At 43.4% G+C, this 105,834-nt stretch overlaps 4 protein-coding genes, 1 long non-coding RNA gene and 1 pseudogene across 6 annotated transcripts; 4 read left to right on the top strand and 2 right to left on the bottom strand.

Moving 5' to 3' along the window:
• Positions 1 to 7,121: 7,121 nt before the first annotated feature.
• Positions 7,122 to 10,078, top strand: LOC123742410 (uncharacterized). Its single transcript, XR_006769535.1, has 7 exons — positions 7,122 to 7,390; positions 7,849 to 7,947; positions 8,272 to 8,387; positions 8,948 to 9,080; positions 9,190 to 9,326; positions 9,479 to 9,720; positions 9,933 to 10,078. It is a non-coding gene; the product is annotated as an uncharacterized lncRNA (long non-coding RNA).
• Positions 10,079 to 31,303: 21,225 nt separating this feature from the next.
• Positions 31,304 to 34,398, top strand: LOC106602230 (erythroblast NAD(P)(+)--arginine ADP-ribosyltransferase-like). The gene is made up of 3 exons (XM_014194744.2): positions 31,304 to 31,468; positions 33,173 to 33,261; positions 33,395 to 34,398. Exons 2-3 carry the CDS (start codon positions 33,184 to 33,186, stop codon positions 34,139 to 34,141), a joined length of 825 nt encoding a protein of 274 aa, XP_014050219.1. The 5' UTR covers positions 31,304 to 31,468; positions 33,173 to 33,183; the 3' UTR covers positions 34,142 to 34,398.
• A 14,135-nt stretch (positions 34,399 to 48,533) lies between these two features.
• On the top strand, positions 48,534 to 64,816 carry LOC106602229 (fatty-acid amide hydrolase 2-A). Of its 2 annotated transcripts, XM_014194742.2 has the most exons (11): positions 48,534 to 48,827; positions 49,918 to 50,000; positions 50,189 to 50,325; positions 50,916 to 51,125; positions 51,344 to 51,463; positions 58,098 to 58,233; positions 58,330 to 58,447; positions 62,707 to 62,826; positions 62,930 to 63,041; positions 63,290 to 63,478; positions 63,680 to 64,816. In XM_014194742.2, the coding sequence occupies exons 1-11, from the start codon at positions 48,636 to 48,638 to the stop codon at positions 63,904 to 63,906; spliced, it is 1,644 nt and encodes a 547-aa protein (XP_014050217.1). In that variant the 5' UTR covers positions 48,534 to 48,635; the 3' UTR covers positions 63,907 to 64,816. The 2 variants fall into 2 exon arrangements, with proteins under 2 accessions (XP_014050217.1, XP_014050218.2); XM_014194743.2 differs by lacking the exons at positions 58,098 to 58,233; positions 58,330 to 58,447; positions 62,707 to 62,826; ... (1 more) ...; positions 63,290 to 63,478; positions 63,680 to 64,816 and adding an exon at positions 57,365 to 58,056.
• A 1,405-nt stretch (positions 64,817 to 66,221) lies between these two features.
• Positions 66,222 to 86,368, top strand: LOC106602228 (dual specificity testis-specific protein kinase 2). The gene is made up of 10 exons (XM_014194741.2): positions 66,222 to 66,415; positions 66,972 to 67,650; positions 78,051 to 78,172; positions 78,715 to 78,763; positions 79,125 to 79,271; positions 79,402 to 79,484; positions 79,862 to 79,952; positions 80,775 to 80,858; positions 82,836 to 82,922; positions 83,101 to 86,368. Exons 2-10 carry the CDS (start codon positions 67,411 to 67,413, stop codon positions 84,358 to 84,360), a joined length of 2,163 nt encoding a protein of 720 aa, XP_014050216.1. The 5' UTR covers positions 66,222 to 66,415; positions 66,972 to 67,410; the 3' UTR covers positions 84,361 to 86,368.
• Positions 86,369 to 91,833: 5,465 nt separating this feature from the next.
• nar4 (Ecto-ADP-ribosyltransferase 4) lies at positions 91,834 to 93,373 on the bottom strand. The gene is given in 3 exon segments (NM_001140859.2): positions 91,834 to 92,712; positions 93,048 to 93,139; positions 93,314 to 93,373. Coding segments are annotated over 2 exon segments (867 nt in total). The 5' UTR covers positions 93,126 to 93,139; positions 93,314 to 93,373; the 3' UTR covers positions 91,834 to 91,923.
• A 6,345-nt stretch (positions 93,374 to 99,718) lies between these two features.
• Positions 99,719 to 100,573, bottom strand: LOC106602169 (ecto-ADP-ribosyltransferase 5-like; annotated as a pseudogene).
• Positions 100,574 to 105,834: the final 5,261 nt, after the last annotated feature.

Here is a 105,834-nt window from a genome sequence, read left to right as displayed (position 1 = left end):
TCGTTCTGGCGCCTTCTGAGAGCGTATGGGAGCGTTAGAAAATGTCACGTTATGCCAGAGATCCCCTGTTTTAGTTAGAGATGATCAAGAAGGCCAAGAAAAAGTCAGAGAGAGCGCTTCCTGTTTGGAATCTTCTCAGGTTTTGTCCTGCCAAATGAGTTCTGTTATACTCACAGACACCATTCAAACAGTTTTAGAAACTTTAGGGTGTTTTCTATCCAAATCAAAAAATTATTTGCATATTCTAGTTACTGGGCAGGAGTAGTAACCAGATTAAATCGGGTACGTTTTTATCCGGCCGTGCAAATACTGCCCCTATCCCCAACAGGTTAAGGTTTCGAGGCTGACGTTTGGCAACTCGAACCTTCAGCTCCCGCCACAGATTTTCTATGGGATTAAGGTCTGGAGACTGGCTAGGCCACTCCAGGACCTTAATGTGCTTCTTCTTGAGCCAATCCTTTGTTGCCTTGGCCGTGTGTTTTGGGTCATTGTCATGCTGGAATACCCATCCACGACCCATTTTCAATGCCCTGGCTGAGGGAAGGAGGTTCTCACCCAAGATTTGACGGTACATGGCCCCGTCCATCGTCCCTTTGATGCGGTAAAGTTGTCCTGTCCCCTTAGCAGAAAATCACCCCCAAAGCATAATGTTTCCAGCTCCATGATTGACGGTGGGGATGGTGTTCTTGGGGTCATAGGCAGCATTCCTCCTCCTCCAAACACGGCGAGTTGAGTTGATGCCGAAGAGCTCCATTTTGGTCTCATCTGACCAAAACATTTTCACCCAGTTGTCCTTTAAATCATTCAGATGTTTATTGGCAAACTTCAGACGGGCATGTATATGTGCTTTCTTGAGCAGGGGGACTTTGCGGGCGCTGCAGGATTTCAATCCTTCACGGCGTAGTGTGTTACCAATTGTTTTCTTGGTGACTATGGTCCCAGCTGCCTTGAGATCATTGACAAGATCCTCCGGTGTAGTTCTGGGCTGATTCCTCACCGTTCTCATGATCATTGCAACTCCACGAAGTGAGATCTTGCATGGAGCCCCAGGCCAAGGGAGATTGTCAGTTCTTTTGTGTTTCTTCCATTTGCGAATAATCGCACCAACTGTTGTCACCTTCTCACCAAGCTGCTTGGCGATGGTCTTGTAGCCCATTCCAGCCTTTTGTAGGTCTACAATCTTGTCCCTGACATCCTTGGAGAGCTCTTTGGTCTTGGCCATGGTGGAGAGTTTGGAATCTGATTGATTCATTGCTTCTGTGGACAGGTGTCTTTTATACAGGTAAGAAGCTGAGCTTAATAGCACTCCCTTTAATTAAGAGTGTGCTCCTAATCTCTGCTAAGTCCCTGTCACAAACACACAACAGTTACTGTATCGAAACGGGTACATTTTATAATACCCTTGATATCAATTTAGCAACTGGATTTATTTAGGCTGCAGCAGCATTCATTTGATAGCGTCTGCTCAATTCTTTCTGTCCTTCTCCCATTCGCTCACCTACTCTCCTGCTGGCTGAAGTCCACGAGATTAAACTCCTGTTGTCTTGAGAGTGATAGATAGTGTCCACAATTCTAGGAGCAAGATTACCCATGAGTCCACTTGCTATAGTATAGGACCCCCTTCAAAGTGCAGTTTTGTATGTACAGTTCCTTCCGAAAGTATACACACCCCTTGACTTTTTCCACATTTTGTTGTGTTAGAGCCTGAATACAACATTTCTTAAATTGAGATGTTGAGTCACTGGCCTACACAAAATACCCCATAATGTACCCCATAATATGTTTTTATACATGTATCCAAAATGAAAAGCTGAAATGTCTTGGGTCGGTGAGTATTCAACACCTTTGTTATGGCAAGCCTTCTCCTTCTCTCTCAATGAACCTGATTGGTTGCGTTTTTGAGTGACAGCTGGTTGAACAACTGACAAGATCCACTTCACTTCTCTCTTTTGGAACCCATGTAGGGGAACAACAGTCAAATTTGAGGATTTTATATTGTGTTATATGTATCTTGACAACAAAGACTGACTGTTAAATATTATTAAGTAACATCCTTTGATATCTCTACTACACTCATTGATTGGTGATACAGTCAACTCCTATACAGTGTATGTAATGGTGGTTTGGTACTGTTGAGAATGCTTTCACGAGACCTAAATGTTCAAATCTGTAGCAAGTAAGATTAATATATTTGAACTGGAAATTATGAAAAGCACATCGTGTGAACAAAGTAAAATGTACTGACTTCATGTTGTTTCTAATGACGTATGAAACATAACTACTGGCACACAGGAAGTTACAAACAGGAAATAAGTAAGACTTTTATTAATATGATACTAGAAGCAAATAAAACATCTGTGTGCATGCGTGTGTGTCGGGGGGTTTGGAACAGAAAGAGAGAGAGATAGAGAGAGAGAATGAAGGAGGAAGTGTTACAGCACGTTGTCATGGTGATGTTAAATCACTATCTCACAAATCCAGATGAGTTTGCTGTCACATGACAAGTCATTCCATGCCTTTAGAGGACTCTGATATTTATATATCTCAGCACAATCTTCCTTCCCAGTAGGACCTGCATTATCAGGCTGTGGGTCATACCAGTACCTACAGGGTTAAAAACCGTCAGATATCATGGTTAATACTAGTACCTACACGATTGAAAAACATCAGATATCATGGTTAATACCAGTACCTACAGGGTTAACAACAGTCAGATATCATGGTTAATACCAGTACCTACAGGGTTAACAACAGACAGATATCATGGTTAATACCAGTACCTACAGGGTTAACAACAGTCAGATATCATGGTTAATACCAGTACCTACAGGGTTAACAACAGTCAGATATCATGGTTAATACCAGTACCTACAGGGTTAACAACAGACAGATATCACAGTTAGAATATCACAATTGTCACGTCCTGACCATTGAAAGATGTTATTTTCTATGGTAGAGTAGGTCAGGGCGTGACAGTTTTTTTTCTAGTTTAGATTTTCTATGTTGTTATGTTCTAGTGTTTGTATTTCTATGTTGGGCTTTTTTTGGGATCATCTCCAATTAGAGGCAGCTGGTCATCGTTGTCTCTAGTTGGAGATCATACTTAAGTAGTTGATTTTCCCACCTGGGTTTGTGGGAGATTGTTTTTGAGTAAGTGTATGTTGTAACTCTTCGTCACAGTTTGTTGTTTTGCTCATTCAGTTTATTTGTATGTATTGCATAGTTTCACAGTTTAATAAAGGAAATGTGGAACGATACACACGCTGCGCTTTGGTCCGCTCCTTCATCCTACGACAACAGTGACAGAATCTCCCACCACCAAAGGACCAAGCAGCGTGGTAAACAGGAATGGACATGGGAGGAAATCCTGAATGGGGCAGGACCCTGGACAAGGCCAGGGGAGTATCACCTTCCTAAGGTGGAGATTGAAGCAGCGAGAGCAGAACAGAGATATTACGAGGCGTAATACCATCAAGGCAAGCTGGTGGAGACAGCGAGAGACGAACGGCGACAATACGAGGAACTAGCACGGCAACGACGGAAGCCTGAGAGGCAGCTCCCCAAAACATTTTGGGGGGAGGCACACGGGGAGTTTGGTGGAGTCAGGTTTGGGACCTGAGCCAACTCCTCATGCTTACCGTGGAGAGCTGAGGGGTGAACCAGAGCCAGTCAGGGAGACGAGTGAGGAACTCGACGCAAGATTCCGGAGAGAGGTGTTAGCATTGAGAGCGCTGCAGAGCAGGTGTGCTGAGGAGCATGACACCAGTCCGGTTTCATATGCATCTGTTTCACGCATTGGGCCTTTAGTGGGCCTTCCCAGTCTGGTACATCCTGTGTCTCCTCCACGCACTCGCTTGAGGCAGCGTGTGACCTGTTAGGCACCATGTTTTGCAGTGATATGCACGGTGTCTCTAGTGCGCATTCACAGCCCAGTGAGTCCTGGGCCAGCGCCCCGCACTTGCCGGGCTAAAGTGAGCATCCAGCCAGGACGGATTGTGCCAGCCCTATACTCCAGACCTCCAGTGCGCCTCCACAGCCCAGTATGCCCGGTGCCTGCTCCTCGTACTCGCCCTGAAGTGCGTGTCACCAGTCTGGTGCCATCTGTGCCAGCCCCACACATCAAGCCTCTAGGGCACCTGCCCAGTCCGGGGTGTCCTGTTCCTGCTCCCCGCACTCGCCCTGAGGTGCGTGTTACCAGTCTGGCGCCACCTGTGCCAGCCCCACGCATCAGGCCTCCAGTGCGCCTGCCCAGTCCGGGGTGTCCTGTTCCTGCTCCCCGCACTCGCCCTGAGGTGCGTGTTCCAGTCTGGTGCCACCTGTGCCAGCCCCACGCATCAGGCCTCCAGTGCGCTTTCCCAGTCCAGAGCTTCCGGCGACAGTTCCCAGTCCAGAGCTTCCGGTGACAGTTCACAGTCCGGAACCTCCTGAGACGGCCCGCAGTCCGGAACCTCCTGAGCCGGCCCGCAGTCCGGAGCCTCCTGAGCCGGCCCGCAGTCCGGAGCCTCCTGAGCCGGCCCGCAGTCCGGAGCCTCCTGAGACGGCCCGCAGTCCGGAGCCTCCTGAGACGGCCCGCAGTCCGGAGCCTGGTGCAGGATGAACATTAGTCACCCACCCTAACCCTCCCTTTTTTTTTTTTTTTTAGGTGGCGTTCGCAGTTCGCACCTTTGGGGGGGATACTGTCACATCCTGACCATAGAAATCTGTTATTTTCTATGGTAGAGTAGGTCAGGGCGTGACAGGTTTTGTTTTCTAGTTTAGATTTTCTATGTTATCTTCTAGTTTTTGTATTTCTATGTTGGCCGTTTTTTGGGGAGGATCTCCAATTAGAGGCAGCTGGTCATCGCTGTATCTAATTAGAGATCATACTTAAGTAGTTATTTTTCCCACCTGGGTTTGTGGGAGATTGTTTTTGAGTTAGTGTATGTTGTAACTCTTCGTCACGGTTTGTTGTTTTGCTCATTCAGTTTATTTGTATGTGTTGTATAGTTTCACAGTTTAATAAAGAAAATGTGGAATGATACACACGCTGTGCTTTGGTCCTCTCCTTCATACTACGACAACCGTGACAACAATCCTAAATAATATACAGACATTTTTCATCTTAAAGTTAACTTTGTTTACTGCTGCCATCAATGACAATAACCTGTATAGAAAAAGGTTGAATGGAGCCTTATTGACAGATTCGTTATCATCTCTCACCCTGTGGTCAGTGGTGTGCCGTCCACCAATTTCCAGGTCCCCTCATTAACAGAGTCAGTCAGACCAATCCAGACTCTCTTCTTGAGGTTGAAGAGAAACTCCTGTTGTTGAGAATCATAAATACACTGCTCAAAAAAATAAAGAGAACACTTAAACAACACAATGTAACTCCAAGTCAATCACACTTCTGTGAAATCAAACTGTCCACTTAGGAAGCAACACTGATTGACAATAAATTTCACATGCTGTTGTGCAAATGGAATAGACAACAGGTGGAAATTATAGGCAATTAGCAAGATACCCCCAATAAAGGACTGGTTCTGCAGCTGGGGACCACAGTCCACTTCTCAGTTCCTATGCTTCCTGGCTGATGTTTTGGTCACTTTTGAATGCTGGCGGTGCTTTCACTCTAGTGGTAGCATGAGACGGAGTCTACAACCCACACAAGTGGCTCAGGTAGTGCAGCTCATCCAGGATGGCACATCAATGCGAGCTGTGGCAAGAAGGTTTGCTGTGTCTGTCAGCGTAGTGTCCAGATTATGGAGGCGCTACCAGGAGACAGGCCAGTACATCAGGAGACGTGGAGGAGGCCGTAGGAGGGCAACAACCCAGCAGCAGGACCGCTACCTCCGCCTTTGTGCAAGGAGGAGCAGGAGAAGCACTGCCAGAGCCCTGCAAAATGACCTCCAGCAGGCCACAAATGTGCATGTGTCTGCTCAAACGGTCAGAAACAGACTCCATGAGGGTGGTATGAGTGCCCGACGTCCACAGGTGGGGGTTGTGCTTACAGCCCAACACCGTGCAGGACGTTTGGCATTTGCCAGAGAACACCAAGATTGGCAAATTCGCTACTGGCGCCCTGTGCTCTTCACAGATGAAGCAGGTTCACACTGAGCACATGTGACAGACGTGACAGAGTCTGGAGACGCCGTGGAGAACGTTCTGCTGCCTGCAACATCCTCCAGCATGACTGGTTTGGTGGTGGGTCAGTCATGGTTGGGGTGGCATTTCTTTGGGGGGCCGCACAGCCCTCCATGTGCACGACAAAGGTAGCCTGACTGCCATTAGGTACCGAGATGAGATCCTCAGACCCCTTGTGAGACCATATGCTGGTGCGTTTGGCCCTGGGTTCCTCCTAATGCAAGACAATGCTAGACCTCATGTGGCTGGAGTGTGTCAGCAGTTCCTGCAAGAGGAAGGCATTGATGCTATGGACTGGCCCGCCCGTTCCCCAGACCTGAATCCAATTGAGCACATCTGGGACATCATGTCTCGCTCCATCCACCAACGCCACGTTGCACCACAGACTGTCCAGGAGTTGGCGGATGCTTTAGTCCAGGTCTGGGAGGAGATCCCTCAGGAGACCATCCGCCACCTCATCAGGAGCATGCCCAGGCGTTGTAGGGAGGTCATACATGCACGTGGAGGCCACACACACTACTGAGCCTCATTTTGACTTGTTTTAAGGACATTACATCAAAGTTGGATCAGCCTGTAGTGTGGTTTTCCACTTTAATTTTGAGTGTGACTCCAAATCCAGACCGCCATGGGTTGATAAATTGGATTTCCATTGATTATTTTTGTGTGATTTTGTTGTCAGCACATTCAACTATGTAAAGAAAAAAGTATTTAATAAGATTATTTCATTCATTCAGATCTAGGATGTGTTATTTTAGTGTTCCCTTTATTTTTTTGAGCAGTATAGAAATACAAAACTAGAACATGACAACATAGAAAAACTAAACTAGGACCACCCCCCGCCCCCGTCACGCCCTGAACCTACTCTACCATAGAAACTAACATCTTTCTATGGTCAGGACGTGACACTACCTCTTCCTGTTCTTATGACCCCCCCCATTTCTTCCATTGGCTGGGGATGGGATTTTTTTTCATTTAGCACTATCACATTTTCTTGTCAACAGAATAAACGTCAGAAAGCCAATTCAATTGATGTCGAGCAGAAGACAAGAAAGAAGGAGAGTGGCACTTCATCTCCCTCTCCAATTCCCTCTCCTGTTAAATGTACCCATCAGCCTTGCTCTCCTGCTAAACAGCCCTCTCTCACCCGGTCACCTGCCAAACACCCTTCCCCAGTGAAATCCTCTCCAGTGGTGTCCCGCCCTAGTTTTCCCTCTCCTACCAACCCTCTGGACCGTCATGGAGACACCAGCCAGGAGGGCGCATCAGTCAGGTAATTCAAACAAAAATATAAAAAGTACAGTGCCATCCTAGAGGCTCTTTGGAGAGTTGGGTTTATAGCTACAAGACCAGGGCCAGTGTTAATCAAGAGTATGAGTGCTAATCTAGGATCAGGTCATCCCTGTCCATAATAATCACATTTATTATGATCTAAAAGGCTAAACTGATCCTAGATCAGACTCCTACTCTGAGATGCTTGATAAACACAGTCCCAGAAAGTAATTTTCCTCAAAGTGTAGTTTTAGGCCCTTCTATCCACATCTAGTGGATAAAAAGAGTGCTAACCTACTGCCCTGGTCTACTTGGTACACTGCATTTATATGGACAGCAATACATGTATAACTACTCAGACTGTGTTTATAGTACAGTATATTATTTAATAGAGAGACTGTGTAGAGTGATACTATCTCTGTTTTGGAGGCTTTAGACCTGTTTCTCTCCTTCTTCCAGACCTCTGTCTCTTCAGGACCACTCTAGCCCAAGGCCACAGAGGCCAGTCTCAGCCGCCAGAAGCCGGACTCTTCCCAGGGCCAGCTCAGCCACCAGAGGGTCAGGACCACAACACACCACAGATGCACTGAAAATAAGCTCTTTATTGTTTAGAGATCAAAGTCTGATATACTATGGAGATAGGGCTTGCTATCAAGCATGTCAGTTTACTTAGATATTTATAAACCCATGAATTATGGTCATCTTGGTCTAAAGGACAGCCACTTCTTTGTGTACTCACAGAATTACATAGAATTTATCCCTGACCAAGATGGTTGCCATTATCATTACTTTCTAGAGTTATGAAGGTTTATGACATAGGCCACTATGTTTCTAGGATATTGTATCTCTATGTGTGTACTGATGGCTGTTTCTTATTCACAGGTTGCCTAACTTATTCACAGGTTGCCTGCAGTGCCTCCTGGTCCGCCATCCTTCTCAAAGGAAATCCTGCGCCAGGAACAACTCTGGAGCTCTTCCCCCTTCTCCAACCTGCTCAGGTAAGGGAAGGCTCAAAAGCAGACACACCACCACCGACCCATTATTTGTGGTTATAAATTAAAGAAGGGACACTCTTTTCACGCCACTTCTATAGAAAGTGATTTTCGTAGCAGGTTAGGAGAGCATTTTCGCTAACCCTAAAGCTTTTTTTTCTCTCCAGTTTTTGGGGTTTTCGGGAATCTTCATAAGCCAGATGAACAACAATGACAGAATGATTATGATGTAGGCATTTGTAGGCCAATTTGGAAACTGTAGAATGACTACAGTACCCACAATGATCATTGACTGAACATTCCATATTACCTTGGGAAATGTTGTATTTTTTTAAATGCTCTGGAATTGAGAGCAGTATCCAAACCAAATATCTTAGGGGAATAAACAACACATTTTTGTTGTTTTGCTTCATTGTCCATCCTCTGAGGTGAAATTGCATTGAATCGAATGAATCATTTCTAACGATGGGGTGCCGCTAGATAAAACATATCTGCCTCTTCAGGCATAAGCCAGTAGGTTGACACCATCCAGTCAGCTGCTAATTTACTCTCTGTCTCCCCTACAGGTGTCTGTCAGATGTGCACCGTTCGGGTCTACCTGACAGTGGCGCAAACCAGGCCTCAAAAGCAGACCTGATGTGGAAGGTCAAGTACTCCTTGTTGGGATATGATTTGAAGTATCTGGGGGACACGCAACAGGTAACTGAGGTACTACTCTCTTGTGTACGAGCGCTCTTTTTGCAAGGGTTCATTTTCTCTTCATCATTTGCTTTTATCTTGGTACATTTCTTTCTCTTCCTCATCATAGGACGCACACGAGTTCCTTGTGAATATGCTGTGCCAGCTGAAGGAGGAGGGCATGATACTGAAGACACTCGGGGTGAGCTATACCTGCCCTGTTTCCCAGCTGGAGTTCCAGCTTGTGTCGGTGCGCACATGTACCAGGTAAGAGCTCCCATTGGTTGTAATGTATCTACTGGGAACATGATCTTTCTACAAATAATATTACGAAACACATGGCATAACAGACACATTTTAGAGACCTGAAACAGAAACATACCTGATGCATTTTTCTTCTCTTTGTCCTGCTTCTGAAGCTGTGGGCGCGAGTCATCCACCAGAGAGGACTACAACCACCTCTCATTGGACTTCAGCCCTGAGTGCACCTTGCTGAGCAGCCTAGCACTTGCTTTTAAAGTTACCCAGGTTATTATTGTAGTGGTATCATTCATTTTGTAATGCTTTTGTTTCTAACCCAGGGCAAAAAGCTTGAATTCACATGAGAGGGCTGTAAAGGCCTCCACGCCTCAAAGGTGGAGCAGTTCCACACACTGCCTCTGTGAGTTGTCCCTTTATAACCTCTCATAGGACTAGCAGTGTTTAATAAAATGAGTGGTCATTGTGTCCTGAGCCTTTAGGAGTAGTTACCTTCCTGAGCGGGTTGTAGGACTTAGGGATGAGCACCACCGAACACATTTCACTCATCTGTCATTTTGTTGACTGGCTTCATTGTCTGTCTGTTCATCTCTCTTCCTCTCTGTCTCTGGGCAGTGTGCTGGTTCTGCATCTGAAGAGGTTTGGAGGACCTGGGGGGTTGGAGAAGCTGGAGGCTCCTCTTTTGTTTCCTTCGGAGCTGAGGCTCTCCACCCTCTGTGGGGACATGATGCCATACTTGCACAGTGCCAGCCCACAGGCCCTTACCAACCAGGCCCCCAGCATCCAGGTGTCCATCCCCCAGACCCTTGCCAGCCAAGTCTCCAGCCCACCTGGAGAGGCCAAAGACAGCGCCCTCTGCTGTTCAGGTAGGTCATGGCACCATAACACTATTCTTGCTCCAAAACCAAACAAACCACCCACTCCCAAAACGGTCCTGCAAATTAGACATTTTTTGTGATGTATGGGAGCTGTTTTAGTCCAATACTACATCACGAGACATCAGCACACCAGGAGCAAGGGTGATGACCTGGTGTATTCTTATGGTGGAGGGCACCGCTTTTATCGGGCTTGGCATCATCTCCATTGCACATTCAACATCGGCACCCTTCACAAAGAATAGCTTCACTGATGTGTTTGTCTCATGGAGGACTTTGTTAAGCTCCTGTGCATCACTGATATCACTGTTAAAGGAACAACTGAAGTTAAGAGCCGTGCCCAACTCTCCTACCGCTAGGCTACCTGCCTTAAAATATATTTCTTGCAATATTCATATATAAAGTAAATAACTCAACCCTGTCACAGGTTTACAACCCCATTACATTGAAACGTGACGGGGTTGAGTTTTTTGCCTCAAAATGGCCTCTGCTCAGACCACATGGTGTGCATGAAATTAATAGATTGTATATTTATATGGGTTAAAGTATAATTTTGATAAGTACTAGTTTTCCATCTTTATTTAATGTAACGGGGTTGAGTTGGTCAGCTCGACGATCTCCACCTGACATTAAAAAAAAATACAGATAAAAAAGCATGTGATTACTTGCCTGTTTCTGTAACATGCAGTTGAACATTGTTGAATGATGTCATTTCCTGTTAATGATGTCACATAAGGGTGGACTGACCATTTTTATTGGCAGAGTTTATTTGGCGTGACAGGGTTGAGTGTAGACTGAGGGACAGAGCTAAATTGTGTGATTTTAATCAATAATCATGCATTTATTTGATTAAAAAATATGAATTATGTGCACATTTTAATATTAATTTCCCAAGTAAAAGTTAAATGAAACGCTTGGGGGACATGACACAATTCTTAGTGTCAGTTAAAAAATATGTTTTTTAATAATAAAGTTAAAATGAATGCTATATTTATGTCAATTCATTATACTGGACATTTCAATGTATATACAAAGTCATTTAACATTTCATTTTGGTGACCCAATACTTGAAATACAATATTAAAAGTCAGAGGGACAGAAAAATTACCCGAGCCCAAGAATGACCCATGTAGTATATCTGCATGTGTTGGAGTGTGGGTATGTAGTATATCTGAATGTGTCGGAGTGTGGGTATGTAGTATATCTGAATGTGTCGGAGTGTGGGTATGTAGTATATCTGAATGTGTTGGAGTGTGGGTCTGTAGTATATCTGAATGTGTCGGAGTGTGGGTATGTAGTATATCTGAATGTGTCAGAGTGTGGGTATGTAGTATATCTGAATGTGTTGGAGACTGCGTGTGTGAGAACTTGAACACTATTTTTAAATAATGTCATTTTTTCAAACTTTCGCAAAGAGTAAAGTCTGCATAATTGTGTTCATCATGTTCATAACCGATGTGAGTTTAGGGAACAAAACTGTATTGAGATCAAATGTTTCATCAAAGAGAAAATTTGCAGAATGTTGGCCCAGTTTCATCTTGCACCATCTTCTCCCACTGCTGGCCACTGGGCTTCCTCTCATCACTATATTTGGTAGTGAGTGGAAGCCCCCACAGGGTGCTTCAGGCTTTTACCCCTTGTGACACATCAGTGTCACAGTGCTTGTATGTGTCATGACTTCGGCCGAAGTTGGTCCCTTTCCTTGTTCGGGCGGCGTTCGGCAGTCGACGTCACTGGTCTTCTAGCCATCGCCGATCCACCTTTCATTTTCCATTTGTTTTGTCTTGTCTTCCTCACACCTGGTTCCAATTCCATCACTTACATGTTGTGTATTTAACCCTCTGTTTCCCCCCATGTCCTTGTCCGGAATTTCTTGTACTGCTTGTGCACGTTATGCTGGTGCATACCGGGTTTTGTTTGACCCATTCATTGATTGTTCTGTTTATGGTGGATTTTTTGTTTATTAAACGACACCGTTGTAAATCAGTTTTCGCTCTCCTGCGCCTGACTTCTTTGCCGCCAGTACGGACCAAGTTAAAGAATTCCGGACCCAAGCTATGGAGTCAGCAGGAGCAGGTACCCCGGGTATAGGGGTGGAGGAGCGCGTCTGGGAGCACCCAGCAATGCTCCACCATCTTGGCACCGCCTTGGACCGTGTTGTCCAGACAATAGACCGCTGGGAGAGACAGGGACATTTTTCCGGAGCATTTCCGCAGTTTGTCTGGGAGGCAGCCTACCATGGTGGTAACCCCACAGCCCCTCAGTAACTCAGTTGCTAGCTGCGCCTTCTCATCGGTCACTCCACCTTCTCCGGAGTCCCGCTTACCCCCACCTGGAACACTTCAATGGAGAGCCGAGCACCTGTTTGGCGTTTCTTGCTCAGTGTGCCCTCGTCTTTGAGCTTCAGCCCTCCTCCTTCCCCTCGGATCGCTCCAAGAAAGCCTACCTCAACACGCTGATGTCCAGGAGGGCTCTCACTTGGGCTACTGCTATATGGGAACAACAACCGGCAATATGGGTTAGTTTGTAGGGGTTCGTGATAAAGGTGAAGAAGATTTTTGATGCCCCGTTCTCCGGGAGAGAAGCTGCCTGGAAGCTAATCCAGATTCGGCTGGACTCCCGCAGTGTGGCAGACTATGCGGTGGATTTCTGCAAGTTGGCAGCAGAGAGTGTTTGGAACCAAGAAGCGCTTTTCGATATGTTCCTGCACGTCGTCTCGGAGGTCAAGGACGAGCATGCTGCTCAGGAGTTACCTACGGATTTCAATTCCCTCATCGCGATGACCATCCGCATCGATGGGCGAGTTCGCTCACACGTCCAAGGATTCCACCTGGCCTACGAGTAATCCCGGAAGTCCACGACAGTCCCGTTGCCGAGAGAACCCGAGGCTTCCTGACTTCCCCCGAGAGTCACCGAAGATGGCTGAGCACTGCTTCCCGAGCCTATGCAACTAGGCAAAGCTGGGCTGTTGCCAGTAGAATGGCAATACAGGATCAACACGAAGAGTTGTATGTATTGTGGGACACTTGGTCATTTTGTATTCTCTTGTCCTTTAAAAAGACCAGGCTCACCGGTAGGAGCGAGTACTCTAGTGGGCCATACAGAGAACTTTTCTGCTTCCCTTGCTTCCCTTGCTCCCATCAACCTACGGGTGTCGGGGAATCACAGCGAGACTATTCAATTTCTGCTCATCAAGTCTCATCAGATTCCCGTGGTTTTGGGATTCTCCTGGCTCCGGCAACACAATCTCTCATCAACTGGTCTATGGGTGCCATCATGGTCTGGAGTCCATTCTGCCACGCCCATTGTCTGAAGTCAGAACAACCTGCCCCGGGATGTCTTCCTGTGGACTCAGAAGATGCTCCGAACCTCTCTGCCATCCCCATGGAGTACCATGACCTCCGGGAGGTGTTCAGCAAGACCCGGGCCACTTTGCTTCCGCCGCACTGACCCTATGACTGCGGGAATGACCTTCTCCATAGCACAACGCCACCAATGGATGTTTGTACTCTCTGTCGGGACCTGAGACCAAGGCTATGGAGACCTACATTGCTGCAGAAATTATATGACCAGTGGCCACTACGAGTATCTGGTCATGCCTTTTGGCCTCACCAATGCCCCTGCTATGTTACAGGCTCTGGTTAAATTATGTTCTACGCGACATGTTGAACCGGTTTGTCTTCGTCTACATTAATGACATCCTCATCTTTCCCCGCTCCCCTGAAGAACACGTACTCCACATCCGGCTGGTTCTTCAACGCATTCTGGAGAAGCAGCTGTTTGTAAAAGTGGAGATGTGCGAGTTCCATCGCTCCGTCATCCCCTTTCTGGGTTACATCATCTCTGCTGGGAGTGTCCAGATGGATCCCGGCATTGTGAGAGCGGTGGTGGATTGGCCTCAGCCTACATCCAGAGTGCAGCTGCAACGTTTCCTGGGGTATGCCAACTTTTTTTGCCGCTTTATCCGGGGATAGAGCACCCTGGCTTCGGCCCTGTCTGCATTCACCTCTACCAAGTTTCCATTCACGTGGTCCTTTGCCACTGACCGAGCATTCTGGGACCTCAAACACCACTTCACCACTGCTCCTATCTTGTTTCATCCTGACCCTTCCCTTCAGTTCATGGTGGACGCCGATGCTTTGGATGTCGAGTGGGGGCTGTCCTGACCCAATGTTCTTCCCTGGACCTTATTAAACTTCTTACATCTTGGCGTTCCGCTAGCGGAACCCCGTTCCGCCAGCGGAACCCCTAGCCAACAGCCAATGGGATCGCATGGCGCAAAATACAAAAACAACTAAAATACCACAATTCAATTTTCTCAAAAATATGATAAACCTCTCCTGAATCCAACCACGTTGTCTGATTTCAAAAAGGCTTTACAGCGAAAGCAAAACATTAGATTATGTTAGGATACCACCACAGCAAAAAACAACACAGCCATTTTCCTAGCAAGGACAGCCATTTTCCAAGTAAGGGTGCCGTCCAAAAGCACAAAACAAGCTAAAATGATGCACTAATCTTTGACGATCTTCATCAGATGACACTCCTAGGACATTATGTTAGACAATACATGCATTTTCTGTTCCATCAAGTTCATATTTATATTAAAAAAACATTTTACATTGGCGCGTGACGTTCAGAAAATGTATTCACCCCAAAATATCCGGTGAATGGGCACCATAATTTACAGAAATAATCATCATAAACGTTGACAAAATATATAACAATTAATTAAAGAAGTATAGATGAACTATTCCTTTATGCAACCGCTTTGTCAGATTTCAAAATAACTTTACGGAGAAAGCACATTGTTCAATATTCTGAGTACTGAGCCCCAAGCTATTCAGTTAGCCGTCCAGCCACTGCATCCACAAAACGCTGAAATATGTTAAATATTATCTTACCTTTGCTGATCTTCGGCTGAATGCACTCGGAAGGTCTCCCACTTCCACAAGAAATGTTCATTTGTTCGATAAAGTCCATCATTTATGTCGAAATAAATCCGTTTTGTTGGCGCGTCCAGATCACCATTCCAAAATGCATCTATCCACCGTCAACGAAAAGTTATAAAGTTCCCTCAGCGTTTGTAGAAACATGTCAAACCATGTTCACAATCAATCTTTAGGGTGTTTTTAATGTAGAATTTCAATAATATTCCAACCGGACAATAGCAGATTCATTACAGAATAAAAAAAAAAATGGCTAGCCCTATGTGAGGGCGCACGAGGTAAGTCAATGACACCAGGTCGACCACTTACTGTTCCGGGTATTATTCAATCACATTGCTTTGTAGAAGCCTCAAACAAGGTTCTAATGACTGTTGACATCTAGTGGAAGCCTTAGGAAGTGCAATATGACATGAGACACTGTAGTTTAGATAGAACATCATTTGAAATGACTACAACCATGTGAGGTCAAACTTCCTGGTTTGATTTTTCTCAGGTTTTTGCCTGCCATATGAGTTCTGTTATACTCACAGACATCATTCAAACAGTTTTAGAAACTTCAGAGTGTTTTCTATCCAAATCTAATAATATGCATATCCTACCTTCTGAGTCTGAGTAGGAGGCAGTTTAATTTGGGTACGTTTTTCATCCAGCCGTGAAAATACTGCCCCCTATAATGAAGAGGTTAAGCTGAATTCCTGCGCCTTCTTCACCCACCGCCTCAACCCCACGAGGAGGATCTACGATGTGGGGAATCGGGAGCTTCTCGCGGTGAAGATGGTGTTGGAGGAATGGCGGTATTGGCTGGAAGGGGCGGACCTGTCTTTTGCCTGCCCCTGCTGGATTATTAATAAACTGTTGTTAATTCAACATTGTCCACATCTGGGTCTTACCTTGAAACGTGATAATCTGCATGACTTTGTGCACGTATTATCTTTGTGCTTCAGTGTGGGAACATGGTTTGTGGTTATGTCTGCTTTTAAAGTCAGAAATCTGACCAGGTATAAGTAGATCTTAAACTGAACAATAGAAAACAACCTCTATCATGCTCCAGTCTGGTAAATTCAACTATCAGATCATTATAGTCTGATAAGATGTTACAACAACAGTGGTGTTATGAGATATAGTGCAACATTTTCATAGTGTAAAATAATTGTGCAAAGTACGAGAAATACCGGAAACCTTGTAATCTCTCTGTGATTTCATTTGGTAACACTTTTTTTGTATGGTCCATCTTCAGATGGACTAACACTCCAGTGTTAATGCTAAATTGTAATTATTTCGCCTCTGTGGCCTATTTATTGCCTTACCTCCCTAATCTTACTACATTTGCACACACTGTACATAGACTTTTCTGTTGTGTTATTGACTGTACGTTTGTTTATTCCATGTGTAACTCTGTGTTGTTTTTGTCGCACTGCTTTGCTTTATCTTGGCCAGGTCGCAGTTGTAAATGAGAACTTGTTCTCAACTGGCCTACCTGGTTAAATAAAGGTGAAATTAAAATTTAAAAAAGATACTCGATCAAGCTCCGTTTACACTGGCCCTTAAAATTAGGATCAAATTTAAGCTTGCTCGAAAGGATATTTCAAACTCGAGTTGGGTCAAGGGAAACACGTTCCAGTGCAGCCCAGGTTAACAACTGGTGCCAGCTCTATTAGAATTCGGGCTGGTGACACCGTTACTATGCAACCACCAGCTGATCACTGCTGGATGCTGAGACCACATTTAGCTAGCTAGTCTGGGCTTGTTGCTGTTAGCCTGCACATGGACAAGCAACACTGCTGTAGTCAGACATGACACGAATTACCACCATAGCTGGATCATTCATTTATTTTTTAATTAGCTAATGGGAATTTTAGCTGGCCAGGTCATATTGAAAGCTAGCTACATCATATCAAACCTGTTGTTCGGTTTGCTTGGCTAGCTAGCTAGCTAGCTAGCTAGCAAATAGCCAATACCATGACAAGCAAGGTAGGAATTAAGCTAGTTACCTAGTCTGTTATGCTAGCGATGACGCTAACCATTTAGCCAAGCTAAATACATGGCTCTGAGTCTGGCTGGCACTGGCAGGAGTATGGTTCAATGTTAGTTACAGCATGGTGAGGGTGAATACAATGCTTCAACATCTTGCTAGCTAGCAACATTATCTAAACCAGCTGCACAGTCACAGTCACATATTGGCTACTTAGCAACATGACATAAACACATTTCTGGAGGCAGTGAAAATCCAAGTCGAGCTAGCCGACCAAGGCCAGCCCTACCTGGGTTGACTTCAAAGTGTCAATGGAAATGGGGTTTCAGTAACATTTCAACTAACTATCTACTAATCGTAACCCTATCCAAGAGTTCGGAGGTCTGGCAAGTGTTTGCAACGTAGTCAACCTGGAACGCAGTCTATGTTATGAGAGGGGGGGGGCCCAGTTAGCAAGAACCCTTTCAGCAGCCATGTGTTGACTAACAGAGAAAACAGAAGTCACAGGGAGGCAGTGAACAATCATACAACATACTGTCTATCCACTTTGACACTAAATGGTTGCTTTGACACTAATATAAAACCAAAAAAATTATATAAGAGATGGACATGATAATGAATGTATTTTACAGTAATGGTACATGCAAAGTTACATATTGGTAACTAAACGACATTCATCTTGTCTTTGTTAGGTTTTTTGTGTGTTGTGGTTTACACCAAACTCAACTTGATGACTGTTTGTCTCACACCTTCAAGAGGGCCTCAAACTTGTTAGCATGGGGTTTCTGAGGGGGGAAAGATCACACAAGGTACCTGTTAGGGACAGTTAGAAATTGTCCAAAATAGGGGTGGGTTGTCAAACTTTTCTTTTGCATTTGGGAGGGTAGTGCGGGATTTTCTGGGCACAGGGGCACGTTCTTTCCCTGATTTACATTTACCATTTGGCAGGTTTTACTATTTAATGTATTCTACAGTTGGATTCGGGCTAAACTTGTAAACTAACAATGTCACTAAGGGAGAGAGGGTAATGTATAACATTTACATTGTCAGGATATGTTATTGTTAGCCATCAGGGATACTCTGATGGCTTGTCACAGTCTTGTATCAACAACCATGACAGCCTTGAGTTGGGGAGGAGTGAGCACTTTGGGGTAGATTAAGTGAGGAAGAAAAGATATCACTAAGGATCTGTCTAGCAACAGAGATGCATTGGATTTTCAGTTGTGGAGGAGGAGAATCAGCCTAGGACAAAGGGTTAAATATCAGTGCTTGTGTGACATGTTTTTTTTATCTGAATTACAGCTGTAACAGCCCTTTGGGAAGAATTAAAAATGGTTAATCGTGAGTTATTTACTGTGAAAAATTAGAACCTAACACTACTGTATATAACCACATGTCCTCATCTGCTTGCATGCACTTCTGCTATCAAGGTGTTTGGTACTTGTCTTATGCACTATGCTTTTCCACACACTTACTATACCACAGGTCAATATAGTCTACCAGTCTATCCTGCCCTCTATCCACCATTCATAGTGACAATAGTGGTAGGTGGATTATTTGTCCAGATCTGCAATAGGCTAACTAGAAATCTGTCACAGGGTCATTGAATGGAGACCAAGGCGCAGCGTGTATAGTGCTCATTCTTTGACTTTAATGAATACACTTTCAACAACAAACGACCGAGAACAGTCCCGTCAGGTACACAAGACTAAACGGAAACAACCACCCACAAACCCCCATGAAAAACAGGCTGCCTAAGTATGGCTTCCAATCAGAGAGAACAATAGACAGCTGCCTCTGATTGGAAACCATACCTGGCCACAACATAGAAAATGACAACATAGAATGAAACTCTAGACAACCCACACAGAAAACAGAAAACCCAAAACACATAGACAAAACACCCCCCTGTCACGCCCTGACCAATCTACTAGGGAAAAATGACATACCAGGGTCAGGACATGACAAAATCATACCACACATAAAAGCATTCAAAGCTGTGTCAATGTTCAATATAAATCCACAACAACAAATACAAATTGCTGATAGGCACCGGAGAGGCCAGGTGCATCATTGCGCACGAAAGAACAGTGAAGACACATGCAGCTCCCCTATTGATCTTGCTTAGGGACAATACAATTTTCCTCCCTAGACTAGCCCACGACACCAAAATCCAATGAATAATTGCATTATTGTTCTACTCTAGGCTGTAGACTGCAGTAAAAATGTAATAATAAGCCCTGTTATTTGAATGTTTCATTCCATTTGGCTCTCGACCAATTATAAAAAGGCACATTAGCAGGCCAGTCTGGCTGTATTTTTACAGCTGCTACTTTAAAATTATCCTGTAGGCTACCTGCACACGCTCATCCACTCCCCTCTAATATAGTTCCAGCATCCAAACTGCGCACCGGCCATTCCATTACACCAAAAAATGTAAAGACATTGGGAGATTGTCAAGCGAAGACTTTAATACTGAGTAGGGAGAGTTATATATAACACAAACCATGATGATAAACACTCAAAGTCAGTAATCGGTATGCAGTTCTGCGTTGCTTATTGGTTGGTGGAAAATGTGTTGCATATACCTTATATCATCATTATCTGAAGCCGGCTCTTATCGTAGTGTAATAAAACAGGCAGAGAAAGTTGGCTCGTCTGTTGTGGTCGGCGAACCCTTAACTTTCTGGCCCGTTAGCCCTGCGTGACATCGACTATGGTAAAGTTGATATCCACATTTATAAGCACAGGTTAGCTACATTTATTGTTATTTATCAACGTAATAAATTTTTCTGGGTACATTTTAACAGTAGGGAGTGTCTGCACATTTTTGGACAGGACAAGGGGAAGGTTATGTGAAGAAAAAAAATTACATTGCAGAGGGGTTGAATCTTTTTTATGACACCTCAAGTTAGCAAGACAGTACAAACAGATCTGGGACTCAGGCTAGGAAAGAGCTAAACAGCAGTCAGAAGTCATGAGTGAAGTCACCCTGATGACTGGTATCAATCCATATCACAGGAGGTTGGTGGCACCTTAGTTGGGGAGATCAGGCTCATGGTAATGACTGGAGCGGAATCAGGGGAAGGGATTCAAATACATCAAACACATGGTACTCCCTTCAGCAGCCTCCACTGTTCCATATATACCAAATATGATATATTTGACGATGTATTTTAATTGACAATTAAGATTTTCTATTTTATTCTATTGAAATGATGATACTTCGTTCTGCCACAACATTTTTAAATAAAACCTGTTGCTGAGAAATAGGTAGAACTCATCCAGTGACGTCATTCCCAGTCACACAACCTCAGAGACGGTGACCATGACAACTGACTGACCACATATTGTGGTGTTTGACTTGGGGTTGAAGGGAGCGTCAGAAAGACAGAAAGGGGGAACATGAACTCTTTCTCAGCAGCATCACATTTAGTTGCAAATGGTCCTGTGGTGAACCAAAGTAGAGCTGTGTACATTCTCATGCATGTGTACATTTGCAGACATGAAGATCTGCAAGACTTTGTGCACGTATTATCTTGGTGCTTCAGTGTGGGACCAGGATTTGTAGTTACAGTTGAAGTCGGAAGTTTACATACACCTTAGCCAAATACATTTAAACTCAGTTTTTCACAATTTCTGACATTTAATCCAAGTAAGAATTCCCTGTCTTGGGTCAGTTATTTTAAGAATGTAAAATGTTAGAATAATAGTAGAGAGAATGATTTATTTCATATTTTCTTTCTTTCATCACATTCCCAGTGGGTCAGAAGTTTACATGCACTCAATTAGTATTTGGTAGCATTGCCTTTAAATTGTTTAACTTGGGTCAAACGTTTCGGGTAGCCTTCCACAAACTTCCCACAATAAGTTGGGTGAATTTTGGCCCGTTCCTCCTGACAGAGCTGGTGTAACTTAGTTAGGTTTGTAGGCCTCCTTGCTCACACACGCTTTTTCAGTTCTGCCCACAAATTGTCTATAGGGTTGAGGTCAGGGCTTTGTGATGGCCACACAAATATCTTGACTTTGTTGTCCTTAAGCCATTTTGCCACAACTTTTGAAGTATGCTTGGGGTCATTGTTCATTTGCAAGACCCATTTGCGACCAATCTTTAACTTCCTGACTGATGTCTTGAGATGTTGCTTCAATTTATCAACATCATTTCCCCCCCTCATGATGCCATCTATTTTGTGAAGTGCACCAGTCCCTCCTGCAGCAAAGCACCCCCACAACATGATGCTGCCATCCCCATGCTTCATGGTTGGGATGGGTTTCTTCGGCTTGCAAGCCTCCCCCTTTTTCCTCCAAACATAACGATGGTCATTATGGCCAAACCGTTCAATTTTTGTTTCATCAGACCAGAGGACATTTCTCCAAAAAATAGGATCTTTGTCTGCATGTGCAGTTGCAAACAGTAGTCTGGAGGTCCACAATTTTTTTCTGAAGTCTTGGCTGATTTCTTTTGATTTTCCCATGATGTCAAGCAAAGAGGCACTGAGTTTGAAGGTTGGCCTTGAAATTCATCCACAGGTACACCTCCAATTGACTCAAATGATGTCAATTAGCCTATCAGAAGCTTCTAAAGCCATGACATAATTTTCTGGAATTTTCCAAGCTGTTTAAAGGCACTGTCAACTTAGTGTATGTAAACTTCTGAATCATTGGATTTGTGATACAGTGAATTATAAGTTAAATAATCTGTCTGTAAACAATTGTAGGAAAAATGACTTGTGTCCTGCACAAAGTAGATGTCCTAACTGACTTGCCAAAACTATAGTTTGTTAACAAGAAATTTGTGGAGTGGTTGAAAAACGAGTTTTAAACCTCTTACAGCCCCTTCAGGATAGGGGGCAGTATTGTCACTTTCGAAAAAAATACGTGCCCATATTAAACTGCCTCCTACTCAAACTCAGAAGCTGCATATATGCATAGAATATGCATATTCTTAGTAGAGTTGGATAGAAAACACTCTGAAGTTTCTAAAACTGTTTGAATGATGTCTGTGAGTATAACAGAACTCATATGGCAGGCAAAAACCTGAGACAAATCCTAGCAGGAAGTGGAAATCTGATGTGTGGCATCATTTTCAAGCCTTTGCCTATGAAACACACAGTGACTGGTTACTCATTTAGCACTTCCCAAGGCTTCCACTAGATGTCAACAGTCTTTAGAAAGTTGTTTGAGGCTTTTCCGGTAAACACAGACCGAACGAGAAGGCTGGGAATTTGGTTCCACGGGGATGACCATCAGTACATTGGCGCGAATTCATGTGGGAGGTTGCTTTGTTCCAAAACGTTTTATAAGACAATGCAATCGTCCAGTTGGAATATTATTGTAGTTCTGATTGAAAAAGGCCCTAAAGATTTATGCTATACAACGTTTGACATGTTTGAACGAACGAAATATAACTTTCTTTTACTTTTCGTCGTGACATTTTACGCGCGCTTCCTACATTTTGAGTAGCTAACTGAACGCGCTAACAACAAGGAGCTATTTGGACATAAATTATGGACTTTATCGAACAAAACAACATTTGTTGTGGACCTGGGATTCCTGGAAGTGCCTTCTGATGAAGATCATCAAAGGTAATATTTCTAATACTATTTATGAATTTAGATGACTCCAAAATGGCGCTGATCTGTATCGCCTAGTGTATTTTTCTGAGCACAGTACTCAGATTATTGCAAAGTATACCTTCCCAGTAAAGTTATTTTGAAATCTGGCAATGCGGTTGCATTCACGAGATGTTCATCTATAATTCTTTGAATGACAGTATAATATTTTATCAACGTTTATGAAGAGTATTTTTGTAAATTGTGGTGCTGGTTCACCGGGAGTATTGGAGGGAAAATATTTTCTGAACATCACGCGCCAATGTAAAATGCTGTTTTTATATATAAATATGAACTTTATCGAACAAAAAATGCATGTATTGTGTAATATGATGTCCTAGGAGTGTCATCTGATGAAGATCGTCAAAGGTTAGTGCTTCATTTAGCTGTGTTTTGGGTATTTGTGATGCATGTAGTTGCTTAGAAAATGGCTGTGTGGTTATTTTTGTCAATGTACTCTCCTAACATAATGTAATGTTTTGCTTTCGCTGTAAAGCCTTTTTGAAATCGGACAACGTGATTCGATTCAGGAGAAGTGTATCTATAAAATGGTGTAGAATAGTCCTATGTTTGAGAAATTGAATATTATTAGATTTGTGGTTTCGAATGTGGCGCTCTGGCTATTGTCAAACTCGGTCCCGCTCACGGGATCGGAGTCATAAGATTAATGACTCCAACCTAAGTGTATGGAAACTTCTGACTTCAACTGTATGTCTGCTTGTAAAGTCAGAAATCTGACCAGGTATAAGTAGGTCTTTTCAGTCTGCAACACAAATGTCCTGAAACTGAACAATACAAAACAACATCTATCATACTACAGTCTGGTGAATTCAACAATCAGACAATTCAAAAGATGTTACAACAACAGTGGTGGTATCAGACATAGTGTTGTGCAAAATCATTGTGAAAGGTGCCAAAAAATACCATAGACATTGTAATCTCTGTGTAATTTCATTTGGTAACACTTTTTCTGTATAGTCCATCGATATCCACTGGCCTTTAATGTTAGGGCCAAATTATAACCAGGTACTGCAGTAATGCCTCTTGCACTGAGATTTAGTGACTTAGACCACTGCGCCACTCGGGGAGCCCCTAGGGCCAAATTAGGGTAAATTTGAGCTGGCTCGAATGGAATTCTCTAATTGGAGCTGGGTCGAGGGAAACCCGGGCCAGTGCAGCTGTAACGGCTGACGTAGAGAGGGGACCAAGATGCAGCGTGGCACGTGTTGATGATCTTTATTTTGAATCTAACAAACACTCAAACAAAAATAACAAAGGGAAAATGAAAGCGCACAGTTCTGTCAGGTACAGAAAACAACTACCCACAAACACAGGTGGAAAAAAACCTTCTTAAGTATGATCTCTAATTAGAGACAACGAGTACCAGCTGCCTCTAATTGGAGATCACCCCCCCCAAAAAAACATAGAAATAGAAAACTAGAACCTAAACATAGAAATACAAAACATAGAAAAACTGCCCCTGTCACGCCCTGACCACTCTACCATAGAAAATAACAGCTTACCATGGTCAGGACGTGACAGTACCCCCCCCCCTAAAGGTGCAGACTCCGAATGCCACTAAAAAACTAAAACAAAAAACAAAAGGGAGGGTAGGGAGGGTAACAAGTGTCAACGGCGGCTCTGGTGCCATACCCAGAACCTTATCATCCAGCGAAATCCTCCAGTAGAGGAGGCAGATCTGGTTTGGGGCGTAACCCCCGCTCCGCCCGCTGATCCCTCTGCTTCTGTGCCACCGGACCATGGATCATCGCCGGAGGCTCTGTTCTGCAGACCACTGCTGGAGGTTCTGGGCTGCAGGCCACCGGTGGAGGTTCTGGGCTGCAGGCCGCCGCTGGAGGCTCTGGGCTGCAAGCCGCCGCTGGAGGCTCTGGGCTGCAGGCCGCCGCTGGAGGCTCCGGGCTGCAGGCCGCCGCTGGAGGTTCCATACTAGGGAGCGTCGCTGGAGGCACCGGACTGGGGAGCGTCGCTGGAGGCACCGGACTGGGGAGCGTCGCTGGAGGCTCCGGACTGGGGAGCGTCGCTGGAGGCTCCGGACTGGGGAGCGTCGCTGGAGGTTCCGGACTGGGGACTGTCGCTACAGGCTCCGTGCCATGGATCATCTCTACAGGCTCCGGGCCATGGATCATCCCTACAGGCTTCTTGCCATGGATCATCCCTACAGGCTTCTTGCCATGGATTATCCCTACAGGCTCCGGGCCATGGATTATCATTGGAGGCTTCGTGCCATGGATCATCCCTACAGGCTCCGGGCCATGGATCATCACTGGAGGCTTCGTGCCATGGATCATCCCTACAGGCTCCGGGCCATGGATCATCACTGGAGGCTTCGTGCCATGGATCATCACTGGAGGCTTCGGATCATAGATCATCACTGGAGGCTTCTTTCGTGGAGCTGGAACAGGTCTCACCGGACTGGGGAGACGCACTGGAGACCGGGTGAGCAGAGCTGGCACAGGGTATACTGGGCCGTAAAGAGGCGCACTGGAGGGAGAGTGCGAGGAGCAGGCACATGCTCACCATGATTAGCATGGGGAGTTGGCTCAGGTCTCAACCCTGACTTCGCCAATCTACCCGTGTGCCACCCCCCCACAAAAAAAATATATGTTTTTTTGGGGGTTGCCTCTCGTGCTTCCCCGGCAGGCTTCTGTATCTCTCCAATACTTGCGCCCAACTCCAGTCTATCCTCTCTCGCAACTCCTCCAGAGACCAGGAATCCATCTCCTTCCGGGCACGCTGCTTGATCCAGTTGTGGTGGGTAGTTCTGTGACGCTCGTCGTAAGGAGTAGACCAAAGTGCAACATGGCACGTGTTCATGATCTTTATTTTGAATCTAACAAACACTCAAACAAAAATAACAAAGGGAAAACGAAAGTGCACAGTTCTGTCAGGTACAGAAAACTAAACAGAAAACAACTACCCACAAACACAGCTGGAAAGAAACCCTACTTAAGTATGATCTCCAATTAGAGACAACGAGGACCAGCTGCCTCTAATTGGAGATCATCCCAAAAAACAACAACATAGAAATAGAAAACTAGAACCTAAACATAGAAATACAAAAATTAGAAAAACACCCCCTGTCACGCCCTGACCACTCTACCATAGGAAATAACAGCTTACCATGGTCAGGACGTGACAGCAGCCCAGTTTCACAACTGGTACCAGCTCGATTAAAAATTGTGCTGGTGACGTCGTTACTATGCAAGCATTAGCTGATCACTGCTGGATGCTGATACCACGTTCAGCTAGCTTGTATAGGCTTGTTGCTGTTAGCTTGCACATGGATAAGCAACACTGTTGTAGTCAGACATGATATGAATTAGCATCATAGCTAGATCATTCATTTATTTTTGAATGAGCTAACGAGAGCTAGCAGGAATTTTAACTGGCCAGGTCGTATTGAAAGCTAGCTAGCTAGCTCCATCATATAGCCAATGCCATGGCTAGCAAGGTAGGAATACAGCTAGCTAGTCTGTTATGCTAGCGATGACGCTAATCAATTAGCTAGCTAGCTAACGTTAGCAAGCTAAATACATGGCTCTGTGTCTGGCTTCAAAGTGCAAATGGAAACGAGGCTTCAGTAACATTTCAACTAACTATCTACTAACCGTAACAATAGCCATAACCCTAACCTTAACCCTTATCCTAACCCTAAACTATGTTAAACACCTATCCAAGAGTTTTGAGGTCTGGCAGGTGTTTGCAATGTACTCATCCTGGATCATGGATATTGTTATGACAGGGGTTAGAGGAGAGAGGGAGCGGGGTTCAGTTATCAAGAACCCTTTCAGCAACCATGTGTTGACTAACAGAGAAAACAGAAGTCACAGGGAGGCAGTGAACAATCATACAACCTACTGCCTATCCACTTTGACACTAAACAGTGTCTTTGACATTAATATAAAACAATATGTGTACCTAAAAGATGGACATAATAATGAATATCTAATACAGTAGTGGCACATGCAAAGTTAATTTTGGAACTAAATGACATTTATCTTATCTTTGTTAGGTTATTTGTGTGTTGTGGTTTACACCAAACTCAACCTGATGACTGTCCGTCTCACACCTTCAAGAGGGCCTCAAACTTGTTAGCGGGGGTTTCTGAGGGGGGAAAGATCACAAAAGATACCGGTTAGGGACAGTTAGAAATGTGTGTGTGTGTGTGTGTGTGTGTGTGTGTGTGGGGTGTGTCCTAGGTGTGTCATCTGATGAAGATCATCAAAGGTTAGTGCTGCATTTAGCTGTCTTCTGGGTTTTTGTGACATTATATGCTAGCTTGAAAAATGGGTGTCTGATTATTTCTGGCTGGGTGCTCTGCTGACATAATCGAATGTTTTGCTTTCGTTGTAAAGCCTTTTTGAAATCGGACAGTGTGGTTAGATTAACGAGAGTCTTGTCTTAAAATAGCTGTAAAATAGTCATATGTTTGAGAAATTGAAGTAATAGCATTTCTAAGGTATTTGAAAATCGCGCCACAGGATTCAACTGGCTGTTACGTAGGTGGGACGATTTGGTGCCACCTGCCCTAGAGAGGTTAATATATTCTACTCAATCCATAGGCTTCATTAATGCCATTCAGACTTGAAGTCAATACAACAACTATAATTACTGAGGTTTATAGGTTCTGAACTAATGTTCATACCAAACTGTCACGTCCTGACCAATATAAGTTGTTATTTTCTATGGTCAGGGCGTGACAGGGGGTGTTTTTGTGTTTGTCCTATGTTATCTATTTCTATGTTTGAGTATCTAGTTTTTCTATTTTTATGTTGTTTTTTGGCATGACCTCCAATTAGAGGCAGCTGGTTGTCGTTGTCTCTAATTGGAGGCCATATTTAGTTGATGTTGTTTCACTTGTGTTTTGTGGGTGGTTGTTTTCTGTTTAGTGTATGTTCACCTGACGGAACTGTTGTCGGTCGTTTTGTTCTAGTGTCTGCATAATAAAAGTGAATATGAGCACTATACACGCTGCGCCTTGGTCCCCTTTGTACGACCCGCGTTACAGAACTACCCACCCTGACTGGATCAAGCGGCGTGCCCAGGCAGAGATGGACACCTGGTCATACATGGAATGGATGGAGAGGAGAAACTGGACTTGGGGGCAAGTTATTGAAAGATATCGGAGGCTACCGGGGAAGAACGAGAGGCAGCCCCCACATTTTTTTTTTGGGGGGGGGGGGCACACGGTAGTTTGACTGGGCCAGGGGTGAGCCCTGAGCCAACTCCCCGTGCTTATTGTGGTGAGCATGTGCCTGCCTCTCGCACTCTCTCTCCGGTACGCCTCCATAATCCAGTACGTCCTGTTCCTCCTAAGCCAGCCCCACGCACCAGGCCTCCAGTACGCCTGCGTAGCCCAGTACGTCCTGTTCCTGCTCCCCGCACTCGCCCTCCAGTGCGCATCCGTAACCCGGTACAGCCAGTGCCTGCTGTGAGCACTCGGCCATTAGTACGTCCTGTTCCTGCTCCCCTCACTAGCCCTGAGGTGCGTGTTACTAGTCTGGCGCCTCCTAAGCCAGCCCCACGCACCAGGCCTCCAGTACGCCTGCCCAGCCCAGCCCAGTACATCCTGTTCCTGCTCCCCGCACTCGCCCTCCAGTGCGCATCCATAACCTAGTACAGCCAGTGCATGCTGTGAGCACTCGGCCATTAGTGCGTCTTCCCAGTCCGGTGAGACCAATTCCTGCTCCTCGCACTCCCCTCCAGTGCGCATCCATAACCCGGTACAGCCAGTGTCTGCTGTGAGCACTCGGCATTCAGCGGTGGTCTGCAACCCAGAGCCTTCAGCGGTGGTCTGCAACCCAGAGCCTTCAGCGGTGGTCTGAAACCCAGAGCCTTCAGCGGCGGCTTTTAGCCCAGAGTCTTCGGCGGCAGTTGGCGGCCCGAAGCCTCCGAAGATGATCCATGGTCTGGTTCCTCCAGACAAACAGTAACGGGGGGATCAGCGGGCGGTGGGGGTACTACGCCCGGAACCAGAGCCGCCGCCATAGACATTTTTTCACCCTCCCTTCCCTCCCTTTAGGTTTGGGGTTGTTTTTTTTTTTGTTTTTTTGTTTAGTTTTGCATTTGGAGGGGGGAGGGGGGGGTACTGTCATGTCCTGACCAATATAAGTTGTTATTTTCTATGGTACAGTGGTCAGGGCGTAACAGGGGGTGTTTTTGTGTTTGTTCTATGTTGTCTATTTCTATGTTCAAGTATCACATTTTTCTATTTCTATGTTGTTTTTTTGGCATGACCTCCAATTAGAGGCAGATGGTTGTCGTTGTCTCTAATTGGAGGCCATATTTAGTTTATGTTGTTTCACTTGTGTTTTGTGGGTGGTTGTTTTCCGTTTAGTGTATGTTCACCTGACGGAACTGCTGTCGGTCGTTTTGATCTAGTGTCTGCATAATAAAAGTGAATATGAGCACTATACATGCTGCGCCTTGGTCCCCTTTATACGACCCACGTTACACAAACGTTTTAGGGTCCATACAGATACAGATCGACTACATAGTGTAGCTAGCTACACATCCATAGGTATACAGTTATTTTTTATCATTCCACGTTTACCAAATGTGATATATTTTAATGGACAATAAAGATGTTCTATTTTATTATATTCTATTCTGTCCTATTCTATTCAAATTAGGATACTTGGTACTGCCACAAAAAAAGACTGACGTGAAGTTGTCTGCACTTTAGTGAGCACTGGAGTTTAGAGTGACTTGACCACTCAAAACCCACGCTAAAGTTTGAGGCCCTCTTGATGGTGTGACAGAGTCCTCATCAGACTGAATTTGGTGCAAACCACAACACAAACAACCTGACAAAGATAAATGTCATTCAGTTTCCCAGATGTAACTATGCAGGTGTCATCATTACTGTATAAGATATTCATGATCATTTCCATCTCTTAGAGATATTGTGTTTTATAGTAGTGTCAAAACAACAGTTAGTGTCAAAGTAACAGTTTAGTCAGTAGGTTATGACAGTTCATTAGATCAAGATATTTGGATTTATGTTTGTGTCAAAGCAACAGTTTAGTCAGTATGTTGTTATGACTGTTAACTGCCACTATATGGCCTCTGTGGTCTCTGCTAGTCAACATGATGGTTCCTGAAAGCTTCTTGATAACCTATTCTATTCAAATAAGGATACTTGGTACTGCCACAAAAAAAAAAGACTGACATGAAGTTGTCTACACATTAGTGAGCACTGAAGTTTAGAGTGACTTGAATTGCAAGTTGCAAAATGGTGCAAAATCAAACCGGAGAAGCAGCTTTTTTTGCATTCAGCAGAGCATAACAACATACTGACTAAACTGTTACTTTGACACTAACTGTTGCTTTGACACCACTATAAAACACAATATCTCTAAGAGATGGAAATGATCATGAATGTCTATTACAGCAATACTGACACCTGCATAGTTACATCTGGCTAACTTAATGACATTTATCTTTGTCAGGTTGTTTGTGTTGTGGTTGTGGTTTACACTAAACTCAGTGTGATGATGACTCTGTCACACCTTCAAGTGGGGTCAAACTTTAGTGTGGGTTCTGAGTGGAAAAAAAACTAGAAAAAGATACCTGTTAGTGGGAAAGAGATCAACAGTAGTCAGAAGTCACCCTGATGATTGACTGATGACTGGTATCATTTCACATTTGACCAAATGTGAAATATTTTATGAAATATTAAAAAACATTTAATACCATTAACCACTTTCACTCGTGGGAACTGACCTATATGGATAGGGCTAAATTGAAGTATTTCTTACAGAAGATATATGCATAACCATGGTAGCACTTAAAAGGGAACAGTTGGGAGACTATGGAACAATGATTAGACTAAAGGTGAGGACACAACAGGTCACCTCACAAGACTAAATCCAAACGTTACACTGTTGATTTTATGTGCATTTTACATTGACATTTACATTACAAACCAGAACTGAACTAAAAACTATTCCCTGACAATCCAGGTGTGTGTGAATGCAACATCCAACATTTACAAGTCATTCAACGAAGCCACGAAGTACCCAAAATAAGAGCTACGACACAACATTTAAGTACCACTCCCTGCACCTTCTGACTAATGCCTTACGAATTCTGAACAAGAACAAGAAGCATTTCCAAACCTTCCGAGGAACCAGAGGCTTTCTATGGTGTCCGAAATACTACAATGCGATTTCAACAGCTCTTTAGATAAGCAAATCGCCTCTAAATACCTTGGAACTCGCTCCTGTTTTGAGATCACCACCTACCTTGGTGCCCCACTGGGGGGGTACTCTCAGCTGCCGCATGAGAAGGAGGTGCTGATTCCCTCCTATGAAGTGTTCAATAGACAATATTTTCTATTCCATTCATATTAGGATACTTCCCAATGGTCACACACGTCAAGTCAACATCCACGCTGGTTCAACCTAATTTTATTGAAATGACGTGGAAACAATGTTGATTCAACCAGTGGGTTGGTTCTTTCACAAATCTTTTACATTAAAACGTGTCACTGAGAAATCGCTGGAACTGTGACGTCATTACCACTTACTCACACAACCTGAGAGCCTGTGACCGTGTGACCATAGGATCTGGTACTTCTGTGTGGGAACAATGTTTGTGGTTGTGTGGGCTTGTATTAGTCAGATGTCTGACCAGGTATAAGTAGACCTTTGTAGAAAAGTTGCAAACACAAGTCCTGAAGCTGATCAATACAAAACAACCTCAATTGTGCTGCAGTCTGGTGAGTTGAACTATCAGATCATTATAATCTGATAAGATGTTACAACAACAGTGGTGGTATCAGATATAGTACTGTCAGTAGTAGTATTCATTATTTCTCTATAGAGTTTATATCAGTAGTACTAAGCAAATGACACTAGGTTGTTGTACGTAGCTAATGTTTTTATTTCTCTATAGAGTTTATATCAGTAGTACTAATTAAATACTACTAGATTGTTGTAGCTAATGTAGCTATGATTTTTTTGTTTTTGCAAAATGCTATAAATCCATTGTATCCACTGTTTAGCTGCAATGGAATGTTTTTATCCTTTATATTTGACTGTAATATGTGGTTGTCTCACCTAGCTACTGTACAGTGCCTTCCGAAGATATTCACGGCCCTTTAATTTTTCCACATTGAGTTGTGTTACAAAGCGGGAATGAAATGGATTTAAATGTAATTTTTTGGTCAAAGATTTACACAAAATACTATGAGGTGTCAAAGTGGAAGAAATGATTTTACATTTGTGAAAAGTTAATGAAAAATAAAACACAAATACATCTTGATTAGATAAGTATTCAACCCCCTGAGTCAATACATGTTAGAATCAATTTTGACAGCAATTACAGCTGTGAGTCTTTCTGGATAAGTTAAGAACTTTGCCTACCTGTGTTGTACAATATTTGCAAAAAAATTGTTTAATTCTTAAAGCTCAATCAAGTTGGTTGTTGATCATTGCTAGATAGTCATTTTCTAACCTTGCCATAGATTTTCAAGACGATTTAGTCAAAGCTGTAACTAGGCCACTCAAGAACATTCAATGTCATCTGGTTAAACAACTCCAATGTATATTTGGCCTTGTGTTTTAGGTTATTTCCTGTTGAAAGGTGAATTTATCTCTCAGTGTCTGGTGGAAAGCAGACTGAGCAAGATTTTACTCTTGGATTTTTCTTGTGCTTAGCTGTATTCCCCCCAAAAACTCCCTAGACCTTGTCAATGACAATAATACCCATAACATGATGCAGCCATCACCATGCTTGAAAATATGACAAGTGGTACTCAGTGATTTGTTGTGTTGGATTTTCCCCCTCATATAACACTTTGTATTCAGGATATAATTCATTTATTTGCAATATTTTTCGCAGTTTTACTTTAGTGTCTTATTGCAAACAGGTCGCATGTTTTGCAACATTGTATTCTGTACAGGCTTCCTTCTCTATCTGTCAATTAGGTTAGTGTTGTGGAGTGAGTACAATGCTGTTGATCCATGCTCAGTTTTCTACCATCACAGACATTAAAATCTTTAACTGTTCTAAAGTCACCATTGGCCTCATTGTGAAATCCCTGAGCGGTTTCCTTCCTTTCTCTATAGAGTTTACGTATATCTGTCATCATTCTGCGGTCAATTGGAAAAAAGTAGCAAGACAATCATTGAATGAGACTTGATTGACAGTAGTTTTACTTCACAATAAAACTTTTATTAAATGGTGGCATTCCAAAAACTCCTATACATTTTTAGAAGTGAATAATATCAAAGCTATTTCTATAATGAATATAATGATTGCCAGCATGTTTTTGTTTACTATCAGCTCCTATATGGTGCTATTGCAATTAATCCTATTTTTCTATTTATTAAAAGTGAATAATATCAAAGCTATGTTGTATCATGTTGGGTACTGTTATGCTGATTGGTATTTGTCTCCTGTACATGTTGTTTTACTACAGGTGTTGAAGTCATGAGGAGAGAAATCATCCTGACCTTTGCTGTGCTGTGTGTCTTCCATGATTGGACTCTGGGTGTGGACTCCAAGATGGTAAGATGTGGACTCCAAGATGGTACTTCCAGCATATAGTCATGCTACTTTTAATCTGAGAACAAGATTGTTACAGTAAAAAAATATATATAATAGTAATATATATAAAACTGTTCCTCTGTATTCTCCGAAGGTTCATCTCCATCAGCCTGGTCTCAATTCCAGCATACCCTTAGACATGGTCCCTAACTCTGTTGACGACATGTATAACGGTTGCACTGAACAAATGTACAACAAGGTGGAGAAGGAATATCTTATACATGAAAACAAAGAGCCCTTCAAAAATGCCTGGAAGTGGGCAGAAAGTTGTGCAAATACCAAGTCCAAGTACAATTCTAAAGACAAACTTTCACATAATCATATTAAGGCTATCTGTGCTTACACAGCAGGTCATCCTGCACTACACTCAGAGTTCAACAAAGCAGTCCGGACCAGTGGAACAGAGTATACAACCTCCTTCCAGTTCCACTCCCTGCATTTCCTCCTGACTGACGCCATTCACCTCCTGAAAAAAAAACAACAACCTTGTCACACCACATACAGAAGAACCAAAATGATGTTTGTGGGTAAAGTTGACCAAAAAATTAGATTTGGCTACTTTGCCTCCAGCTCTCTTAACAAGGACAATTCTGAATTTGGAGAGAAGTCCTGCTTTGAAATAAAGACGTGTTTTGGCGCTTACCTTAAGTCCTTCCACAAAATGGGGACAAAAGAAGATGAGGTGTTGATTCCACCCTATGAAGAGTTCAAAGTTACTGACGTGCTCAAGAAAGAAGATGATCCAACACTTTGGTGTGATGTTGTGAACAAACTACAGAGCACCAAAATAGCCAAGAGTAACCTGAATTGCAAAATGTTTAAGAAGCCAATTATTAATTAAGAAAACTCACATTGAGTCATTGTCCCTAAAGAGGATGTAATTCAACCAGCTTGGCTTTTTATTCTTATGCTTCTTACACAAATAAATACGATAAAATGTTAAGTGACTATAGTTTCTATTGTAATAAGTTAATTGGTTTATTTGTGGATGTTACATACAAACCTCATCCTGACTACATGAAATAGTGATTATTAAGATGTGTGTATTAGCCTGTGTATCAGACTCCATAAGAGACTTTAAAGAACTTATATGCCTTCTGCAGCTTTTTTCAACATGAATAAAGAAAATCATTGAGCATGAATACTGTATTCGTCATGTATTTTTTGTTTGAACTATTAACATCCTACGTTTAGACAAAGTGAAGTTATAAAATGGGCCATGGATTAATCTATAATATTACATGACAAGTTTAATTGTTCAATAAAGTTATGCTTAATTACTTCCTCCGAGGTGGCACATAGAGCCACAAATAAAGTGATACCCGAAACGACCAATTTCCCTGAAACATTCAAAATCATGTAAAAACATTACAACATTTACTACTTTCAGAAATAGACAACATAAGGCATCATGGAATTATACAATTAATGTTCTGGAATGTTCTTCCATAGAATACTTCTAGCAGTCCAACATGGCTTCTGACCAATAATATGGCCAAATAAGGATTGACTAGCTGGCTCCACAGTACTGTTACAGAGCAAAGTTGACGTCTTGTCTTAAATTGACCGACAGGCGTCACTCATCACCAGCTGATTCTCATAGTAGGTGGGGCCCCACCCCTGCTGTCCCTGATTGGCTCCCCTCCTATTTCTGTCCTCCAATGGGGTGCAAATACACACTTGATTCTCTGCCGGTTGGTTAAGAAATCAATATGCAGCACAGATAAACACACACACACTCAGTCAAGTGAAGAAGTCTCCCTCCCTTCCTCCCCCTCTCCCCCTCTCCCTCTCTCTCTCTCTCTCCCTCTCTCTGTATCTTCCTCTTTCTCCCTCCCTCCCTCCCTCCCTCCCTCCCTCCCTCCCTCCCTCCCTCCCTCCCTCCTCTCTCTCTCTCTCCCATCTCTCTCTCCCTCCCTCCCTCAGGTTGGAGGTGTGCAGGGCCAGGATGGGGCCTCTGGCTCCCAGGTAGAGTGTGTCAGAGCTGGGGTCCAGCAGGAGGACGCTGGGGTTGAACACCCCCAGAACTGTGCCTGATGAATAAATGAACTAAGCTGATGCTGTGTTGTTTGTTTATTAATTTGGGTCTAAAAACAAGACATAACCAATGAGTTTTCAAATAGAATAATGGACATTTTACAGTATATCTGTCATTTCTCAGCATACCATAGATTAAAGCAGCCTTTTTCAAACCTCTACTCTGGAGTCCCAGACATTAAATGTTGTAGCCCTGATCTAGCATGCCTGATTCGAATAGTTAAAGGCTTCATGATTAGTTGACAAGTTGAATCAGGTGTGCTACTTAGTTCTGGAATAGTTCAAATACATGGAAGGCTGGGGGTCCCTGAGAAGAGGTTTGAAAAAGGTTTATACAATAAACTCAATACCAGTATTTTCACTGACAAGATACCTTCTCACACAGCCAATATATCGCTTTGTTGGAGAGAGAGAGAAAAAACATCTCGGTCCTCTTCTCCCTCTCCATCCCCATCGTTGGGCTCTCCTTTCCTCCAGAGGCTGGAGAAAACACACAAAGATAAGGCTGGATTCAACCACAGCTGGCTGGTGGCACCATAATTGGGGAGGAAGGGCTCATGGTAATGGCTGGAATAGAATGGTATCAAACACATGGTTTCCATGGTTTCCATGTGTTTGATACTACTCCATTCACTCCATTCCAGCCATTATTATGAGCCATCCTCCCCTCACCTGCCTCCCCTGGCAACCAAACCACTTCAACACTTATGCATTCTCTTGTTTAGCGATATTGAGTCTTTACACTTTGACTGTGCGCATGGTCAGTAGTATCTAGTCTATTGATGCAAGGAGCATCAATGTAAGTAACATAACGAAGAAATGCCCTTCAAAATCTGTCAGTTTAAGCTAGAGATATCTGTTTTTTACATGGGCTGCTTCTCAATCTACCGTATCTGCCTATAGTGGCCTTCCACATTTACGGTGGAAGGTGTCCGAGTTACAACTGCATTTTGTCAGACCGTGAAACATCCCGAAAAACTGTCTTCTCATGAAAACATCTGTAGCGTCCGAACGGGTTGGCCTACTAAATAATATGTATAGATGAGACTCTCACAAACACGATGGTGTTCTCCGTTTTGCTCTACGACCCACACAAGTATCATGGAACTATTTTGAAGGTAACTGGTACCGGTAGAAAATGAATGGAAGTATGGAAGTAGTTTTGCACCTACCCCAAAAAAAGGGCAAACGGCTTAGACTCTCAATCCACCACATACGCCTATGTCGCCTTTCAGCATCTGTAGTGGAAAGTGCTGTTTGTCAGACAGAAGACAAAATCGGTCTTCTCATAAAAACATCTGCAGCATCTGAATGGTTCAGCCTACTAACTAATATGACCACTCTGGAAACTTGGGACTCTCACAAACATGAGAGTCATGGGACCCATACAAATAAATGGAAGTAGGGGTTCAATATGTGTAAACAATATACAGTCGTGGCCAAAAGTTTTGAGAATGACACAAAGTCTGCTGCCTCAGTTTGTATGATGGCAATTTGCATATACTCCAGGATGTTATGAAGAGTGATCAGATGAATTGCAATTAATTGCAAAGTCCCTCTTTGCCCTGCAAATGAATGAACTGAATACCAAAAAAACATTTCCACTGCATTTCAACCCTGCCACAAAAGGACCAGCTGACGTCATGTCAGTGATTCTCTCGTTAACACAGGTGTGAGTGTTGACAAGGACAAGGCTGGAGATCACTCTGTCATGATGATTGAGTTCGAATAACAGACTGGAAGCTTCAAAAGGAGGGTGGTGCTTGGAATCATTGTTCTTCCTCTGTCAACCATGGTTTCCTGCAAGGAAACACGTGCCATCATCATTGCTTTGCACAAAAAGGGCTTCACAGGCAAGGATATTGCTGCCAGTAAGATTGCACCTAAATCAACCATTCATTGGATCATCAAGAACTTCAAGGAGAGCGGTTCAAATGTTGTGAAGAAGGCTTCAGGGCTCTCTGCAGATGAGTTGGTCTTATAGGCTAAGAAGCTCTTAGAGACCCCATCATCTGTCACAACAACAGAAAAGTATAGCTAATGGAGATAATCACAGACCTGCTGGTGATTTGTAGAAATGATAACTTAAGACTTACAGTGGACAGACAGGCCGATTATCCCGGCCAGTAGAACACACAGCAGCCCCAGACACACTGCAGCAACTAGGAAGGGTCTCTTTCCTGTGTTATCATGCTCTGTGGACACAAGAAAATATGTGTATAGTATATTTGTGTGTGTGTGTGTGTGTGTGTGTGTGTGTGTGTGTGTGTGTGTGTGTGTGTGTGTGTACCTTACCTGAGTGTTCAGGTTGTGGTGTGGTCACTTGGGTCACTGCATCCTCAGTCTTGTTTCTCCAGTCATTTTCATGGATAGGCTCTTCATTTTCATAGATTTCGGCTCCATTGTGAAACTGGTCCCCTAAAACACATTGTATTCCTCTAACATCTTTATTGATAGAAACAGTGGCCCCAGACATCTCCATAGTCTACCACTATCTCTCTTTGAGAGCTGTCCATTGTGTCCAGTCTGGCACTTGCTATTTGTGATGATGGACAGGACACTATCATACCAGGAAGATATAGATAATAGAGGGGAAGTGGAGAACAAAGGCTAGCTGCTAACATAAATTACATGTCATACATAACAGCTCCAAGTTTCCCAAACTTCTTTCACCTTTCTGCAGATTTACTTTTGACATTTTAGTCATTTATCCAGATCAACTATGAGTTAATGCAATCATTTTAAAATAGCGAAGTGAGACAACCACATATCACATTCGTAGTAAGTATATTTTTCCTCAATAAAGAAAGTTAGTGCAAAGTCAGGGGAGGGGGGAGTGTAAGACTGAGATGTCTTGTTTTACATTCTACTGCAGTGGGCTAAATCAGGGTCACAGTGTTTCTTGGTAGTCTTAAAGAAATCTCATTTGAAACAAAAGTATACACCTCACACACATGGTTATGGGCTTACAAAAAATAAGACACCTGTACCATGTCAAATATAGAGTTGAAATGTATTCCATTTTCAGTTTGCATCCCAATATTACACTTTAAATGCATCACGGAAGACTGAAATACAACAAAACCGTTTGACATAGAAACACCAGATTTTCGGCCAGGTTTTAAGAAATAATGTTTATTCATTATGAAATTATGAAAAATATCTTTAACATTCCACCCATGAAGCCACTAAATAATTTGACTGCAGGAAAGGGCTATAATACTCTTTGATGAGTTAGGGTTTCAAATGTTTTCGGAAGACGGGTAGGGACTCTACTGTCCTAGCATCAGGTTCCACCATTGGGGTGTCAGTACAGAGAAGAGCTTTGACAGCACTGAGCAGGAGCTGATCTCCTGTAGGGGTGGGAGGGCCAAGAGACCAGAGGTGGCAGAACAGATTGCTCGGGTTGGGGTGTAGGGTTTGAGCATAACCTGAAGGTAGAGAGGGGCAGTACCTCTTGCTACTCCGTAGGTAAGCACCATGGTCTTGTAGTGGATGTGATCTTCAACTGGAAGCCAGTGGAGTGTGCGGAGGAGCGGGGTGACATGGGAGAACTTAAGAAGGTTGAACACCAGGTGAGCTGCGGCATTCTGGAGAAGTTGCAGGGGTTTGATGGCACAAGCAGCGGGAGCCCAGCCAACAAAAGAGTTGCAGTAGTCCAGACAGGATATGATAATCACCTGGATTAGGACCTGCATCACTTCCTGTGTGATGAAAGGTCGTATTCTATGGCTGTTGTAGTACATGAACCTGCAGGAGCGAGTCACTGCTTTGATGTTTGCAGAGAACGACAGAATGTTGTCCAGGGTCACACCAATGTTCTTTACACACTGGGAGGGGGACACTGTGGAGTTGTCAACCGTGATGGACAGGTCTTGGAGAGGGCAGGCCTTCCCTGGGAGGAAGAGCAGCTCTGTCTTGTCGAGGTTAAGCTTGAGGTAGTGGGCCGACATCCAAGCTGAGATATCTGCCAGGCACATAGAGATGCATGTTGCCACCTGGGTGTCAGAAGGGGGGAATGAGAAAAGTGAGAACCACACCAGGCCAAAAACCAAAGAAATACAAAACATAGACAGGTGAACATAGAATGCCCACCCCAACTCACGCCCTGACCAAACCAAAATAGAGACATAAAAAGGATCTCTAAGGTCACGGCGTGACAGGTAGATGTGCTGTCTTCACCATAAAAGTTGATACTATTTCAACCACATAAAATTTGCATTGAAGCCGAACTGAAATATTATCAGAAACGCGTTGGGCCGTTTTCACAGTTCTCTTTTTCACCACAACCGGTCAAACTGATGTCATTTTGATAGTTTGCACAGAAAATATTTCCCTTTTTCTTTTTTCTTTTTTGTATTTTCTCCACAGTCCCTAAAAGTCTTCGCTGCGTGGAAGCGACAGAGAAAACTTCACCGATGTCAACTAGATTGAAGCATTCATTCGAGCGATCTATTCCGTTATTTTGTCAAGCAAGGGTTTGTTTCAGTATGATATGTTGGATAAAGGGATAAAGACAGACACCAATGTCAAGTTCAATAGCCTTGTTCATGCATTGTACAAATCCCTACACGCGGAGTCCGGGGAATAGTCCGGCTAGTCGATTACCTATCAACTAGACTCTGTAACATCATCCTTTTAAATAGAAAGTGCAAACATAACGGCATAACATTAAGTTCTTAACAGTCAAGTCATAACAATTGAAAAAGCATGACATTTTCTTTTTACTTCAGTTGTCATCTTCCTCTGTTTATAAAAAAAGAGGACAAGTTAACGCAGTCTCTTGCTTACAGAGTAAGCCTGTCCGGGTGGCTTGCACAGCCGACCCACCCGTGAGTAAGTATTGGCTCTGACAGGGGTAGGAATAAGGCCACGATCTGGAGAGCTTGGTGGGGTAGAAGCCTCACCTTCAGTTATCTCATGTCTCAATTCTGCGCCTCTTACCCTTAGGCCTGGACTGTGATCCAGCTCATCTAGGTGAGTGTATGGTGGATCCACCCGATTGAGACGATAGAGGGAGCCACCGACATCCACCAGGTATGAACGTGGTGCAACTCTCTGTAGGCACGTGCCCAGCCTCCAAAGTGCTGTGTGGTCTCCCGGCAGCGGTTTCATCCTTATCGTTTCACCCACCTCCAGCTCTGGTAGGTCTCGAGCAGTCCGGTCGTAGAAGCACTTAGCGAGCTGCTTTCTGTGACTCAGTTTGTCTGTGACGCCAACCATGACGCAGGGCTCAAGTAGCTTGTTAGATACAGGGATGGTAGTCTTTAGACGTCTGGACAGAAGGCGTTGTGCTGGACTGCTGTCCATGTTTTCGGTGGGTGTGTTCCTCCACTGTAAGATCGCTTTCCATGGGCCGTTGCTGTCACGCAAGGCCCTGCTTAACAGGTTTTTTGCAATCTTGACAGCTGACTCTGCCTTGCCATTTGCTTTTGGGTGTCATGGAGAGGAGGTCACATGGTCAAACTCTCATTCTGAGGCGAAACGCTTGAACTGTGCAGTGAATTGTGGGCCATTGTCTATGATTACCTTTTCAGGCTGACCTTGCATTGCAAACTGCGCCTTGCAGCGCTTTATGATCATCTCTGCAGACAAGTCAGGGAGCAGTTCAATTTCCCAAAAGTCCGAGTAGTGATCAACAATGAGAAGATAGTCCTTTTGTCTGTGGCTGAATAAGTCCATGCTGACGATTTGCCAGGCCCTTGTGGGCAGTTCGTGTGACATCATGGTTTCCTTTTGCTGTTCATGAGCGTACTCGTTGCACGTGGTACAGCTGCTGACAAAGTCTTTAATTTCTGCTTGCATGTTTGGCCAGTATAATGTTTCACGAGCCTGGCGGTAGCATGCGTCACCTCCAATGTGACTGGTGTGTATGCGGGTAAGCATCTCTGGATGTTGTCATTTGGGAATAATGACCTTCTGACCTCTGAACAAGACGCCATTTTGCACGCTGATCTCATCTCGAAAGGTCCAGTATTCTCTCACTGTGAAAGGCGTCTCCTCTTTCAGGTATGGCCAACATGCGAGAGCCATGGACTTCAGTGACTGTAGGTGTTCATCCTTGTCAGTGTGTTGCCTGATCTGGGCTAGGCGGTGATCTGTGACGTTTAAGTAGTCTGCCTGATTGATCTGTTGAACATCTTGTTGTTCCTGCTGTAGTGAACAGATGGCATGCCGCTGATAGGCAGTGCCTCTGCCTGTACATTGTGCTGTTGCCCTGCTCAGTGTGTTGCTGATGTACATCTCTGGTCCTGACTTGTAAATGACCTTCAGGCTGTAGTTGTGCAGAGTCAGGAGCATGCTTTGAAGCCTCTTGGGAGCGTTAAGGAGAGACATGGTCTACACATACTGAGACAGGGGGGCGCTGTTTCGCCCACTCGGATGCTTTATCTGATATTGATGCGTCTTTCTGTCAGCGAGGGTCTCTGTCAAATAAATGATCAATATGTCAATATTTTATTTGGAGGGGCAAGGAGGTATGGTAGGGTGGGCCAGACCCCCTAAGGCCCATAACTCCGGCCCTGTGTAAAGTACTTTAATTTTGTAAAGACCTTCCTTCAGTATCTTTAGTAGAAGATCAACAAGTCGGAAAGCCTGAACGGTAATTCACTGAGGCCAACCACACATGTTAAGAATATATATATTTTTAAATCAAAGTTTATTTTATTTTCTATTTTGTAAAAACATACAAATACAAATGCATTTTGTCAAGGCACATAGTACATTTTACAAATCCTTTTCAAGATATTAATCAAAAGAGGGATATTTCAAACATGGATTCCTCATCAAAACAGAGCCCCCCTCCAACAGAGAAAAACGACAATATCATCATAAAACTCTTCACTCTATGAATCCTAGCAGTTAAGAGCGTTGGGCCAGTAACCGAAAGGTTGCTGGTTTGATTCCTCAGACCGACTAGATAAAAAATCTGTTGATGTGCCCTGGAGCAAGGCACTTAACCCTAATGGCTCCTGTAAATCACTCTGGATAAAGCTTCTGCTAAATTACTAAAATGTCAATTTGGCTGATGAGAAGTAAGAAAATAAACCACAGTTCTCCACTCCACCACCATTACGCTCTCCACTCCCAGTACCTGCAGTAGAACCTACACAGAGTTATACTGGTCACCCTCTCAGAACCTAGAGCATGAACAACACAGAAAATCAGTCCTACTCCTTACACTGTGATAAGTGTTATTAGAGCAGTAATCTTTTACCTCGGGGTGGTCAGTGGGGTGTCGTCCACCCATTTCCAGGTTCCCGGAGTAACATTGGTGGAGTGGAGAACTGTGGGTTCCGGTGGGATGTTGAGCATCTCAGGTCAATTCATTGGATCTGTGAGAAATAGGTTTCTCTGGCTATGTTTACACAGGCAGCCCAATTCTGATCTTTTGCCCAATAAGTGGCAAAATATCTGATCTAATTGGTCAAATACCAATTAGTGGAAAATAATCAGAAGTGGGCTGCCTGTGTAAACGCTGCCTGGTACTTTCTCTGCACTGCTGTTTAAGGAACTATATATACAGGAGGAAATCTAAGGTGGTATTACATAGAAAAATATTTTTATTCAGGTCCATCCATTTGGACCTGATCCATATCATACGAAATGGATACCACATTTTGGGGACCTGTTTTGGCTAGTGAGCGCTACCTTCAAAGCTACTGGCTGAAATTATACAAAACCTTTATAATGCATATTTAATACAATGTCTGTGGCAGTTAGCCTAGCGAATATGTGTGTTGGGCCAGTAACCGAAAGTTTGTTGGTTTAAATCCCTGAGCCGACTAGCTGAAAAATCTATTGGTGTGCCCTTGAGCAAGGCACTTATCCCTAATTGCTCCTGTAAGTCGTTCTGGATAAGAGCATCTACTAAAATGTATTCTCTCTCTTTTACCTGTTCCTCTCTGCTGTTTATGATCTTACTCTGTGGTCAGTCTTGGTCGACCAGTTGGGATTGGAGGACCTACATTGTGGTCAGTGTTATCAGAGCAGTAGTGTATTACCTTGGGGTGGTCAGTGGGATACCGTCCACCCATCTCCAGGTCCCCTCAGTAACAAAGTCAGTCAGACCAATCCAGACTCTCTTGTAGAGGTTGAAGATCATTTTCTGTTTTTGAAAAAGATAAACATATATACATATTCTGTTTGATTATATCTAACCCCTGCACACCTATATCATCTCTCTCTCTCTCTCTCTCTCTCTCTCGCTCTCTCTCTCTCTCATCTGGTCCTTATCACTGTTTATGATCACCAGGTCTGCTCCTCTCTCCAGACAGTCCTCTTTGCTCTCCTTCCAGGTTTTCTTCTCAGTAGACAGGAAGTACCAACTGGATTCAAACTTGTGACAGGTTTCAGGACAGGGTTGTTGTGAAAGATGAAAACATGAATTGACGTCCAACTTCTTACACCGTACACTTAATGACCGAATACAGACACATGCTCAGGCCTGTTTGATTAATGACACAATCATTTATTACTGAAGATTCACTAGCATCCCGCTGAGAATATTTCTCTCAGTCTGTAGTTGGTCTCTCTCTGCAGTACATTTGTTTTCATAAGCTAATAATCTCTTTAAGACCTCATTATCTGCAACAACTAAAAAAAGAGAAGTTGCTCACTAAATTAGATAACATCAGAACTGCTAAAATAGTAAGAACAATATCTATAATATTTACAGTAAATGTGAGCTGCGCAGCAATAATGTCACGTTGCCAAGCAACATCCAAAGGTAAGGCCAAGATGTAAATAGAAAAGTAGAAAATCTGGTGACCTGTGAAGAAGACGGTACAGCAACAAGTCTAGTGAATGTAATGAGGGCCTTATACTCATAGTAGACAGACAGGCCTATGATCCCAGCCAGTAGGAGAACACACAGCATACCCAGACACACTGCAGCAACTAGGAAGGGTCTCTTCTCTGAGCTATCAGGCTCTGTAGACAAATAAGAGAGACTTGTGGTGTGCTGTGTTGGTCAATTATTTGTAACAGTGTCTGCTGTCTCTTCTCTCTTGGTGCTGGTCTCAACGTCTCCCAGGGTGTCTGCACTGACGTAGATATCCACAATCCTCTCCTCCATCTGACCTCTGTCAAATTTGACCTTCTGGTTCATATCTTCTTCATATCTGCTACTACAGCAAAAGTTCAAAGTATTTGTTGTCGGCAGCGGTCCTTTGAGGCATTGGCTGTAGCTATTGAGTAAAAAAACTGTCTACTTCCGTGAAGACACTCAAATTATATTTTTGAGTGAAAAGTAAGGTATTTGAATGAAAAAAAGCATGCCAGGTGTATGTTAAAGTAACTCTCAAGTGTTAAAATATTACCTATAATTTTTTTAAATATGACTGAAATAGTTTTAGTTCCAAAAAATTGTAAATAAGTACGTTATGTTAAAATGCTTTTCTGTGTTGGAAAGGTGTCACCCCAACAACAGAATGGGGCGTATACCAGTCGTAAAAATATTAACGTGAGTAGACTGCTGATTGGCCAGCTCATCCTCAGGAGGATGACATCATTCCTTATGAAGAAATAGAAAGCATTTTTTAAACGGTCAGTTTGAGATACAAGTTTGAAGTGGAGATATATATATTTTTTTGACATATTTTTTCTCCAATTTATGCTTTGGTCACAATTTCTAGTAAAGGATGAGTCAACAACATTATTTGGGTATGAGTTAACAGAATATTAACTTTGTGAGATTTTCACTGGACAGGTGTTCATTTATTGGTTTCTAACTTTATTGTTAGCCAAAGCAACACGAGTGGAAACCATTGAAGGAGCGAAGCTGCACAGATATTCCATGGCTCATCACATTCACGTTGTTCTGTATCGGTATGGTTAGTTTTCTGTCAGTGAAGGCTGGTGGGGGGAGCTATAGGAGGACGAGCTCATTGTAATGGCTGGAAAGGAATTGAGGTCCCGCCTCCTGCCTCTCTATTGGATGGTTTGTCTATCAATCAAGATGTGCAGGCTAATGAGAGATTGCTATTGGTGCTTGATAACCATTTCAGGCAGCTCACTCATCAGTAAAGATCAAGACCAAAGCATAATATCATGTGTTCTTTTAACTTCTTTAGACATTTCCACAAAGGAATAACTGTATTTTGAGCAGCCTATTCCTTCCTACTGCATGTTTGACAGGTAGGCCTTCACTGAAAGGGGCTGTTAAAAACCACTCTAAATTACTAAATAGTGCGTGTGTGCGTGTGTGTACTGTCTCTGCGGATGTGTGTCTCTGCGGGTCTGAATGGAGGAATCTGAAGCGTTGGACTGAGGAGTATCAAATTGTTGTTAGAGCTGTCCCTAAAGGTGCTATTCTTCTTTTAGGAGAATATAACAATACTCCAAGTGCAACTGTTGAGGATTTTGTAGCCTCAATACAATTAGAAGGAATTTACATTTTAAACTATAAATGTAATAACATGTACAGTGGGGCAAAAAAGTATTTAGTCAGCCACCAATTGTGCAAGTTCTCTCACTTAAAAAGATGAGAGAGGCCTGTCATTTTCATCATAGGTACACTTCAACTATGACAGACAAAATGAGAAAAATAAATCCAGAAAATCACATTGTAGGATTTTTAATGAATTTATTTGCAAATTATGGTGGAAAATAAGTATTTGGTTAATAACAAAAGTTTATCTCAATACTTTGTTATATACCCTTTGTTGGCAATGACACAGGTCAAATGTTTTCTGTAAGTCTTCACAAGGTTTTCACACACTGTTGCTGGTATTTTGGCCCATTCCTCCATGCAGATCTCCTCTAGAGCAGTGATGTTTTGGGGCTGTCGCTGGGCAACACGGACTTTCAACTCCCTCCAAAGATTTTCTATGGGGTTGAGATCTGGAGACTGGCTAGGCCACTCCAGGACCTTGAAATGCTTCTTACGAAGCCACTCCTTCGTTGCCCGGGCGGTGTGTTTGGGATCATTGTCATGCTGAAAGACCCAGACACGTTTCATCTTCAATGCCCTTGCTGATGGAAGGAGGTTTTCACTCAAAATCTCACGATACATGGCCCCATTCATTCTTTCCTTTACACGGATCAGTCGTCCTGGTCCCTTTGCAGAAAAACAGCCCCAAAGCATGATGTTTCCACCCCCATGCTTCACAGTAGGTATGGTGTTCTTTGGATGCAACTCAGCATTCTTTGTCCTCCAAACACGACGAGTTGAGTTTACCAAAAAGTTCTATTTTGGTTTCATCTGACCATATGACATTCTCCCAATCCTCTTCTGGATCATCCAAATGCTCTCTAGCAAACTTCAGACGGGCCTGGACATGTACTGGCTTAAGCAGGGGGACACGTCTGGCACTGCAGGATTTGAGTCCCTGGCGGCGTAGTGTGTTACTGATGGTAGGCTTTGTTACTTTGGTCCCAGCTCTCTGTAGGTCATTCACTAGGTCCCCCCGTGTGGTTCTGGGATTTTTGCTCACCGTTCTTGTGATCATTTTGACCCCACGGGGTAAGATCTTGCGTGGAGCCCCCCCAGATCGAGGGAGATTATCAGTGGTCTTGTATGTCTTCCATTTCCTAATAATTGCTCCCACAGTTGATTTCTTCAAACCAAGCTGCTTACCTATTGCAGATTCAGTCTTCCCAGCCTGGTGCAGGTCTACAATTTTGTTTCTGGTGTCCTTTGACAGCTCTTTGGTCTTGGCCATAGTGGAGTTTGGAGTGTGACTGTTTGAGGTTGTGGACAGGTGTCTTTTATACTGATAACAAGTTCAAACAGGTGCCATTAATACAGGTAACGAGTGGAGGACAGAGGAGCCTCTTAAAGAAGAAGTTACAGGTCTGTGAGAGCCAGAAATCTTGCTTGTTTGTAGGTGACCAAATACTTATTTTCCACCATAATTTGCAAATAAATTCATAAAAAATCCTACAATGTGATTTTCTGGATTTTTTTAAATCATTTTGTCTGTCATAGTTGAAGTGTACCTATGATGGAAATTACAGGGCTCTTTCATCTTTTTAAGTGGGAGAACTTGCACAATTGGTGGCTGACTAAATACTTTTTTGCCCCACTGTATATAAGGAAACTATGTCAATATGTTACTATTCCCTCTGCTAAAATGTACTGGAATGCAGCCCTAGGACAAGTGAACTGGAACAAAGTTTAGTTGTTATCTGGTAAATATTGTATATCTAATAAGGTGAAAGAAGTATCATACAAACTCATTCATAGAATCTACCCTGTAAAGACCTTTATTATACAGAGATTTAAAATAGCTATTGATAACAAATGTGTATTTTGTGATTGTGACCCAGAGACTCTTGACCATTTATTTTGGGACTGCTCTTATGTCAGAAGATTTTGGTGTAAGTTAGAAGATTTTATTTTAAAAGGAACAACTATTAATGTTAATTTGAAAGACTCTGATATTATGTTTTATTTTAAACCAAATGATATGGACCCTGATTTAACTTTCATTGTTAATTTGTTTATCTTTCATGGAAGATTCTTTGTCCATAAAATGAAGTGGGCAGAGAACAAACCCATTTTCACATTATTTAAGATAGAATTGAAATATTATTTTGAAATGATCAGTAAATGTAAAAACAAAAAAGCAATACGCACCATAAAAGTATTTAACAAATTGAAAATGAATCTTGATATGTAATACCCCTGTCTGTTAGGTTTTGTACTCTTGTTTGTATATTTCTTTTTTTTTTTTTGTATTTGTTGTGTTCATAATAAAAATAATTAATAATAAAAAAAAGCGTTGGACTGAGATGTTTGCTTCTATCTAGTGGTGGTAAACGGAACAACGACACTGCAAAGACAGCGCTTGCTGCTGCAATAAACTGTATAACAACAATGTAATGTAATTGTATCTCTGTGTAGTTTCAGCAGATAAGACCGTTTTCATTTTGATTGTGCCCTGACAACAAAAATATTGCAGTTTTGAAAAGTGCAGTAACAGCAGTCAACTGTGGTGTTTTGGACGCAGTAATTGCAGAATAACTGCATTGTACTGCAGTTGAACTGCAGTTATACTGCACTCTAATTGCAGTTACACAGCAAAATTACTGCAGTAAAAAAAAAAGTGTTTTATGCATACTGTAGTTATACTGCACTCTGACTGCATTCTTTCTTCCGTAGAGGTGATATAACATATCTGATTGTACGGGGTCACCTACGGAAATTCCAGCTAACTTTCATACAAGAAACAGGCAGAGGTTAATTTTATTATAGCACCCCCGTTGCATTCTGGGAGAGTGGATAGAGACTGAGCAGTGGATCTTTTTTTAGTGAATCTCATGTCGAAATAGCTCGTCTTCCGCTATCGGTAGTAATGGCGCTGACACGGTTCGAACGGTTCCTGGCCTCGATGCTGCGGGGAGCGGTCGGGATGCTGTTTGCCGTCTTCCAGCTGCTCGCTCCGCGGCGGGGAGCCGACAGGTCGGTGAGGAGGCTCCCACCAATCACCAACCCACTGTTGAGGGTCCCGGCGATGCAGCTCGCCCGCATGATTCGACGGAGAGAGGCAGGTGAACTTTATTAAAGTGTTGTTAGATCGTTAAATGCGACCCGGTAGATCGTGACATAACGTGTATTCATATAGATATGGCCGGGATAAATTAAGAACTGCCAGTTGCTTGTTTTATTATGCATCGCAGCTCAGAATGTTTAGGGAAGAGAAAGATGCTGCAAAGTGACTCGGTGGCACTGACGAATGCTGGGATATGTAGGCTGGTAGTAACTCACGACAGTAGTTTACTGACATAGTAGTTTAATGTACTTAGTACCTAATAGTACTTGTATTACTCTGGGCCTACTTGAATAAAGTAGCCTATTGAATTAGCATTTCATATAAAATACATTCAAGTTGGTTGTGTTTTCAAACACATCCTGTCACATCCCAGAGGATATACTGTAGTTTGGTTCCCTATTCCATACAGGGCTCTGTTCAAAAGCAGTACACTACATAATAAGGTACCAGTTGGGACACAGGTTTGTGTGGATTTTGATGGTTGAGCCGGGCTCCCTGTTGAGAGGGATTTACTTCTAGAACGTAAACAATAGTGGCAGGGGGCCACATAGGGCCACCGGAGGGGACTTTACTTCACCTGCACAAAGGTCACTGTAGTCAGAGGAGGCTACATCCCAAATGGCAACCAGTGACCTATATAGTGCACTACTTTTGACCAAGGCCCATAGGGTTCTGGTTGAAAGTAGTACACTACAAAGGGAATATTCTGCCATTTTGGGATAGAGACAGAAACAATAGGAACTCTTTCCCCTACTCCTGTTCTCTCTCTGCTATGTAACGTAACAGTGTTTTGAACATCTGGAAAATATCACTATACATCCTGCCAATTGTACTCTCAGAAAAGCTTTTTACAGTGTTTACAGGGTACAAGAATAGACATATTCATCCTAAATATTCACGGTTGTGCTTCTCAGTTCTTTTTTTGGATTGATCATGTTTGTATCCCAAATGGCGTCCTATTCCCTATGTAATGCACTACTTCTGGTCAAAGGTAGTGCACTAACAGGGAATAGGGTGGCATTTGGGGCATAGAGCATATCTTGATGAATCAGACTAATTTATATAATTGCCCCTGTTCTCTCAGGTAACCAGTGTGGAGGTGGTACAGACCTACATAGACCGCATCCAAGAGATTAACCCTCTCATCAATGCCATGGTCAAAGACAGGTGAGAGAGAGTGTGTGTGTGTGTGTGGGAGATAGAGAGAGGACACCTACTTTCACTGTGCATTTCAAGTCAAGCCACACTCCCTTCATCTCTTACCTCCTATTCTCTGTCCGTCCCTCCTACCACCCCTCTCTCTCTCTCTCTCTCCCCCCCTATCCCCCTCTCCTCCCTCCACCCATCTCTCTCAGATTTTCATTGGCCCTGCAGGAGGCAGCCCAGGTGGATAAGCTGATAGAGGAGGAGACAGGAGGAGAGGATGTTCTGGAGGACAGGCTTCCTCTACTGGGTGTCCCTTTCACTGTGAAAGAGGCCTTCTCTCTCCAGGGTAGGCTGCTAATGCTACTCCTTCTAATTATGGTTAGAATAGAGTCACTTTATTTCTATATACCCTGGTACTCTGGTAAATAGGGTCACTGCCCTGACCTGCAGCAGTACTGCTATCAGTTGTATTTCAATATTTGATATAACGTTTGGTGCTAAAGTATGGAGTCTTGCATCCAGGGTAGGCTACTAATGCTACTTATAGTGAGGATAATATGATCAACATGGCCAATACCCTGACCTGTAGTTGTGTCTGTGCTGCAATCAGTGTTCTTTCCCCACTGGTTGTCCTTGATGCAAAGTTTGTTGCAAAAGTCTATCTGTGTCTGTGCCATTCCCTCACTCTCAAGGTCTAAACCTGCTGAAATTGGAAACCTACTGAACTACTACAGTTGAAATAGAAGCCTTGTTTGTTCCAATGCCTTGTTCACTGTCCACATTTACCCTCTCTCTCTCTCTCTCTCTCTCTCTCTCTCTCTTTCCCTTTCTCTCTCTCTTTCCCTTTCTCTCTCTCTTTCTCTCTCTCTTTCCCTTTCTCTTTCTCTCTCTCTCTTTCTCTCTCTCTTTCTTTCTCTCTCTTTCTTTTCTCCCCAGGTATGCCTAACTCCACAGGGCTGGTGTCACGGCGGGGGGTGATTTCAGCAACGGACGCGCCCCCGGTGGCTCTGCTGAAGAGGGCAGGGGCCATTCCTCTGGGGGTGACTAACTGTAGTGAGCTCTGCATGTGGCTTGAGTCCCATAACCGCCTGTATGGAATCACCAACAACCCATACGACCTGGAGAGAATACCAGGAGGAAGCTCCGGTTAGTTACACCGCTGTCATTGTCGAATGGAATAGAATGTATGGAATCCAATGAAATGGAAAGGCAACAGAATGTTTGGAATACGGTGGAACAGAGTAGGAGTAGATAATAGAATGATACCTTTACTGTCAACCTTCACTATATTGTTGTATGTCAGTGTGACTCCAAGTGTTACTACCATCTAGTATGACCTTTATCTCTCTGTTTGTCTCTCTCAGGAGGGGAGGGCAGTATTTTGGGGGGCGGTGGTTCAGTGATAGGGGTTGGCTCAGATGTTGGGGGCAGTATTCGCATCCCAGCATTCTTCAACGGCATCTTCGGCCACAAGCCAACATCAGGTGAGGGCGTCCAGTCTGACACCTGTGTGTGAGTGTTGTGTGCGTTGTGTGCATGGAGGTTTGTATCTATCCCACGTTGTAGAGAGACACATCCTGTGTGTGTGTGTGTGTGTGTGTGTGTGTGTGTGTTGTGTGTATGGAGGTTTGTATCTATCCCGCGTTGTAGAGAGACACATCCTGTGTGTGTGTGAAACGCTCACACCAATCTGCTGTCTCTGTAGGATGTAACGGGGCCAGTTCCTTCTAATCATGCGTGTGGTTGTGTTTAATTGCAGGTGTGTGTGTATTTTAATATTTGGTATTTTATTAGTATCCCCATTAGCTGTTGCAAAAGCAGCAGCTACTCTTCCTGGGGTCCACACAAAACAGAAAACATAATACAGAATGACATAATACAGAACATCATTAGACAGGAACAGCTCAAGGACAGAACTACATACATTTAAAAAGGGCACACAGCCTACATATCAATACATATCAATACAAACACAAAAACTATCTAGGTCAAATAGGGGAGAGGCATTGTGCCGTGAGGTGTTGCTTTATCTGTTTTTTTAAACCAGGTTTGCTGTTCATTTGAGCAACAGAGTTCCATTGAATAATGGCTCTATGTAATACTGTAGACTTTTTTGAATTTGTTGTGGATTTGGGGACTGTGAAAAGACCCCTGGTGGCATTTTTTTTAATATATATATATTTTCTCACCATTATTTAACCTGGTAGGCTAGTTGAGAACAAGTTCTCATTTGCAACTGCTACCTGGCCAAGATAAAGCATAGCAATTCGACACATCAACAACACAGAGTTAAACATGGAATAAACAAAACATACAGTCAATAATACAGTAGAAAAAAAGAAAACAAAATTCTATATACAGTGAGTGCAAATGAGGTAAGATAAGGGAGTTAAGGCAATAAATAGGCCATGGTGGCGAAGTAATTACAATATAGCAATTAAACACTGGAACGGTAGATGTGCAGAAGATGAATGTGCAAGTGGAGATACTGGGGTGTAAAGGAGCAAGATAAATGAATACAGTATGGGGATGAGGTAGATAGATGGGCCGTTTACAGACGGGCTATGTACAGGTGCAGTGATCTGTGAGCTGCTCTGACAGCTGGTGCTTAAAGCTAGTGAGGGAGATATGAGTCTCCAGCTTCAGGGATTTTTGCAGTTCGTACCAGTCATTGGCAGAAGAGAACTGGAAGGAAAGTTGACGAAAGGAGGAATTGGCTTTGGGGGTGACCAGTGAGACATACCTGCTGGAGCGCGTGCTACGAGTGGGTGCTGCTATGGTGACCAGTGAGCTGAGATAAGGCGGGGCTTTACCTAGCAGAGACTTGTAGATAACCTGTAGCAAGTGGGTTTGGCGACGAGTATGAAGCGAGGGCCAACCAACGAGAGCGTACAGGTCGCAGTGGTGGGTAGTGTATGGGGCTTTGGTGACAAAACAGATGGCACTGTGATAGACTGCATCCAATTTGTTGAGAAGAGTGTTGGAGGCTATTTTATAGATGACATTGTCGAGGATCGGTAGGGTAGGATGGTTAGTTTTACGAGGGTATGTTTGGCAGCATGAGTGAAGGATGCTTTGTTGCGATATAGGAAGCTGATTCTAGATTTAATTTTGGATTGGAGATGCTTAATGTGAGTCTGGAAGGAGAGTTTACAATCTAACCAGACCCCTAGGTATTTTTAGTTGTCCAGAGCCGTCCAGAGTAGTGATGCTGGACTGGCGGGCAGGTGCGGGCAGTGATCGGTTGAATAGCATGCATTTAGTTTTACTTGCGTTTAAGAGCAGTTGGAGGCCACGGAAGGAGAGTTGTATGGCATTGAAGCTCGTCTGGAGGTTAGTTAACACAGTGTCCAAAGAGGGGCCAGAAGTATACAGAATGGTGTCATCTGCGTAGAGGTGGATCAGAGAATCACCAGCAGCAAGAGTGACATCATTGATGTATACAGAGAAGAGAGTCGGCCTGAGAATTGAACCCTGTGGCACCCCCATAGAGACTGCCAGAGGTCCGGACAACAGGCCCTCTGATTTGACACACTGAACTCTGTCAGAGAAGTAGTTGGTGAACCAGGCGAGGCAATTATTTGAGAAACCAAGACTGTCGAGTCTGCCAATAAGAATGTGGTGATTGACAGAGTCGAAAGCCATGGCCAGGTCGATGAATACGGCTGCACAGTAATGTCTCTTATCGATGGCGGTTATGATATCGTTTAGGACCTTGTGCGTGGCTGAGGTGCACCCGTGACCAGCTCGGAAACCAGATTGCATAGCGGAGAAGGTACGTTGGGATTCGAAATGGTCGGTAATCATGTTTGTTAACTTGGCTTTCGAAGACCTTTCAAAGACAGGGTAGGATAGATATAGGTCTTTAGCAGTTTGGGTCTAGAGTGTCACCCCCTTTGAAGAGGGGGAATGAGCGCGGCAGCTTTCCAATCTTTGGGAATCTCAGACGATACGAAAGAGAGGTTGAACAGGCTAGAAATAGGGGTTGCAACAATTTCGGCAGATAATTTTAGAAAGAGAGGGTCCAGATTGTCTAGCCCGGCTGATTTGTTGGGGTCCAGATTTTGCAGCTCTTTCAGAACATCAGCTATCTGGATTTGGGTGACGGGGAAATGGTGGGGGCTTGGGCGGGTTGCTGTGGAGGGTGCCGGGCAGTTGACTGGGGTAGGGGTAGCCAGGTGGAAAGCATGGCCAGCCGTAGAAAAATGCTTATTGAAGTTCTCAATTATAGTGGATTTATCGGTGGTGACAGTGTTTCCTAGCCTCAGAGCAGTGGGCAGCTGGGAGGAGGTGCTCTTATTCTCCATGGACTTTAGTGTCCCAGAATTTTTTGAGTTTGTACTACAGGATGCACATTTTTGTTTGAAAAAGCTAGCCTTAGCTTTCCTAACTGCCTGTGTGTATTTGTTCCTAACTTCCCTGAAAAGTTGCATATCACGGGGGCTATTCGATGCTAATGCAGAACGCCACAGGGTGTTTTTGTGCTGGTCAAGGGCAGTCAGGTCTGGAGTGAACCAAGGACTATATCTATTCCTAGTTCTACATTTTTTGAACTGAGCATGCTTATTTAAGATGGTGAGGAAGACACTTTTAAAGAACAACCAGGCATCCTCTACTGACGGGATGAGGTCAATGTCATTCCAGGATACCCCCGCCAGGTCTATTAGAAAGGCCTGCTCGCAGAAGTGTTTTAGGGAGCGTTTGACAGTGATGAGGGGTGGTCGTTTGATCGCAGACCCATTATTAGTGGCATGACTGGTGGGGTAAGTGTGTGTGTCTGAGCTGTGTGTACAGTGCATTTGGAAAGTATTCAGACCCCTTCCTTTTTTCCACATGTTGTTACGTTACAGCCATGTTCTAAAATGTATTAAATATTTTTTCCCCTCATCAATCTACACACAACACCCCATAATGTTGAAGTGACCACAGGTTTTTAGAAATGTTTGCAAATGTATACTAAAAACTACATAAGTATTTACACTCTTTGCTATGAGACTTAAAATGGAGCTCAGGTGCATCCTGTTTCCATTGATCATCCTTGAGATGTTTCTACTTTCTTGATTCGAGTCCACCTGTGGTAAATTAAATTGATTGAGCATGATTTGTAAAGGCACACATCTGTCTATATAAGGTCAGACAGTTGACAGTGCATGTCAGAGCAAAAACCAAGCCATGAAGTGGAAGGAATTGTCCATAGAGCTCCGAGACAGGATTGTGTCCAGGCACAGATCTGGGGAAAGGTACCAACATTTTCAGCATTGAAGATCCCCAAAACACAGTGGCCTCCATCATTCTTAAATGGAAGATGTTTGGCACCACCAAGACTCATCCTAGAGCTGGCCGCCCGGCAAAACTGAGCAATTGGGGGAGAAAAGCCTTTGTCAGGGATGTTTCCAAGAACACAATGGTCACTCTTACAGAACTCCAGAGTTCCTCTGTGGAGATGCGAGAACATTCTAGAAGGACAACCATCTATGCAGCACTCCACCATTCAGGCCTTTATGGTAGAGTGGTCAAACGGAAGCCACTCCTCAGTAAAAGGCACATGACAGCCCAATTGGAGTTTGCTAAAAGGCACCTAAAGGACTATCAGACCATGAGAAACAAAATTCTCTGGTCTGATGAAACCAAGATTGAACTGTTTGGCCTGAATGCCAAGAGTCATATCTGGAGGAATCTGGCACCATCCCTACAGTGAAGCATGGTTATGACAGCATAATGCTGTGGGGATGTTTTTCAGTGGCAGGGACTGGGAGACTAGTCAGGATCGAGGGAAAGATAAACAGAGCAAAGTGCAGAGAGATCAAAACCTGCTCCAGAGTGCTCAGGACCTCAAACGGGGGCCAAGGTTCACCTTCCAACAGGACAACGACCCTAAGCACACAGCCAAGACAATGCAAGAGTGGCTATGGGACAAGTCACTGAATTACATTTTTACATTTACGTCATTTAGTAGACGCTCTTATCCAGAGCGACTTACAGATTGGTGCATTCACCTTATGATATCCAGTGGAACAACCACTTTACAATAGTACATCTATATCTTTTTCTTTTTTGGGGGGGGGGGGTTAGAAGGATTACTTTATCCTATCCCAGGTATTCCTTAAAGAGGTGGGGTTTCAGGTGTCTACGGAAGGTGGTGATTGACTCCGCTGTCCTGGCGTCATGAGGGAGCTTGTTCCACCATTGGGGTGCCAGAGCAGCGAACAGTTTTGACTGGGCTGAGCGGGAACTGTGCTTCCGCAGAGGTAGGGGGGCCAGCAGGCCAGAGGTGGATGAACGCAGTGCCCTTGTTTGGGTGTAGGACCTGATCAGAGCCTGAATGTCCTTGAGTGGCCCAGCAAGAGCCCGGACTTGAACCCTATCGAACATCTCTGGAGAGACCTGAAAATAGCTATGCAGTGATGCTCCCCATCCAACCTGAAAGAGCTTGAGAGGATCTGCAGAAAAAAATGGGAGAAACTCCCCAAATACAGGTGTGCCAAGCTTCTAGCGTCATACCCAAGAAGACTCAAGGCTGTAATTGCTGCCAAAGGTGCCTCAACAGAGTATTGAGTAAATGGTCTGAATACTTATGTAATTCAGATATTTGTATTTTTTTATTTTTTTATACATTAGCGAACATGTCTAAAAACCTGTTTTTGCTTTGTCATTATGGGGTATTGTGTGTAGATTGTTGAGGGGAAACCAACTACTTAATCTGGTTTAGAATAAGGCTCTAACGTGACAAAATGTAGGAAAGGTTAAGGGGTCTGAATACTTTCCGAATGCACTGAATGTTGACTATGTAAACAATTTGGGATTTTCAACACAATGCTTCTTATAAAAAAGAAGAAGTGATGCAGTCAGTCTCTCCTCAACTGTTAGCCAAGAGAGACTGGCATGCATAGTATTTACATCAGCCCTCTGATTACAATGAGCTTCAGCTTAACTAGGTCTTTCTTTGCAACACTTGACCACATAATTGGACAATAATCAAGATCAGACAAAACTAGAGCCTGCAGGATCTTCTTTGTGTAGTGTGGTGTCAAAAAAGCAGAGCATCTCTTTATTACAGACAGACCTCTCCCCATCTTTACAACCATTGAATCTGTATGTTTTGACCATGACAGTTTACAATCTAAGGTAACACCAAGTAATTTAGTCTCCTCAACTTGTTCAACAGCCACACCATTCATTACCAGATTCAGCTGAGGTCTACAACTTAGGGAGTGATTGGTACTAAATACAATGCTCTTAGCTTTAGAGATGTTCTGGACCCGTTTATTACTGGCCACCCGTTCCAAAGCTGACTGCAACTCTTTGATAAGGGTTTCAGTGACTTCATTATCTGTGGTTGCTGATGTGTATATGGTTTAATCACTTCTCCTCTCTCTACAGTGTAGGTGTAGTATCTAACGTGGGTCAGTTCTCCTCTCTCTACAGTGTAGGTGTAGTATCTAACGTGGGTCAGTTCTCCTCTCTCTACAGTGTAGGTGTAGTATCTAACGTGGGTCAGTTCTCCTCTCTCTACAGTGTAGGTGTAGTATCTAACGTGGGTCAGTTCTCCTATCTCTACAGTGTAGGTGTAGTATCTAACGTGGGTCAGTTCTCCTCTCTCTACAGTGTAGGTGTAGTATCTAACGTGGGTCAGTTCTCCTCTCACTACAGTGTAGGTGTAGTATCTAACGTGGGTCAGTTCTCCTCTCACTACAGTGTAGGTGTAGTATCTAACGTGGGTCAGTTCTCCTCTCACTACAGTGTAGGTGTAGTATCTAACGTGGGTCAGTTCTCCTCTCACTACAGTGTAGGTGTAGTATCTAACGTGGGTCAGTTCTCCTCTCACTACAGTGTAGGTGTAGTATCTAACGTGGGTCAGTTCTCCTCTCTCTACAGTGTAGGTGTAGTATCTAACGTGGGTCAGTTCTCCTCTCTCTACAGTGTAGGTGTAGTATCTAACGTGGGTCAGTTCTCTCTCTCTCTACAGTATAGGTGGAGTATCTAACGTGGGTCAGTTCTCCTATCTCTCTCTTTTCTCTCTGTAGGTGTAGTATCTAACGTGGGTCAGTTCTCCTCTCTCTTTTTCTCTCTGTAGGTGTAGTATCTAACGTGGGTCAGTTCTCCTCTCTCTTTCGATAGGTGTAGTATCTAACGGGGGTCAGTTCCCCCCGCCCTCGGGGCAGCAGCCTGGTTTCCTGTGTACAGGCCCAATGTGTCGCTACGCCCAGGACCTGCTGCCCATGCTCAGAGTTATGGGAGGAGCCAACGCTGACAGGTACAGAGGGACAACAACAACATGCACAGATACACAATGACTACACGTTAATAACACCCAGATATGACCATGTCTTCTCTCCCTCCCCCTCTGCAGGTTGTCTCTGTCATCTGAGGTGGATCTGAAGAGACTACGGTTCTTCTCTGTTCCTCACGATGGAGGCTCTCCTCTGGTGTCTCCTGTCGACCAGCAGCTAGTCCTGGCTCAGAGGAGGGTGAGAGAGAGGGGGGAGGGAGACAGGAGAGTTCCTCTGGTGTCTCCTGTCGACCAGCAGCTAGTCCAGGCTCAGAGGAGGGTGAGAGAGGGAGGAGGAGAGGGGTGGGAGACAGGAGAGTTCCTCTGGTGTCTCCTGTCGACCAGCAGCTAGTTCTGGCTCAGAGGAGGGTGAGAGAGGGAGGGGGAGGAGGGGAGGGAGACAGGAGAGTTCCCCAGGTGTCTCCTGTCGACCAGCAGCTAGTCCAGGCTCAGAGGAGGGTGAGAGAGAGAGGGGGAGGAGGGGAGGGAGGGAAAGAGGAGAGTTCCCCTGGTGTCTCCTGTCGACCAGCAGCTAGTCCAGGCTCAGAGGAAGGTGAGAGAGAGAGGGGGAGGAGGGGAGGGAAACAGGAGAGTTCCCCTGGTGTCTCCTGTCGACCACCAGCTAGTCCAGGCTCAGAGGAAGGTGAGAGAGAGAGGGGGAGGAGGGGAGGGAAACAGGAGAGTTCCTCTGGTGTCTCCTGTCGACCAGCAGCTAGTCCAGGCTCAGAGGAGGGTGAGGGAGAGAGAGGGGGGTGAGTTGGAGAAAGAAAGGGGGGAGATTTTTTATTTGTTTTTCACCATTATTTAACCAGGTAGGCAAGTTGAGAACAAGTTCTCATTTACAATTGCGACCTGGCCAAGATAAAGCAAAGCAGTTTGACAACGTACAACAACACAGAGTTACACATGGAGTAAAACAAATATACAGTCAATAATACAGTAGAAAAATAAGTCTATGTACAATGTGAGCAAATGAGGTGAGATAAGGGAGGTAAAGGCAAAAAAAAGTCCATGGTGGCAAAGTAAATAAAATATAGCAAGTAAAACACTGGAATGGTAGATTTGTAGTAGAAGAAAGTGCAAAGTAGCAATAGAGATAATGGGGTGCGAAGGAGCAAAATAAAATAAATAAATACAGTAGGGGAAGGGGTAGTTGTTTGGGCTAAATTATAGATGGGTTATGTACAGGTGCAGTGATCTGTGAGCTGCTCTGACAGCTGGTGCTTAAAGCTAGTGAGGGAGATAAGTGTTTCCAGTTTCAGAGATTTTTGTAGTTCGTTCCGGTCATTGGCAGCAGAGAACTGGAAAGAGAGACGGCCAAAGGAGGAATTGGCTTTGGGGGTGACCAGAGAGATATACCTGCTGGAGCGCGTGCTACAGGTGGGTGCTGCTATGGTGACCAGTGAGCGGAGATAAGGGGGGACTTTACCTAGCAGGGTGTTGTAGATGACCTGGAGCCAGTGGGTTTGGCGACGAGTATGAAGCGAAGGCCAGCCAACGAGAGCGTACAGGTCGCAGTGGTGGGTAGTATATGGGGCTTTGGTGACAAAACGGATGGCACTGTGATAGACTGCATCCAGTTTGTTGAGTAGGGTATTGGAGGCTATTTTGTAAATGACACCGCCAAAGTCGAGGATCGGTAGGATAGTCAGTTTTACAAGGGTATGTTTGGCAGCATGAGTGAAGGATGCTTTGTTGCGAAATAGGAAGCCAATTCTTGATTTAACTTTGGATTGGAGATGTTTGATGTGAGTCTGGAAGGAGAGTTTACAGTGTAACCAGACACCTAGGTATTTGTAGTTGTCCACATATTCTAAGTCAGAACCGTCCAGAGTAGTGATGCAGGACAGGCGGGTAGGTGCAGGCAGCGATCGGTTGAAGAGCATGCATTTAGTTTTACTTGTATTTAGGAGAAGTTGGAGGCCACGGAAAGAGAGTTGTATGGCATTGAAGCTCGTCTGGAGGGTTGTTAACACAGTGTCCAAAGAAGGGCCAGAAGTATACAGAATGGTGTCGTCTGCGTAGAGGTGGATCAGAGACTCACCAGCAGCAAAAGCGACATCATTGATGTATACAGAGAAAAGAGTTGGCCCAAGAATCGAACCCTGTGGCACCCCCATAGAGACTGCCAGAGGTCCGGACAACAGGCCCTCCGATTTGACACACTGAACTCTATCAGAGAAGTAGTTGGTGAACCAGGTGATGCAATCATTAGAGAAACCAAGGCTATTGAGCCTGCCGATGAGGATGTGGTGATTGACAGAGTCGAAAGCTTTGGCCAGGTCAATGAAAACGGCAGGACAGTATTGTTTCTTATCGATGGCGGTTACGATATCGTTTAGGACATTGAGCGTGGCTGAGGTGCACCCGTGACCAGCTCTGAAACCAGATTGCATAGGGGAGAAGGTGTGGTGGGATTCGAAATGGTCGGTAATCTGTTTGTTGACTTGGCTTTCGAAGACCTTAGAAAGGCAGGGTAGGATGGATATAGGTCTATAGCAATTTGGGTCAAGAGTGTCCCCTCCTTTGAAGAGGGGGATGACAGCAACTGCTTTCCAATCTATGGGAATCTCAGACGACACGAAAGAGAGGTTGAACAGGCTAGTAATAGGGGTTGCAATAATTTCAGCAGATAATTTTAGAAAGAAAGGGTCCAGATTGTCTAGCCCGGCTGATTTGTAGGGGTCCAGATTTTGCAGCTATTTCAGAACATCAGCTGAATGGATTTGGGAGAAGGAGAAATGGGGAAGGCTTGGGTGAGTAGCTGTGGGGGGTGCAGTGCTGTTGACTGCAGTAGGGGTAGCCAGGTGGAAAGCATGGCCAGCCGTAGAAAAATGCTTATTGAAATTCTCAATTATAGTGGGTTTATCGGTGGTGACAGTGTTTCCTATCCTCAGTGCAGTTGGGAGGAGGTGTTCTTATTCTCCATGGACTTTACAATGTCCCAGAACTTTTTTGAATTTGTGTTGCAGGAAGCACATTTCTGCTTGAAAAAGCTAGCCTTAGCTTTTCTAACTGCCTGTGTATATTGGTCTCTAACTTCCCTGAAAAGTTGCATATCACGGGGGCTGTTTGATGTTAATGCAGAACGCCATAGGATGTTTTTGTGTTGGTTAAGGGCAGTCAGGTCTGGGGAGAACCAAGGGCTATACCTGTTCCTGGTTCTAAATTTCTTGAATGGGGCATGCTTATATAAGATGGTGAGGAAGGCATTTAAAAAAAATAACCAGGCATCCTCTACTGACGAGATGAGGTCAATATCCTTCCAGGATACCAGGGCCAGGTCGATTAGAAAGGCTTGCTCGCTGAAATGTTTCCGGGAGCGTTTGACAGTGATGAGTGGAGGTCGTTTGACCGTAGACCCATTACGGATGCAGGCAATGATCGCTGAGATCTTGGTTGAAAACAGCAGAGGTGTATTTAGAGGGCAAATTGGTTAGGATGATATCTATGAGGGTGCCAGTGTTTACGGCTTTGGTGTAGTACCTGGTGGGTTCATTAATAATTTGTGTGAGATTGAGGGCGTCAAGCTTGGATTGTAGGATGGCTGGGGTGTTAAGCATGTCCCAGTTTAGGTCACCTAGTAGCACGAGCTCTGAAGATAGATGGGGGGCAATCAGTTCACATATGGTGTCCAGAGCACAGCTGGGGGCAGAGGGTAGTCTATAGCAGGCGGCAACGGTGAGAGACTTGTTTTTAGAGAGATGGATTTTTAAAAGTAGAAGTTCAAATTGTTTGGGTACAGACCTGGATAGTAGGACAGAACTCTGCAGGCTATCTCTGCAGTAGATTGCAACACCGCCCCCTTTGGCCGTTCTATCTTGTCTGAAAACGTTGTAATGAGGGATGAAGATTTCAGAGTTTTTGGTGGACATCCTAAGCCAGGATTCAGACACGGCTAGGACATCCGGGTTGGCAGAGTGTGCTAAAGCAGTGAATAAAACAAACTTAGGGAGGAGGCTTCTAATGTTAACATGCATGAAACCAAGGCTATTACGGTTACAGAAGTCATCAAAAGAGAGCGCCTGGGGAGTAGGAGTGGAGCTAGGCACTGCAGGGCCTGGATTCACCTCTACATCACCAGAGGAACAGAGAAGTATAAGGATAAGGGTACAGCTAAAAGCTATAAGAATTGGTCGTCTGTGACGTCCGGAATAGAGAGAAAAAGGAGCAGGGTTCTGGGGGCGATAAAATAGCTTCATGGTATAATACAGACAAAGGTATGGTAGGATGTGAGTACAGTGGAGGTAAACCTAGGCATTTAGTGATGATGAGAGAGATATTGTCTCTAGAAACATTGAAACCATAAACCAGATAGATAGAGGGAGGTAGAGAGAGAGGAGATAAGAGACGAGGGAAAGGGTTGAATCAGGAGAGACAGAGGAAGATTAGAAGATGGAAATAAAGAGAGGGAGGGAGAGAACATTAGAGAATTCAGTGTCACCATGTCTTCCCCAGGTGGTAGAGCGTCTAGAGGCAGACCTGGGGGTCAAAGTTCAGCAGCTGAAGATTCCTCAGCTCAAATACTCCTTCCAGATCTGGAGTGCGATGATGGGAGCCCCGGGGAAGGATGGAAAGGTGTGTATCTATTTGTGTGTGTTTTGGCTTGTCTCTGAGTGCATGGTGAGTGCTTGAATGTATAGTATTGCCTTAATGGTCTATATGCCTGTTCGTCCAACAGAAGCCCACATCGTTTGCAGAGCTGATGTCTGACCATGGGAAGAAGGTGTGGCCTCTTTGGGAGATGGCTAAGTGGACTGTGGGACTCTCCAAGCACACTGTGGCTGCTATAGGTATGTGATGGTGTGTAATGGTTATGTGATGGTGTGTAATGGTTATGTGATGGTTTAAGGACATGTAGTAGGCCTCCCCTACTTCTCTGTTCCTCCCTCCTTTTCTCTCTCTCCCTGTCCCCCTCTCCCTTGTCAACTATGTCATGTTGTCTGTAACTGGGGATAATGTTATATTGTCTTTCATTTAACTCGGTGCTCTTGAATGTGGGGCACATTGCTGTAAATGACATAACCAGAACTCCCCTCAGGTCTGGTCCTGGTAGAGATGTTCCAGAGGGCCCAGCCCACCCAGTTCATCCTGCAGCAGAAGGAATCTCTCCAGAAGGACCTGGAGGAACTGTTGGGGACAGACGGGGTGCTGCTCTACCCCTCTCACCCCCACCTCGCCCCCAAACACCACCATCCCCTCTTCACCCCCTTCAACTTCTCCTACACTGGTCAGTGGTGCTTTAGCTAGCATGGTGTCAGTGGTGGAAGGTGGGTAGTAGTTTTCAGAGCCTCGGATGAGCTTTACCTGGTCAGGAAAATATCTAACCCTAAATGATGACAGCCCTTGCCTGAAGTACAGTTCCTAAACTTTTTTTGGTGTCAACATTTTAATCAGCTCTGACACTGTACCCCTCTCTCATCCCTCACAGGTATCTTTAACATTCTGGGTCTTCCGGTGACCCAGTGTCCGTTGGGGCTGAGCGCGGAGGGTTTACCCTTGGGACTGCAGCTGGTAGTGGGGAAGCAGCAGGACCGTCTCTCTCTGGCCACCGCTGTGTTCCTGGAGAAGACCTTCGGAGGTTGGAGAGACCCGGGGAGCATCGCCACTGCCACCACTCGGCTAGATACCTCGCGCGGGATGTCAACAACCACATAGTGAATATACAGAGATGTTTATTCTGAGATTAATGAAAGTCCTAGAAGACAAAGGAATGTATGCTCAGACACAGAAAGGCAGACGCACTCACACTGTCTCTTTGCACATGCCGTCCTGTCAGTCGTCCAGCCTTCTCATAAGTTCTTTAAGAACAGACTATCGCTAGGTTACTGAGTCACTCGTCCACTACACTATGTCTGTTGTGTCTTCGTCACAAAGTGCCCTATGCTTGTCCAAAGAGCCTTTATGTGTCCAGTCGTTGTGTGTACCTGGCTTGTGTCCCAAATGACTCCCTATATAGTGCCCTACATTTGACCAGAGCCCTATTCCCTTCATAGTGCTCTATATTTGACCAGAGCCCTATTCCCTACATAGTGCCCTACATTTGACCAGAGCCCTATTCCCTACATAGTGGACTACTTCTGACCAGAGCCCTATTCCCTTCATAGTGCACTACTTACATATTGCACTACTATGGGTCCTGGTCAAAAGTAGTGCACTATGTTGGGAATAGGGTGCCATTTGGGATGCAGATTGTGACTGTCCGACAGCTATATGTTGCGTCAGGTTTTTTTTTGTGTGTAATGTCCAATAAGGTTTTCTCTCTGTACACTGTATTTGTCCACAACTAAAGAGACGTTGGAACCTTATTGGAGAGAGAATGTATTATGACAGTGTAATGTGTTATGGTGTAATCCATGTTAAAATGACGGGCATTGATGGGTGATATGACTGGCACTTTTTCAACAAGTTAAAAGGTTAACGTGATCTACTGTATAAAGACATGTGCATATTATGATCATTTGAAAGGATGTCTTTGTGATAATGTTTGATATTAAATGTTAATGGTTACTGTCCTACTACAATTATGCCAGAACAAATATTATAATAAACTGCACATTATACCGAGGACAACATTGTATTTCCTAAGTGTCTTTTTGACATTTTCTCCGTGAAACTGACCACTATATTTCCCCCTAGGAGCAATGGTACACTACAGACTGGTTTCCCGGACACAGATTAAGCAATTGAGCATGCTTGTAAATCCAAGAGTGGCCTTAATCTGTATCCGGGAAACCGACCCACAATCTCAGAAATGTAGGCTAATCTTTTCTGCTGACAATGTCTTCTTCAATTTGACCACCAGGGGGTGTATATGCTCCAATTACATTTTATCAATAGCGTAGAATGTCCGGTTGTCATTGCAAAGGTTGTGTGCTGTTCAGATCTATGAATGAAAGAGAAATGGAGAACCTGAGCTAGTCGATTCAGTTTTTGTTTGTATTCTCAATCAAATGTATTTATAAAGCCCTTTTTACATCAGCCGATGTCACAAAATGCTATACAGAAACCCAGCCTAAAACCCCAAACGGAAAGCAATGCAGATGCAGAAGCACGGTGGCTAGGGAAAACGTTGGTTCCTGTGACTGAATCATCACAGATTGGAGTGTTGCGCTTCAGAATGAAATCACGCAATGATGTCCTCATTCACCACGCACACACCAGTCCCATAATAAGAATCTGTCATCACTCAGGGCCGTGGAATTATGCCGCCTTCAAAACAACTGGGAACTCGGAATTCTCAGACTTCCGACCTCAGTGCGTTCAAACCAACCTGGTTCAGGAAACAAACGAGCTCCGACTGGGTAAAAATCATTCTAGAGCTCCGACTTTCTGACGTGATGATTTGACCTCGTATATTTTCCGAGTTCCCAGTTGTTATGAACGCGGCATTAGAATTATCTTTCACTTTGAGCTGTCAGACTTTCATGTGCTCATTACAAACTGATGTGGATGGTCGGGGGAATTTGTCATGGTCAGTGAGCTAATGTTTTGCATCCTGGTGGAAACTATGGTGCTTTTATTTTGTCCTGTAGCCTAAGGTTTTAATGTGCCAAAATAAGGAAAAATGCAGGCTATACAAAAGCGCATTGTTTTGAATGGATAATGTCCACTGACATCCAAACAGTTAAATATGCAATAAAATGTTTTATTCAAATGAACTTGCAAATTCTGTTACTTGCTTTAATGTCAAAATAGTATGAATTTGCTTAGAAACATTTATTTCCAGAATCTTTAACCTGACCATGTCTGAATATCTGCAGTAGTTTGAGCTCATCATCAGGGTTTTCAACGAGGGGCACCATTGCTTCAAGTTCCAGCGTGTCCAGTAAAAGCATCAGTGGCACCGTGTAACAGAATAATACAATATTAGAAAGAGAAAAAGTGTAAGAGCAGTGACACTTCCGCTTCACGTTATTTTCTCTCAGGCCCCGCCCCGAGTCTCGTCCAATCAGAGAGCTCGTTTAGAAGCGCTTCAAGAGAACATTATTATTATGGTGGAGAGATCGACGGCACCGGGAATCAGACCAAGAAACGGATCTAAATCCACGTTTACCGTTGATAGACCATCTGCAGTTATTGTAACGATCGATTATTTTATTGTGACTGTTTTGACCGAGAAGCAAACACAATTCCGACATCATCCGATACTGCTTTGCAAAAACAGGTAAACCGTTGGATATCCGGCTTATTCGGCCATTACAGCAATCATGCAGGCAGAAATCCCCCGGTAATGAATTTAAGGTTGTATTCTGAGCGAGCTCTTCCATTATTAACACTACAGTGTCTGATGGAAAGTGCAATCAAGCTCGTTTTGTTTTGATGATCTGTCTTGCAGCAATTTATATTTTCGCTGTTCATGTCAGTCAGCTTAATTCACCAGCTCTATTTGTCAAGTGGAGAGGAGCGAGCAGCTGAGGGCATGGCTTATCGCCACACAAGGTGCTTTAGTAGCGGCCGTCTGCCTCAGCGACAGCAACATTGGATCCTATAAACACCCCGTGGGATCGGGATTAATGATAGGGCTACAATGTAGCTAGTGTTGATGCATTGTAGCCTATCAGATTCAGAATAAGCTATTGCAATGAGGTGGTGCTGAAATATTGCGATAGAAAAATTAACAAGAGGGGGAATGGCTGACTATAGTTGAAGGTTTTCCCTTTGACTTGGATGAACTATAACGAATAAGCTGTTCTTAAACGACTTCATTCTCTCCCTGACAGTGACAGCTGTGGTCTTTCTGCATGCAGCAATAGGTTCCGTCGCCGCTAGGACGAGCCTGCATCGACCGAGACATTGTGATAGGCTGGCTATAGGAGAAGAAACCGGCTGTATGCACCTCCGCCTCCCTCCTCCACTAGCGAGGACAGTACCGTTCAGTGCCTGCATCACCCGTTAACGGGATGACGAAGTGAACCAAGCCTCCTCACGCACCGAACGCTGGATTCCGCATGAGGACTGAATGAGTAGAAAGGGAGGGAGACAAGAGGTGATGGCGATGCTGATCTAGTGAGGAGAAGGGAAAGCCTTTTCATTTTCCCGATTGATTTATCAGGACCTTAACATCTGACACGGGGTCTCTACCGGGGCTTCAACAACCAATTAATCCCCTCGCACGAGGGAGGACATTTGTCATTCCGAGGTGATGGGAACCGCGCGTGAATGCCGGACTGCGGTTTAAACGTGCAAGTGTCTCTCTGTGAAAGCGCTGCTGTGATGGAGCACGACGAAAGTAGCGACGCGGAGGTTGCTGCCGAGCCCCTGCTGCACGGTATTCACGCGCCCAATCGGATCAGGCCCTCGTCGTACCGGGCACTGCGGAGCGCCGTTTCCAGCCTGGCGCGCATCGATGACTTCGTCTGTGAGAAGATCGGGTCAGGGTTCTTTTCAGAGGTCTTCAAGGTGAGTCTTCAATGCAAGTTATTAACAAAACCAGTTAATTCATCACTGTATATTATTATATTGCAATGCTTATAAAACTATGTATAGGCTCCTTGTATATATGTGCAGCATACTATTACTTCTGCCATGATCCATGAGGTCTGAACCTTGATGGCACAGGAAGTAGTAGTGTGCCCAACCTTTGACCAAGGGCATCACCTCCTCAAGTCGAGCTTGCTACACAAGGTTCATCATAATATACAGGTCTATAGGTCACACACAGGAAATTATGTGTAGGACTGTTGACGGCAGACATCACAACCTTGTTATTCTCAGTATAGATGACAGACCACCCTATGACCCCCCTGAGAGACACATCTCATTAGTTCAGCTGCTAGGATCTAGTTAGTCCTTGCTCATGACTCTCCGTTTCATTACATTACACATAAGTAATTGGAGGAAGGCGTCTTCTGTAGGGGGAGTTTAAGCGTCCCACCCTAGTTAACAGCCAGTGGAATCGCGTGGCGCGAAATACAAATTCCTCAAAAATGATATAACTTCAATTTCTCAAACATATGACTATTTTACACCATTTTAAAGACAAGACTCTCGTTAATCTAACCACATTGTCCGATTTCAAAAAGGCTTTACAGCGAAAGCAAAACATTAGATTATGTCAGGAGAGTACCCTGCCAAAAATAATCACACAGCCATTTTCAAAGCAAGCATATATGTCACAAAAACCAAAACCACAGCTAAATGCAGCACTAACCTTTGATGATCTTCATCAGATGACACTCCTAGGACATTATGTTATACAATACATGCATGTTTTGTTCAATCAAGTTCATATTTATATCAAAAACCAGCTTTTTACATTAGCATGTGATGTTCAGAACTAGCATACCCACCGAAAACCTCTGGTGTATTTACTAAATTACTCATGATAAACGTTCACAAAATACATAACAATTATTTTAAGAATTATAGATACAGAACTCCTTTATGCAATCGCGGTGTCAGATTTTAAAAAAGCTTTTCGGCAAACGCACATTTTGCAATATTCTGAGTACATAGCTCGGCCATCACGGCTAGCTATTTTGACACCCACCAAGTTTGGGACTCACTAAACTCAGAATTACTATTAGAAAAATTGGATTACCTTTGCTGTTCTTCGTCAGAATGCACTCCCAGGACTTCTACTTCAACAACAAATGTTGTTTTGGTTCCAAATAATCCATAGTTATATTCAAATAGCTCCGTTTTGTTCGTGCGTTCAGGTCACTATCCGAAGGGTGACGCGTGAGCGCATTTCGTGACAAAAAAATTCAAAATATTCCATTACCGTACTTAGAAGCATGTCAACCGCTGTTTTAATCCATTTTTATGCTATTTTTCTCGTAAAATAGCGATAATATTCCAACCGGGCAACGTTGTATTCATTCAAATGCTGAAAGAAAAAAATGTAGAATTCTCGTGAATGCGCATCTCAGTCTCACTGTCCCCAGGCTGACCACTCACAAACAGAGCTGTTGTACTTTGCCCAGAGACAGCAGACACCCCATTCCACTTTCTGGCGGCTTTAGAGAGCCAATGGGAGCCTTAGAAAGTGTCACGTTACAGCACAGATGCTGTATTTTCTATAGAGATGCAACAGAAGGACAACAAATTGTCAGACTGGGCACTTCCTGGAATCTTCTCAGGTTTTGGCCTGCCATATGAGTTCTGTTATACTCACAGACACCATTCAAACAGTTTTAGAAACTTTAGAGTGTTTTCTATCCAAATCTAATATTTATGCATATTCTCGTTTCTGGGCAAGAGTAGTAACCAGTTTAACCTCTCTGGGCTAGGTGGCACCAAATCGTCCCACCTACGTAACAGCCAGTTGAATCCTGTGGCGCGATTTTCAAATACCTTAGAAATGCTATTACTTCAATTTTTCAAACATATGACTATTTTACAGCTATTTAAAGACAAGACTCTCGTTAATCTAACCACACTGTCCGATTTCAAAAAGGCTTTACAACGAAAGCAAAACATTAGATTATGTCAGCAGAGTACCCAGCCAGAAATAATCAGACACCCATTTTTCAAGCTAGCATATAATGTCACATAAACCCAAACCCCAGCTAAATGCAGCACTAACTTTTGATGATCTTCATCAGATGACAACCCTAGGACATTATGTTATACAATACATGCATGTTTTGTTCAATCAAGTTCATATTTATATCAAAAAACAGCTTTTTACATTAGCATGTGATGTTCAGAACTAGCATACCCCCCGCAAACTTCCGGGGAATTTACTAACAATTTACTAAATTACTCACGATAAACGTTCACAAAAAACATAACAATTATTTTAAGAATTATAGATACAGAACTCCTCTATACACTCGATATGTCCGATTTTAAAATAGCTTTTTGGTGAAAGCACATTTTGCAATATTCTAAGTACATAGCCCAGCCATCACGGGCTAGCTATTTAGACACCCAGCAAGTTTAGCCTTCACCAAAATCAGATTTACTATAACAAAAATGTTATTACCTTTGGTGTTCTTCGTCAGAATGCACTCCCAGGACTTCTACTTCAATAACAAATGTTGGTTTGGTCCAAAATAATCCATCGTTATATCCAAATAGCGGCGTTTTGTTCGTGCGTTCTAGACACTATCCGAAATGGTAAATCAGGGTTACGAGCATGGCGCAATTCGTGACAAAAAATGTCTAAATATTCCATTACCGTACTTCGAAGCATGTCAACCGCTGTTTAAAATCAATTTTTATGCAATTTATCTCGTAAAAAAGCGATAATAACAGGAGGAAAAACAGAAAGACGGGGGCGGCCAGTGCACGCGCCTAAGCCCACTGTCCCCTGATCGGCCACTTGAGAAAGGCGATAATGTGTTTCAGCCTGGGGCTGGAATGACGACATTCAGCTTTTTCCCGGGCTCTGAGAGCCTATTGGAGCCGTGGGAAGTGTCACGTTACCGCAGAGATCCTTTGTTTTGGAAAGAGATGTCAAAGAAAGCCAATAAATGGTCAGACAGGCCACTTCCTGTAAAGGAATCTCTCAGGTTTTTGCCTGCCATATGAGTTCTGTTATACTCACAGACACCATTCAAACAGTTTTAGAAAGTTTAGGGTGTTTTCTATCCATATCTAATAAGTATATGCATATTCTAGTTACTGGGTAGGAGTAGTAACCAGATTAAATCGGGTACGTTTTTTTATCCGGCGGTGTAAATACTGCCCCCTAGCCCCAACAGCTTTTAAGAACCGTGCGGCTCGGTCTGAACATTAAAGCACTCGAGTATAGAGATCATTGTACCATCCAAACCGCTGTGAAATATCTTTTCAATAACCAAAAATATTGTATAGTCAGCTGTTTGAAGTTGGTGTTCAAAACCGAAAGTAAAAGATGCAAAAGCGAAACTTAAGAACGGGAAGCATAGAATTAGCACACATAGAACATATCTACCGCTTTTTAGACTTGCGCTCAATGTGGTGACAAATCTATAACTCACATTTCTATGCTAAAAAAAGTGACATTTTTTACGGTTAGGGTTCCCACACGGACATATCTCCATGGTACAGCTCTTGTTTACCGAAAACAGACGGAAGACCAAGTGCACTGCCTATGCTAATTAGCTGTCTCTGAACACCAGTGTAAATGGAAAACAGACGCCACAAACGTGTTGTCACTGAAAAATACTTTCGGCTGCAACTGTGTTAAAAACAGTGTACAGTAAGTGTGTATTTTGCATTTGTGAAATAATGTTGATGTGAAATGAAAGTAGAGAGCTTTATGTTTCTAGAATCGTACCACAACGGAGAATCGATTCATGTTAAGATGGATTATTTGGCTGTTTTGGCTGCCAGAGCCAATATCCCTCTAAATAGAACATGTAAGGTCCTTGGACTATAAGGAGTAAGGTTATTCTCTTTAGTCCATTGTTGGGCAGGGATCTAGCCTACTTCTTAGTGACCAGTTCAGTATACACTAACAAAAGGTTTCGACATGGTGAAAGAGGTGGGAATCTCTCCTGGCAGAGAGGTGTGTGTCTCAGTGGCACTGTGCCCTGCCAGAGAGGTGTGTGTCTCAGTGGCATTGTGCCCCTGCCCTGCCAGTTAGGTGTGTGTCTCAGTGGCACTGTGCCCTGCCAGAGAGGTGTGTGGCATTGTGCCCCTGCCAGAGAGGTGTGTGTCTCAGTGGCATTGTGCCCCTGCCCTGCCAGAGAGGTGTGTGTCTCAGTGGCATTGTGCCCCTGCCCTGCCAGAGAGGTGTGTGTCTCAGTGGCACTGTGCCCTGCCAGAGAGGTGTGTGTCTCAGTGGCATTGTGCCCCTGCCCTGCCAGAGAGGTGTGTGTCTCAGTGGCACTGTGCCCTGCCAGAGAGGTGTGTGTCTCAGTGGCACTGTGCCCTGCTAGAGAGGTGTGTGGCATTGTGCCCCTGCCAGAGAGGTGTGTGTCTCAATGGCACTGTGCCCTGCCAGAGAGGTGTGTGTCTCAGTGGCACTGTGCCCTGCCAGAGAGGTGTGTGTCTCAGTGGCACTGTGCCCTGCCAGAGAGGTGTGTGTCTCAGTGGCACTGTGCCCTGCCAGAGAGGTGTGTGTCTCAGTGGCACTGTGCCCTGCCAGAGAGGTGTGTGTCTCAGTGGCACTGTGCCCTGCCAGAGAGGTGTGTGTCTCAGTGGCATTGTGCCCCTGCCCTGCCAGAGAGGTGTGTGTCTCAGTGGCATTGTGCCCCTGCCCTGCCAGAGAGGTGTGTGTCTCAGTGGCATTGTGCCCCTGCCCTGCCAGAGAGGTGTGTGTCTCAGTGGCACTGTGCCCTGCCAGAGAGGTGTGTGGCATTGTGCCCCTGCCAGAGAGGTGTGTGTCTCAATGGCACTGTGCCCTGCCAGAGAGGTGTGTGTCTCAGTGGCACTGTGCCCTGCCAGAGAGGTGTGTGTCTCAGTGGCACTGTGCCCTGCCAGAGAGGTGTGTGTCTCAGTGGCACTGTGCCCTGCCAGAGAGGAGGAGAGGACTGTGTGATTACAGGAGAACAGGTCGCGCTCACTGCTCACACTAAGCTGATTACCTCTCAGGCCCTCACAGCCTGTGTGTTTGTGTTTACGGTGTGTTTACGGTGTGTGTGTTTACAGTGTGTGCATCTTCAATTTAAACTATAACTTCACTGTGAACTGAAGGTGTGATGGTGAGCACATCAGTGTGTGGGGACGTGTGTGTGTGTGTGTGTGTGTGTGTGTGTGTGTTTGTTTTCAAACCTCAAGGTCAGTGGCTGCTGTATAAATGCCCACAGTCAATGTGTCCACTGTGCCAAGGTACAGTACATTACTGATACACAACATCAATGTGTCCACTGGGCCAAGGTACAGTACATTACTGATACACAACATCAATGTACAAATCTGCGTAGGCTGATGTAGGCCTGATATAGGCCTGCAGAACAGTCAAATGACCATGCATTAAAAGCATTAGATTCCTGAGCCCCAGTGTGTTATTTGCCTCTGTTGAAAGCATTTGTTTTCTATATTGGCCAGTTCTACATTCCATTGTGCTTAATGATCTTTAGCTTTTCATTCTCTAAGCTCTGAACCTCTCTATCTCTCTTTCTCTCGCTCTCTCTCTCTTCCTAGTTAGGTGGGTCTGCAAATACAGTCCAACCTTTCATTTGTTTGCACACTTCAGTTTGTCTTGGATCAGAGCCTTGATTTCCTTCCTCTATAAGTTAGTCACATCCCCTATGGGTGGAACTGGGGGTGTTTTATTTTCTACGTGTGTGTGTGTGTGTGTGTGTGTGTGTGTGTGTGTGTGTGTGTGTGTGTGTGTGTGTGTGTGTGTGTGTGTGTGTGTGTGTGTGTGTGTGTGTGTGCCTCCCAGTATGTTAAGGTTGTACTTTGCTTCTGAAGGGTGTTATCATCATGCTGTCAGAGTGGGAATTGTTTATTCAGTTAGTCATAAAACTGAACTTGGAGATGAAACATTTAAAAGGTTAAATATATATTATGACCTCATGCATGGTGTGGGGCAACTTCCTGATAACAGACATCAACGACAATAGAATTCAAATATGCCAAGGCTGACACGATTGGCTCTTTCAAATGTTTACGCCCTCCACTGAGGCATGCTAGAGAGACAGAGGGACTTCTCTGACCAACATCCCATTGACAGCCCAACTAGCCAATATCTGAATGTTATTCCTAACCTTAACCAAACACTTAACCCTAACCCTATCTTAACCTTCATTTTAACCAATCAACATTGGTTTGCTGGTCAGCCACGTCCCTTTAGTTTTTCCCTGAGGCTCAATTGGAAAGCGGCAGTGGAAACAGTATTGGTGGATTAGCATTTTGTGTTCGTTGATTTCTTTCAGCAGGAAGTAGTGCACTATACAGGGATTGGAATGGTGTGATATTTGGGAGGAATACTATGTTTAATGCTGTTCACTAGACCTGATTCTGTTCACTAGACATATGTGTCACAGGAGTGGCTTCATGTAAATTAGGCCCCAGATTTAATCCCCATCTCTCTCTCTCGATCAATGACACAACGCTCATGCCGTCAATAGTTAATATTCACAAATCATTTGATTAGCTTGTCAACATCCTGTTCTTGCCTCATTCACCCTACATGATCCTGATTGATTAGAATACAGGTCAATGATACTAAAGCTGACAGTGTTTTGCATTGGTCTTTGCAATGGAAATAGTTTTACAGCCAGTGTTTTAGTCCCACGTCATATTGGTTTACATTTTAAGAGTTGACTGGTGTGGTATTGCTTGAAAGTGTTTGAGGGTGTGTGTTTGGAGGGGGTGTGTATACTGTAGTCTGTGTGTGTATACTGTAGTCTGTGTGTATACTGTAGTCTGTGTGTGTGTGTGATTTAAGAGGCTGAGACTGTCTTGTCTATGTTGTGATGTCACAGTGACGGTACCCTGGATTTGTGTAGATCAAGAGGGGTGATGGGAAATCCAGAAAGCCTATTAGTGCGGAGCGGCTATTAAATACACACACACACGATATGTTCTTCTATCCTCACGGGGACCTAAAATTAATTTCCATTCACAATCCTATTTTCCAGAACCTTAGCCTGTAACTGTAACCCTAAACCTAAGTTAAAGCTTGGTTGCAAATGGGTCTTCCAAATGGACAATGACCCCAAGCATAATTCCAAAGTTGTGGGAAAATGGCTTAAGGACAACAATGTCAAGGTATTGGAGTGGCCATCACAAAGCCCTGACCTCAATCTTATAGAAAATTTGTGGGCAGAACTGAAAAAGTGTGTGCGAGCGAGGAGGCCTACAAACCTGACTCGGTTACACCAGCTCTGTCAGGAGGAATGGGCCAAATTTCACCCAACTTATTGTGGGAAGGTTGTGGAAGGCTACCTGAAATGTTTGACCCACGTTAAAATTTTTAAAAGCAATGCTAACAAATACTAATTGAGTGTATGTAAACTTCTGACCCACTGGGAATGTGATGAAAGATATAAAAGCTTAAATAAATATTTCTCTCTGCTATTATTCTGACATTTCACATTCTTAAAATAAAGTGGTGATCCTAACTGACCTAAGACAGGGAATTTTTACTAGGATTAAATGTCAGGAATCGTGAAAAACTGAGTTTAAATGTATTTGGCTAAGGTGTATGTAAACTTCTGACTTCAACTGTATGTAAGAATACCATATGTAAGAATACCATAGTACCCTCCAAGCTCATCACTAAGCTGAGGGCCCTGGGTCTCAGCCCCTCCCGGTGCAACTGAGTCCTGGACTTCCTGACAGGCCAACCCCAAGTGGTATAGATAAGCTACAACCCCTCCGCCACGCTGATCCTCAACATGGAGGCCACACAGGGGTGTTTGGTCAGCCCCCTTCTGTACTCCCTGTTCACCTATGACTGCGTGGCCATGCAAGTCTTCAACTCAATCATCAAGTTTGCTGACGACACTACAGAGGTAAGCCTGATTACCAACGATGATGAGACAGCCTACAGGAAGGAGGTGAGGGCCCTGGCAGAGTGGTGCCAAGAAAATAACCTCTCCCTCAACGTCAACAAAACGCTGAGGAGACAGCAGAGTGAGCACGCCCCCATCCACATCGACGGGGCCACAGTGGAGAGGGGCAAAAGCTTCAATTTCCTCGGCGTGCACATCACTGACAACCTTAAAAATGGTCCCTTGGCCTCCCGAGTGGTGCAGTGGTCTAAGGCACTGCATCGCAGTGCTAACTGTGCCACAAGAGATCCTGGTTAGAGTCCAGGCTCTGTAGCTGCTGGCCGCGACCGGGAGACCCATTTGGCCCATTGTCGTCCGGGATAGGGGAAGGTTTGGCCGGCAGGGATGTTCTTGCCCCATCGCGCACTATCGATTCCTGTGGCTTGCCGGGCGCAATGCACGCTGACACGGTCGCCAAGTGTACAGTGTTTCCTCCGACACATTGGTGCGGCTGGCCTCCGGGTTAAGCGAGCGTTGTGTCAAGAAGCAGTGCGTGGGTTGTTTTTCGGAGGACACACGGCTCTCGACCTTCGCCTCTCCTTAGTCCGTTCGGGAGTTGCAGCAATGGGACAAGACTAACTACCAATTTGGATACCATAAAATAAATTTAAAAAACGATTACATTTTATTTTTTTATTTTTAAAGACATATAAAAAAATTGTCCCTTCACATAGAGAGCGTGGTGAAGAAGACACACTGCCTGCCCTCCAGGACATCTACAGCACCGGTGTCACAGGAAGGCCATGAACATAATCAAGGACCTCAGCCTGTTCACCCCGCTTCCATCTAGAAGGTGACAACAGTACAGGTGCAACAAAGCTAGGCCATCAGACTGTTAAATAATCTCCACTAGCCGGTCTCTGCCCAGTACCCTGCCCTGAACTTTAGTCACTGTTACTAGCTGGCCTCTGCCCAGTACCCTGCCCTGAACTTTAGTCACTGTTACTAGCTGGCCTCTGCCCAGTACCCTGCCCTGAACTTTAGTCACTGTTACTAGCCGGCTACCACCCGGTACTCTACCCTGCACCTTACAAACTGCACTGGTCACTTTACATTGGTCACTTTAATAATGTTTCCATACTGTTTTACCCCCTTTATATACTGTATTCTAGTCAAGACTCATCCTATATAACTACTGCTGCACACCTTTTCTAGTCATATACTGCTCATAATGCCAAGTTCAAGTTAGTCCCTCCCTGTTTCGGTCCACTTTCTGTCATTTAGTTTCTAGTGAAACTATGGTTGTCTCTAGTGAATACCACCCAGTCCTCTCTCTCACTTCATCTCTATGGTTGTCTCTAGTGAATACCACCCAGTCCTCTCTCTCACTTCATCTCTATGGTTGTCTCTAGTGAAAACCACCCAGTCCTCTCTCTCACTTCATCTCTATGGTTGTCTCTAGTGAATACCACCCAGTCCTCTCTCTCACCTCATCTCCATGGTTGTCTCTAGTGAATACCACCCAGTCCTCTCTCTCACCTCCATGGTTGTCTCTAGTGAATACCACCCAGTCCTCTCTCTCATCTCTATGGTTGTCTCTAGTGAATACCACCCAGTCCTCTCTCTCACTTCATCTCTATGGTTGTCTCTAGTGAATACCACCCAGTCCTCTCTCTCACTTCATCTCTATGGTTGTCTCTAGTGAAAACCACCCAGTCCTCTCTCTCACTTCATCTCTATGGTTGTCTCTAGTGAATACCACCCAGTCCTCTCTCTCACCTCCATGGTTGTCTCTAGTGAATACCACCCAGTCCTCTCTCTCACTTCATCTCTATGGTTGTCTCTAGTGAATACCACCCAGTCCTCTCTCTCACTTCATCTCTATGGTTGTCTCTAGTGAATACCACCCAGTCCTCTCTCTCACTTCATCTCTATGGTTGTCTCTAGTGAATACCACCCAGTCCTCTCTCTCACTTCATCTCTATGGTTGTCTCTAGTGAAAACCACCCAGTCCTCTCTCTCACCTCATCTCTATGGTTGTCTCTAGTGAATACCACCCAGTCCTCTCTCTCACCTCCATGGTTGTCTCTAGTGAATACCACCCAGTCCTCTCTCTCACCCCATCTCAGCTTGCCCTCCTCAAACCCTAAGCACAGATCTAGGATCAGCTTGCTCTCCTCAAACCCTAAGCTGCGCCACTTGGGGCTCACGAGTGGCGCAGCGGTCTCAGTGCTTGAGGCGTCACTACAGACACCCTGGTTCGAATGTAGGCTGTATCAAAACTGGCCGTGATTGGGAGTCCCATAGGGCGGTTCACAGTTGGCCCAGCGTCGTCCCGGGTTTGGCCGGTGTAGGCCGCCATTGTAAATAAGAATTTGCTCTTAACTGACTTATCTAGCTAAATAAAGGTTAAATATTTGTATTTTAATAATAATCTCTATGGATGTCTGAAGCAGTGCTGCTCTCTGTCTCCCCCTGCAGGTGCAGCACAGGATCACAGGCCAGGTGATGGCCCTAAAGATGAACACTCTGGCCAGCAATAAGGCCAACATGCTCAGGGAGGTCCAGCTCATGAACCGGCTCTGCCACCCCAATATACTCGGGTATGTCTAGAGCTAGAAAACACACACACACACACACACACACACACACACACACACACACACACACACTGCATGCACAATGTACACACTTGGCTATGTACAGTGCATATTGCACAGCTGCCCTGTCATCCTCGCTCAGACCATTTAGTAGTAGCACTGTGTTGTTGTCACAGATTGAAGGGTTTAGTTATTATAATCTTTGTGGTTGTTTTGTGTCTGTAGTAGCCTACCTTTGCTGTGGGTAGAACTTGCATCAACTCTTAACAGCTCCACCCAGGGGAAAAAACACAACTGCTGTCAATTAGCTGGCTAGCTAAAAACAAAAATGTAATCTGGAAAGACGGACAGGCAGAAAACTAGCTAGTAAACTGCTGCCACCATTATCAGACAGAGAACAGACACATAAACTCTCTTCAAAGTTTAATACATTGTTGGAATCATTGAAACTAGGTTTCAAATCACATAGTTGTTTTTAGCTGTATAGATGTATTTTGGATGTTTTCAGTGTATTTTGAAGGCTTTCCCTCTCCCTCTCTGCTCAGGTTCCTGGGAGTGTGTGTACACGAGGGCCAGCTCCATGCTCTAACTGAGGTAAACTCATCCTGATTCTGTCTCTCTGGAGGGAGTCCTTGCATTTTATCTTCCAGAGACAATAGTGTCCATGGTAACAGAATAGGCTGCATGCATGGGCCATAAAAAGTAATGAAGATGAGGGTTGCGTTCCATTTAAATAAAATTCTACAAAGGCCTGCAAAGAATATAGGCTAAGGTCTCTACAGAATATTAGGTGCTTACAATGCCTATGGAAATGTTTAATGGCTCACGAACCACATACATTTAGTGTAGGGTTAATGATCATGTAATATGTGTAGGCATGCACAGAATCTGTGTGTCTGGAATGGACTCAATCTCATGAACTGTGTGTGTGTGCTGTTGTCATGGTTACCTACAGTACATCAACGGGGGTAACCTGGAGCAGCTGCTGGACAGTGACAGGTATCTGTCGTGGTCGGTGAGGATGGGTCTGTCTCAGGACATCGCCTGCGGCCTGCAGTACCTCCACAGCAAGGGCATCTTCCACAGAGACCTCACCTCCAAGGTAGGAGATAGGAGCATACAGGGGACCAGACAGACACACAGTAACACTTCCCTTCACTTCATCTTGCACTAATCCTCCATTTCATCTCTCACACACACTCATATGCCCTCTCTCTCTCTCTCTCTTATAGAACTGTCTGGTGCGCTGTGAAAATGGTGTGTTCACTGCAGTAGTGGGGGACTTTGGTCTGGCAGAGAAGATTCCAGACTACAGGTTAGTGCTGTGAGAAGATTCCAGACTACAGGTTAGTGCTGTGAGAAGATTCCAGACTACAGGTTAGTGCTGTGAGAAGATTCCAGACTACAGGTTAGTGCTGTGAGAAGATTCCAGACTACAGGTTAGTGCTGTGAGAAGATTCCAGACTACAGGTTAGTGCTGTGAGAAGATTCCAGACTACAGGTTAGTGCTGTGAGAAAGTTCCTCCAGGTTACAGGAGGACTATACAACTGGCTCCCCATATTCCCATCAGGAATGCACATATAGCATACGGTCAAGATGAGTTAGTTAAATGCTTTGTACATTCTATTCTGTTTTTCTCTCCTGAAAAATAAATGTGTTCTATATTAATGTGTTATTTTCCTCTCCTCCAGTGACGGGGCTGATAAGCAGCCTCTGGCCGTGGTGGGCTCCCCCTACTGGATGGCCCCGGAGGTGCTGAGAGGAGAGGTCTATGATGAAAAGGTACTAACAGTAGCACAGATAGAACAATGAGACAGATATTTCACCGGATGTATAAATGTGAAGCATCCGGTTGGCGTTTCCAGTCACTAACAAATATGGTGATGAGAGGAAGCCCAGAGGATTTGGCCGACATTCTGCTAATTTACACATCGAGGAAACATTTACATTTACATTTTACATTTAAGTCATTTAGCAGACGCTCTTATCCAGAGCGACTTACAAATTGGATTTGATCTCAATACTTTTATGTTCCCACAACTACAATCTGTAACTACAATCTGTTACGAAAAGAGTGGACAAAGTTTTGTAGACTTTACCCTTTGCCAGAGTTGTATTGTTTAGGAGTGCAAAGGCGAATTGACTTATTCCACACGTGCACTACAGAGTAGGCGTTACCTAACGAAAATATGCAAATGTATGGTAGAACGAGCCAATGGGATCTCGCTAGCTCGTGCTTGGCTCTTCCCACCTCATTGCTTGTTCTGCCCACTATGGCTTATTTGTTTCCATTGGAACCGACAGGCTGTGGTTTATCTTAGTTAAGTTATACAAATCTTTGACAGTAGCCAACAGTTTCCTGGCTGTCCGGGTGCATAATTAGACGAAGCAAACACAGTAATATAATGCAATAATACTATGCTATAATGCAATCTGTAAGGACAACTGTTCCATGTCCCTGCTGTGTTATTCTGGTTGTGTCTAGTGGGTCTTGTTAATATATATGTTGCTAGCAAATGACCAGACTATTTCAATGTGTATTATTGTGAATATTTCAAGTGAGATGTTATTGATCAGATGTGATTGGCTGACTCTGACCCCTAGGTGGATGTGTTTGCCTATGGAATCATCCTATGTGAGATCATCGCCCGGATAGAGGCTGATCCGGACTTCCTACCTCGCACTGAGGTAACAACACACACACACACACACACACACACACACACACCCACCCAACCCCACAGTGTATGACAGGCACACAGTTAACCAATGCGTTTCCTTTTTACACGATCACACAAACCTAAATCAAGGCTTTAATACTATCACACAACAAACTGACAGTGTAAACCCTTAATCCAACCCTTTCTACACCACTTTTTTCCACTTTGACCCAGAAAAGAAGTGCCCTCCCTGTCCTTTTTGCACATTATCACATGTAACTGCAGTGGAAGAAGACTTGGATATTTAATCACTGCAGTACAGGGCAGCAGTTCCAGCTGCATGTGAGGTTTAAAGTGGAACTGACAGTGTTTTCACTACTGTAACGAGTCGACCCTGGGTTTATAAGCGCGGATATCGACTCTGCCGCTTGAGCATGCTTTTGGGGCACAGTCGACTTTGGGCTAGAAGGTCGACGGTTCGAGGCCTGCTCCCTGCCTGTTTCATTACACTACTTTGCAGATATGAAACAAACAGACAATCATAATATCAGTAAAACATATCAAATTCCCAGCTCATGCTACAAAACCAACTTTATAAGAGGTTTTAAAAAGAGGTTCTATTTGACTCATAATTCCATGACGTACACTAAGGTATTGTTGGCAGAATTGATGGATGCAGTTCAATTAATTTATATAATTCAACAATGCATTTCTTGGTAGTCCAAAAAAATATTGCTATCAGGTTGTAAATCATTGCTGACCTAGTATATTGTTTGCTGCCTCCATCCATTTGGGATGCACTGTTTCAGTGAATGGTCAGTGAGGTGTTCTCTTATGTGTGTCTGGAAGTAGCTAGCAAGCTAACTTAGACAACTGTAGCCAGTTAGCTTGGGTGCCGTTGTGAGGAACACTCGGATCAACCCTACCTACTCCTCAGCCAGTGTCCAGTGTCAATCGTGCGGTCTACATTTACGAACAGACAATCTGACAACGCTCTGAATTTATGAACGACTCAGAGTGGCACTGACAAACTGGAGGCAATTTATGAACGCACCCGTAGCTATTTGTCAATGGAATATATTTGACATTGATCAAATTGGCAGGCAAGCTGCAGAAGGACGAGCAGGCAAGTTACTATTCCCCATCGTTTATCAGAGCAATTTTGACGGTCAACTAGCTGAAAAAGTTTGCGAGGGTTTGTCTAATGTTCCCTCATTCGATTTTGGCTCATCTTTCTTGGCTTACATTAGTTGTTGTTCTTGTTGATGTGGATAACTGAGGGAGATAGTATTTTCATGGTTGTTTAATCAATAGGACTGTACAGTTCCCAAATGTAAGAGTACTCCTGTGTTATTTACATATTTGCAGAAATCCATTTAGGTGTATTTTGTGGCTTTAATTATCTAAAGTCGCGCTGTTGCTATTGTCTGTAAACACACAGTCCAGTTAGTTAAAAGTGAACAATGGCAAGCCAGTGTGGCAAATGGCCTATTTGCATAAAGCCCTATAGAAGTTGTTTATTGGCTATGGTGCACCTGACTGCATAGATTCCGGTCATGGACGAGAATTTTTTTTTAAAGTTTTATTTACTGCAGTGTCTTAATTGTCCAAACACACGGCTGCTTTTCCACTCTATATTTATTGCTATAGAATTTTCACAAATGCCTTACTTAGTATACAGTATGTAATTCCCAAATATTCTAAGAATGTATGACAATGTAAAAATGACTAAGTGCTCGCTTGTCAGAAATGTTCCAAAAAATATATGTCATATTCTTCCTGGGGGGTCTATATGAACAGATTTTAATGAGATTTCATGTTGCTAAAATGCTGTCATTTCCACTTTAATGAGCATAACTCTATCACAGTGTACAATACTGTATATCTCCATCTAGTGGATATTATGGAGAACTACAACATGTATATTTTTTAAACCTAGTCAGACAAACTGATTGACAGGTAGTTGGCTACATTAAAAGATGATGATGATCCTCTGTGTGTGCAGGACTTTGGCCTAGACGTGGATGCATTTGAGAACCTGGTTGGTGACTGTCCAACACCATTCCTCAACCTTGCAGTCCTCTGCTGCAATGTAAGATACAGACAGCCTGACAGATTGACTGACTTCATAATAATTGCATGCATCCATGACTGTGTACATACTTACTGTAAATGCACAGATTGACAACCTAAAACCAACCATACGTTGGAAAAAGTAGGCACTGTTTACACTCTTCCTGGTCCCCTCACTGTTTCTCCCTCTTTCTCAGATGAATGCAAAGATACGTCCCTCATTCTCTGAGATAGTGGTCTTGCTGGAGGGGATGGAGAGAGGAGAGGAGGAGAGGAAGACGGCCATCCCTCTGGGTGATTGTCTCTCCTCAGAACCCGCCACCGTCCACATCAGCCCCTACCGACGACGGCGTTCCCTCTGTCGCCCCGGCGACCAGCAGTTGTCACGGAGCCAGTCTGAAATGCTTCCCCCAACGACGCCCCCACTCGGCACCCCGGCCCGGGTCAACCCCTTCTCCCTGCGGCAGGACCTGAACGGGGGCCGCATCAAGCTCTATGACACCCCCAGCAAGTCTGTCATCTCCCTGACCTTCACCCTCCCCCAACAGCCTGACCCCTGCGCCTCTCCCTCCCTCAGGGGAAACCTCTTACTCCGCGGGCCCCCCCGACGCTGCCAGTCCCTTCCTTGCACCCCCGAGCCGGGGCGAACCCTCTCCCTCCTCCGGGACCCCGACCTGCAAAGCTTGGGGAAAGAGGAGGAAGAGGAGGGGGTAGAGGAGGTGGAGGATAAAAGGAGGAAGGAGAAGGGAGGGATGGTGGAGGATGAAAGGAGGAAGGAGAAGGGAGGGATGGTGGAGGACGAAAGGAGGAAGGAGAAGGGAGGGATGGTGGAGGATGTATCAGATGATTCAGGGCTGCCTCTGGAGCTGGACATGGTGTCTCTGGATCCTCTGGAAGAGGAAGACGAGGAAGGTTGTTCTCTGGGGGAGCCAATGGACTGCAGCAAGTCTCCTGACACACTAGAGGGTGCAGTCCCTACACCAGGGAGACGTCTACCACATCCAGCCTCGTCCTCTTCCTCCCTGTTTCTGCAGCCTAACGGCTGGGGCCACCCAGTCTCCAATGCCCCTCCCTCCCTCCCTCCTCTCCCTCGTCTAGGCAACAACAACATCTCAGCGATGGTGGTCGTCGGCCGTCCGATTGGCTGGAGGGCTAGCGGCTACCGCGCCGCAATCCCGGGCCCCTCTGCTGGCCCCACCCCTGATCAAGATGAGGTAATTTCCTGTCCGGGCTGCTGTCTGATTGGTCTGAGCTTTCCATCCGTGTGCCTGAAGGGGGTGCCGACCCCTCGCCACGTTCCGCCCCGACGACCCTACCGGAACCTCAACGGGGGGGCCATCAGTGACCCTTCAGCTGCCACGGCAACCAAGGGACTGCTTTGTTGTGGGGCGAACGGTCTCGCTCCTCCGACCACACCTTGCGTGCCTGGGCTGCCCCTACCGGAGGCACAGTCTTAGGAAGGGCTCCCCCTAGTGGGCTGACTGACCAACAACAACATCAACACCAGTGACATTACTGAGACTTTGACTGGTTCTGTTTATTGACGCTATTAATATTTATTACTATTAGGAACTGATGATGATGATTGCTACTACTACCCTGAAGTGTGTGTGTGTGTGTGTGAGGAGGTGGGGACGTGGGGACACTGGTGGTTGATTTGGGAGTAAGAGGGAGAAGCAGAATAGGAAACCAGAAGTGGGTTATTGATGTGAGATCTTAATATATTGGTTGCTGACCTAGAGCCATTTGATAACTGCAGTGTGTCGCTGGTTTGTTCACTGACTTTCTACACTCTGAATCTTTCTATTTTATTCCTACTAATGATTTTGTCAGTGGTCTGGGTGGTGCTTGAGATTTGTATTGAATTCAAACAGGTGCTTCTTCTTCCCTCAAACCTCAGTGTTCTTCCCATAACCTTCTATCATCCAGGTATCCTCTCAGTGTGGGGGTGTTTTTAACAGCTTGTGTAACTTTGAAACAGCATGAAAAGCAATTCTCCTAGCTTATTTACGTATTGTACTGATTACTTCACTCTAAGGTGTGTGTGTGTGTGTGTGTGTGTGTGTGTGTGTGTGTGTGTGTGTGTGTGTGTGTCAGAGGGAGAGAAAGCGTGTGTGTGACTGAATGACTAAGGTTTGTCCCCTGATGTCTGTTTTGAAATGTTAGTGGTTCGCAAGTCATTTCCCCGTACCTGTGTGTGTGAGATTAGAGAACTGAGTATAATAATTTAATATAAAGTTAGTGAGGTGTACATAATCTTTACTATAATGTTTTTTGACACTATTGATGAGAATCACTCCAGTCTTGATTTCATAGGGCTACTGGTTCCGTACCTGTTGAAGTTGACTCTCTGTATCTGAAATGGCACCCTATTCCCTATATAGTGCACTACTTTTGACCAGGGCCTATGGGGCTTTGGTCAAAATAGGATGCCATTTTGTCTGTTGTCCCCAGAGCTTAAGGTGTGTTTGTCTCCCTCTGCTGGCCTGGAGGACCCAGGCACACCAGGCGACTGGCTCAAAGGCTGTGTCTCATCACTCTTCAATGGCTTCCTTTCCTCATACCCTTTCCTTCTAGGAGAGGCTATACATGACCAGACCAGGCTTTAGTTATAGACCTGGAGGTTTTTCCTAGTCAGGTCACTTGGTCAGGAAAAAGTCCCAGCCATATTCATATCAACTGAAACGAGGGGGACTTTAAAAGGTTTCAAAATATATAGCTATAGCTATTAACATTCATAACCAGTTCTAACCACTTAATCTAGCTAGTGATCTGTAGGAAAGGAAGAAGAGGAAACATAAACCAGTGTATTGGGACGTAGCCAGTCACGCTCAATTGTACTGGTCAGAGAGTATCTTTATTACTTCACTGTTTAAACAGCATGATTTACAGAGTCTGAACAACTGTGTGCATACATCCAAATAATTCCACTGTTCCGTCCCATATTGATGATGTCATAATGACAATGGTACAAAAACTGACCCATATGTCCATGGAACAACCGAGGGAGTGTAATGCACTTTCTTTTTTAAAGCTGAGAATCTTGTTGATTAAAACATTATTTATGAAATCATGTATGTAGCTAACTAGTAAACCCTTCTGCTGGCTGGGATGTTGGTTGGTCTGTTGCTAGTTGGAAATATGTGTCTGTTCCTTTCCGGAAACAACCCTTCCCCTCTAGACACTTGTAGAGATCTAAGAGGACTTGATAGGATGAATCAATATAGTCATAGCTCCACCTTGCCCTCTGATAGGTGGAATTTCACCATATTGCTTAAACCTGTCCAATCCTCTCAGATCTCCACCAGGGCCTATAGGAAGGGGCTAGTTAGGGGTTGTTTCTGGACAGGGCCTCTGTTGTTTCTACTAGAATCCTTCCTCTACATGCAAGGCTCTTCTGATTAGCATTGTTACTGTAAGAATCATCATTGTGTGTATGTATATACAGTGCATTCAGAAAGTGTTCATACCCCTTGATTTTTTTCCCACATTTTGTTACGTTACAGCCTTATTCTAAAATGGATGAAATAGTTTTTTTCCACCATCAATTGACTGTACACACAACACTCCATAATGACAAAGCAAAAACAGTTTTTTTTTACATTTTTTGCAAATGTATTAAAAATAAACTGATAGTACATTTACATAAGTATTCAGACTCTTTACTCAGTACTTTGTTGAAGCACCTTGTCACTAGTGTAGGAGGCAGTCGCAGGTTTATAACTACTGAATTTATTTAAGCACCATTTATTTTATATCCTATGAACTTCACATGTTGGTGCTCATGGGTCCTTTTACATGGAAATGCCCAGAGGTGACTGATGCCTTTGTTTCCATGGCAGCTGAACCATTTCAACACCATGATCTGGATTTGTCCACTTTGTTTGAGAGATACCAGTGTTCTCTATGATGAGAAACCAGCCTAGATTGTCAATGATCTGAGGAAGAAGCTCTTCTCCAATAGGTCATTCTAGATGGAGAACATCAGGCTGCACTGCTGTAAACATTCAAACAGATCAGTGTACCAAACAAGCATTTTGTCAACAAGTCTGAAAACCATCCAATTGGCACTTTCACCAGAAAGTACAGGATGGACTAAACCAGTTGATTCCTGGACACCTTTGATGACACTCTTACCAGAGGCTGACCAAGCTTGCAGAGAACTCCTGATGTGTGGCAGCAAAAGTGAGCCCCTCTGTTCTTGGTTGTATCGATGCCAGGATGCTGATATTCACCATTATGTTACTGATTCCCTCCATCAATATTGTGTTTATATTCACCATTATGTTACTGATTGCCTCCATCAATATTGTGTTGATATTCACCATTATGTTACTGATTGCCTCCATCAATATTGTGTTTATATTCACCATTATGTTACTGATTTTCCCCCATCAAAGATAAGTAATCTAAAACAAATGTTCATTTCTTATTTGTTGACATTTAATCAAATGGTATTTTGTTATTTGTTGACATTTGTTAACATCATTCTTTCCATTGTAAAGATCCTGTAAAAAAAAATGTTTTGACCTGCAATGATTACTGTTTATTGACATAATTTCTTAGCAAATTCTGATTGGTTATCATGTGTACTGGAACTGGTGTTGAAACCAATAAAGAAAAGCATTAAGCATCATAACAACGTCTCCGGTCGGGCGCCTGCAACCTGACTTCGGATGTCAGTCGAATGGTGTTTCCACATAGGTGAGGTTGACTTCCGGGTTAAGAGAGAGAGAGTTTAGTGTTCAGAAGTAAGCGGCTAGGCGGGTCATGGCGGGTCAGGAAGTACCCGTGTTAAGGACTATTCAATGCTGGTCTGACCAATCAGAATCCACGCTTCAAGACTGTTTTTATCACACGTACTGGGAGTTCCGGGTAGCTTCCGAGAATAATATCAACGTATACGCTGATTCGGTGAATGAGTTAATAAGGAAGTGTATAGGAGATGTTGTACCCACTGCTCGTCGGACATCTCATTCCAAAATCATGGGCATTAATATGGAGTTGGTAGGACCTTTGATGCTATAACAGCCTCCACTCTTCTGGGAAGGCTTTCCACTAGATGTTGGAACATTGCTTCCATTCAGCCACAAGAGCATTAGTGAGGTCAGGCACTGGTGTTGGGGGATTAGGCCTGGCTCGCAGTCGGCGTTCCAATTCATCCCGAAGGTGTTCAATGGAGTTGAGGTTAGTGGTCTTTGCGGTCTAGTCAAGTTCTTCTTCACCAATAAACCATTTCTATATGTACCTTGCTTTGTACATGGGGGAATTGTCATGCTGAAACAGGAAAGGGCCTTCCCCAAATTGTTGCCACAAAGTTGGAAACCCAGAATCGTCTAGTATGTCATTGTATGCTGTAGCGTTAATATTTCTCTTCACTGGAACTAAGAGGACTAGCCCAAACCATGAAATACAGCCCCAGACCATTATTCCTTCTCCATAAAACTTTACAGTTGGCACTATGGATTTGGGCAGGTACAGTTGTCCTGGCATCTGTCAAACCCAGATTTGTCACTCCAGAGTGATTCATCACTCCAGAGAATGAGTATCCACTGCCCCAGTCCAATGGTGGCGAGCTTTACAACACTCCAGCCAACTTTGGCATTGCGCATGGTGATCTTAACCTTATGTACGGATGCTCGGCAATGGAAACCCATTTCATGAAGCTCCCGACAAACCGTTACTGCGCTGACTCTGCTTCCAGAGGCAGTTTGGAACTCGGTAGTGAGTGTTGTAACCAAGGACAGGCGCTTCAGCACTCGGCGGTCCTGTTCTGTGAGCTTGTGTGGCCTACCACTTTGCGGCCGTTGTTGCTTCTGGACGTTTCCACTTCACAATAGCAGTGCTTACAGTTGACAAGAGCAACTCTAGCAGGGCAGAAATTTGACTAACTGACTTGTTGGAAAGGTGGCATCCTATGACGGTGCCACGTTGAAAGTCATTGAGCTCTTCAGTTAGGCCATTCTACTGCCAATGTTTGTTTATGGAGACTGCATGGCAGTGTGCTCGATTTTATACACCTGTCAGCAATGGTTGTGGCCGAGTTAGCCAAATCCGCTAATTTGATGTGGTGTCCACATAGTTTTCTATATATTTTGTAAATGTGGGACACAAAAAAAGTCAGTGAAGAACACCATTGCCCATTATGCATTTATCCAATAACTCTCAAAAGTTTGTTTCAAAGTTTGCCCCCCCAAAATGATTCTCCTACAAATTAAGTCGCACAAAATGTGTTTCTTTTCTCATTAACCAAGTCACACAAAAATGCTAGAAAAAATCAAATCTGCTGTAATACTTTTTGTACATATTTGCATACTGAGAGTGAGATTGTGTTGTCTACACAGTGCTTACTGTCCTTTCTGAGATCCCTCTTATTGGAGACAAAATGTTCTCTGTGCACTTTAAGGGCTGTATTTTAACAAACCTAAAGCAGTGGTAAATCTAAGTGCAGGCGGTAGAGCTATAGGTTCAGGGGTGTGTAGGAAATCTTTTTGCTACTTTCACTAACACAATTGTTTGAGCACTTGCTGGCACTGGCGCAAAAGGGCTAGGTTTTGATGAATGTTGTAGGTGAGTCGAGGCTTGGCCCCTCACTGGCCAATCAGAACGCTGTCCATGGCGAAATATGTGGTTGATTCAAGTTGTGTATTTACATTCTTTTATGTATTGCCTTGGAATCAACTCCAATTCCAATGTTAATCAGTTATAATTTGTTAAATGGCTTACAGAAACTAAATAACAACATGTAGACTTATCCTTGCTAAATACACAAATGTTGACCCATTTGCAGTCCACATTGTTCTAAGTAATTGCATGGCTTCAATAGCATCTAGACTGATATACATTTACGTCATTTAGCAGACGCTCTTATCCAGAGCGACTTACAAATTGGTGCATTCACCTTATGATATCCAGTGGAACAGCCACTTTACAGTACATCTGGTGGGTTAGAAGGATTACATTATCCTATCCCAGGTATTCCTTAAAGAGGTGGGGTTTCAGGTGTTATAGAGGCCTACTGTAAATTGCATTATGGCTGAGCATGGACATGCCCAACATTGTCAATAAGCAAGATAAAAATAATTATTTATGAGACCTAATAAGAAAATGAATAATTCGAATCAAATTATAAACAAAACAACAACTTGTTTTAAATAGGCTATGTCACACTTACAGGCACCAACATTTCTCACCGTGGGCATATAATATTAAAACAGCACAGTCTATGGAGGGTTTTACACATATAAAAACTTTTCACAGTAGCTGGACAAAGATCCAAAATAAATAGAAAGGGAAAATGTCCAATCACGTTATACTGCTCTTAAATAGGCCTATGTTTTATGAACATAATAGGAAACATCATACAGATAAGATCGCATTCACGTCAGAAGTTGCATTGCAAGCGCGACACGGACATTGTCACCATAAAACCATTCTAATAAATTTGGTTGTGATAAAATTAAACAAAAAACACCAGGATAAAAAAAGACAGGCATTGCTGTTGAACCAGCCTTTGTTAGAGTAGACCTAAGGAAGGGCTTGTGTTTTGAATATATTAAACGGAAAACAAGCAATTTTTGCAGGTTACAGATATCTTCTAAATACTAGGTTCATCTCTCGTTTCATGATGGGCATGGACACGTAGCCTATATCATAGAGGGTGTTTTACGAACGTCCAAAACGATAAGCTTAGTTTCCACTGTCAAAAATGTATGCCATAACCAACTTCCTTACCGCTAAAAGCACCTTTTGGTTGGTCTTAAATATCCCCATCAGCGCTGCCACTTTGGATCATATTTTTTAGGGCACACCTCAAATATTTCCTCCCCGCCCATCTGAGCGCAAGCGAGCTGATATAAGACAGGTAAATGGCCTAACCTGACGTTAGGGCTGGAAAAATGCCAGTGTGCCAGTTTTACATAACGAAATTGCAAACTAAAGTGCGTTTGACACTAGGACCTTCTTAATTAACACCAGCTGAAAATAGAGCTCTAACTTTGCTGTGGAGCCAGCCAATCCTCAATTGGCCATATGGTCGGACTGTTAAAAGTTTTCTGTGGAAGTATTATTTTAAAAATTACTTTTATTATTAATATGGCAAGTTGCCTGATGTTGTTTGTTTTAGGGTGGAAAAAGTATTTTGTAATATTTGGTCATTTGTTGTAATTGTTGTGATCCATTGTTTGCTACTACTGTACAAAGCAAGACAGTACAGTAAATATTCCCCCCACCAACTGGTAGTTTCCAGTATCACTTTATTGGACAATTCAATATGAGGCATGTTATATTATATCTTAATCGTGTTATATTTAAGTAATAAGGCCAGAGGAGATAAAAGGCCAATATACCACGCCCAGGGACTGTTCTTAGGCAAGATGCAAGTTACCAACGTAATTAGAACAGTACAATATATTTTTTGTCATATCCGTGGTATATGGTCTGACATACCATGTCTTTCAGCCAATCAGCAATCAGGGCTCAAACCAACCGGTTTACATTATATCTTAATCAGTGGCCCATATAATGTTATAACTTCAGTTTGTCTAAATGTAGTACAGTGAAAGTTCAAACAACAACATGAGACATACTGTAGTCATGCTAAAGTATTTTATTTATTCATTTTGCCGGAAGCTGCAGAACCCATAAGTGCTTTAAAGTCTCCTATGGAGTCTGATACACAGACCAGTACATCTTAATAATCATTATTTCAGGTAGTCAGAATGAGGTTTGTATGTAACATTCATCAATTAACCAATTAACTTATTACAATACAAGCTGATACTGAAAACATTTATATTCAGTATATTTTTTTATTTTCTGCATAAGCAGCCAAGCTGGTTAACATTGTCTTATATTTTTTTTTAACCTTTATTTAACTCTGCAAGAATTAAATCATCTTTAAGGACAATGACTCAATACCAAGATTAATTCATAATTGTATTTTTTTATTTTAAATCACCACAGAATGACCAAGCAATTTTCAATTAAATTAAATCCTCTTTAGGGACAATGACTCAATATTAATTTTCTTCATTAGAAATTGTCTTAAACATTTCGCAATTCAGGTTACTCAGTGTTTTGATACTCTCTAGTTTGTACACAACATCACACCAAAGATTTTGATTATTTTCTTTCTTCAGCACATCAGTAACTTTGAACACCTCATACGGTGGAATCAACACCTCCTTTTCATGATTCCCCAGTTTGGGGTAGGACTTCAGGTCAGCGCCAAAACATGTCTCTATCTCAAAGCAGGACTTGTCTCCAAATGTTGAATGTCCCTTGTCGGTACTGCTGGAAGCAAAGAAGCCAAATCGGATTTCCTTGTTAACTTCACCTTTAAAATGATTTTTGGTTCTTCTGAATGTATTATGACAGCCCTGTTGTTGTTTTTTCAGGAGGCGGAGAGCATCAGTCAGCAGGAAATGCAGGGAGTGGAACTGGAAGGAGGTTTTGTACTCATCCTTCTCGGAGAGGACTGCTTTGTTGAACTCGTCGTGTATCTTGGGTTCACCTGCTGAGTAAGCACAGATAGCCTTGATATGATCGTGTGCAAGTTCTGCTGAATTGTACTCAGAATTGTCCTTTTTGAATCGATTCTCCACATCTTCTGCACAACTTTCTGCCTTACTCCAGGCCCTCTTGAAGATCCCGTCTATGTTGGTTTCACTTGAAAGATATGTGTTCAGCTTTTCTAATGTTTTTTGAGTGCAGCTGGAATACATGTCATCAACAGAGTCATGGACTATTGATAATTGTACTGTTTGGTCAGTACCATAGGGATCACGACGATGCCGATGGGGATTAACCTTAAAAAATAAAGAAATTAACAATATGAATGTAAATATTGAGATGATATTAGGATGAAATGATTAATTGAGGTAGATTAAATATAAGTAGGTTAATTATGAAACTGATGTGTTGGAATAATCTGTGAGTTAGTGTCCTTACTTCCACAGGGCAAAAACCTAGTGTAACATCAAATTAACATCAACTTTTGGTTGATATTTAATTGAGCTGTCACCAAACGTGAATTCTACTTCAATTAAACCAACCCTTGAAATCATTGTTGACACAAAATTTGACCATTTCAATGGGCCATATGGCCCTCCACAATACACTGATGCTTGAAAATGTATGTTACCGCAGTTGAGTCCACACTAAAAGTCCAATCATGGAAAACACACAGCAGAGCAAAGGTCAGGATGTTGTCTTTCCTCATGACTTCAACAGCTCCTGTAGTAAAACAACATGTAGAGGGAACAGTGGTCGAATAGTTGTCAGCAATAGTCACTAAATAGCATAAATCATCATCATAATATTTAAAGCTCAAGATACAAGAATAAAGTTCTTCATTAGTTCTTAGTCTAAAATCAAGTTTTTAGTCTATGTCTTATAAATACAACTTACGTTACGACTTGTGCTGTCTGTAGCTTCAGCAGGTCTCCTTGTCTTTGCTGTGTTTTTGGTGTGTCTCTGTCGGTTGAGGATGTGTTTTATCCTGTCTTACCATTTGCATAGAATAATACTACTCTCTACTAGAGCACACGTGGCAGTTTAATACCATACACCACAGCCTGTCGTGCCAGTCTCCTATTGGCTGTTTTTACTAGGTGGTTTTGAACAGTTGTTGGTCTTATTCCTCTGCCCTTTTTCGGAAATTGAGCGTTGCCCAAGGAAGATGGAAAACGGACATTTACATGCCACTTGACATCTTCTTTTCTCCATAACTCTATACTGAGTAGGACCAATTTGATACTGTATTGTAGCTGAGCTTCTACTGTTGTCAGTACTCAATGTTTGTTTTAGCTCGTTGCCTCTAAATGAATAAAATAGCATAAAATAACTTTTGCATCTTGTTTTTGAGTGCTGAAACTCTACAAATGAATCTGATGTTTTCACTTACTCTGCTTCTAGACACTCACAACTGTATGCCCAATTACAAAAAATGTTGTATGAAGAACTAATTGTAACTCTAATGTCCCTTGGCAATGTTTAACTGGGGTATGATCTGTCATACTCGCTCATGAACATGATCCCTTTCACACTAGTGAACAACGTCAGTGTTTCTTCAGAGCTTAATCAGGTGCAGTCCAGGACCAGGGTTGTGGACCAATGATGTACATGCCAATTTGCATTTACAGCCAATGTGCCACTTCAGTTTAAGACTAGTACGTACTCCACAAACTCTTGTGCCTGTCTGCCATTGGCTGATTTGACCAGTTATTTTTGAATATACGTTGGGCTCATTCCTCTGTCCTTTTCTGGACATCAGAGGCTGACTTATCCTTTTGCATGGACAAAAGGATAAGATATCTGTCGCTCTCTCTCTCTCTCGCTCATATTCAAATGCACTCAAAATAGTGGTGTATCTTACCATCTTGGAGTCCACACCCAGAGTCCAAGCATAGAAGACACACAGCACAGAAAAGGTTAGGATGTTGTCTCTCCTCATGACTTCAACAGCACCTGTAGTAAAACAACATATAGGAGACCATAACAATCAGCATAACAATACCCAACATGATACAACATAGCTTTATTATTATTCACTTTTCATTGTAAAAAAAACGGGACTAATCCCAATAGCACCATATAGGAGCTGATAGTAAACACAAATATACTGGCAATCATTATATTCATTATAAAAATAGATTATAATGATATGATAGTTGAACTTAACAGACAGGATCACGATAGAGGTTGTTTGTATTGTTCAGCATCAGGACTTGTGTTTGCAGACTGTCTGATAAGATCTACTTATACCTGGTCAGAGATCTGACTTTACAAGCAGACAAGACTAAAAACCATGTTCCCACACTAAAGCACCAAGATAATATCTGCACAAAGTCATGCAGATCTTCATGTCTGCACAAGCAGACATGCATAAGAATGTACACAGCTCTACCTTGGTTCACCACAGGGCCATTTTCAACTAAAAGGGATGCTGCTGATAAAGAGTTAACACTCCCCCTTTCTGTCTTTCTGACGCTCCCCTCGACCCTAAGTCAACCACTGCACCGTGTGGTCAGTAAGTTGTCCTGGTCACAGTCTCTCAGGTTGTGTGACTGGTAGTGACCTCACTGGATGAGTTCCAGTGATTTTTCAGAAATATGTTTTAGTTTTCAATTTCGTGGCAGAACCAAGTATCATAATTTCAATAGAATAAATTAGAAAATCTTAATTGTCCATTAAAATATTTCATAAAATATATCACATTTATTAAAATGTTGAATGATACCAGTCATCAGTCAATCATCAGGGTGACTTCTGACTTCTGTATATATATTTCCCACTAACAGTTCCCACTTTTCGGATATTTTCCCCCTCAGAACCCACACTAAAGTTTGAGGCCCTCTTCATGGTGTGACACAGTCATCATCAGACTGAGTTTGATACAAACCACAACCACAACACAAACAACCTGACAAAGATAAATGTAATTCAGTTACCCAGATGTAAATATGTAGGTGTCATCATTACTGTAATAGATATAAATGATCATTTCCATCTCTTAGAGATATTGTGTTTTATAGTAGTGTCAAAGCAACAGTTAGTGTCAAAGTAACCTGTGGATAGACAGGAGATGTTATGACAGTTAACATCTACTCTCTATCCACAGGTTATGACAGTTCACTGCCACCCTATGACGCCTGTTGTCTCTGCTAGTCAACATGATGGCTGCTGAAAGCTTTCTTCATTACCAAGTCCCGCCCCTTCTCTCCTCCAACCCCACTCATGACACTGGCCACGTTCCAGGCTGACTGCTTGAAGTCACCTACCAGATCTCACAACTCTTGGATTGGTGTTTAACATATCAGTTAACCACATCATATGGTAGAGCAATCTGATGCCCATTTGTTGCTGGGTGCTGCCTGACTGCAATATAGTTGACCTGGAATGAGACAGCTTTCTCCTTGTGGTTGATAGATTGAGCAGTGCTGAGCTCTGACCTCACAGACACAGGAAACTACTAACCCTGATACTGCTCTCCCTCCCATCTTACTCTGACAGCCACCGTTTACGCTTCTCTCTCTGGCTAGCCAGCCGGACTTGTTACTCTTTGGCCTCAAATTTATTTCAAAGCCATGACTAAGTGTTACTTCTCCGTAAAACTATGACTAATGATTAATTTCAAAGTTGAAAATAGGTTTCTCTATATGTTCTACCTGCATGTAAGTGGAATGAGAGTGTTGATCAGATTAGACACGTCTTTTTTAGCTTCCTATTTGAGGTGATTGTTGCTAGGGGTGGGGCTGCTGCTGCTGCTTACCATTTTAAACCAATCAGAGAACAACCTTAGAACAAGTGGAGTTGTTTTTAATGAGATGGAATATTACCTTCTGTAGGTTTATACCAGATTTTCACATAGTGGATCAGCAGAACAAGATTTCTATTATATCTTCTGTAGGTTTATACCAGATTTACACAGTGGATCAAGAGGACATGAGATGTAGTATTGCTCACTGTTTTTTGTTGTTGGTGGTTTTAAGTTCTAGTGCACATGACAACAAATCAGAACTTACCATCAGAGACGTCATGAAAATAGGGGGAACAGGGGCACGTGTCCCCTCACATTTGTCCTGTTAGAAAAAAATATACAGTGCATTCGGAAAATATTCAGACCCCTTGACCTTTTCCACATTTTGTTACGCTACAGCCTTATTCTAAAATGTATGAAATAGTTTTTTCCCCCTCATCAATTTACACACAATACCCCATAATGACAAAGCAAAAACATTCCAATTTTTTTTGCTAATGTATAAAATAAAAATAAACTAAAGTATCACATTTACATAAGTATTCAGACCCTTCAGTCAGTTCATTGTTGAAGCACCTTTGGCAGCGATTACAGCCTCAAGTCTTTTGGGTATGATGCTACAAGCTTGGCACACCTGTATTTGGAGAGTTTCTCCCAATCTTCTCTGCAGATCCTCTCAAGCTCTGTCAGGTTGGATGAGGAGCGTCGCTGCATAGATATTTTCAGGTCTCTCCAGAGATGTTCAATCGGGTTCAAGTCGGGGCTCTGGCTGGGACACTCAAGAAAATTCAGAGACTTGCCCCGAAGCCACTCTTGCATTGTCTATGGCTGTGTGCTTTGGGTCGTTGTCCTATTGGAAGGTGAACCTTTCCCCCAGTCTGAGGTTTTGAGAGCTCTGGAGCAGGCTTTCATCAAGGATCTCTCTGTACTTTGCTCTGACTTCTTCCGGATTGGTGGGTCCCATGCGGGACGTTGAGCTAACGTAGGCTAATGCGATTAGCATGAGGTTGTAAGTAACAAGAACATTTCCCAGGACATGGACATATCTGATGTTGGCAGAAAGCTTAAATTCTTGTTAATCTAACTGCACTGTCCAATTTACAGTAGCTATTACAGTGAAAGAATACCATGCTATTGTTTGACGAAAGAGCACAGTTTTGAACATGAAACGTTATTAATAAACAAATAAGGCACATTTGGGCAGTCTTGATACAACATTTTGAACAGAAGTGCAATGGTTCATTGGATCAGTCTAAATTTTTGCACATATACTGCTGCCATCTAGTGGCCAAAATCTAAATTGCAACTGGGCTGGAATAATACATTGTTGCCTTTCTCTTGCATTTCAAAGATGATGGTACAAAAAAAATACAAAAAAACGTTTTTTTTTCCTTTGTTTTTTCTTTTACCAGATCTAAAGTGTTATATTCTCCTACATTAATTTCACATTTCCACAAACTTCAAAGTGTTTCCTTTCAAATGGTATCAGGAATATGCATATCCTTGCTTCAGGGCCTGAGCTACGGGCAGTTAGATTTGGGTATGTCATTTTAGGCTAAAACGGAGAAAAAAAAGGGGCTGATCCTGTAGAAGTTAATCTTTTCCTCAAGCCTGACTAGTCTCCCAGTCCCTGCAGGTGAAAAACATCCCCACAGCATGATGCTGCCACCACCATGCTTCGCCGTAGGGATTGTGCCAGGTTTCCTCCAGACGTGACGCTTAACATTCAAGCCAAAGAGTTCAACCTTGGTTTCATCAGACCAGAAAATCTTGTCCCTCAAGGTCTGAGAGTCCTTTAGGTGCCTTTTGGCAAACTCCAAGCTGTCTGTCATGTGCCTTTTACTGAGGATTGGCTTCCATCTGGCCACTCTACCAAAAAGGTCTGATTGGTGGATTGCTTCAGGGATGGTTGTCCTTCTGGAAGGTTCTCCCATTTCCACAGAGGAACTCTGGAGCTCTGTCAGAGTGACCATCGGGTTCTTGGTCACCTCTTGACCAAGGCTCTTCTCCCCTGATTGCTCAGTTTGGCCGGGCGACCAGCTCTAGGAAGAGTCTTCTTGGTTCCAAACTTCTTCCATTTAAGAATGATGGAGGCCACTGTGTTCCTGGGGACATTCAATGGTCCAGACATTTTTTGGTACCCTTCCCCAGATCTGTGCCTCGGCACAATTCTGTCTCTGAGCTCTACGAACAATTCCTTTGACCTCATGGCTTGGTTTTTGCTCTGACATGCACTGTCAACAGTGGGACCTTGTATAGACAGGTGTGTGCCTTTCCAAATCATGTCCAATCAATTGTATTTACCACAGGTGGACTCCAATCAAGTTGTAGAAACATCTCAAGGATGATCAATGGAAAGAGTGACCTGAGCTCAATTTTGAGTCTCATAGCAAAGGGTCTGAATACTTATGTAAATAAGGTGTTTCTGTTTTTATTAAAAAAACACTTTCGCTTTGTCATTATGTGGTATTGTGAGTAGATTGATGAAGAAAAAAATAATTTAATACATTTTAGAATAATGCTGTAACGTAACAAAATGTGGAAAAAGTCAAGGGTTTTGAATTATTTCCGAAGGCACTGTATATATTAGTGTTTCTCTCTCTGTAAATCTACTTGCCACAATTTATGAAGTTGGCTTTAGCTAGCCCAAATAGGTTCCCAACCTCATAACTAGCTATCAAGAAGCCATTTCAGGCTATCAATCAAGTTATTTATTTTTTACATAGAATTAAGCACAATGATTATGGCCTTAGATTGCATAAAAAATCTCACAATGTCTGGATAGGTGTTCAACGTATCAGTTAACCATATGCCCGATTAAGCAGTCGATGACTTGGCCAGCAGCTTAAAGGCTGCAGCATGTCTTCAATATTGTCAGCCTGGAACGAGACAGCTCTCTCCTCGTTGTTGTTGATAGATTGAGAGGTACAGAGCTCTGACCTCACAGACACTGGAAACTACGAACCCTGCTACTGTTCTTCCTCCCTCCCTCCAATTCATTTCAAAGCCATGACTAAGTGTCATTACTTTGTACAACTACTGTATGTTGAATAATGGGTGAAGAATTACCGTGTTAGCAACAATCTCACTCAGATGGGATGATTGAAGATTTAGGTTATTTTTGGCTATATCTTTGTTTAAATCTGAATATCTTTGTAGCCCATTCTAATTATAACCTGAGAAGAAACACATATTCTTCAAGTGAGCTGACGTTAATATCTTTATAACAGATGTACAGGAAGTGGATAAATAGGACAGAAGACGTAATAATACTCAATGCTTTTCTTTATTGGTTTTAACAAAAGCTGCAGTGCACATGACAACAAATGCCAATTCACTGGCAGAAGAAATGTTAACAATCTAAGCAAACAATGTGGGAAACATTTATAACAGGACAGGTCTGACAATCTGAAAGTTGGAAAAGTTCTGCTAATGTTTTAGTATTTCTTGCATTTGTGGGAGGGAGCGACAATGGATGGGGAAGCCAGGGGTTGCAATAAAATCTGTATTTCATATTTGACTGAAAGCACAACAGCTGTGTTACTGGTTTGATTTTATTCTCCTTGGAGTGGTCCAACAATCTGGCATTTCAGGTCACTTTTTCTTTTCTTAGTACTCTCCAGTTTGTAGACAGATGACTTTCTTGTCTTTTTTCTCCGTCACCGCTGTAATTTTAAACACCTCGTAGGGGGGAATCAGCACCTCCTTCTCATGAGCCACCTGAGATGTGTACTCCCCCAGCGGAGCACCAAAGTAGGTGGAGCGAGTTCCAAAGCGTTCACCAGTGATTTTCTGTCTAAAGAGATCCAGGTGAATTGTCCGAATCGCATTTCAGTATTTTGGACACCGTGGAAAGACACGTTGGTTCCTTGGAAGGTTTGGAAACACGCATTTTTCTTGTTCAGGATTCGTAAGGAATTGGTCAGAAGGAAGTGCAGGGAGTGGTACTTGAATGTTGTGATGTAGCTCTTCTTTTGGGTACGAGTGGCCTCGTTGAATGACTTGTACATTTGGGGGTATTCATTCACATACACCTGGATTGCCAGGGAATAGTTTAGACAGTGCTCTGTTCAGTTTTGGTTTTGGTTTGTAATGGTACTCAGCAGCGGTCCAACCCTGCTTGAAATCTTTGTTATATTGTCTAAAATTTATAGGAGTTATTGCAATGCCACCATTTAATGAAGCCTTTATTATGAACTAAAAACACTGTCAATCAAATCTTATTCAGTAATTAACTTGTTACTTTTTTCCAATTGACCAAAGTGACTACTAATATAAACTCTATAGAGAAATAACAACATTAACTACAGCCTTGTAGTATTATGATCTTTCAATTAGTGATACTACCAACAATACGATGGGCAACATTTTTGTCTTGTACAAAGTGACAAAAATACCGCAAACCTCATAGTTTCTCTCAGGGATTTTAATTTCCAACTTTTCTTCAACATTTTGCATTATAATGAGGCAATTATTTAACTACATTTTAGTAAACTGAGGAATACCTAAGTAGTTTCCTTTTAATAATGCACATTGTTGAAGGAAAGTTTCAAACTATCTGTTGATAAGTAACTGACAGTTAGGGCTAGGTTTAGAATAAGGGCAAGGGTTAAGGTTAGGGCAAGGGTTAAGTTTAGGGTTAGGATAAGGGTTAAGGTTAGGGATAGGGTTAGTACTGTAGATAGTTAGCTGAAATGTAGATCTTTGTAGTCTGTAGCACATCTATCCAAATAAAGTGTTACCAAATCGTACAGAGACTACAATGAGGTTTACGGTATTTTTTGCACTTTATACAATGATTTTGCACAACAAAAATGTCACCCTGTATCTTATATCCACTGTTGTTGTAACACCTTATCAGATAATAATTATCTGATAGTTGAACTTACCAGACAGGAGCACGATAGAGTATGTTTTGTATTATTCAGCTTCAGGACCTGTGCTTTGCAGACTGTCTGATAAGATCTACTTATACCTGGTCAGATTTCTGACTTTACAAGCAGACATGACCTCAAATCCTTTTCCCACACTGAAGCACCAAGATAATATGTGAACAAAGTCATGCAGACATTAATGTCTGCACACATAGTGTAAGGAATAACGCTGGAGAATAGAAGCAGGTACGGGGAGTTGACATTTAATTAGGAACGGACATGCAACAGGAAAGGAACAGCGTCAGAACTGGGAAACACAAAGACAGACGACAAACAATGCAGCAGCGGGGAACAGAGCTGGGGAACTGACAAATATAGGGGAGGTACTAAACAGGTGATTGAGTGAGTCCAGGTGAGTCCAATATCGCTGAAGCGCGTGACAAGGGAAGGCAGGTGTGCGTAAATGATGGTGGCAGGAGTGCGTATTGCAGGGGAGCCTGGCGCCCTCGAGTGCCAGGGGGGAAGAGCGGAAGCAGACGTGACACATAGACATGTATGAGGATGTACACAGCTCTACCTTAGTTCACCACAGGGCCATTTTCAACTAAAAGTGATGCTGCTGAGAAAGAGTTGACGTTCACCCTTTCTGTCTTTCTGACGCTCCCCTCAACCCCAAGTCTACCACTGCACCGTGTGGTCAGTTGTCATGGTCACAGTCTCTCAGGTTGTGTGACTGGTAATGTCACTGGATGATTTCCATACATTTCTCAGCAACACATAGTGTTGGCAAGACAGCACAAACATATCTGGGACTCAGGCTAGCTGTTTCCCACTAGCAGGTATCTTTTCTGATATTTTCCCCCTCAAAGCTCACACTAAAGTTTGAGGCCCTCTTGAAGGTGTGACACAGTCATTATCAGGCTGAGTTTGATGCAAACCACTACCACAACACAATCAACCTAACAAAGATTAATTCAGTTTCCCAGATGTAACTATGTGTCATCATTACTGTAATAGATATTCATGATCATTTCCATCTCTTAGAGATATTGTGTTTTATAGTCATGTCAGAGCAATAGTTAATGTCAAAGCACCAGTTTAGTAAGTAGGTTATGACAGTTCATTAGATCAAGATATTGTGTTTGTATTTGTGTCAAAGCAACAGTTTAGTCAGTAGGTTGTTATGACTGTTAACTGCCACTATATGGCCTCTGTGGTCTCTGCTAGTCAACAAGATGGCTGCTGAAAGCTTCTTGATACAGAGTCACTCCTATCACTCAATATTAACATAATAAAGAACAGTAAGTAGCCTGTAGCTAATGCTCTGCTGATTGCAAGAAAACTGCTTCTCAGGTTTGATTTTGCTCCATTTTGCAACTTGCACATCAAGTCACTCTGAACTCCAGTGCTCACTAGTGTGTAGACGACTTCACAACACAGTTTATTTAATTTTCTTGTGGCAGAACTGTCAGAGGTTCACCTAGGGGTCATGATAGGGATGTAATAAAATGTTGAGTTATTAGAATAATTGATTATGCTTATGTTGTATTAATAGAAAGGGAGGGGTTATAAGACCCCTCCCTCCTTACATTTATAGGGTCTTAGACTACAGATTAACAATATATATATTCATTGTAGAGGTTTAGTATTGTTCCACAGTTGTTTTCTAGTTCTCTCTCTCTGCCTCTTATAAAGATACCCCTCTGGGAAATGTGTGACTGAGAAAGAACTCTGCAGGGGAGTGTGGGAGATAAGAGACTAGTCAGACATTCCACAATAAATCAACTTTGGGGAGTGGACATTTATTGCCTAGCTTTTAGATACCACTGAAAATCTATGTTTGTATAGCTGGTGGGCTTGGTCTCAGGAGTAGAAGGTAATGACGTAGGCAGTGACATCACTAAGGCTGGACTTCGGTTTAATAAAACAACTTGAGACTTTTTCTATGATGCAGAACTTACTCTGAAACATGCGAAACATGTTCCTGATTGTTAAGTTCTGTCTGCAATTGCATTAATATAGGTTTTTGAATTATTTAATTAAAGATATTGTCATAATGCTAATTTCACCAATGAGCCAATGATTTGCAAGGAACAAGGAAAGAGCAAACCCCAACAGAACCAATTATCAAAATTTGAATAGAATAGGACAGAATAGAATAGAATAGTACATCTAATTGTCTATTAAAATATTTTATAAAATACATCACATTTGGTAAATATGGAAAGAACCAGTAATCAGTCAGACATCAGGGTGACTTCACTCATGACCTCTGACTGCTGTTTAGAGTCCCAGATCTGTTTGTGCTGTGTCATCAAAAATGTGCAGACACTCCCCTCTACTAAAATTAACTAAAGCAAATGTATTACCACCATTAATAACAATAACTGTAGTAACCCTGTGATTATAAATATGGATATCAACTATACCACAGTCGATGCCACGCAGGACTAACGGGCCGGAAGGTTGAGGGTTCACCGACCACCACAGACCAGCTAACTCTTCTTGCCTGTTTTCTTACACTACGTTCAGAGCCGGCTTCAGATAATGATCAGCTAGGGGGATATAAGAGTTTCATCATTTTGATGTTATATTTATAATTATATAAAATATATGCAACACCTTTTCCACCAACCAATAAGCAACACATGACTGCATACCGATTACTGACTTTGAGTGCTTATCATCATGGTTTAAGTTTTCAACACCACAATCAAATAGAGTATGTCAATCTTGACAAACAGAAAATATAACCCTCCCTACTCAGTATTAAAGTCTTGGCTTGATAATCTCCGAATGTCTTTAAAAACTTGTTATGGCTTGGGGGCAGTATTTCGACATCTGGATGAGAAGCGTGCCCAAAGTAAACTGCCTGTTACTCAGGCCCAGAAGCTAGGATATGCATATTGGTAGATTTGGATAGACAACACTCTAAAGTTTCCAAAACTGTTAAAATAATGTATGTGAGTATAACAGAACTCATATGGCAGGCAAAAACCTGAGGAAAATCCATCCAGGAAGAGGGATATTTTTGATGTGGGTAATTTTCAATTGAATGCCTATACAGTATGTAATGGGTTAGGACCCAGATTGCAGTTCCTATGGCTTCCACTAGATGTCAACAGTCTTTAGACATTGTTTCAGGCTTGTTTTCTGAAAAATTAAGAATGAGACCATTTTGTAAGTGGACTGTAGAATGAAGCAGAGCTGGTTTGCGCGTGACCGATTGCGCACCCTTCGTTGTTTTTCCTTTCTATTGAATACACTATTGTCCGGTTGAAATATTATCGATTATTTAGACAATAGACAACCTGAGGATTAACTATAAACATCGTTTGACATGTTTCGACGAACTTTACTGGTACTATTAGGATGTATTCGTCTGCATGTTGTGACCGCCTTTGAGCCAGTGGATTACTGAACAAAACGCACCAACAAAACAGAGTTTTTGGGATATAAAGAGGGACTTTATCGAACAAAACAAACATTTATTGCGTAACAGGGACTCTTGTGACTGAAACCAGATGAAGATCATCAAAGGTAAGTGATTAATTTTATAGCTATTTCTGACTTTGGTGACTCGACTTAGCTTGAAAATGTTTGTATGCTTTTGTAAGCGGGGCGCTGTCCTCAGATAATCGCATGGTATGCTTTCACCGTAAAGCCTTTTTGAAATCTGACACAGCGGCTGGATTAACAAGAAGTTGATCTTTAAGTCGATGTAAAACACTTGTATCTTTTATGAATGTTTATTATGAGTATTTCTGTATTTTGAATTTGGCGCTCTGCAATTTCACCGGATGTTGTCGAGGTGGGTTGCTAGCAGAACTCCTGCGCCAGAGAGGTTAAATGTTTTGGTTTAATGGAATGAATGGTGCGCAGTTTGGATGCTGGAATTACATTAGAGGGGAGTAGAAGAACGTTCGCAGGTAGCCTACAGGAGACTTTTAAAGTAGCCTAATCAGACTAAAACATTGTGACCTGTTATGAACCTGTTGGGGCAATGGGGCAGTATTGAGAATTTTGAAAAAAATATGTGCCCATTTTAAACGGCCTCCTACACATACTCAGAAGCTAGGATATGCATATTATTAATATATTTGGATATAAAACACTCTGAATTTTCTAAAACTGTTTGAATGGTGTCTGTAAGTATAACAGAACTCATATGGCAGTCAAAACCCTGAGACAAATTCTAACAGGAAGTGGATATCTGATGTGTTGAATTACTTTTAAGCCTATGCCATTGAAACACACAGGGACGTATTAATCATTTAGCACTTCCTACGCCATCCACTAGATGTCAACAGTCTTTACGAAGTGGTTTGAGTCTTCTACGGTGAAAACTGACCGAACGAGAGGCCTGGTAAGTTGGTCATAAGCGGATGGCCTATACTACTCGAGCGCGAGTGCATGTTTGGGCACTCTCGTTCCAATACGTTTTAAAAGAGAATGCAATCGTCCACCTTGAATATTATTGAAGTTCTGATTGAAAAAGGCCCTAATGATTTATGCTATACAATGTTTGACATGTTTGAACGAACGTAAATATGTTTTTTTCCCTCTTTGGTGAAGACAGGTCCGGCGGGCGTCGTTAATTTTTTTGAGTAGCCTACAGGACGCGCTAACAACACGGAGCTTTTTGGACATAATTTATGAGCTTTTTCGAACAAAACTACATTTGTTATGGATCTGGGATTCCTGGAAGTGCCTTCTGATGAAGATAATCAAAGGTAAGGGAATATTTACAATAGTATTTTTGATTTTAGATGATTCCAACATGGCGCCTAGTCTGT

The sequence above is a fragment of the Salmo salar genome, chromosome ssa04 (genome assembly GCF_905237065.1).
Source record: "Salmo salar chromosome ssa04, Ssal_v3.1, whole genome shotgun sequence".
Classification (NCBI taxonomy): domain Eukaryota; kingdom Metazoa; phylum Chordata; class Actinopteri; order Salmoniformes; family Salmonidae; genus Salmo; species Salmo salar.
The sequence above is the reverse complement of the archived record's forward strand: the minus strand, read 5'-3'. Positions and strand labels throughout refer to the sequence as shown.

What these genes read in the sequence shown, in the direction of transcription:
- LOC106602230 (XM_014194744.2), top strand. Translation starts at nt 33,184, where the DNA reads ATGAGGAGAGAAATCATCCTGACCTTTGCTGTGCTGTGTGTCTTCCAT. An exon ending in TGGGTGTGGACTCCAAGATG is followed by an intron (nt 33,262 to 33,394) that starts GTAAGATGTGGA and finishes TATTCTCCGAAG; the next exon opens with GTTCATCTCCATCAGCCTGG.
- LOC106602229 (XM_014194742.2), top strand. Translation starts at nt 48,636, where the DNA reads ATGGCGCTGACACGGTTCGAACGGTTCCTGGCCTCGATGCTGCGGGGA. An exon ending in AGAGGCCTTCTCTCTCCAGG is followed by an intron (nt 50,326 to 50,915) that starts GTAGGCTGCTAA and finishes TTTTCTCCCCAG; the next exon opens with GTATGCCTAACTCCACAGGG. An exon ending in CTTCAACTTCTCCTACACTG is followed by an intron (nt 63,479 to 63,679) that starts GTCAGTGGTGCT and finishes CATCCCTCACAG; the next exon opens with GTATCTTTAACATTCTGGGT.
- LOC106602228 (XM_014194741.2), top strand. Translation starts at nt 67,411, where the DNA reads ATGCCGGACTGCGGTTTAAACGTGCAAGTGTCTCTCTGTGAAAGCGCT. An exon ending in AGCTCCATGCTCTAACTGAG is followed by an intron (nt 78,764 to 79,124) that starts GTAAACTCATCC and finishes GGTTACCTACAG; the next exon opens with TACATCAACGGGGGTAACCT. An exon ending in GAGAAGATTCCAGACTACAG is followed by an intron (nt 79,485 to 79,861) that starts GTTAGTGCTGTG and finishes CCTCTCCTCCAG; the next exon opens with TGACGGGGCTGATAAGCAGC.